This window comes from Muntiacus reevesi, chromosome 1 (assembly GCF_963930625.1).
Source record: "Muntiacus reevesi chromosome 1, mMunRee1.1, whole genome shotgun sequence".
Lineage (NCBI taxonomy): Eukaryota > Metazoa > Chordata > Mammalia > Artiodactyla > Cervidae > Muntiacus > Muntiacus reevesi.
Genome location: NC_089249.1, coordinates 45,222,744 through 45,365,730, shown reverse-complemented (window position 1 = coordinate 45,365,730; position 142,987 = coordinate 45,222,744). Strand labels below are relative to the sequence as shown.

At 42.3% G+C, this 142,987-nt stretch overlaps 4 protein-coding genes, 1 long non-coding RNA gene and 1 pseudogene across 10 annotated transcripts; 3 read left to right on the top strand and 3 right to left on the bottom strand.

The window, feature by feature from the left end:
• The first annotated feature begins 1,608 nt into the window (after positions 1-1,608).
• Positions 1,609-49,784, top strand: A2ML1 (alpha-2-macroglobulin like 1). The gene is made up of 36 exons (XM_065941618.1): positions 1,609-1,684; positions 2,797-2,983; positions 3,487-3,649; positions 4,403-4,455; positions 9,154-9,174; positions 9,946-10,105; positions 11,282-11,366; positions 12,061-12,187; positions 13,053-13,167; positions 13,927-14,036; positions 15,698-15,865; positions 17,580-17,804; positions 20,239-20,299; positions 20,836-20,981; positions 21,673-21,822; positions 22,365-22,559; positions 23,941-24,034; positions 24,417-24,531; positions 27,327-27,555; positions 28,100-28,226; positions 30,063-30,184; positions 31,120-31,171; positions 31,536-31,619; positions 34,590-34,766; positions 34,931-35,012; positions 35,782-35,938; positions 38,937-39,011; positions 39,192-39,354; positions 41,238-41,452; positions 42,666-42,881; positions 43,275-43,402; positions 43,567-43,657; positions 44,162-44,230; positions 48,220-48,322; positions 49,084-49,125; positions 49,649-49,784. The coding sequence occupies exons 1-35, from the start codon at positions 1,620-1,622 to the stop codon at positions 49,122-49,124; spliced, it is 4,371 nt and encodes a 1,456-aa protein (XP_065797690.1). The 5' UTR covers positions 1,609-1,619; the 3' UTR covers position 49,125; positions 49,649-49,784.
• Positions 49,785-52,700: 2,916 nt separating this feature from the next.
• Positions 52,701-75,605, bottom strand: LOC136172390 (uncharacterized). Its single transcript, XR_010664014.1, has 3 exons — positions 75,552-75,605; positions 54,687-54,819; positions 52,701-52,741 (listed from the first exon to the last, which is right to left on the bottom strand). It is a non-coding gene; the product is annotated as an uncharacterized lncRNA (long non-coding RNA).
• PHC1 (polyhomeotic homolog 1) lies at positions 75,154-95,033 on the top strand. 4 transcript variants are annotated; one of them, XM_065941656.1, is made up of 15 exons: positions 75,154-75,424; positions 78,232-78,387; positions 79,537-79,647; positions 80,601-80,681; positions 81,260-81,409; positions 82,302-82,457; positions 86,565-87,060; positions 88,737-89,503; positions 90,051-90,198; positions 90,450-90,661; positions 91,395-91,509; positions 92,183-92,291; positions 92,494-92,644; positions 93,081-93,312; positions 94,065-95,033. In XM_065941656.1, exons 2-15 carry the CDS (start codon positions 78,274-78,276, stop codon positions 94,217-94,219), a joined length of 2,997 nt encoding a protein of 998 aa, XP_065797728.1. In that variant the 5' UTR covers positions 75,154-75,424; positions 78,232-78,273; the 3' UTR covers positions 94,220-95,033. The 4 variants fall into 4 exon arrangements, with proteins under 4 accessions (XP_065797728.1, XP_065797711.1, XP_065797720.1 ...); XM_065941639.1 differs by having other exon boundaries at positions 75,295-75,424; positions 82,326-82,457; XM_065941630.1 differs by lacking the exon at positions 75,154-75,424 and adding an exon at positions 75,434-75,521.
• Positions 95,034-95,200: 167 nt separating this feature from the next.
• M6PR (mannose-6-phosphate receptor, cation dependent) lies at positions 95,201-107,386 on the bottom strand. 2 transcript variants are annotated; one of them, XM_065941669.1, is made up of 7 exons: positions 107,233-107,386; positions 100,714-100,893; positions 99,486-99,652; positions 98,364-98,473; positions 97,808-97,938; positions 97,147-97,273; positions 95,201-96,712 (listed from the first exon to the last, which is right to left on the bottom strand). In XM_065941669.1, coding segments are annotated over exons 1-7 (840 nt in total). In that variant the 5' UTR covers positions 107,235-107,386; the 3' UTR covers positions 95,201-96,589. The 2 variants fall into 2 exon arrangements, with proteins under 2 accessions (XP_065797741.1, XP_065797749.1); XM_065941677.1 differs by having other exon boundaries at positions 100,714-100,875; positions 107,233-107,377.
• Positions 100,916-107,139, bottom strand: LOC136172376 (small ribosomal subunit protein eS6-like; annotated as a pseudogene).
• Positions 107,387-107,565: 179 nt separating the features above from the next.
• On the top strand, positions 107,566-135,751 carry KLRG1 (killer cell lectin like receptor G1). Of its 2 annotated transcripts, XM_065941701.1 has the most exons (6): positions 107,591-107,706; positions 116,053-117,835; positions 120,818-120,922; positions 122,886-123,055; positions 134,089-134,189; positions 134,534-135,751. In XM_065941701.1, exons 2-6 carry the CDS (start codon positions 117,754-117,756, stop codon positions 134,643-134,645), a joined length of 570 nt encoding a protein of 189 aa, XP_065797773.1. In that variant the 5' UTR covers positions 107,591-107,706; positions 116,053-117,753; the 3' UTR covers positions 134,646-135,751. The 2 variants fall into 2 exon arrangements, 1 of the variants encoding a protein (XP_065797773.1); XR_010664012.1 differs by lacking the exons at positions 116,053-117,835; positions 120,818-120,922; positions 122,886-123,055; positions 134,089-134,189; positions 134,534-135,751 and adding an exon at positions 107,854-112,432 and having other exon boundaries at positions 107,566-107,706.
• The last annotated feature ends 7,236 nt before the right edge of the window (positions 135,752-142,987 follow it).

The window sequence follows — 142,987 nt, the reverse complement described above, 5'->3', positions numbered from 1 at the left end:
ATTCGTTGGGTCTTAGTTGCTCAGGATATTTGATCTTTGTTACTGCTTGCAGGTTGAACTATAAAGAAAGTTGAGCACTGAAAAATTGATGCTTTTGAACTGTGGTGTTGGAGAAGACTCTTGAGAGTCCCTTGGATCCAACCAGTCCATCCTAAAGGAAATCAATCCTGAATATTCATTGGAAGGACTGATGCTGAAGTTGAAACTCCCATACTTTGGCCACCTGATGCAAAGAACTGACTCATTTGAAAAGACCCTGATGCTGGGAAAGATTGAAGGCAGGAGGAGAAGGGGACAATAGAGGATGAGATGGTTGGATGGCATCTCTGACTCAATGGGTGTGAGTTTGAGTAAACTCTGGGAGTTGGTGATGGATAGAGGACTGACGTGCTGTAGTTCATGGGATCACAAAGAGTCTGACATGAATGAGTGACTGAACTGAACTGAACTACTGCTTGAAGGATCTTTAGTTGCCGCATCTGGGATCTAGCTCCCTGAGCAGAGATTGAACCTGGCCCTGTGCATTGGGAGCATGGAGTCTTAGCCATTGGACCACCAGGGAAGTTCTCATTCTTTCTTTATGTCTAAAAAGTTTACATTTAAGTCACTCAGTCATGTCCAACTCTTGGTGACCCGATGGACCATAGCATGCCAGGCTACTCTGTCCATGGATTTTTCCAGGCAAGAATACTGGAGTGGATAGCCATTCCCTTCTCCTAGGGATATTCCCAATCCCGGGATTGAACCCGTGTCCCGTGCATTGCAGGCAGATTCTTTACCGTCTGAATCACCAGGAAAACCCTTTTTTTATGTCTTATTCTCCCCAGTTATTAAAAACTCTTTTTTGTTTAAGTAGGCTTGATTCAGATTTGTCACTGGTGTTAGAAAGTATCCTAACTAATTTATACTTTAGGTGGCTTTCAAGTCTTGCCATTATAAAGAGCACTGGGAAGAAACTCAGTGGATATATTTTCTGCATACGTGCCTGCTCTAGTTCCCCATAAAAAGATGTTCCCAGAATAAGAGTCATTGTGTCAAAGAATATGCAAATCAGTGAGGCTCTTGACCAGTATTGTGAAATTGCTCTCTGAAGATTGTCCAATTTATATTTCCTCTATGGTGGGTATAGTTTCCTATTTTCATATAGTCATGATAATAGTGAATAGTATTTTTAAAAAATCCACCATTTGGTTAACGCCTACTGCTTTGAATTGATATGCTCCCACACCTGTTTCCAAATACATCTTAATAGAATAATAAGAAGAGAGAAAAAAAAGATCAAATGTGAATGGGAATTTGGAAAGAAATCAGAAGGAAAGGGAAGGACCTCAAATGTGTTCTAAGAGGTTTACCGCTGTGAATACATCAGCCCTGGTTTTTCCCCTAAACAGGTTTTTGAGACTGGCTGAGCCAGTATGAATGTTTCGGGGAGAAATAAATTTTAAGAAGTGAATAGAAGCCCTACCCTGGTATACCACCTCCGCCTGAGGCCCCAAAATGTGATTGGCTGTGGCATCCTCATTGCTCCACATCCTACCTGGAGGGTTAATATATATATATGCTACAGGAGGTGAGCCAATCTCTGGCTCCTGCTCCTGAGGACTCTGTTACCCACAAAGATGTGGGCTCAGCTCCTTCTAGGAATATTAGCCCTGTTGCCAGCCTCGGCAGGAAAATTTCTCCCGTAAGTGCTTGGTGTGTCAGGGGTGATTTAGGGTAGGTGGCATCTTCATCCATCTTTCTAAGACATAACTATGGAGGGGGGCAGGAGATAACTTTTGGTTTATTTTAATGCCCTTTCATCTTTTTATTTCTTTGGTTTTATTTCTCCTTTACCTAGAGAGAAAAGCTAAGATGCCAAGAAGAAATTTTAAAATATATGATAATATCAAAATACAGTAGCCTCCCACTGCTCTGATCTCTGTTGTTGTTCTGGTTGTTCAGTTCTTCTTGCTCTTTCTTTATGTCTGAAAAGTGAAAGTGTGAGTCACTCAGCCTTGTCCACTCTTTGTGACCCCATGGACTGCAGCAATCCAGGCTTCCCTGTCCTTCACCATCTCCTGGAGCTCACTCAAACTCATGTCCATTGAGTTGGTGATCCCATCCGACCATTTCAACTTCTCCTTCTCCTCCTGCCTCTAATCTTTCCCAGATTCAGGGTCTTTTCCAATGAGTGGGCTTTTCACATCAGGTTGCCGGAGTATTGGAGCTTCAGCTTCAGCATCAGTCCTTCCAATGAATATTCTGGGTTGATTTCTTTTTGGATTGATTTCCTTTAGAATTGACTGGCTTGGTCTGCTTCCAGATCCCAAATAGAACTCACTTCCTCCTTGGTACCCTGTGCCTAGGTTCTCCATGGTGGCCTATGGTGCGGGGGGAGGAGTGTGAGTATAAGTCTGAGTTATTTGTTATTTTTCTCTCTCTCCCTTATAGAAAATAAGGCTCATAATGGCAGGTGCTTTGTCTCTTTAATTCATTACTACATACTGAGTACTCAGGATAGGGATTAATTAATTTTGCATTAAATAGATGAGTCATTACTGCCCTGAAATCCTTTTGCTTCTTTAGTAGAAGTATAGTTTTGATGGCTCAGATGGTAAAGAATCCACCTGCAATGCAGGAGACCTGCGTACGATCCCTGGGTTGGGAAGATCCCCTGGAGAAGGGAATGGCTACCCACTCTAGTATTCTTGCCTGGAGAATCCCATGGACAGAGGAGCCTGGTGGTCTACAGTCATGGGGTTGCAAAGAGCCAGAGAGACAACTTAGTGACTAACACTTTTTCACTTTCTTTAGTAGAAACTATCTGGTGACGTTACCAGCCCATCTTAAGTTCCCCTCTACTCAGAGGGTTTGCTTGGATCTGAGTCCTGGGTACAACAATGTAAAATTCACTGTTACTCTGGAGACCAAGGGCAAGACTCACACATTGCTCCAACAGTTTGGACTAAAGACGAGACACTTACATTGCTCGTCCTTTTTGGTAAGTACAGGCTTAGCCCAACTCTCGTCCTCAGTTTTCCTATTCTCCTCCCTGGATGCACTATAATTTATCTTTAAGTATGTTTTCTGTTATCTTACTTTTTGCCATGGCTTCTAAACTCATCTCTCAACTTCAATTCCTGGCCATAACTTCTGATATTATTCTCTGGCAACATTTTTTTTTCTTTCTTTTTAAAAAAATTTTTTTAATTACAAAAATGTATGATAGGATATTGACAGGTGACTTGGAAAATACAGAACAAAGTTACATAGAGTTCCACTACATATTACAATTATTTTTCTAAGTAGATAAATTAAGATTTTTACTTGGAGTTTTAATATCAGATTTCTGGCAACTTTCTCATGGCTCCAACCTTGCCACCCCCTCACTAATTCCTTTCCGTTTACTCTCCCTCTTGGGCTGAGACTAGCTGGTTCTGTCCTTTCCCCACTCCCACCCCCGGTCTCCTGATTCTCTCCAGAGCTCTCTCCTGTCTTGCCCAGGTACCACTTCCTTCCGGTGGCACAGAAGAGGTAGCCACCGTCCGGGTGAGAGGAATTGGAAATAACGTCTACTTTGAGGACAAGAAAAAGGTTCTGATTCAGAGGCAGCAGAATGGCATCTTTATACAAACTGACAAACCTATCTACAGCCCAGGGCAGGAAGGTAAGAGGCACATAGGTGGGATGAGACAAAAGCCAGGGCGTATCTTCACACATTCGTAGAAGGGCTTTGCGTATTGGTGGTAGCCCCATGGACCGAGGAAGAGACGGAAGGATGGAGGAAGCCTGGAGGGATAAAGGGTTGTAGGGGCTGAATGCAGGCAGTGCTACCCAAGCAAAAGAGTAGTAGGTGGAGCTGCTACTCTGTGTGTGTGTGTGTGTGTGTGTGTGTGTGTGTGTGTGTGTAAAACAAAATACAGGAAATTCCCTGGCAGTCTAGTGGTTAAGACTCCACATTCTCACTCTCATGGGTCCAGGTTCAATCCCTGGCCGGAGAATGAAGACCCTACAAGACCCAATGAGTGGCCAAAAAATTCCAAATAAGCAAATAAGTAAAACAAAATACAGATTTCTCCTGGAAAGGAATTTGGCGGGTGTAACTGGATCACTGGGTTCATAGCAAGCTGCCAGTATAAGAATCAAAAAACATCAAGGGCATTTGGCCCAAGCCCTAGGATTTATATTTGCTCCCTCTTCCTTTGAAGCGGATTCCATCCTGAACTTTCAAAGTCGGGAGCTGTGACTGCTGGGGCGTTAGCTGTCTCTCAGACTAGGTTTTATTTCAAAAGCAAAACCTGGTAGGATTTTGCTGACTCAGAAGTATGTATGAGAAAGCAAAAGGGTAGAAGAAAGAAAGATTCTGAGAGGTGGAGGAGGGGGAAAATCCCTGTTGCTGATGACACCCATTTCCTTCTAGTGCGTTTCCGTATCGTCACCCTCACCAGCACCTTTGTTCCAGTGAATGACCAGGTAAGAGTTTCATTGGGAAGAAGGACCTGGCAAGGGAACGCATGAGGGCAGACTGGAGAATGAGGGAGGAGAGATCCTTTCCAGGGGAGGAGGCCCTTTAGAAGCAGAACACTTGTGGGTTCTACAGTCAGGGAGCTTGTCCAAACCTCCCAGCCCTCATCTGCCTGAAAGCAGGCAGCGGCATCTCACTCTCAGGCTTGACATCTGAAAGCATCGATTAGGTTAACATTCTTAAGAGACGGTTCCATTTGCCTCTGTTAAGTAAGAGTTTTTTCAAACGTCAAGACGTTCCCTCCAGGAGTGACACCTAGTGGCTCTGCAGTTCAAATACTAAGAAGTAATTCAGGAATGCTTTTAACAAAAGGAAGACATAAGGATCTTTCTTCTTCTTCTTCTTTTTTTAACTATGAGGCAAGGTAATTTATAGTATAGACAATTTTCTTAAGCAACGTTCTGTGCCAAAGGTAAAAATGTGGTAACATTTGGCGAATACTTAAATTTTCCTCAAACAATTCGATCACTAGAATCATAAGTCATATGATTTGGTTTGCTCTGAACTTAGGGCTTGTGTCATTTCTATACACGTTCGAAGTGCTGGGTTGGCCAAAAAGTTCGTTTGGATTTTATACACCATCTTATGAACTTTTGGCCCAACCCAATACCTCTCAGACACCCCCAGCTGCCTTCTTTCTCCTTCAGTTACAGTCCATGTATTCAAATGAAAATTTTAACGATAATCATGGCGAAAGCATTGCTTATATTCCATCTCCATGTTCCCAGGCTGCTGTTTCCTTTCTTGATGTACAGAGAGGCTATAAGCTTATTGTTGATCAGTAGCCTCCTACAACCACTACTTCCTTTCCTGATTTAGAATTCATTTTAGTTTCTCCTTCCTATCACCTGTATTCTTTCCTGATCACTTCAGTATAATATTAAGTTGCTGTTTAGTCGTTCAGTCATGTCCGACTCTTTGTGATCCCATGGACTGTAGCCCACCAGGCTCCTCTCTCCATAGGATTCTCTAGGCAAGAATACTGGAGTGGGTTGCCATTTCCTTCTCCAGGGGGATCTTCCTGACACAAGGATGAATCCCAGTATTCTGTTTGGCAGGCAGATTCTTTACCACTGAGCACCTTGGAAGCCTTTATTCTAGAGCTCGGATGAGGATCAGTTCAGTTCAGTTGATTAGTTGTGTCCGACTCTTTGCAACCCCATGGACTGCGCCACGCCAGGCTTCCCTGTCCATCACCAACTAGAGGCCAGGGGTCAGTGTGGCCACAGCTAGAGTTATTTTAGACTCTACTGCCCCCTGGATGTCAATCTCATTAGCTACTCCTTTTATGTTTTTTTGCCTCTGTTCAAATTGTGCTGAATTACAGGTGCTGTGATTTCCGAACTTCTCTGCTCTCTTTCTGTTGTCAAATTACTCTTCTCCCCACATACCATTTCTCTAGTCAGCTCCCACTCCAAGTTGCAACTTGGAGCCCTGAAAATCTGAGACACTGAATTTGGAACTCCAAATGATACATTGCAATTAGCTAAAAATGTTTTACTAAGAAATGGAGTGGTAGGACTTCCCTGGTGGTCCAACAGCTAAGACTTCATGCTTCCAATGCAGGGGGGCCCAGGTTCCATCCCTGGTCAGAGAACTAGATCCCACATGTGGCAACTAAGAGTTTGAGTGCTGTAGTTAAAGATCCCACATGCTGGAACTAAGACCTGGCACAGCCAAATAACTTTTTTTTTTTTTTTTTAAAGAAGGGGAGTGACAAAAATTGTGAGTTTACAGAGCTCAATATTTCGTCCTCTAGCAACAAAAGTATACGGGCTAGTAACTGATAGTATCTAGCTTTGTTGCTATACCTAGTTATTTAGAAACCTCAGGTAGCTTCCAGTGAAAATGCTACCTTTCTGGTTGAACACTTACTGGTGTCCAAATCTGCTTCTTGACTCTTTAAAAAAAATGATTTTGTTCCTGGCAGAACTGGTTTTTCTTCCCCCCTAGAATTTATAGCAATGGCAGTAATCTCGGTGACACGTGCCTCCTTATTGTGTATATAGCTAGGTTTGTGCATGTCCTGTTCTTCTCTTTAGAAAGAGGGGCAGAATGTGCCCCCCCCCCCATATCCCCCAGTCCCAAATGTACCACTTGGGAATGTGGATTCTTTTGAACTGAAGGCTGGGAGAAAAGAGCTATTACTGAAATAACTTTTTTCCTTCCAGTTTTATTGAGATGTAATTGATGTACAGCAGTGTATAAGTTTAAGGTGTACAGCATAATGATTTGACTTACATGCATCATGAAATAATGACCATGATAAGTCTAGTGAACATCTGTCATCTCATATGAGAACCTGCCTGCTATGTAGGAGTCGCAGGTTTGATGCCTGGGTCGGAAAGATCCCTTGGAGGAGGGAGTGGCAACCCACTCCAGTATTCTTGCCGGGAAAATCCCGTGGACAGACAGCCAGGCAGGCTACACTCCATGGGGTTGCGAAAGAGTTGGGCATGACCTAGTGACTAAACAATACTCATCTTATATAGATATGAAACTAAAGAAATAGAAGACAATGTTTTTTCCTTGCGATGAGTAGTCCCATTTAAAAAATTTTGCTGTGTTCCCCTTACCTGAGGAGACATCTCCAATAAAATATTACCAAGGCCAATGTCAAAGAGTTTACTGCTTATATTTTCTTCTAGAAGTTTTATGGTTTCAGTTCGATTGTTTAGTAACATATTGGTTAGACTCAATGTGTTTGTGGGTTTTTTGTGTGTTTTTTTTGTAGTTGATTTTTAGTCTCATGGTGTTGTGGTTGAAAAAGATTCTTGATATGATTTCAGTTTTCTTAAGTTTACTGACTTTTTGTATTCCATCATGTGTCTATCATGTCACAATATTCCATTTGCACTTGAAAAGAATGAATATCCTGCTTTGGGATGAAATATTCTATATTATATAGAATGTTCCTTTGGTCTAATAAATTGCCAAAGGCTGTTGTTTACTTACTGAGTTTCTCTCTGAATGTCTTGTCCATTGATGTACATGGGGTGTTAAAGTCCCCTACTATCATTGTGCTACTGTTAATTTCTCCCTTTATGTCTGTTAATGTTTGCTTCCTTTAGGTGCCTGTATCTTTTAAAATGAATATCTTAAAATATTATCATAACATCTGAAGAAATTAACAAAAATTATTTAATATCATTCATATAATATTCATTTCTAAGTTTTCCAACTAACAATTTTTTTTTCCAAACCAAGCTCTGATCAGATTCATGCATTATATTTGGTTGTTACATTTAAAAATTTTCTCATATTCTAAACTAATCCCCCTTGTTTTCTTATTAGTTTGACTTTTTTGAGAGAGGGAGAGAGAGGTGATGTCAGGCTAGATGACTTATAGAAAGTTCCCATTATGGAATATGATATTTACTTTTGAGGAAGCCTATGTGGCAGGGCTTCCCAGGTGGCGCTAGTGGTAACAACAACAAAAAAAAAACCTCGCCTATCAATGCTGGAGACAAAAGAGATGCAGGTTGATTCCTGGGTGGGGAAGATCCCCTGGAGAAGGGAATGGCTACCCACTCCAGTATTCTTGCCTGGAGAATCTCATGGACAGAGGAGCCTGGCGGGTTATGGTCCATAGAGTCTCACAGAGTTGAATACAACTGAAGCAATTTAGCATAGCAGCATAGTTGTCTTATGGAACATTCATTATTCTTGATTTTCCTGATTACTTCTTACTGTGTAATATAACTTGTTCTTTTATCTTCTGAAGGCAGTTCTGAAGTCTTAATTGGGTTTAAACTAAACTTTTGGTAAAAATATTTGGTTAAAAAGATAGATAACGTTGGGAACCTCAAATATATCACTTCAGGAGGTACATAATACCAGGTTGTCCCATTATTAATGATGGTGAGTTTGATTACTTAGTTAGGGTGATGGCAGACTTATTTCTCCAGTGGTAAGATGTCTCATTTTTTTTTAATTAACGAGTAATTTGGAGTGACGCTTTGACACCGAGCACAAGGACTCATTCTCCAATTAAACCTAGTGGTTTTAATGTCCATTTGCTTGAGGAAATGACACATGATCCTTTGATGGAGCTATTTGAAACATTTTTTAAAAATTATTTTGCACTGCTTGAAAGTAAGATTCTTGCCCACTGGCGTTCAGAAAGTAGAGGAGGAGGCTAGGAGATAGTTGGCTCCCAAGAAGAGGTTCAAATATGAGGGAGTCTCCAGAGAATGAGATGGTGGATAGCATCACCATGATTTGATGGACATGAATCTGAGCAAACTCCGGGAGACAGTGAAGGAAGAGGGAGCCTTAAGTCTTGCGGTCCATGGGGTCGCAAAGAGTCGGACACAAGTTAGCAACTGAACAGCAACCTGCACCACCAGATGCTGATACTTTCTTTTAGGACATGTTGTGGAGCATTGAAGGATGCTGAGGGTCAGAAGTTTCATTTCTTCAAAGTTTTTGGAGACTGGCAGTTCCTTTAGGAAAGCTCTTCTTTCTCCTTTCCCAACCAACAAGTCTTTGCCCCGTTGTCACTCTTACCAAGGTGCAAAAGAGCCATTTTAGAAAGGAAGGGGTAGGCAACAGAGAGAGAGGCCTTTGTGAACTTTTTGCTTTCAGCAAGCCTACCCTGATTGCTAGCGCTGCTTTAACCCTTATTATCTGGTTTTCCTTTTCAGTACTCCATTGTGGAACTGCAGGTAAGTAGAAGTTTCTTTCTTTTTTTTTTTTTTTTTTTTTTTTAGAAGTTTCTTTCTTTTTTGCTGTCCTCTGTGGAGAAGGTGGTTGGTGCTAAGCCCCAAAGCCAGCAACAACCGTGGGATCTTGGCTCAGAGCCTGAGGCTTTGCACCGATTCCACCTAAGCTGTGCCTGTTCTTTTGCCTCTGCCCAGCCCGCCCCTCAACCTCTGTAAATAAGGACAGCAACCTCTATCGTGACGAACCTCCCTATTCTGATTCCTGCAACTTCTCTCCCTATTCTGATTCCTGCAACTTCTCCAACCAACCAGAGCTTGGTTCGGTACTCCTCTTAGTCTTTGGGATGGCTAATATCACAGACACTCAGTCACTGAGCATGACAAGGATACCTGTGAGAAGTGTTAAGAAAGAGGCAATTCCTCACAGTAGCCCCTCCATTTTTCCATCAAATTACCTCTCTTTCAGGTATCTTACAGTCAGTCCTTCAAAGTTACCTGTCTTAAGGGACCAAGCATTAGCCTTCTTTGTAAAGAACATCTTACATAAAGCATGTTATCCTGGATAACATTCTGAAACTGGATAACATTTCAAAGAACCTAGTCTAACTATTTGAATCCACCAAGGACCCTTTTCTTCCTGGACGCAGACCACAGGCGTCATGAACAGTGGGTGGGATTCTTTACCTGCTTTTTGCTTCTTTACCTGCTTTCTGCAGTGCAGGGTGGGAATCAAAGAGGCAGGCATGTCATGAGATTTCTTTTTCTTGGGTGCAGGATCCAAATAACAATAGGATTGCTCAGTGGCTGAACGTGGTGCCTAACCAAGGCATCGTAGACCTGTCCTTCCAGCTAGCACCAGAGGCAACGCTGGGCACCTATAGTGTGGCTGTGGCTGATGGCAAAACGTTTGGTACCTTCAGTGTGGAAGAATATGGTAGGTGGGAGAATTAGTAGGTCAGAGTGTTGAACATGATCTTGTGTAAAAACAAGCAAAGGTCAAGTGAAACTTACCATGGAACTAGGTCAAAGATGGCAGAAGATTTTACTTCCAGTGGAGCCTCATCACCAATCCAATGGACATGAGCTTGGGTGAACTCTGGGAGATCATGAGGGACAGGGAAGCCTGGCGTACTGCAGTCCATGGGGTTGCAAAGAGTCAGACAAGACTTGGTGACTGAACAACAACAATAATATACACTAAAAAAAAAAATAAATAAATAATATACACTCATTGTAACACATTAGCATAAGCTAAGTGATACACCCACTAGTGCCATGACAACTCCCAGGCTGATCATCAGAGATAAGAAAGTGGGCTGTGAACCAGCCTAGAAATCTCCATCTCTTCCCCCAAATAGTTGGATTACTCTTTCCGCTCATTAGCCTATGAAATTTTTGCTGTTGTTTAGTTGCTAAGTCATGTCCAACTATTTGGTGACCCCGTGGACTGTAGCCCTCCAGGCTCCTCTGTTGGTGGGATTTCCCAGGTAAGAATACTGGAGTGGGTTGCCATTTCTTTCTTCAGGGGATCTTCCTGACCAAGGGGTCAAACCAGCATCTCCTGCATTGGTAGGTGGATTCTTTACTGCTGAGCCAGCAGGGAAGCCCAGCCTATGAAATTACCCAGCCCATACAAACTAACCATCCCGTATTTTCATGCCTCTCCCTTTCTGAGATGGCCCACACTCTGTCTGTGGTGTGTGTTTCTCTTTAAATAAATCTAATTCTTACCTTTAAAAAAAGGGATTATTTATTCATGTTAGTGCTAAATCAGTAACTTTGGTTGGATTTTACCTTAATAATGCACCATTAGCTGGGCTTCCCTGGTGGCCCTAGTGGTAAAGAATCCACCTACCAATGCAGGAGTTCCGGGTTTCATCCCTGGATCAGGAAGATCTCCTGAAGTAGGAAATGGTACCCCACTCCAGTTTATTCTTGCCTGGAAAATTCCAAGGACAGAGAAGTCTACAGTCCATGGGGCTGCAAAGAGTTGAATGTGATTGAGCAATTTAATTAGATAATTAATTATCACTGTTTTGTACCCCTCTGTTCACTACCTGTGTAGTCAAACTTTCTTCCTCTTCATTTTCCATCTCTTCACTCTTTCCAGTGCTGCCTAAGTTTAAGCTGGAAGTGGTGGAACCCAAACAGTTATCTGTGGCAGAAGACTCTTTCTTAGTAAAAGTTTGTTGTAGGTAAGAATAAAGTTCTGGATCCACTGAAGATGAAAGCTATATTGAGAGATGTTGTGATCGAGTATTATGGGGAGAGGATTATGGAGGTAGTGGTTAAATCTTGTGATGTTTTATGTGGCTCAGAGTCACAAGTTCCGCAAAAACATACTTTCTTTTTAAATTGTTTTTTATGTGGACCATTTTTTAAAAAGTCTTTATTGACATCTGTTACAATATTGCTTCTGTTTTATGTTTTGGTTTTTTGGCCATGAGGCATGTGGGATCTTAATTCCCAGACCAGGGATTGAACCTGCACCCTCTGCATCAGAAGGTGAAGTCTTAACCACTGAACCTCCAGGGAAATCCCAGGGACACATTATCTAGTTGCATTTTTGTGCTTCTTTTCCTCTGCTTTCTCAGCTGGCATTATTGGTTTAGAGCCTACTGTGTGTAGAGCACAGCATTGAATCCCATGGGAAGTAGGAGTAAGGAAAAAGGAAGACACTGCTGTCCTTTGGGTGACTTTTATTGTGCAATGGCAATACTCTAAAGCTTTAAGTAAAGCAGAGATGCGAATGAGAGCTGGAGAAAGGTGGGACTGTCAGAGCGCTTTCCGAGACGGGCATGTGAAAGAAAGGAACAGTGTTTAGGGGAGGAGGGCCTGGCTCACAGGTGGACTTGCCTCACTCTGACTCCTCATGCTTTTCGGGGTTAGGTACACCTACGGAAAGCCCATGCAAGGAGTAGCGCACGTATCGGTGTGTCAAAAGCCATATATTTACCGGTATCTGGATCCAGAACGGGAACATTTACCTGACAGATGCAAGAATGTCTCTGGACAGGTGAGTAAAACAGGATGTAGAAAAGGAAACTTCTTCCTATGTCTTAAAGAGTAAGTATGTAGGTACCAATATAGAAAGGTGGTTAAAAACACCCAACGTAGAAATAATTTCATGTGATTAGTAACCCAGTTCTAAAGAACACAGAAGTCTTTTACCCCCCAAAGATAAAGCTCTTTTAGAATCTGCCTTGGGATCAAGAGATTAACCTAAACCTTTAGAAGATAACAATTTTTCTGTTCTGAAGGTGGTTCTTTCCTCCTTCTCATATCTTGGAACTTCCAAGTCATGTATGGGTGTATGCTTCATGTTGTGGAATACTTTTTCTATTTTAAAGATGGAGAAACTGGGAATTCCCTGGAGGTGTAGTGGTTAGGACTCCATGCTTTCATTGCCAAAGGCCCAGGTTTAATCTCTGGTTGGGGAACTAAGATCTCGTAAGCTATGTGGGACCAAAAAAAAAAAAAAAATTGAGAAACTGAAGTATAGAGTTAAGAAACTATTTTCTTCTACAGGACATCATGAGTTAGAAGTAGAGATTAGGGTCTTCCCTGGTGGTCCAGTGGTTAAGAATTTGCCTTCTGATGCAGAGTATGTGGCTTCAATCCCTGATCAGGGAACTAAAGATTCCAAGTGCTGCTCAGCAGCTAAGCCTGGGAGCCATAACTAGTGAATCCTGCACCACGACTAGAGAGCCCATGTGCCCTAGAGCCTGTAAACCCAAACAGATAGCCTGTGCACTGCAATGGAAGATCTCCCGTGTCACACCTAAGACCAATGCAGCCAAGTAAATAAATAAATTAAAAAAGAAGTAGAGATTAGGTTATTCACCCTCTTTCTTCCTCTCTCTCTCTGATTGCCTCACTAGATTGACAAAGCAGGATGCATCTCAACTTCTGTGGCCATGTCTATGTTCAACCTCACTGGGTATTTTTACAGACAAGACATCAATATCATGGCTACTGTGGTGGAGGAAGGGACAGGTAAGTGGGATGCTCCTTGGTTCATTAAGAAAAGGGAAAGGGAAAGAATTGTCTAAGAGAGAGACCCTGTATAGTCAAAGCTATGGTTTTTCCAGTAGTCATGTATGAATGTGAGAGTTGGACCATAAACAAGGCTGAGACCCAAAGAATTGATGATTTCAAATGGTGGTGCTGGAGAAGACTCTTAAGAGTCCCTTGGACTGCAAGGAGATCAAACCAGTCGATCCTAAAGGAAATCAACCTTGAATATTCATTGAAAGGACTGATGCTGAAGCTGCAACACTTTTGCCACCTGATTCAAAGAACCAACTCATTGGAAAAGACCCTGATGCTGGGAAAGATTGAAGGCAGGAGGAGAAGGGGGTTGACAGGATGAGATGGTTGGATGGCATCACTTGCTCAAATGGACATGAGTTTGAGCAAACTCCCGGCGTTAGTGAAGGACAGGGAAGCTTGGCGTGCTGCAGTCTATGGGGTCGCAAAGAGTCGGACATGCTGTTGAACAAGACTTGCCTTCATCAGTGCTTAGAAGGGGCTCCGTTCTAAGTTCACAGTCAATGGGAAATGTCAGACTTCATCTGCCATCCATTCTCTATTTCCCCAAAAGTTTGGGAAGGAGGCGTTGGTTTAGATCTTTGGTCAGAATGATATTCATCTTCTCACTTCCTGTGGCACCATCCTTTCAGGTAGTCTTATGTTAAACATGAAGATGAGGATGCTAGGTATTTAGATCATCATACATCTGGTTTCCCTCCGTAGGAGTAGAGGCCAACACCACTCAGGATATATACATTTCTTCACAAATGGGATCCATGACCTTCGAAGACACCAATGATTATTATTACCCCAATTTCCCCTTCAGTGGAAAGGTATGTTGAAACTCATCTCTGCTCAGACAGAAAATGCTTAACCACCCTGTCAACTCCTTCCTGAACACATATTAACTTAGCATTTTTCTAAGTACTCTGTATGTATTCACTTTAATCTGTACAACAATCCTGAGTTAGACCTTATTATTGGCCCCATTTTGCAGACAAAAAGGCTGAGACACAGAGAGATTAGTGAGGTTAGGTGATTTTCCCAAGGTTATACATCTCATAAGTGGTAATTATGGTCAGAGCTAGGCAGCCTGCCTCTAGAGCAACAGTCCCCAACCTTTTTCACACCAGGGACTGCTTTTGTGGAAGATGTGTGTGTGTGTGTGTTGCGGGGGGGGGGATGGTTTTAGGATGATTCAAGTGCATTACATTTATTGTGCACTTTGTTTCTATTATTAGTACATCAGCTCTACTTCAGATCAGCAGGCATTAGATCCTGGAGGTTGGAGACCCCTGCTCTAGAGTATATGCTTAATTCCTAGCACTGTGTGTCCTTAATCTCACATGAGATGTGCCTTAAATACTAATGTGACTTCAATGCCCCTCCCAATGCCAGGGGTTCACCTCCTCCTGTGTCAATCTTTGAATTTTAGAGCTGCAAGTTACCTGGTGAGATCATTTAGTCTGAGTTTCTGCATCTAGGCAAGGTTAATATCAAACTTCCTGCCACAGAGAGCCACTTATGGCTCCTTAAGCATCGTCTTTAGAGATTTAAAAAAAAAATGGTAGTGTCTTCTCTCGGATTCCTAGCATTCCACCCCTCTCTCTATCGTCTTCACTTCCCAAATAACTGTTGAACACCATACTATTGTACATATTCAGATCCGTTATTCCTTGGTCATCTCTTCTTTAGACCAAGAGTAGATCCAGATTGTCTTAGAGCCTCAGGATTATACAATTTAGGAGTGGAAGGGGATGCTCTGTAGGAAAATGAAAGCAAAAAAATATACAGAGCTTTGGCAGGGGTGGGGTGGGGGGTATGAAAATGAGGGGCCCTGATGTTTCCTAAGCCAGGCGGCAAATCTACTTCTTTTTTTGTTCATTCACTTGTTTTTTTTAACATTTTATTTTGTAATTGGGGTATAGCTGATTAAAAGTGTTGTGATAATTTCAGGTGAACTGCAGAGGGACTCAGGCATACACACACATGTATCCATTCTCCCCCAAAGCCCCTTCCCATCCCATTATGCTGCCATATAACATCGAATAGAGTTCTCTGTGCTATACAGTAGGTTCTTGTTGGTTATCCATTTTAAATATAGCAGAGTGTACATGTCCATTCCAAACTCCCTAACTATTCCTTCCCCGCCACAACCTTAAGTTGTGAGCCTCTAAGTCTGTGAGCCACTGTTTTGTAAGTAGCTCATTGTATCATTTCCTTTTAGATTCCACATATAAGGGATGTTGTATGATATCTCTCCTGCTCTGTCTGACTTACTTTACTCAGTTTGACAATATCCAGGTCCATCCTAGGTGTGGCAAGTCTTCTTCTGCTTCAGGTCAAGCTGCTTCTGTGTGTTTCTCGCTTCCTCGTAGATCCTCATTTCCAACCCCCTGCATTACATTTACCTTCTTCTGGACTCTTTCCTGAAATGTCTTCTTAGAATTTCGAACCTACTCCAAACCTGACTGTAATGACCTTCACCCCTCAGATAAGAGTTAAGGGCCACGATGGCTCCCTCCTCCAGTATCATTCAGTGTATCTGGTGATTCATGGAGAAAATGGAAACGTCAACCAGATCCTTACTACTGACAACAACGGCCTCGCTGCCTTCAATCTAGACACGGCCAATTGGAACGGGAAAAGCATTTCTCTGGAGGTAAGCACTGGGAGTCCCCCTTTCCAGCACAGAAGACTGTCTGAAGGAAAACTTCAGAATTTCCTTGTTTCTCTCTCTGCCCTCCTGGTAAGTCCTTCACCCCACTTACTCACCAGTTCTGCCCTCCCCTCGACAGAAAGTTTTTCTTTTAGACACCACCATTTTAAATTCTGATCAAATAAATGACCCTTCAGATTAAAAAAAAAGATTGCTATTTCTATTAATTCATATAACTTAACTGCCTCTCCATCTGGTTCTCTATTTGAAATCAGATTAGGGAGGAAAAAATGGTTTAGAATCATCTTCTTCCTCCTACTCCCCCTTTCCTTCTTCTTATTACTCATAAAAATAGCAAAGAGAATTCTAGATTTTGCACAACTTGGAAGATTATTTGTACCAGTTATCAATTGCTGCTTTATAAACAACTTCAGGGTAATTCCCTGGCTATTCCATGGTTAGGATGTGCTTTCACTGCTGAGGGTGACGGGCTCAATCCCTGATCGGGGAACTAAGAAACCAAAACAAAAAAACAAACTATAGAACTTCAGTGTTACACAATAGGAAGTATTTACTGGTCTTGTATCTGGGTAGTCTGATGGCAGTTCTGCCCATCTTCATGGAGTTCCTTATGTCTGTGGACCAGTTGACTGTAGGCTTGCACTCCACATGTCTCATGATCCGCTGAGACAGTCCAGGTATACCAATAGTTAAGTGGGTAAAGAGTCCACCTGCAATGCAGAAGACACAGGAGATGTAGGTTCGATCCCTGGGTCGGGAAGATTCCCCTGGAAGAGGATATAGCAATCCACTTCAGTATTCTCACCTGAAAAATTCCATGGACAGAGAAGCCTGGTGGGCTACAGTCCACAGGGTCTCAAAGAGTCGGACACGACTGAGTGACTAAACACGTACCTATTCTCATGGCAATGAAGAGATGCAAAAGCGAAAGACATGCAAGGACTTTTCTGAGCCTCTACTTATCTTACATATTTGAATATCCATTCCCCAAAACAAATCACTGGTGAGTCCACAGTTAGACCAAAAGGGTCTAAGATTCCTTGGTAGAGGTTGATGCTATGGGGAAGGAGGAAGAACTGTAGCCCATAATGCAATCATTCAGCTACACTGCTCAAGCAAATACATACTATTTCTGTTGTGACTAATTTGCCTATTTCTGTACTTTAAGCATCACTCAATCACTCCTTCTTAGAAATGATTATTTTCAGTCTTTTTTTGTATGTGTGACTGTCCTGTGGGATCTAGTTCCTTGACCGGGGATCAGACCCATGCCCCCTTCACTGGAAGCATGAAATCTTAACCACTGAAACAGCAGGGAAGCCTGATATTGATTTATTTATTTTCAGCCTTATTATCCTCTGTATCTAGTTTTCTTATCTCTGAGATTCATTCTTTAATCTCTTAGTCAAACTTGTCTCTCCTTTGCATCAGTGTGTGAAGGTATATCATCCACAATTTTCTATTACCTGACAGCTATAATTCAGACCTTTCTTTACACCCTGACATACCAAAATGTTGCTGCAAGTAGCCACTCTTATGGAATCCTCAAACATTCTTGGTAGGACCTCTAGCGAAATATCTACATGCCACTCTTAGGCAGTACAGATTTGAGAATCACAACAGCCCTACCGGGTTGATATAGTTGGGGTACAAGCCTTTAAAGGTCTTTTTTTCCCTCCCTCTCTCTCTTTCTCAGGGCAGGTTCCAATTGGAAGAAACATATGATCCAAAAAAAGTGCCTGGTTACTACCAAAATGCCTACCTGCACCTACAGCCCTTCTACAACACGACTCGCAGCTTCCTTGGCATCCGCCGATTGAGTGGCATCTTGGAATGTGGCCAGCCCCAGGAAGTGCTGGTGGATTACTACATTGATCCGGCTGATGCAAAGCCTGACCAGGAAATCACCTTCTCCTACTATGTGAGACTGGGAGATGAGGGGTGGAAGGAAAGGGAATAAGGACAGTGAGTCAGAGCAAGTGAACAGTCTGGATAGAGATATAAGACAGGACTTCCCTGGTGGTCCAGCGGTTAAACCTGCTCTGCCAATGCAGGGAGCACAGGTTCAGTCCCTGGGTGGGGAACTAAGATCCCACAGGCCGTGCAGTACTGCCAAGAGTTTTTTAGAAAGCTGTAATGCAAGCCATATAGGTAATTTCTAAATCTTTAAAAGCCACATTAAAAAATTAAAAGAACCGGGGAAACTAACTTTTAAAGGAAATTTTATCCAACCCAACATGTGATCATTTCCACATGAAATCAACTAAAAAATCATTAATAAATATTTTACATTTTTTTGTTTCAACTGTGTGGCAAAGTATGCAGTAGAAACTCAAAGTATGTATTTTATACTTAAAGGAGTTTAGACAAATAACATTTTAAGGGCTCCAGGAATCACATGTGCCCAGTGGCTACTGTGTTGCTATAGGTATAGAAGATGGTAATAAGGAGATTTTGAACAGGAGTCCAGGGAAATTGTGTGAGGAAATAAAACTAGGAATTAATGAGAAAATGTTGCTGACAAGGGCTGAAAGGAAGCTGGGTGGGAGGGTGGGATGGAGACTGAGGAGAGGATGGGGACTCAGAATAAATTTCCTTATGTGTTTCATTGGTCAGTGTTTTAAAATAAATAATACAGGGTTAACTTTGATAGCAACTTTGCTGGAGAAATGTGATTACAACTTGTAGTCAGAAAGAAATGTATAAAGACAAGCAGTTTGGTGCCTTGCCTGGTGGTCCAGTGGTTAAGAATCTGAGCTTCCAATGCAAGGGGCATGGGCTTGATCCCTGGTCAGGAAAGTAAGATCCTGCATGCCCTGCTGTGTGGCCAAAAAACAAACAAACAAACAAACAAACAACAAAAAAAACCCCAAAACCCAAAAAACAAAAAGAAAAACCAAGACTAACAGTTTACTGGTCACCATGAGTCCAATTCCTCAGGAATTCCTCAAGAACTGGACTCACGTGAACCTTGGATTTGATGATCCAGAGTTTTTTTTATTCCCTTATCATCTTCTTAAAGTCTTTGAGAGACTTTCTCCCCCTAAATCATTTCAGTGTCTCCATCAATCTAAAACAATCATCCAAATAACAGAATGAGGAGGGGTGGGTGGGAAATAATAAGGCTGAATTGTAATACTTATAATACATGTACTGAGTTCAGGACAGAAGTGTGGGAGGCTTACGAGAAAAGTGGAATTGGAGCAGATCAGTGTGGACTTGACTGAAGCCTGAGGAGTTGGCCTACTTAGAAACCATTGCACTGAGTTCATTTTCAGGGGAAAGTGAACAGGAAGGGAGAGTTAAAAAGAGATTTCTTGCCAGAGAGTCAAATGTCAGAGGACTCAAGACAGTTCAAGATGTATTCATTTCCACTGAATTCTTTTAAAAAAATTTTATGTATAGTTGATCTACAATGCTGTGTTACTTTCATGTATTCAGTTATACACACACACATATGTATACATATTCTTTTTCAGATTCTTTTCCCGTAGAGATTATTACAGAGTATTGAGTAGAGTTCCCTATGCTGTACAGTAGGTCCTTGTTGGTTATTTATTTTATATATAGTAGTGTGTATATATTAATCCCAAATTCCCAATTTATCCCCACCCCCCCTTTAACTTCCACTGAATTTTGAATTGAGTGATAATTTTTTTAAAGTTGTGAAAACAGAAACAGACTCACAGATATAGGGAACAGACTTGTGGTTGCCAAGAGGGAAGAGACTTGTGAGGGACAGATCGGGTGTTTGGGATTAGCAGATCCAAACTATTATATATAGAATGGATAAACAATGAGGTTCTGTTGTATAGCACAGGGAACTATATCCAATCTCCTGGGATAAACCATAATGGAAAAGAATATTAAAAAGAAATGTATACATGTGTATAACTGAGTCACTCGGCTGTCCAGCAGAGATTGGCATAACATTATAAATCAACTATACTTCAGTAGAAAAAAATGTTTTTTAAAAAAGATTGTTAGGATGAATTTTAGTGGACATTATGTTATAAGTATCATAAAAGAAAAAAACCTAGAGATCTTCAAGAAATGGTGTCAGATATCTATTGTGAAGAATGGTTTCTGCTCTGTTTGGTTCCAAAGCCATGGTGGTCAGTATCTCCTCCCACCCACCCCCTGGTTCTTTGTAGATCCTCAATTGGAGGAAGAGTCATCAGGACTCTGGGTACCACCTGATATTTGACAAACTGAAGGATGCTCCAGAAAGTACTAACCTGGACTCCTGAACTATGAAAGAAGCCTCTCCTTACAGAGAGATGTAAGGATTGGGCCAAGGCTAAACTCCTCTAACTTCTATGTTGTTGATGATTTTTATTTTTTCTCTTCTTTAGTTAATAGGGAAAGGAAATTTGGAGATGGAGGGGCAGAAACACTTGAAGTCTAGGATGAAAGGTGAGTGTTCATGAATCTCTTGGGAGACTTAAACTTTAAGCTTCCAGTTGAATTGGTTTATAATGCTTTGCAGATCTCCTTTGTGGTAGCTTCCTTCTGCTTTTTTGTATATTCATCCTATTAATTTTTGAGAGTTTGATACTGAAACTCCAACTGAAAATCTTCATTTATCTACTTAAAAATAACTGTAATGTATGGTGGAACTCTATGTAACTTTGTTCTGTGTTTTCCAAGTCTCCTGTAAGTTTACACTACATTATATTTGTAATGTCAAATTGTTTTTACATTAATTCAACAAACAAAAAAGAAAGAAAGAAAAAAGAAGAGAGACAAGAAAAAATTTTAAACTTCTAGGAAATAGTTCTTATACTAGAAGCAAGAGCAGGAGTAGCAAGAACAGAACAATAACCACAGATCAGAAAAATGAGAAACAACTTGCCCGTGGTTGGCTCAGGGAGAAGTGCAGACATGGGGCTGGATGTCATTGGTGGGTGAGTGTGTACTCTTGTGCCTGAATATCCCCTCTTCTCTTTCAGGACTGAAAGGCTCCTTCTCTCTCCCACTGATCTTCAACTCCAGATTAGCTCCTGATCCTTCCCTGGTGGTCTATGTTATTTTTCCCAATGGAGGTGTCATAGCAGACAAAATCCAGTTCTCAGTGGAGATGTGCTTTGACAATCAGGTAAAATGGCAGTTAAGGCGGGTGAAGGAAGGTCTGGGACGAGAGAGGGAGCTCGTGTATCCTGGGGGTGGAGGGAGATAAGGCAGGGCCACTGGCGAAGGCAGGGGATAATGTTGAAGCTGGATGTCATGTTCTGTATCTTTAGCATGGTTTGTTGAACTGTCTCTCCTTCTTCTTTTAAAAGGTCTTGCTGGGAAGTCACATGTCCTGTAGACCTATTCCATAAATTCTCTTTCTACTTTCCGTCTTTTAAACTTTCTGTATTATTCTACCATGCTGCTTACTTTTTCCAACTGTATCACAAAACACTGCTTCTAAAGGGCAAGACTTTACAAAGAAAAATCAGTATAAAAGTGAAGGACTTGGGGGGAATTCCCTGGCAGTCCAGCGGTTGAGACCTCATCTTCCAATGCTGGGGGTTTGGGTTCAATTCCTGGTCAAGGTGTTAAGATCCCACATTCTTCATAGTCAAAAAAAAACCAAAATATTAAACAGAAGCAATATTGTAACAAATTCAATAAAGACTTTAAAAATGATCCACGTCAAAAAAAAGAAAAAAAATGACAAAGCGACTCTAAAAAAAAAAATGAAGGAGTGGGCTAGGGACCGCACTTAGGGCATATGGCTGATGGCTGTTTCTCCTCCTCTCCAGCCTGATCTGGTCCCCATGTTGTCCTTTTCTCTTCCCCAGGTTTCCCTTGGCTTCTCACCTTCCCAGCAGCTTCCAGGAGCAGATGTGGACCTACAGCTGCGGGCAGCCCCTGGGTCCCTGTGTGCAGTCCGGGCCGTGGATGAGAGTGTCTTGCTGCTTAGACCAGAGAGCGAACTGAGCAATAGTTCGGTGAGTGGCCTGCTGACATGGCGAGAGGGGCTTGACAGAGAAGACAGACCGGCTGCATCAGGATAAGAGATGGATTCCAGGGAGCAGGAAAGAGAGTCTCAGGGAAACAGTGCATCACACAAGGTGGAGGCAAAGCTGGTATGGACATGAAGGTAGAAATGATGATATGGGAAATTCCTGGAAATCCAGTGTTTAGGACTCAGGGCTTTCACTGCTAGGTCCCAGGTTCAATCCCTGGTCAGGGAACTAAGATCCTGCAAGCTGCTTGGCATGCCCCAGCCCCTGAGAAACACGATATGAGAAAGGCGTGGTTAATATGATCATAGGGATCAGTAAAGATGAAATAGGAGATAAAGATCAGATTATGAGAAAAGATGAACTAGAGGAAGGGGTTTAGGATGGAAGAAATTCTGGAGTAATGAGGACAAAGAATACAAGGATAGTAAACTGTGCCCACAGAATCTGAGAGAAGTGATTTCACTGTGTCAATATTTCATTTGCTTAAGAAAAAAAGATTAATTTCCTTTCCTGTCTTTTCTCAGGTCTATAGGATGTTCCCATTCTGGTACAGTCACTACCCCTCTCAGGTGGCTGAATACGACGAGTGTCCAGGGTTTGACCGATGGAACATTCCGCAGCCTCTCATTGAGCCAGTACCTGAGGAGCGTTGGAACAAGCGTTTTGTCATGTGGAGGCCTTGGAGCTCTGAAAAAACAGACCTTTTCAGTCTTTTCCAGGTGGATGTTCTTACCCATTCTGTTCTCATAGAAACAATGGTGGTGGGAGGGGGAAAGGAAAGTCCCTATTGACAAAAGCATGTGGGCTCAGGTGGGCAATGACAGGGGCAAAATCTTGAAAGAAACTTCTGGTGGGCAAGGAGCCTCTCTTGGTTCTGATGCTTGAAGAAGTTTCCCACGTGTGAAGCTATACACCTATCCTCTCTCTGGGGTCTGCAAACATTGACTTCCATGGGATCTATACAGAAGGAAACACACACACACACACACACACACACACACACACACACACACACACAGAGAAAGGTAGACCAGAAGTCTCCTACTATTATGAAAGATTTTGCATTTATTTTATTAGCAAAGGTTTGGGATGCTTTGGCCCATGTCTGACCATTGGGTCTCTGAGGTCAGGAAGCAGGTCTTGTTCATCCTTTGTGTTCTCTCTAATACTTTATCCTTCAGTATATTTTTGAGCCTGATCCACTCAATATATCTTTATTGAATTGATCAAGCTGATATGGTCTCTTCCTTCAGAAAATTCATCTCAAATCAAATAATAAGGATACAGTGACTAATATTCAGGAGAAGTATTAAACATATCAAACAATGAAGTAAGTGGAATACTACTATTTAGCCAAAAAAAAGAACAAAATCTTGTCACTTGCAACAACCTGGGTGGACCATGAGGGCATTATGCTAAGTGAAATAAGTCAGATGGAGAAAGACAAACATTGTATGATCTCACTTATATGTGGAATTTGAAAACAACAGTTATTTAGTTGCTCAGTCATGTCCAACTCTTTTATGACCCCATGGACTATAGCCCAACAGGCTCTTCTGTCATGGGATTTCCCAGGCAAGAATGCTAAAGTGGGATGCCATTTCCTTCTCCAGGGTATCTTCCTGACCCAGGGATCAAACTCAAGGCTCCTGTGTTGCAGGTGGATTCTTTACCTCTGAGCCCCTGGGGAAGCCCAGTGATACTGTGTAGCATACTTGAAAAGTTGCTAAGAGAATAGATCTTAAAAGTCCTCATCACAAGAAAATAATTTTTTGTAATTATATATGGTGATGGATGTTAATTAGACTTATTGTAATGGTCATTCTGCAAAAACGTATGCATGTGTGTATATATACATATGCATAATACATACATATATATGTATATAAATACAATGAAATAAGTTTCATTGTGAGACTTTCATGCTGGCTGAAGTAGAAGTGAACCAGTCTTGGTGGTTGAGTATGGGTCTCGCAATTAATAGGCAAAGAATGTGTTGGTTCAACCCTTTGAGGGTGAAATTTCTAGGCAGTAGCCCTTGTAGTAAAGGAGAGGACCCCCTCTAACACTTCATTCTCTGGTCCCTTTGGTGCCTATCAGAACGTGGGCCTGAAAATACTGTCCAATGCCAAAATCAAGAGGCCAATAGATTGCAGTCACCAGAATTTAGGACACAGCTTGATGATGGCTGGAGGTAAGCTGCCTCTGATTCACTGGAATATTTAGAATCACAGAACTCTGATGAGAGCTCCCTCTTTGCCTCCTCTTCTTGCCCTGAGCCTCTAGCCAGGATGATAATGGATTGTGGGTTATAGATGCAGGTAGTTTCCCCAAGGATTTCACTCTCTATGGGGAAGGCTTTTGAAGCCTTAAGTTCTTATCTATTCATTCCCCGACCAAACGTCCCCACCTGTCACTTTCCCCAATAGCCTTGTGACCAGTCAGTTCCTCAGCGGTCCTTCCTCCTCATCTATGAATTGCATGTTCTCTGCTTCCCTCTGAATGTCTTGCTAGTAGTCCGTCTACTTTGACTTATCTCGTGACATAAGTCTTCTGCTTTTTCCCTTATTCCTTAGAGACGAATGATATTCGTACAACGGCTTTCAGGCCAGCTCCATTAGTTCAGCCGGAAGATTCTCAGGTTCGCCAGTACTTCCCAGAGACTTGGCTGTGGGATCTGTTTCCTGTTGGGTAAGTGATACCTCAAAGGTATAACAAGATTATATATACAGTGTGGAGTCAGGAGGGAACCCAGACTCAGATAATTTTTAAAAATTAATTAATTTGACTGTACTGGGTCTTATTGTGGCATGTGGGCCCTTTAGTTGCAACATGTGGGATCTAGTTCCCTGACCAGGAATCAAACCCAGACCACCTGCATTGCAAGCTAGACTCTTAGCCACTGAACCACCAGGGAAATCCCAGACTCAAATAATTTCTTTTTTTTTTTTTTTTTCATTTATTTTTATTAGTTGGAAGCTAATTACTTTACAATATTGAAGTGGGTTTTGTCATACATTGACATGAATCAGTCATGGAGTTACATGTATTCCCCATCCCGATCCCCCCCTCCCACCTCCCTCTCCACCCGATTCCTCTGGGTCTTCCCAGTGCACCAGGTCCGAGCACTTGTTTCATGCATACAACCTGGGCTGGTGATCTGTTTCACTATAGATAATATACATGTTTCGATGCTGTTCTTTCGAAACATCCTACCCTCGCCTTCTCCCACAGAGTCCAAAAGTCTGTTCTGTACATCTGTGTCTCTTTTTCTGTTTTGCATATAGAGTTATCATTACCCTCTTTCTAAATTCCATATATATTTGTTAGTATGCTGTAATGTTCTTTATCTTTCTGGTTTACTTCACTCTGTATAATGGGCTCCAGTTTCATCCATCTCATTAGAACTGATTCAAATGAATTCTGTTTAATGGCTGAGTAGTATTCCATGGTGTATATGTACCACAGCTTCCTTATCCATTCATCTGCTGATGGGCATCTAGGTTGCTTCCATGTCCTGGCTATTATAAACAGTGCTGTGATGAACATCGGGGTGCACGTGTCTCTTCCAGATATGGTTTCCTCAGTGTGTATGCCCAGAAGTGGGATTGCTGGGTCATATGGCTGTTCTATTTCCAGTTTTTTAAGAAATCTCCACACTGTTTTCCATAGTGGCTGTACTAGTTTGCATTCCCACCAACAGTGTAAGAGGGTTCCCTTTTCTCCACACCCTCTCCAGCATTTATTGCTTGTAGACTTTTGGATAGCAGCCATCCTGACTGGCGTGTAATGGTACCTCATTGTGGTTTTGATTTGCATTTCTCTGATAATGAGTGATGTTGAGCATCTTTTCATGTGTTTGTTAGCCATCTGTATGTCTTCTTTGGAGAAATGTCTGTTTAGTTTTTTGGCCCATTTTTTGATTGGGTCATTTATTTTTCTGGAATTGAGCTTCAGGAGTTGCTTGTATATTTTTGAGATTAATCCTTTGTCTGTTTCTTCATTTGCTATTATTTTCTCCCAATCTGAGGGCTGTCTTTTCACTTTGCTTATAGTTTCCTTTGTTGTGCAAAAGCTTTTAAGTTTCATTAGGTCCCATTTGTTTATTTTTGCTTTTATTTCCAATATTCTGGGAGGTGGGTCATAGAGGATCCTGCTGTGATTCATGTCGGAGAGTGTTTTGCCTATGTTTTCCTCTAGGAGTTTTATAGTTTCTGGTCTTACATTTAAATCTTTAATCCATTTTGAGTTTATTTTTGTGTATGGTGTTAGAAAGTGTTCTAGTTTCATTCTTTTACAAGTGGTTGACCAGTTTACCCAGCACCACATGTTAAAGAGGTTGTCGTTTTTCCATTGTATATCCTTGCCTCCTTTGTCGAAGATAAGGTGTCCATGGGTTCGTGGATTTATCTCTAGGCTTTCTATTCTGTTCCATTGATCTATATTTCTGTCTTTGTGCCAGTACTATACTGTCTTGATGACCGTGGCTTTGTAGTAGAGTCTGAAGTCAGGCAGGTTGATTCCTCCAGTTCCATTCTTCTTTCTCAAGATTACTTTGGCTATTTGAGGTTTTTTATATTTCCATACAAATTATGAAATTATTTGTTCTAGTTCTGTGAAAAATACCGTTGGTAGCTTGATAGGGATTGCATTGAATCTATAGCTTGCTTTGGGTAGAATAGCCATTTTGACAATATTGATTCTTCCAATCCATGAACATGGTATGTTTCTCCATCTGTTTGTGTCCTCTTTGATTTCTTTCATCAGTGTTTTATAGTTTTCTCAAATAATTTCTAATGAGCCTAAGTTTCAAGCCAGAGAATAGCAAGGAAAGATAAGAAAACCTCTTTAAGTGAACAATGCAGAGAAATGGAGGAAAGCAATAGAATGGGAAAGACTAGAGATCTCCTCAAGAAAATTGGAGATACCAAGGGAACATTTCATGCAAAGATGGGTTCAATAAAGGACAGAAATAGCGAGGACCTAACAGAAGCAGAAGAGCTTAAGCAGAGGTGGCAAGAATACACAGAAGTCTCAAGCCAAGATGGTTTAATGGAAATATGAGAACATTTTTCTTTCCCTGGATCCTTAAACAATTGTATACAATCATTCAAAACAAATCCACACATCTTCACATTTGCACAGTGCAGACAGGGCGGGGCCACACCAACAGAAAGGCACATCTTGATGTTAGTTTAGTTTGTGCTCACTCTTTTCCTGCTTGTTCTGACAAACCATAAGGATGCGTATTCTCACAGATTCGAAGGGCACTGGGCTGTCTTACAGATATGTTTACACGCATACTGCCTCCCCCAATCCTCAGACACATGCTTTTCCCATACTTGTACAGCCTCACTTGAAGACTCACACTCTGAGATTCACTTAGGCTTCCAGTCCAAGTGCTTTCCCCCCACCCCCATGCAAAAGAGCAACAAAATAGTCACTTCTGCAGGCGAATTTATAGCTGAATTCCTGCGTCCTCACAGCTACTCGGGGGAGGAGTCTGTCCACATCACGATTCCTGACACCATCACCACGTGGAAGGCCATGACTTTTTGCACCTCCCCGTCCAAGGGTTTCGGCCTCTCACCCACTGTTGGAGTGACTGCCTTCAAGCCGTTCTTTGTTGATCTGACGCTCCCGTACTCAGTGGTTCGCGGTGAATCCTTCCGTCTGACTGCCACCATCTTCAATTACCTGAAGAAGTGCATCAGGGTAAGAGCTGGGGATGTAGGAAGCAGGTATCAAGCCCCTACACTGGAGGCATATGCATCTCCCCAGAGAAAAAGATGAGACATCAGTGTCTTGGCCCTCCCGTCTTCCTGACCTTCTGTGTATTGTCTCCTTTACTCATATCCTTTATTATTTTTTAAAACTTATTTTAGTTAATTGATTTATTGTGGCTGTGCTGGGTCTTTGTTCCCACGTGGGCTCTCTCTGGGAGGCTTTCTCTAGTTGCAGTGAGTGGGGGCTACTCTTCACTGTGGTGCGCGAGCTGCTCATTATGGTGGCCTCACTCGTTTTGGAGCACAGGCTCCATGCAGGTTTTAGTAGTTGCAGCATGCGGGCTCAGTGGGTGTGGCCCCCGGGCTCTAGAGCACAGGTTTGTGGTACATGAGCTTAGTGGCCCTTCGGCACGTGGGATCTCCCCAGACTAGTGATCGAACCTGTATCTGCTGCATTGGCAGGCGGATTCTTAACTGCTGGACCACCAGGGAAGTCCTACTCATATCCTTTATCTTTCAAATATCCTCTTCAGGTTCAGACTAACCTGGCTAAGTCAGAGGAGTACCGGGTAGAATCACAGACAGACCCTCAGGCCTCCACCTGTCTGTGTGCTGATGAAGCAAAATCCTATCACTGGAACATCACTGCTGTCAAACTGGGTAAGAGCTGGACGTGGCCGGTAGGCAAGGAGAGCATAGAGGTTAGGAATGCTATCCTTTCCTCTACTACATTTGCTTTCTTTTCTCCTTCCTCTTCTGTATATTTGCGTCTATTTTTCGCCCTCTTAAGTCTAGGTTATAAATAAATGAGCAAATATTCTTTGATAGATGACTCCAAATTATACACATCGGACTATTTCAAGTGTGAAAGGGTGAGCTTTTAAAATGTACACCAAGGACTTCCCTGGTGGTTCAGTGGGTAAGGCTCCACACTCCCAATGACCAAGTTCAATCCCTGGTCCGGGAACTAGATCCCACATGCTGCAGCTAAGAGTTGACAGGCCACAACTAAAAAAATATCCCGTGTGTCCCTCCTGTCACAATGAAGAAGATCAAAGATCCCAGGTGCGGCAACTAAGACCCAGTGCAACCAAATAAATAAATATTAAAAAAATATATATTTATGGCAGGACAAGGAATATAGTTTCATGTTACTAGTCAGACACTAACTATGGGCCAGGCATTATCCTAACTGTGTTACATGAATTAACTCATTTAATCATCACAATATGGGCTTTCCTCACGGTGCAGTGGTAAAGAATCCGCCTGCCAGTGCAGGAGACACAAGAGACCCAAGTTCTATCCCTGGGTTGGGAAGATCCCCTGGAGAAGGAAATGGCAACTCACTCTAGTATTCTTGCCTGAAAAATTCCATGGACAGAGGAGCCTGGTGGACTATAGTTCATGGGATCCCAAAGAGTTGACTGGTCGTGTGCACATGTGGGCACACACACACCCACATCCACACCCACCCATACACACACACACACACACAATCATCACAATAATCCTTTCAGATGTCATTTGCTCTCAGATTAAATCCTTGCAACTCAAACTGTAATATTTGGATGAATTAGTGATCTACTGCTGCTTAACAAATTACCCTAAAATTTAGCAGCCTCAAAGAACATTTATTATCACAGTTACTGTAGGTCAGTGATTGGTATGGTTTAGCTGGGTGCCTCTTGCTCAATGCCTCTCATGAAGTTCAGCCAGGGCTGTGTTCTCCTCCAAAGATTTGCCCAGGAGAGAACTTCCGTCTATGGTCATTCCAGAGCCTCCGATCCTCGTGGGCTGTTAGACTGAAGGCTGCAGTTCTCGGCCTCAGGTGTTGGTTGGTGCCCCCCTCTGTTTCCTAACCCATGACTCTTCCCACCAGACTGCCTCCTGACATGACAACTGGCTTCCTCCACAGTGAGTGTCTCAATGGGAAAAGGGAACCCAAGACAGAGCTACAGTCTTTTTTTGACTGTGCTGGATCTTCACTGCAGCCTGCGGACTAAGTTGCTCTGCAGCATGTGGGAACTGATTTCTCCAACCAGGGATCGAACCCACATCTCCTGCACTGGAAGGTGGATTCACAACCACTGGATCACCAAGGAAGACCCTGCAGTCTTTTTTTAATCAATCTCAGAAGTGACATCTTAGTGCTTCTGCTCTAGCCTCTTCTTTAGAAGCAAATCACTAAATCTAGCCCACAAGCAAGGGGAGAAGATGACACAGCAGTGTAAATATCAGGATGCAGGAGTTGTCAGGGCCCCTTTGAGACCACCTACCACACTAGAGCAGCATCAGTGACTCCTGGAAGCTTGTTGGAACTGCAGACTGTGGGCCCCACCCCAGATTCACTGACGCAGAGCTCTTATTGTAACAAGCCAGAGCCTCAGGCGACTTGCATGCATCAAGTTTAAGAAGCAACAGTCTAGTGGGGAAGAGACCTCATTGGTATCTGTGCTAACGGGGCCAATATCTTCCTTTCCCTCCTTTTCTTCTCAGGCCATGTAAACTTCACTATCAGCACAAAGATTCTGGACAGCAATGAACTCTGTGGGGGCCAGAAGGCATATGTTCCCCTAAAGGGTGGGAGTGACACACTCATTAAACCAGTTCTGGTCAAGGTGAGTTTTCTGGAGGTCTAGCTTCGGGGACAAAGGCAGCTACCAAGGGAGGGATGTTCAGCGTGTGTCCGTGTTGCAGTATTCTAAGTCCAACTGCCATTAGGTAGCTCACCTTTATCCTTCCCTGAGCCATTTCTGCTCTTAAACACTTGCTAAACCCATACCAATGGCCTATGAAAGTGTCTAATACAGCACCTGTCCTTTTTTTTTTTAAAGAAAGAAATGGAAAATTTTATTCAAGCCAGATTTGAGAATTATACCCTGGGAAGAGCTTCTCAGAAAGCCCTGAGAACTGTCCCGCACTTTGGAAGTCAAGGCACAGTTGCATGAGTTTTCTTTGAGACAGAAGACTATATATCAAATGATACATTATTGACAATTTACATAATCTGGATATAAGGGTCATCATAGTGGGTCCTGTGACCCCTTATAAGATTAAGAAGGAATGTTATCTTTTTTTAAAAAATTGGAGTATAATTGCTTTATAACTTTGCGTTAGTTTCTGCTGTAAGGCAACACGAATCAACTGTATGTATACATACATCCCCTCCCTCCTACTCCTCCCTCCCACCCCTCTGATACCTGGTACTTTGGAGACAATGAATGTGTGTTTCTCTATGAAAATCCCTGATGTCAGCATTAGCTGTATCATGTCACCTTGAATTCCATTGTCTGTCGGGTCTCCTAGAAGTGTCCCAAACGTGTCTTTAGCTCTAGCCCAGAAAGAGTCTTACTGAGAGGCCCCTCCCTGGGTTGAAAAGGAGTCCTTCTGAAAGTCAAAGAGAAGCTCTATTCTCTCCAGTTGTGAGCAAAGCCCTCGGGGGGCACACAGGGCCTCTTCTTCCCATTTCCCTTCCCTTTCCTATCCCTCCAGGGCCACCTGCCCTGATACTCATCTGGTTGTTCTCACCCATCCTCGTTTCTTTTCCTGTCAGCCGGAAGGAGTCCTTGTGGAGAAGACACACAGCTCACTACTGTGCCCAAAAGGTGGGTGAACATAGGTAGGGGTGGATGTGAGAATTCCCTTAGCAACAGAATTTCTTAGGCAAAAGGAGGAATCTACAGGACAAGAGAAAAATAGGAGAGTCTAGGGGTGCCATTCCCAGGGGAACCAACTGGCAGAGAGGCAGGAAAAGAAGAGAAATCGTACAGCACAGTATGGTGCTGGCTGGAATTTATTTTTAGCAAAGACCGCTATGAATAGTAATAAAAAAAAAATCTATCTCCAACCCACAGAAAGCAGTGGTTACAGAAAACCCTGGGTGATGGCAAGATTTTTCTATGGTTTGGGCTCAAGAAGTCCCACTACTTCCACCTTTCTAGTGTTTTACCCTTTCTCTGCCCCTCACAGGAAAAGTGGCTTCAGAATCCATCTCCCTGGAGGTCCCTGAGGATGTTGTTCCTGATTCAGCCAAGGCTTATGTCACTGTTCTGGGTAAGCAACCAGAGATTCTTGGCTCAAAAAGGAAAAAGTGGGGCCAGCAGCTATCAAGGTGTGGTGTGAGTTGAAGCCCATGGACCTACGTGAAGGAAGGTGTGGTAGACTAGAAGAGACAAAGGAAGAAGAGCTTATTTTACAAACTGGGCACATACAGCCTATGCAGTACCGATGGGATTATATAGACATATACCTGGTTAAAAACAGAAATGAGGGACTTCCCCAGTGGTCCAGTGGTTAAGACAACATGCGTCCACTGCAGGGGGCCTGGGTTTGATCCCTGGCCAGGGAACTAAGATCCCACATGCCACAAGCCAGGACCCAAAAAATAGAGAAACAAAGACAAAAAACAGAAAAGAGACTGGGCAAGAGGAAGTTAAAGCTCGTTAAGTTTTATATGTATTTACGTTTAAGTCTATAAATTGGGTAGAGGGGAGACAAAATGTTTGTAGTAGCCATTTAAAATTAGAACTTTATCCATTTGAATATAATTTTGGAAAGATTCAACCATGTTTAAAAGGATATTGCCACTTCTTTGGGCAAGGAGAGGGAGCAAGTAGGAAAACATGAGCTTGAACATTGTAAAACTGTATCAAACTGGTTTAGGATCTCGGTTATGCCATTTAATAGCCATGTGACTTCGGATAAGTTAGTGAATGATTTTGGTCCCTCTTTTCTCTTCTGTAAGACAGGGATAATAACCTACCTCTCAGGATCGGTATAAAGATTAAGTATAATATAATATAAAGCACAGTATCCAGCACATAGTAGAAGGCTCTGTGTGTTATTCTTTCTTTACTCTTACCCTCTACCCAGATCCCTTCCAGGTTACAATGTCCGTTTTGTCTGTGTTTGATTCTGGTATAGCACTCACCTTCCTGAATTATAACTCACTATCTTTCTGTGTCTTCCACACTGCATCGAGGACTCCTTGAGGATAAGGGCCATGTCTATTTATTTACTTAAAATTTTTTATTATTTATTTTTTGACTGCCCTGGGTCCTCCTTCCTGCACGAGCTTTCTCTTACTCTCTAGCTGTAGTGCACAGGCTTCTCAGTGTGGTGGATTCTCTTGTTGCAGAACACGGGCTCTAGGGTGCCTGGCTTCAGTAGTTGTGGTGCAAGGGCTTAGCTGCCCCATAACATGTGGAATCTTCCCAGATCAGGGGGATCAATTCCCTATGTTGGAAGGTGGATTCTTTTTTTTTTATTGGAGGATAATTGCTTTACAACACTGTGTTGGTTTCTGCCATACGACAATGTGAATCAGTCATAACTAGACATATGTCCCCTCCCTCTTGAACCTCCCTCCCACCTCCTACCCCATCCTATCCCTCTAGATTGTCAGAGCACCTGCTTGAGCTCCCTGTGTTGTAAATCAACTTCCCACTAGCTCTCTATTTTACATATGGTAATATATATGTTTCAGTGGCAGGCGGATTCTTAACTACTGGACCACCGGGGAAGTCCCAAGGGCCATGTCTTTTTCATTTTGTTCTTAGAGCAGTTCTTGCAGTTGACATTCAGGACATATTTATACATTCGAATTGAGTTCAATGACTAAAATGAAGATGTTCATGAATCACTTACATCAGGCTTCCTGGCTTGTGAAGTATATGGAGGGGTCAGGAAATTTAACGTGGAAAAGCGTGCCAGGAGGGTGTGTGTGTCTGAGTGAGACGTGGTGATTCGAAGGGTGATGTAGTTATATGCAATGGAGGCAGGTTTTGTTACATCTCTCATCAGCGTTTTAAAGCCTTTCACTCCTTCAGGTGGCCTATGTACCTGTCTGTGTATTCCAGTACCTTGTACATACCTAATATTATAGTACTATGTTATAATTGCTTATAATAAATTAGAATAGTGATGTAGGGACTTCCCTGGTGGTCCAACAGCCAAGAGTCAGAGCTCCCAATGTAGGGGGCCCAAGTTTGGTCCCTGGTCAGGGAACTAGATCCCACATGCTGTAACTAAAAGTTCACATGCTGCAACTAAAGATCCTGAATGCTGCAACTGAGACCCAGAGCAGACAAATAAATACGTAAATATTAATATTATTAAAAAAAAAAGAATTGTGGGACTTCCCTGGTGGTCCAGTGGGTAAGAATCTACCTTCAATGCAGGGAAAGTGAAACGTGAAAAAGTCACTCAGTCATGTCCGATTCTTTGCAACCCCACGGACTATATAGTCAGGCCAGAATACTGGAGTGGGTAGCCTTTCCCTTCTCCAGGGTATCTTTCCAACCCAGGGATAGAACCCAGGTCTCCTGCATTGTAGGCAGATTCTTTACTAGCTGAGCCACAAGGAAAGCCCAAGAATACTGGAGTGGGTAGCCTCTCCCTTCTCCAGGGGACCTTCCTGACTCAGGAATCAAACTGGGGTCTCCTGCATTGCAGGCGAATTCTTTACCAACTGAGCTATCAGGGAATGTGGGTTCAATCCCTGGTCAGGGAACTAAAATCTCACATGTCTCTGGGCAACTAAGCCCACATGCCACAACCAAAGCATAGCAAAAAAAAAGAAATAAAGAAAAAAAGCCAAAACAAAAGAATTGCAGTGTATTGTAATTGCTTGCCCCACTGACTATGGACTCTTTGAGGTGGAGAGTGTTGTCCCTGGGGTCACAGAGTAAGGACTCACAAAATGGTAAGTAATATGTGTTCGCTGGAGTGCTTCTCAAGTGGTGCTAGTGGTAAAGAACCCGCCTGCCAGGGCTGGAGACATGAGAGATGTGGGTTCCATCCATGGGTAGGAAAGATCCCCTAGAGGAGGGCATGGCAACCCACTGCAGTATTCTTGCCTGGAAAAATCCCATGAACAGAGGAGCCTGGTGGGCTACAGTCCATGGGTTCTCAAAGAGTCAGACACGACTGCAGCGACTTGGCGCACACGTATTCGTTGAATGATAACTCTTCAGGGTTCCTGCTTCTCCCACCACCTTCTCTCCCTCTCCTTTGGGACCCCAGGAGACATCATGGGCACAGCCCTTCAGAACCTGGACAAGCTGGTGCAGATGCCAACCGGCTGTGGGGAGCAGAACATGGTCATCTTCGCGCCTATCATTTACGTCCTGCAGTACCTGGAGAAGACAGAGCTGCTGACGGAGGAAATCTGGTCTCGAGCGGTGGGCTTCCTGAAGCTGGGTGAGTTGGCTTACCCTTTCTTCTTGGACACTTGCTTTGGGGCCTATGGTTGGGTTATTAAGACACAGGGAAGGTCCGTGTCTGAAGTGTCCCTCATCCTTGCAAGCCATGGGAGTGTTTTTTGAAGCTGTCACTGTCCTCTAAAACCACATCTGGCTTCCCAGGGTACCAGAGGGAACTGATGTACAAACACAGTAACGGCTCCTACAGCGCCTTTGGGGAGCAAGATGGAAATGGAAACACATGGTAATGTTGCCCAATTCCCAGTGAGTTCTGCTCCCCACAGCATAATTCCAGAACCCTCTGGAATTATTCCTCTACCCTCCCCATTCTTGCTTTCTATCCTCTACCACTTAAACATATTTTTAAAATAAATTTTATTTTTTTATTTATGGCCGGGTTGGGTTTTTGTTGCTCTGTGGGCTTTCTCTAGTTTCGGTGTGTGGGTTTTCTCTTGTTGTGGTATGTGGGTTTCTCTTGTGAAGCACAGGCTCTAGGTGTGGGCTCAGTAGTTGTGGTACATGGGCCTTAGTTGCACTGTGGCATGTGGAATCTTCCCGGACCAGGGATGGAACCTGTGTCCCCTGCATTAGCAGGCGGATTCTTATCTGCTATGCCACCAGGGAAGTCCTCCTCTACCACTTTAATACTATTTATTTCAGCCTTGTGTATGGTCAAACCCCTTACCCTTCTCCCTGACCTTGCACCTACCAGTTCTTGTCCCCATGAAGGCCAAGTAAGGCCTCCCTTTTCCAGGCTTCCTATGGCATTATGTTTCCTCAACTCCTCTTCTGGAACCACACACCAGAACAAACTGTGGAACTATCGCACACCCTGGAGGAGGAAATGACAACTCACTCCACTATTCTTGCCTGGAGAATCCCACAGACAGTGGAGGCTGGTGGGCTATAGTCCATGGGGTGGCAAAGAGTCGGACACAACTGAAGTGACTTAACACATTGAACCCTCACCTAGAAATCTGCCTTAATGTAGATTTCCCTCTGTGCCCATATAGGCTGACAGCCTTTGTCACCAAATGCTTTGGCCAGGCTCAGCAATTCATCTTCATTGACGACAAGAACATCCAGGATGCTCTTGAGTGGATGGCAGGAAACCAACTCTCCAGTGGCTGCTACGACAACGTGGGACGGCTCCTTCACACAGCTATGAAGGTGCGGCCCTGCCCAGGGGCCTGGAGTCCCTGAGAAGAACTTGACCTCTGATTGCACAGAATCAAGAGAGTGCTGGCCCTGGGTTTGGTTCTTTTAGGTCTCTGGCCTGGCTAAGGGGTGACCTTGGTCAATATTCTTAGCCAGTCTGAGCCTGAGCTTCCACGTCTGTAAAATGAGAATATGTACTATGACATGGTTCTCAAAGTGCAGTCCCCAGGTTCGGCAGCACCCGAGAACTTGTTTGAAATGCTAATTCCAGTTCTCACCCCCAGACCTAGTCAGAGGAACTCTGGGGGGTGTGGGCCAGCATTTGTATTTTAACGTAGCCCTCTGGGTGATTCAAATACTTGCTGAAGTTTGAGGACCATTGGACTAGAAGGTCTCTGAGCATTTTACTAAATCCCTAAGTTTGAAGCAAAGCCATTTGCTCTGGTGGGGAATTCCTAAACAGCCCAGTGCCTTTTTTTTTTTCCTTTTAAAAATAACTTTGCTATTTAAAAAAAGTAATTATTTGTTTATTTTGGCTGGGTTTGATTTTTGCTGTAGCACAAGCTTAGTAGTTGCTGTGCACAGGCTTAGTTGCCCCAGGGTATGTGGGATCTCAGTTACCCAAGCAGGGATCAAACTCACGTCCACTGCATTGGAAGACAGATACTTAACCACTGGACCACCAGGGAAGTCCCCAGGGCAGTGTTAATCGTAAGGGGGTCTACTCTCTGCCAGACACTATGTACTCCGTTTATTTGATGTTTAATGTTTGTTGTTGTTTAGTTGCTTAGTCGTGTCTGACTCTTTACGACCCCATGGACTGCAACCCTGCCAGGCTCCTCCATCCATGGGATTACCCATGGGTTGCCATTTCCTTTTCTGGGGGATCTTTCTGACCCAGGGATCGAACCCGTGTCTCTTGCATCTCCTGTTTTAGCAGGCAGATTCTTTACCCCTGAGCCACCTGGGGAGCCCATTTAATGTTTACAACAAATCAATACGCTAAGTCCTAGCATGGGGCTTCCCAGGTGGCTCAGCGGGTAAAGACTCCACCTGTGATGCAGGAGATGTGAGTTTGATTCCTGGGTCAGGAAGATCCCCTGGAGAGCTTGGCAACCCACTCTAGTATTCATGTCTAGAGAGTCTCATAGAGGAACCTGGCGGGGCATAGTCCATAGAGTCACAAAGTGCTGGACACAACTGAAGCAGCTGAGCACGCACACACAAGTCCTGGCATGCCATTTTTAAGTCCGTTTTGCAGATGAAGTAATGAGGCAGGGGTTACATAAAGCACCCGAGGTGATTGTTGTGGGTGCGGGACTGCCATTTGAACCCCAGCAGTTGGACTCCAGGGGTATTGCTCTCCTCCATGCACTGCACTGCCTGACCCCTCCCAACACAGGGTGAGGTGCTGGGGTATGAGCAGCTCTTGTTCAATTCAGAACAGACCCAGTGAAAGAAAGACTGAACCAACTTTCCTGGAGGAATCATTATTGCTATTCCAGGCCCTGGATTAAAAATCTTGAGTGTTGAAAACAAAATCTCTGTATGATTCATTAGTATTCCTTATGTTAAGATCCTTGCGGTGTCCCCCATGTGTATAGTACAAGCCTGGATGTGACTAGAACAAGATTCTAGAGGTTTTTCCTCCTCCCGTCTTACCAGAGCTGGCCAGTCTGTCAAGAAACACATCATTTGTCTTGTCAAGTTTGGTGGTTTGGTCCTTAGCGAGAGCCCTGGACTTAAACTCCTTGGGCTCAAACCCCAGCCCTTCAGCTTATTAGTTGTGTATTCTTGAACAAACTAGTTCACCTTTTTAAGTGTTCTTTTATCTATTAAACAAAGATCATAACTTAGATTACATATTTTTTTTAAAAAAAGACTAATATTCTTCAGTGAAAGTCATTAATCAAGGACAGATGTCACCTAATGTCTCCTGGACAAGACGCTGGGCTTTTTTTCACTTGAGGGGAACATTCGTCTGGGGAAGGCTCAGATTCAGTAAAAATCTGAGAATAAGAAATTTTCTTCTTATCCCCTGCTCCCTTCTTGTTAAAAAAAAAAATCTGTTATGCTTCCTAACCCCTTCTCTTGGGTTTCCTAAATACCCACTCAGAGCTGAAGACCTCCTGTTACTCCTTGAAGGTCCCTTGAAGGTCACTGTTGAAGGCTGTGCATCATTGAAGTCGCTCCAGTCCTCTTCCCCACCCCCACCCACTGTCTGTCCTGGAGTCTTGAGGTCCAGTCAGCCTGTGGAAAGGAGCACTTTTTTATTTTCTTAATTCAAAAATTGAGGCGTGGAATGGGGTGGGAGGTGGGAGAGAGGCTCAAGCGGGAGGGAACATATGTATACCTATGACTGATTCATGTTGGTGTATGGCAGATACTAGCACAATATTGTTAAGCAATTATCCTTCAGGTAAAAAATCATAATAAATAAAAAATTTTGTTTCAATTGAAAGATAATTGCTTTCCAATGTTGTATTAGCTTTTACTGTACAACAGTGTGAATTAGGCATGTGAGTATATATGTCCCCTCCCTCTTGAGCCTTCCTTCTACCTCCCTCCCACCCCTCCCACCCCCATCTCAACCCTTTAGGTCATCACAGAGCACTGAGCTGAGCTCCCTGTGCTATATAGCAGCTTCCTGCTAGCTATGTATTTTACACAAACTAGTGTATTATATGGAGAAGGCAATGGCACCCCACTCCAGTACTCTTGCCTGGAAAATCTCATGGACGGAGGAACCTGGCGGGCTGCCGTCTATGAGGTCACACAGAGTCGGACACGACTGAAGCGACTTAGCGGCAGCAGCAGCAGTGTATTACATGTCAGTGCTACTCTCCCAATTCATGCTACCCTTCCCCCGTCCCTGTGTCCACATGTCTGTTCCCTGCATCTGCTAATTCATCTGTTCAGAGGGGACGCCTATTTGTAGTTTGTAGTTTGCACACAATTCTTGCACGTGCTGGCTGCTGCCCTGACTTCCTGTCTCCCTGTCTCCCTCCAGGGTGGAGTTGATGACGAGGTCTCCTTGACTGCCTACATCACGGCTGCATTGTTGGAGATGGGCAAGACCACAGATGTGAGTTTCTCTAGCTCCTCCCCTTGACACTCTTCTGATCATGCCTATTTCTAGAGAAAGTTACCTGGTTTTGTCCCTCTCCAGCCTTTTAAACTCAAAAGAGGGGATGGTGACTTCCTTATCACCTACACTTTTTAAAGGAATGCCTTCTAAATTCAGTTCTTTATCTTTACTTTTCAGGACCCAATGGTGAGTCAGGGGCTGCAGTGTCTCAAGAGTTCTGTTTCCTCTACCACCAACCTGTACACACAGGCCCTCCTTGCTTATACGTACTCTCTGGCTGGGGACATGGACGTCAGAAACATTCTTCTTGAAAAGCTAGATCAACAGGCTATCGTCTCAGGTATGTTGGCTATGTTAGCTTTTGCTTTGTTTTTTGCCACAATGCATGGTATGCAGAACTTCCTAGACCAGGGATCAAACCCACTGGGCTGCCAGGGAAGTCCTTTTTATTTTATGTCATGATACGTGGCTTGCAGGATCTTAGTTCCCTGACCAGGGATCAAACCCAGGTCTACAACAGTGAAAGCTCTGGGTCCTAACCACCGGACTCCCAGGGAAGTCCCGGTTTTTTTGAAATTGTGAAAAGATGTGAAAAATTTCCCTAGTCTCCATAGTCCCACATATGTTCAGTTCTAGGATTCATTTTAGTAAAAGTTAAGTCATAAAATCACTACTAAGAGTTTTGTGGGAAAACCCCTGAAAGTCCTCAAAGGGCATGTTATATTTTTAACATGAAGAGAAAATAGATGGTAGAAGCTGGTCAGAAAACGTACTGGCATTGGAGAATCCCCAGTTTAACAATTCTTTGGTGTAAAGCCACTGAAGCGGATAGGGTAAGATGAACTTAGAGATTTCTCGAGGTTCTTCTCAAACTTTGGATGTATTTAAGAATAATTTGCAATATTCTGGGAATTTCCTATTCGTCCAGTGGCTAAGACTCAGCACTTTTACTACTCTAAGATCCCTAAGATCCTGCAAACCCTGTGGCATGGCCAAAAAAAAATTAGATATTCTAACAGATCTTGTAAATAAAATATTAATGCATTTTATTTACCTAGCTCTGTATTTAAAATTATACTTCCAGGCAGAAATTTAATCTCAGCCTTCATGTATACAAATGTCATTGCTGAATTGTCCTCTCATCAGGGCCGTGGGTAGGTTTTTGGCCTGTGTATAAGCAACTCCAGTCCTGGAATGGGGGGTCTCAGACAGTGGGCGGAGTTATACCTGCTCAGGTATATATCAACTTAATGTGATCATCTCTTCCTCATTACATTGCATTGTAGGCTCACATGTTTTCTTTTGTTCTTCCACTTAGATTGCCTCCTTTGAGCTATGTATTTATTATCTTTGAACTTATATATTTATATTAAAATTTTATTTTTTGGTTGTGTCAGGTATTAGTTGCGGTATGCAGGATTTTTCATTGAGGCTCACGGACTCTCTAGTTGCAATGTGGGCTTAGTTTCTCTGTGGCATGTGGGACCTTAGTTCCCTGACCATGGATTGAATCTTTGTCCCCTGCGTTGCAAGGCATATTTATAACAACTGGACCACCAGGGAAGTCCCTAAACTTATATTTAGTAAGGCTTCTAGCTTCCACTCTTCTCATTTCCACTTGCTGTTCTTTATCTTCAAGTTACCATTGTGGCTGTCATAGAGATGGGATTTGACCTGATAATCTATTTGCTTGCTCTCATTAGCATTTCTTCTATGGTTTCTCAGCATTTTTATACATATTCTGCCATATGTTATCATTGCTGGAGGCATTTATTGATGCTCCCAGCTTTACCCAAGGGAGTTATGTGTGGGTATACACACATGCACACACATACACAAATTCTTGCATATACATTATGGCCAATAGGTCAGAAGATTTGAGAAATATTTTTTTCTGACTGATGATTAATTTTTTCTTGCTACTTTCTCTGATTTGGGGCTTCCCAGGTGACTCAGCTGTGAAGAATCCACCTGCCAATGAAGGAGACTCGGTCGATCCCTGGGTGGGGAAGATCCCCTCGAAAAGGCAGTGGCAACCCATTACAGTATTCTTGCCTGCAGAATTCCATGGAAAGAGGAGCCTGGTGGGCTACAGTCCATGTCAGACATGAGTCAGACATGACTGAAGCAACTTGGCACACTTGGTGCACACACATTTACAAAGTGAAAATGGGAAAGTCATTTCCTTCCAAGACTTCCCTAATCATGCGTTTTTCTCCATAGGAGAGTCCATTCACTGGAGCCGGAAACCTGCTCCAACTTCAGATGCCAGCCCTTGGTCTCAGCCTGAGGCTGTAGATGTGGAACTCACGGCCTATGTATTACTGACCTTGCTTAGTAAAGATGACCTGACTCAAAAGGAGCTAAGCAAGGCCACCGGCATAGTGGCTTGGTTGACCAAGCAGCGAAATGCATATGGGGGCTTCTCTTCCACTCAGGTAAATAGCTTGTTCTTCTGCCATTTATCAGGCAGGATTGGATCCCACTTGGAGAGAGATGAAAAACGATCACCCTTGCCCTCTAGGTCTGGGGACTAATCATTCTACAGCAAGGGAGAAAAATCATGTTTGAAGAAGACATAGAAGGATGTTTGAAAAAGACATAGAAGGATTCATAAAATTAGGTCATATGAGCACATAAATAGTACTATACATATATAAGTCTTACTTTGTAGAGTACGAAACATCACAAGATCCATGTTTTACATGTAAAGAGGACATGTATAATTGTGGCTAAATTTACATAGTCACAAATTGGAAAGCAGTTATGGGGTCTGTAAGCATAAAGGCACGACTTTATGGGCATACCTCCTTCTATTTCAGGTATGGGAAATCTGGTAAGACATAGTGTTTAAAAAGTTTACAATCTAAAAGGAAAGCTAGGAAAAGTTGTATATACTACAAAGTAGGATCTGTCTTATTCCCAGATGATGAAAAGATTGTCACATGGCATAATGGCTAAGGGGCTTCCCAGGTGGCTCAGATGGTAAAGAATTTGCCTGCAGTGCAGGAGTCTGGGACTCAATCTCTGGGTCATGAAGATCCTCTGAAGAAGGGAATGGCAACCCACTCCAGTATTCTTGCCTGGAGAATCTCATGGACAGAGGAGCCTAGCGGGCTTGAGTCCATGGGGTGGCAAAGAGTCAGACATGACTGAATGACTAACACACACACGCACAATGGCTAAGAAGGCTTGTCCTTCAAGGATGGCTTTTCCAAGGATCCCCTGATACCCTGTGTCACAGAAGATCTTTATGCAATTAAATAATTTGGAAGAACATGCACGTTTTAGGGCTATCAAGCTACTGCTGTTTCCTCCCCAAATAAGGAGACTGCAAAACAGATATTAGACAATGATCCCCTCACTTCTAATAATAACCTGTTCTGAAGCTAGGCTTCATTGCTGAGTATGAATTTATGAAATTGAGCCTAACAACCTATGATGTCTGATAATAACTTGATGGTGATTTTCTATGTAGGTAAGAAGTGATTTCTATGTGAGCTTTCCCAGAATGACTGAATGTGGGTCTTAGAGTCTTAGAGAAGGTATCATTCACTCTAGCAAACACTAATCAGGTGTCTAGGCTTGAGGGTTGTTGGAAGTTACTTCCGCTGGCTAACAAAACAGTAAGTACATGCCTATTGTTCTCAGGACACCGTGGTGGCTCTCCAAGCTCTCGCCAAGTATGCCACCACTGCCTATGTGCCGTCGGAGGAAGTCAACCTGGCAGTGAAATCCGCTCAGAATTTCCACCACACCTTCAATGTTCAAGCTGCCAACCGTTTGGTGTTTCAGCAGGAGATGTTGCCCCATATCCCTGGGGTGTACACCTTGGAGGCCTCAGGCCAGGGCTGTGTTTATGCACAGGTAAGCAGAGCTCTGGGCTTCCCAGGTGCCTCAGTAGTAAACTATCCACCTGAAATGCAAGAGACACGGGTTCAGTCCCTGGGTTGGGAAGATCCCCAGAAGAAGGGAATGGCAACCCACTTCACTATTCTTGCCTGGAAAATCTCACAGGGAAGCCTGGTGGTCGACAGTCCATGGGGTCACAGAGTCAGGCACAACTGAGCGACTAAACAGCAACAACAAAGCTGAGCTCCGACAGGACTAGTGTGAGTTGGGGAGGAGAGTCTGAGAGTATCTCAACCTCCAGCAGAACCTTCTCTATCTTATTTGTAAGGAAAGTCATTCAAACCACACAATGGTTAAAATTCTCCCCAATTCTGATTTCTCCAACTGTTTTTTGTTTCGTCCAACCAGACGGTGCTGAGATATAATATCCTCCCTCCGAAAACTGTGGAGGCCTTTAGTCTTAGTGTGAAAACAAGGAGAACTCAGTGTAATCAACATATTTCACTTGGATCCTTGGTGCTGACGATCCAAACCAGGTGAGGAGAGCAGAGATGGGTTGGGGGGGCATCTAGGTTGGGGTGGCTGAGCTGGAGTGTGTATGGACGTGTGTCTGTGTATGTGTGTGTGTATACTGTGAACACACAGGGTGCTGAGAGGGAAGACGATGGGCTGACACAGGTTCGCTTCTTTCTGCCCTCAGTTATGTGGGGAGTCGCAGCTCTTCCAATATGGCTATTGTGGAGGTCAAGATGCTTTCCGGATTCAGTCCTGTGGAGGGCACCCATCAGTTAGTAAGTTGCTTGTTTTCTAGTTTTGAAGGAGGACTAATGATCATAGCTTTTAATTATCATTAAAAAGCTGGTGAGTTGGGCATGATGGTTTATACATGCAACTAACTCATGATTATAGTTTCTAAATGGGCTACAAAGATGCATCGAGTATATGAGATTGAGGGCAGGTGGAGAAGAGGGCAACAGAGGATGAGATGGTTGGATGGCATTGTCAACTCAAAGAACATGAGTTTGAGAAAGCTCCTGGAGATGGTGAAGGAGAGGGAAGCCTGGTGTGCTGCAGTCCATGGGATTGCAAAGAGTCATACACGACTGAGTGACTGAACATAAACAATTCAGTCTTGGAGCCAGTTACTGTCTTGGTTCCTTTTTCTTACGTTTTTCCATGTTAAGAAAACATATGTTGCTTTTGTAACCATGGCAGAGCTTTGCAAGACGACCCTAGAGGATAAGAAAGGCTCTGGCTCTCAGTCTCTCTCTTTTTTTCCATCCTTTCTTTTTCAGCTTCTCCAGCAACCACTGGTGAAGAAGGTTGAATCTGAAATTGACACACTCAACATCTACTTGGAAGAGGTATGGGGTCAGGAACTGAACCAAAGAGCTTGATTGCTTAAGTGTCTTTTCAACTTCCCTGCTAATGTACATGTACCAGTGTCACATACACGAGGTTGAGCAACCTGAGAGGGTAAGTTCACAACCACTTTGGAGTAAGCCCTGTATAGCTTCTTTTGGAACAACTCTGGTGAGTGAACAACTCTGGGGCTTCCCTTATGGCTCAGATGGTAGAGAATCTGCCTGCAATGCAGGAGAACCGAGTTTGATCCCTGGATTGGGAAGATCCCTTGAAGAAGGGAATGGCAACCTACTCTAGTATTCCTGCCTGGAGAACTCCGTGGACAGAGGAGCCTGGCAGGCTATAGTCCATGGGATCACAAAGAATTGGACATGACCAAAAGATTAACACACACACACACACTGGTTAGCGTGTCAGGAACAACCCTGAAATCATGATGCTGTAGTATAAATGATGCTTTCATACACACCTTCCTTGAGTCTCATGTACCACCCCTCCTTCTGTGTAAGGAGATTTAGGCTGAAGTGATCACGTAGGTGTGCTTGTCAACTCAACCTTTTTGTCAGGAGTCAAGGTGGGAGTTGAACCTGGGGATGCTAATTTCCACAACACCCTTCCTAAGACTGCAGTGGCCAGATGGTCTGTGTACCAAGCAGTCAGTCAGCTTCTAACTCGAAACATCAAGTCTAATGGTCTAAAAGCCAACAATGATTATATCTGTGACTATTTCCTTTTTTCTGTGTATCTTTTCCCCTTTGCTCTTTACCAATATCATCGGGGGCAACCTCATTCACATTTAACAAAAGTTACTTTTGACTGTATTCCTCTTCTCTGCTGTTCTTTGTTATTTGATTGTTTGGTTTTGGTGCTCTGTTTAATTAATTTCTTCCTTTTTAACAATTATTTGTTATTTTTGGCCCCAAGGCTTGAGGGATCTTAGTTCCTGGACCAGGGATTGAACCCCGGGCCCATGTAGTGAAAGCACTGAGTTGTAACCACCAGACCACTAGGGAACGCCTTTGTTTTGGGCTGAAGACAGGAGGAAAGGATATTTTCTGTCATTCTTTTTCTAACTTCTTAAATTGAATGCTAAATTTGTTTATTTTTAATCTCTCACTTTCTGATTAAACTATAAATTTCCCTCTAAGTATATTCTTTGTCCAACAATTTTTGACATGCATTGTTTTAACTACTTACTTTTATATTTTAATTTTTTGAAAATTCATGGGATATTTAAAGCCACTTTTTTGTTACTAATTTCTAACTTTCTTGCACTATGGTCTGAGATCATGATAGTGAGCTTCTAAAATGCATTGAGTTTTCTTTTGTGACCTCATATGTGGTCTGTTTTTGGAAATGTTCATTATGTGCTACAAAAGAATATCCAGGCCCTTTGTCTTGGGTCGGGAAGATCCTCTGGAGAAGGAAATGGCAACCACTCCAGTACTCTTGCCATGGATGGAGGAGCCTGGTAGGCTGCAGTCCATGGCGTCGCAAAGAGTTGGACATGACTGAGCGACATCACTTTCTCTTTTTCTTTCTTTTCTCTTGGGTATGGATTTGATCTAGATCTAAAAGTCCAAAATGATTATTTCTGTTGTTCATGCCTTTGTTATCTCTGCTTATTTTTTCTGCTCCATCTATCAGTTTTTGAAAATCTGTCAAAATTTGTAATTACAGTGGTTGATTGGTCCTTTATCCATTTAGGTATGCTATTCTGTCAGTCATTTCTTGATATATTTTATGATTATATAATTAGGGTAGTATGTTTTATGAACATTTCTTTTTCAATTTCCTTTTTATTAGTATATACTGTCCTTCATTTACATTATATATATCTATATATATTTCTTTGCCTTAGATTTCTACACACATGTGCACTATGTTTTGCTTTAGATTCTATCTGATCAGATGTTAAGTCTGCTATCCCAGCTTTCTTTTGGTGTATATTAGTCATTTGCTTTAAATCTTTATGATAACTAAATGATTGATGAGAACAGTAGTTCCAAAAACGTTTTCTCAGGACCCCTCTGTATTCTTAAATGATCTCAAAGAGCTGATGATAGCGTGGGTTACATCTATTTATCTTATTAGAAAAGATAGTCTTATCTCATTAGACATTTATCTTATTAGAAACTAAAAATGAGAAAAACATTAAAATATTTCTTAAGCTATTTAAAAACAATAGTAATAAGCTCACTACATTTTAATATAACATTTCATCAAAAATGTATTTCCCGAAACAACAAAAAAATTAGTGAGAATAGCAGATTGTTTTACATTTTTGCTTTAATATCTAGCTTAATCAGAGAGAGTGAAATTCTCCAGTCTGCTTTGGCATTCAGTCTGTCGAAATATCACAAATCAAGTGGTCCCCTTCCACTAGTACAGTGAAAGAAAATGAGAATGAAAAAAATGAATAATGTCTTAGTATTATTCCCAAAATAATTGTGATCTCACAGATTGCCAGATAGTCTTGGGCAATCCTGAGAATTCCCAGACCATGTTTTATGAAGCTCTGTACCCACTCCAGTATTCTTGCCTGGAGAATCCCATGGCCAGAGGAGCCTGGCAGTCTACAGTCCATGAGGTCTTGAAGAATCAGTCAGAACTGAATGACTAAGTACACAGAACATACCTAAAGAAATCTCTTTCAAAATTTCTTCCACTTCACCATTTATAACTTCACATCTAAATTTATAACATAAATCTTATTTTTTCTATTAGATTAATTTATACAATTGTCTTGAACTATCCATTTATTCACTTATTCAACAAACAGTTTTTGAGCAATCGACATACCAGATACTCTTTAACATGATAGAGATGTGGCAATAAAAGTCATAAATGGCAATAAAAGTCCATGACTCCTGCCCTCATGGAGCTGATATTCTAATGGAGAGACAAGCAATATGCAAAATTAAAAAATACATGTACATGCACAAACATACATATTTAGGAATAGTTTTAGTAGTTCATCAGTGCTATGTAGGAGTGTGGTAGGGCTAAGCCAGGATGTGACTGTTTTATTTTATTTTATTTATTTGCCTGCACCGGGTCTTAGTTGTGGCACTCAGGATCTTTGAACTTCACTGTGGCATGCAGGATCTTTAGTGTCGGCATGTGAACTCTTAGTTGCGGTATGTGGGCTCTACTTCCCTGACCAGGGATCAAACCCAGGCCCCCTGCACTGGGAGCTTAGAATCTTAGCCACTGGACCACCAGAGAAGTCCAGTGTGATTGTTTTAAAGTCAGGTGGTCAGGAAAGGCCTCTCTGAGGAGATGTCATTGGATCAGAGAGCTGAATGAAGAGAGAAAACCAATCGTGTGTATAAAGCTGTTGAAGGATAATGGAAGCTTCTGTTCCTTTGGCCACTACACTTAATTTAGTAGAGGAGCTATAGCTTAGACCAGACCAAGAGTGGACCCATTTTACAGAAGGGCCAGGAAACTGTAAGATGCTGAGAAGAAAGAACCAGAAAGACAGCAGGAGGCAATTTTGGGAGTGGCAAGAAGCAGAGGTAGAAGGGTTTCAGGAAATCTGTGTGAAGACAGCAAGAGTCTTTCTTTTTATTTTTTAATTTATTTTTTCTTTTTAAAATTTATTTTAATTGGAGGCTAATTACTTTACAATATTGTGGTGATTTTTGCCATACATTCACATGAATCAGCCATGGATGTACACATGTTCCGCATCCTGACCCTCCCTCCCACCTCCCTCCCCATCCCATCCCTCAGGGTCATCCCAGTGCACCAGCCCTGAGCACCCTGTCTCATGCATCAAACCTGAACTGGTGATCTATTTCACATATGATAATATACATATTTCCATGCCATTCTCTCAAATCATCCCACCCTTGCCTTCTCTCACAGAGTCCAAAAGTCTGTTCTTAACATCTGTGTCTTTTTCAGCAAGAGTCTTTCAATCTCCACATTGCAGAGATGTTATTTTCACTTTTGTTTTAATGGGATTTTGTCTGTCTTCCAGCTCGGAAAGGAAACTCAGACCTATACCTTCACCATCAGCCAAAGTGTGTTGGTCACCAACCTCAAACCAGCAACCATCAAAGTCTATGACTACTACCTGCCAGGTGAGGGCCAATATTTACCTGCATCTCTTGACGTATTTCTGCCTCCTTCTTCATGATCTCTCTCTTAATTTTCTAAATACTCTTTTCCAAGCCAAGTGTACATCATTATCTGATCTCCTAACACTTTTTGATTCAGTTATATGCTGTTTTTAAAAAGTCTTCTGAACAAGACATATTTTATACAACATGGTCCATAGACCAAAAGAACAATATTCTCTAAGGACTAACTATTCTTAACATGTTTGCTTAGATGAATAATTTACTGCAAGCATGCAAATTTTTGTCATTGAAAACTTGCTGTATTCTGAATATGCTCGTAACCTACAGAAATCTTTTGGAAAGGGTTAAGGCAGTAACTTTTGTTTTAAATGGATTTTTTAAAAGAGTAGCTTCTAAAATTTATTTATTTTAATTAGCTTATTTTATTTTTGGTTCTACCGGGTCTTCATTACTGTGTGTGGGCTTTCTCTAGGTGCGGCGAGCAGGAGCTACTCTTTGTTGTGGCGTGTGGGCTTCTCATTGTGGTGGCTTCTCTTCTTGTGGAGCTTGGGCTGTAGAGTGCGGGCTCAGTGGTTGTGGCCTATGGGTTTAGTTGCTCTTTGGCATGTGGGATCTTCCTGAACCCATGTCTCCTGCATTGGCAGGCGGATTCTTCTTATCCACTGTACCACCAGGGAGTCCTAAACCAATAACTTTTATGTAGTTTCTCTCTGAATGTATGAGGTGTGCAATATAATGATATATGTTCTTTAATTTTACAGATGAGCAGGCAACAGTTCAGTATTCTGATTCCTGTGAATGAGGTAAGCCCAGAAGAGAGAAGGGTGGGCTTTGGGGGTGGGATGGTAATATTTAAAAGTTAAGCAGTCTTTCTGAGTTACTAGTATTAGCTTTTGGAAGCTTATATTTGATAAAAATGAACTTTCCTTTTTTGTCCTGAATTCTTTTATTTAAAAAAATTGAGGTATAGTTGTACACTATGTCCTGAACTCCTGGAAAAAAGAGGAATCATCTCATTGTTCACACAAGAAAAAGTTAATAGTGGTAGTTGTATGAAGGGGTTCCATGTGATTTTTAAAACCACTGTTTTTTTATTTTTCCTAGCTGAAAAAATTTCTAATTATTAATTATATATCTTTTTATATAAAAATACTAAGACAAAGTAAAGGTGAGCTGATTCTACTTCCCTGAGATGACACTCTTACTAATAATCCCATCCCGTGTTTTATGAGATTCTTTTTTTTTTTCTAGACAGAAAAAAGCTCCTCTATAATTGTGAAGACTTTCTGAGTATCATGATATCTTCTGTCTTTGTTTTTCCCCTAGGAGAGAAGTTGGAAAGAGACTAAAGAAATCCTCCATGGTGTCACTGAACAGCATTCTTCTGAAATGTCTCTGAGAGCAGAACTCATTCAGTTCAGTCAAACAATTTGATTTCTCTTGTGAAAAAATAAAATGTAACCAAGTTAAACTGAAGATCAAATTGACTCTATGAGGTGATTCATGAATTGCGCAGCATTCCATCTAGCAACCAAAGGATGCTCCAAGACATTACTGTTGCTGTTCAGTCGCTAAGTCCTGGCTGATTCTTTGCGACCCCATGGACTACAGCATCCCAGGCTCCTCTGTCCTCTGATATCTCCCAGTTTGCTCAGATTCATGTCCATTGAGTCTGTGATGCTGTCTAATCATCTCATCCTCTGCTGCCCCCTTCTTTTTTTCTTTTGCCCTCAGTCTTTCCTAGCATCAGGGTTTTTTCCCTGTGAGTCAGCTCTTTGCATCAGGTGGCCAAAGTATTGGAGCCTCAGCTTCAGCCTCAGGCCTTCCAATGAATATTCAGATCTGTACAAAAGGAAATTAGCAAAAGAAAAGAAAGGATTATTTTTAGGCCAGGACATCTTCTTTTGGGGGGGTTGGAGGGGAGAGAATGACAAGGGTTTTACCACATAGATTGACTCTTCTTCCTCTGGGGGATGGAGAGGGCCACGTGGCAGATGATCTCATTGGTGGTGAGCAGAATACTCTGGAATAGTTGATTAAGATTACATTCTGGGGGAAGGTCAAGACTGCAAGTAGGTTAGGTATTACATTTAGGTTTGGTATTGGGGGATTTAGCACAAATGGCACCATTTTAGGCCTGTAGTTTTTCTGTTTAACAGTCTGATTGACTAGTGAGTGGGTAATGGATGCACAGACCTGAACCTCAGCTACTTTCTATGGCTTCACAGGTGCAGAGGTGCTAGAATAAAGTGCTGGGGAAGATGGCCTAGGAATCACAACAAGCAGGAGGAATGATACAGGAAAGCTCCTTGGAGTAGGATCATTGGTTTAACCATTGTGTTGAGCCATCTGGGACTCTCCAGAGAGGAGAAGATGGTAGAGGTGTTCCAGGGAAGATAAAAATGTCTTCATGGAGTTTAAATCACATGGAAAATGTGATTTAGGTATTTGGGAATAGACTAAAAAGATTCTGTTTTCTTCTCTTTGAAAAGAAAATTTGTGCACTTGACTGCATATTTCCATGGCTACCAAAGGTTCTGTTTAAATCTGATGATTATTCTTTAACAAAAACTCACATTATAGTTTCTTCTTTAAAACTTTTGACCCAGACTTCGCCAAGAATCGAGTTAAGTATTCAGAGAGCAATCCAAAGAGAATCGTAATTAAGGGATGCATTCAGCCAGTTGTCACTGAAGGGCAAACAGTGATCAATAACAAGAAAAGTGGCTGCCAGAGTTCCCTTACTTAGTGGCTTTGCTTTTGTCCAGCCTTTTCCCATTTGGGTTATCTGTCACAGGATAATCTTCCCTGGGGAAATGTTTTTGTTTTGGAAACAAGTTTGGAGGCAATGGGAATAGCGGTGGAAGATAAATGATATTTAAACAGAGAAGATTCTCCAGGTAATTACACCCTTTCACCCTGGATGTCCACACTCTGATCTTGCTCCTCTAGGTCAGAAACTCTGACCAAAGAATCAGGGAAAAGTACGTCCATGATGTACAGATATTTCCCTAAACCCAAAGCCATGCTTACATAAACTGTTTGTTCCTTATCTCCGCCAACCTAAACGTTGCCCTGCTCGTCCTAGGAGTTCCCAAAGTGAGAGAAGATGGAGAACGTATCCAGAAGGCCATCTCTAATCCTGCATTAACTTTGGTATCATGTGAAGAGAACAGAGAACCCTGAAGAGGCCAGTCATGGGACTTCCCTGGTGGTCCAGTGGGTAACACTCTGCACTCCCAGTGTAGGAGGCCCAGGTTCAATTGCTGGTCAGGGAACTAAATCCCACAAGTCACAACTAAAGAGTAAAGATCCTAAGTGTTTCAACAAAGACACAACCATATAAACATAAATAAATAAATATTAAAAAAAAAAAAAAGGAAATTGTGAATGCTCCTCCTACCCAATGAAAGTTCCAGCCCCCTACTTTTAGGTCTGTAGTTCCTGCCAAAACACCTCCTTTTTTGCAATGGACGGATGCAGTGGTCTTCAAGATTTAGGAAGTTATGTCTGGGCAAAAAAACCCAAATCAAATGATTATAAGAACAATTCTTGTGTCTTTTGGATGGAAAGAATTATCTCATGATTTAAGACCATCAACTATATTGAATGAAGAGAGGTTCATGAGAAAATTCACATCATTCAACTTACTGAAATATAAACATTTGTGCATATTTGAGAAGCAAGGTGATTTTAAGGATTAAATAGCTTTTAGCATTAAAGTGATAGGGGACTTTCCTGGAGGTTCACTGGCTAAGATTCCAATGCAGGGGGCCTGGTCAGGGAACTAAATTCCACATGCCACAATTAACAATTTGCATACTGCACCTAAAGATCCTGCATGTCACAATGCAGACCCAGAGCAGCCAAAAAAATAAAATTTAAAAAAAAGTGACACAGTGTTCCAGTATATATGGTTAAATATTCAATACATGCATTTATTAATATGCCAGGTACTTTGCTCGACCTGGGAATACAAAGATAAGTGAGCTCACAGACTAGTGGAGCGAGAAAACAAACACATTAACAGTTGTGATACAGTGTGACAAAAAATAACGATAGGACAAGTACACAAAGCTATGGGAGTACAGAGGAGAGGTATCTTCCCAGGTCAAGGTGATAGGGTGTCAGGAAAGACTTCTTCAGATTGGTGCCTGAGATGGATGAGCAATAAGCAGAAGAGGGAGCAAGTTTGGGCAAAGTGGGTAAAGTGAAGTGAAGTGTTAGTTGCTCAGTCATGTGCGATGCTTTGCGACCCCATGGACTGTAGCCTGTCAAGCTCCTCTGTCAATGGGATTCTCCAGGCAAGGATACTAGAGCGGGTTGCCATTTCCTTCTTCTGGGGATCTTCCTGACCCAGGGATCGAACTCCGGTCTCCTGCAGTTTCTTTACCATCTGAGCCACCAGGGAAGCTTGGGCTACATATGAAAGACAAAGGAGGAGAAGAAAGCATGGTATTTCACCGGAGTAGTTCAGTGTCCTCCTGGGTGGTGTATTTTTGTGTGTGTGTGTGTAAGTAGGAAGAGGTTAGGCCAAGAATTGCTTTTTAGAATCATCATTCTAGCAACAGAGTGAAGAATGGAGTAGAGAAAGCTAAAGCTGGGACTTCCCTGGTGGTCCAGGGGTTAAGACCCTGCACTTCCAATGCAAGGGGTGAAAGTTCAGTTCCTGGTGGGGGAACTAAGATCTCACATGCCTCAAGGCTCAGCCAAAAAAATAAAACAAAACAAGAAGAGTAAAACTGAAGTCCTCAAAATCACTTAGGAGGCAATACAGCAGTCCAGGTAAGAACTGGTAAACTGGCAGGGGGGTGAAGAAGACAAAAGTTACTCACTGAGGAGACAGCCTCAGGAAGACACAGGGATATCAAAGATGAAATACACCAGACAATTAAGCAAATGGTTTTATTCAGGCTGTTGCAATGGAGAGCATGTTCATTAATGAAGACAGTCTCATGGAAAAGAAAAGGGACCTAAGATTTTACAGAGGGAACACTTAGGGAGTTGTGCATGGAACTTACTGGAGTCATGAGAAGGGTTGACATGAGTCTTTTCAGAGAATATACAAGAGTAGCATGATTCTTTGCTTTGAGCTGTTTTCCTTGACACCAAAGCTTTTGGGGTTTGGAAAACAAAAGGATGGTGGGATTTCTTAACTGGCCTATTTTCCAGGAACACAGGCTCAGATAAAGCTCAATCCTGTCAGTGGCTGATTGAATGTAAGATAAGAGAGTCATGGAAGTATCTGGGAAGCTATCAGGATGCTAAACTGTAAGAGGAAAATCTTTTCCTCTACCCTCTTAGATTCAGTGACTGGGGCCTGCAGATAAATTGGCAAAAGACAGATTAACAGGAGAAAAGGCTTCTTTCGTGTTCATGTCATTGTTTCAATTGAAAAAAAAAAAAACAACGAAAACCCAAAGAAGCAGTCAAGCCTAATTTAAGAGAAATGACAAAACAAAGGAGAAGGTATTTAGGCTTCTGGGGTTGTCAATGGTGGGATGGTAAATATACAGGCAAAAAGGAATAGGAGATGAAGGTTATTTTAGTAAGACTTTTTTATGAAGATGAAAGTCAGTGTCACTTAAAAAAAATGTTTATTTAGTTGTGCCAGGTCTTAGTTGTGGCATGCAGAATTTTCACTGTGGCATCTGAGATCTTTAGTTGTGGTATACAAACTGTTAATTTCAGCATGTAAGATCTAGTTCCCCAACCAGGGATTGAACCCAGGCCTCCTGCATTTGGGAACTCGGAGTTTTAGCCACTGGACAACCAGGGAAGACCCAACCTTTCCAAATTTTTGAATAGGAATTACTCATAGAATTTCTCAGTTCATGGTCATCATCTTGAATATGCAAGAACGTATCCTGTGACAAAGCCCCTCATTAGTGCAATCCTCTCATATTAGTGGTCTTCGGGAGAGACAGCTCTGTACTATTTTTTAGTTTTTAGTAGATGTGATTTAGATTGTTTTCTGAATCCTGGATAAAGCTCATGAACTGCTCACCACTGGCAGAAGATAGAATTATAGTTTATTTAGAATTAAAAATGTCTTTAGAATCACCTAGTAACTAAAAAAATGAGGAAACAGATCCAAAGAACAGAATTCTTTTTTATATCCAAGACTAGCGGCATCGGAGACCTGAGGGCTGTGGAAACTGAACAGGCTGTAGTATCACAGAAAATCTGATGTGCCAACGTGTCTCCCTAACAATGGGACTTCTGCAGTGTGTGGAAGGTGAAGATGATTTGAAACAAAGGGCAAGATACCTTGGCTCCTTTAAAAAAAAAAACAAAAAAAAAAAAACAGAAAAATTGTTTCTCTGGAGAAATTCTGGACAAATGTTCAGAGAGGGTCTCTTACCTTAGGGATGAGGAATTTCTTTAATTAGTTCTCAGTTTTGTTCCCTAGGAAGGACGCACCAGTTCATGTTCTCTGTGACTGTGGCTCCATCCTCTGGGAGATCCTCCTATGCTAATTTCTTCTTTGGCCTCATCTGAAGAGAGCATTCGACCACTGAGCAGGTTTACATTACCTGCAGAAGCTGAAGTCCAGGAGTCATTATCCAAATCCCAAATACTCACAGATTTCTTTTTTTTAATTTAATTTTTATTTTCTATTGGGATATAGTTGACTTACTCCCAGGTTTCTTAATCCATGGTCATGGTTTCAAAATTTAGTTGGCTTCCTAATCTTTTTAAACATTTTTTTCTTTTTTTTTTTGTGGCATGGTTGCTTTATAAGTTATGTTAGTTTTTGCTGTACAACAACATGAATCAGCTATAAGGATATACACATATATCACCTCCCTCCCGAACGTCCCTCCCACCCCCCTTCTTTTCTTGTTAGCTCTATATGTCAATATTCCTATCTGTATTTCTTTTTTTGAAGACTTACTTCTTGGGACTTCCCTGGTGGTCCAGTGATTAAGACTCCATGCTCCCCATGCAGGGGGCACAGGTTCAATCCCTGGTCAGGAAACTATGATCCCACATGCTGCACAGTGTGGCCAAAAAAATAAAAAACTTACCTCTTAATTGTGGGTGCTTCAGGACTCTAAGCTTTGGTAGGAAGTTATGCCCTAAGCCATTTTCCCTCCTAATGCTTTAAAAAATTTTGTCTCATGACTTAATCCTTTAGTATTTCTAATGTAAGAATTTGCTGTGCAATACATTAATCCATCCTGAAGTTTTGACAACTAATGGGATCACCATAACTTGATTTGACCTTTGCCATAAAGCTAAGATTGAATCGGCTTTTATTATTCAAAAGCTTTTCCACACAATTGCCTCTTCCAATCCCATAACCCACATTTCTGCACTTTTTCCCTTTTCACTCCTGATTGAAAAAAATGGCCAGTTCTTTGCTATGGTCATCTCTCATAGATCCTATTCAAATTCTGTCAAATGCAATAACCAATTCACACTACTGACATTCTATTTTCCAACTTCTTCCAGAACTATAATATCATCAAACCCATTATCTGGCTTTAAGTTATTACAGATAAAATAATATATTTCCCCAGATTTTCAGTTTCCAATAAATTTCATCATCACCTGCTGACTGGTCCTGAAGCTAAAGTTACATATTTTAGGAATTTAATGAGTGCTGTTGAGTCAAGATTGATTAGGTAAAGTTGTCAAAATAATTTCAAAGCTGAGTGGTTAAAGTAAAAGCAGGGCTTCCCTGGCGACCCAGCGGCAAATAATGAGTCTGCTGAAGCAGGAGACACAGGTTTGATCCCTGGGCTAGGAGGATCCACATGCCACACAGAGCATGTCCTGCAACTACTGAAGCCCGAAGGCTCTAGAGCCTGTGCTCCATAACAAGAGAAGCCACCACAATGAGAAGCCTGTGCACCACAACTCGAGAGTAGCCCCCATTCTCTGCAATTAGATAAAAGCTTGAGCAGCAACAAAGACCCAGCATAGCCAAAAGTAATAAATACACATATTTTTAAAAGATACAAAACTATATTTAAAAAAAAGGTAAAAGCATTGACTCCTCATTTTACACATTCATGGAAGGGTGGATGGGGCCTCGGCTCCAGGTGGTTTTTATTCCAGGACCCAAGGTGACTGAACGACTGCTCTATTTATTGATTTATTGGTGTACATTGTAGCAGAGGAGATGAGAGCATGAAGTTAGCTGTGTGCACTGGCTCTTGAGGCTCCTGCCCAGAAAGGATGCATATCGCATCCATTCACATTTCATTGGCCAGAGCAAATCACATGGCTGTATCCAACTTACAGTGGATGGGGAAGTACAAGCCTATCAATTGCCCCAAAGGAGAACTGATCTGGAACCTCTGTGACACGACTTCAAGGCTGCCTCGTATGTTAAAAACGTACGAGATTTAGAATTTGATATGAGATCCTTCATCTGTGTTCAAACTAATATTTATGTTACCATGAACAAATCATTCAGCATATTGGCACTGGTAACCTCGTCTATAAAAATGGAGAAAACAGTCCTTAATTCAGTGAATGCCTGGAAGGAACAACTAAGACACCACATGTGAAACCACTTAGCCCAGTATCAGTTTCCCTCTTTTCTTCCATTCACTGCCCAGACATAATGTATCATTTGGTTTTAGTACGTTCCATATAGAAGAATTTGTACCTGTTGGTTGGCTGTTGCAATTCACAGGAGTTATTTCCTTTGACCATACCATATTACAAGCTTTTTGAGAACAGGGGCAATGTTTTTGGTAAAATTTTAATTAACGAACTAATTTTCATCTCTACTAGGTCTTTGTTGTGGTGAACTGGGGCTACTTCTCATTATGGTGCCTGGGTTTCTCATTGCAGGGGCTTCTCTTGTTACAGAGCACAGGATCTAAAGTGTGTGCTCAGTAGTTGTGGCATATGGCCTTAGTTGCCCTTTGGCATGTGGGATCTTCCCATTCCAGGGATCGAAAATGTGTGCCTTGCATTGGCAGGTGGATTCTTAATCCCTGGACCATCAGGGAAGTCCCAGGGCAATGCTCTATAGTTCTTCTGTATCTCTTATATTGCCTAGTACAGTGTTGAAAACATTATTTGGGCCGCATATATATTGATTGTTTTCTCCTGCAAAGTGTCTGACTTCTAGGGAACTGGGTTAACTTACAAATGAAGCTTTCAATAAATTTCAATTTACTCTCCTAGAACTTGTTGCTTTTGTTTTACAGTCCTTTCCAATTGATTATTTTGTTTTATACTTAAAATATCATGGGGACACAAAGAAGATATTATGTTCATTTACAGTTAAAGAATAAACATTGGGGGTATTTCCTGAGTTCACCCTACAGTTCACCGTTTGGTACAAGGAACCTTAGAGGTTTACAACCCAAGAAACCAATGACATGATTTGGGCTGTGGTTGTTGAGGCAGAGGACAGCCAGTAAATCAATTATGCACTGCTTCTTTGCAGTGGTTCCATCCAGCTCTCTCTAAGGACTTCCAAGAAGCCAGACCAGAGACAGAGCTGGAGCGCAGGCTCATTAAGAACCTCCAAATCTAGATGAGACACTTCTGACTGGAAACCAGTAGGCTGTCAGATATTTTTCCAGCAAAGATGAATTTATTCTGGATTAGCCCAGAATTGCAGCTCAGGGTCTGCAATCATGATGAGCCAAGTGCAGGTCCTTGCACATCAAGGAAAGGAGAACACTTTTTTTTCTTTTTGGAAAGGAGAACACTTTTACAGAGAGAAGAAAGTAGGGAGGGCCACAATAAACAGAGTTCATGGATTTTCATTGGCCGACCTTGCCAGGAAAGAAGAGGAACATTTCTTCTTCCTGTTGGGCTCTGCTGTGACCACAGGGTTTGAGGTCTCCCCCTTCTCGTCTCCCAGCTCTATTTCGGTGTGGTTTCTGATTATTAATTTTTTATAATCCTGTAATTATGATCTCTCAGGATCAATGTGAAAATTAAATGAGTAAGAAGTAAAAACCATCTGGCATAGTTAGTTAATATAAATGCCTGTCAAGGTTGTCATTTGGCCAGTTTGATTAAGATAAAATTCTGTGCGATGTTCCCTCTGATTCCTTCATATTCTGACCAAACTTTATTTCAAATATTATTTTTCTCTTTTTTTGTAGGAAGGACAGCTCTTTTGGAGACCAGATGGGACTTTCATATCTTTGAGTATGCATAGTCTTTTCATAGAGACTGCCTCACACTCTCTGTGTGTGTGTACTCAGTTGTGTCAGACTCTTAGTGACCCCACGGATTATAGACTGTTAGGCTCCTCTGTGCATGGAATTTTCCAGGCAAGAATACTGAAGTGGGTTGCCATTTCCTACTTCAGGGGACCTTCCCGACCCAGGGATTGAGCCCATATCTCTTGTGTCTCCTGCACTGGTAGGCAGATTTTTTTTTTTACCACTAGTACCATTTGGGAATCCCACCTACACTCTAGTTGATTGTTCAGTTGCTCAGTCATGTCAACTCTTGGCAATCCCGTGGACTGCAGCACGCCAGGCTTCCCTGTCCTTTGCCGTCTTCTGGAGTTTGCTCAAACTCATGTCCATTGAATCAGTGATCCATTCAACCATCTCATCCTCTGTCGACCCCTTCTCCCCATTTCCTCAGTCTTTCCCAGCATCAGGGTCTTTTCTAATGAGTGAGCTTTTCACATCAGGTAGCCAAAGTATTGGAGCTTCAGTCCTTCCAATGAATGTTCAGGATTGATTTCCTTAAGGATTGACTGACTTGACCTCCTTGCAGTCCAAGGGACTCTCAAGAGTCTTCTCCACCACCACAAAAGCAGCAATTCTTTGGTGATCAGCCTTCTTTATGGTCCAACTCGCATATAGATATGTGACTACAAGAAAAGCCATAGCTTGAACTGTATGGACCTTTGTCAATAATGTAATCAACTCTAGTTGATAATTAATAATAAAATAACAATCAACACTTTTTGAATACTCACCAAGGACAATCAATAGGCTAAATGAATACTATGCATTACCCAATTTTCACAACAATCCTGCAAGGTTGGTAGACCCCCTCATTCTACAGGAGAACGAGACTTACAGTGGTTGTATTACATGCATTATTAGATGTATTACATGTAAGTGACAGAACTAGTAAGTAGCAGAATCAGGATCCAAACCCGGACCTCAGAGTTCATGCCCTTAACCACAGGCTTAATATGTATACCTGACTTTATTTCCTAATTATATTGTTACTTGAAAATGAATGAATATTCTTATCCATTTTAATATATTAATAACATCTAGCACAATGCCTTAAACAAAGTAAATAATTAAATCACAAGAAATATTTACTAATTATTTAAAGAGTTATATTTGCAAAGAATTTTAGATTCAGGTATATGAATTCAGGGTTTATAAGTGAGACAACTAAAGATTATTAGAATATTCCACTATAGGAAATTCCCTGGCAGTCCAGTTGGTTATGACTTGGTACCTGTGGTCCAGGTTCAATCCTGGTCAGAGAACTAAGATTCCATGAGGTGTGTGGTGCAGCCAATAAAGAGAAAAAAGCAACACTATCAAAAGTGTGTATTCTGTTGATAGTAATTATCTTTCTGTGGAAGTATAACTTAACTTTAGTTAACTAGTGTCCACAGGAGATGTGTTTTCTGTGTGTGTGTGTGGAAGTGAGTGGGATTGGTGGGTGTGTATGCAGGATTAGAAAGACAGAGAGAAAGAGAAAAAAATTAAAAAGACAGGAAAAGAACTATAAAACTGCAAGGCTTAGACAAGAAGTCATCTAAAACTGAGGGCTTTTTTAAAAAAAAATCATTTTTCTAGTTTACCATGAATAAGAGATGACATTTTACATGCCATCCTTGAACTTACTCATCTCTGTAAGGAGACCTAAGGTTATCTCTACTTCTGGCTTTCAGAATTAATCTATCCACTTAGCAAAATATGAGTACAAATAACTTCCGTGGATAGCAATTTTGCAGTAGTTCCTAAAATATAAAATATTTTATATTTTATATAAACTAACAACTGGACTTTAAGAAATTAAACTTAAAAAAGAAAGAAAGAAATTCATCTTAGGGACTTCCCTGGTGGTACAATGGCTGACTCCACACTCCCAATGCCGGGTGCCCAGGTTCAATCCCTGGTCAGGGAACTGATTCCACGTGACACAACTAAGAGTTTGCCACAACTAAAGATTCCAGATGCTGCAACTAAAAAAAAAAAAATCTCACATGCAGCAACCAAGATGGACGATTCCACATGCTTCAAGATCAGCCAAATAAATAAATATATATTAAAAAAAGAAAGAAATTCATTTTACAGTTATGCTTGTATCTGTGATTTTCACGTTCATGTATTGGAGAAGGAAATGGCAACCCACTCCAGTGTTCTTGCCTGGAGAATCCCAGGGACGGGGGAGCCTGGTGGGCTGCCGTCTATGGGGTCGCACAGAGTCGGACACGACTGAAGCAACTTAGCAGCAGCAGCAGCATGTGTGCTGATACATGTTTAAGGAAATTATTACAAATAGCAAAAATGTCTCTCAAAATATTAGGAATAGCAAAAATGTCTATCAATGTATCTATATTACAGAATAACAAAGATGTCTATTCAATGTAGCAACACAAGGGAATACAATGTAATCATTAAAGAAGAATATGGCAGCTCCATGCAGGCTGTTATAGAATAACCTCCAAGGTCTATTCTTAGGCCCCAAACCTTGGAGGTGCCTTTGTTTCTTTCTTTTTCTCACATCCCACATCCATTGCATCAGTAAATCCTACTGGCCCTAGCTTCAAAATATATCTGATACGGGAGCACTTCTCATCATTTTTACTCTTGTTACTGAAGTCTACTGCAAATTCCTCCTCACTAATCCCCATCCTTGTATCTCAAGCCTGTTCTTATCCTGGCAGCCAAAGCCATACTGTTAAAAATATAAACCAGGGAATTCCCTGACAGTCCAGTGGTTAGGACTCCCCTCTCTCACTGCCAGAGGCCCAGGTTCAATTTCTGGTTGAGGAACTGAGATCCCACAAGCCTCGAGGCACAGCCAAAAAAAAAAAAAAGTAAGTCAGATCATATTACTTCTCTACTAAATCCTTCCAACATTTCTCAGCCAGAGTAAAAGCAGATCAGGTTTTACAATCATTACTTGCTTCCTCTCTCCCTCCCTGCCTCCTACCCTGGCATGCTCATGCATCTTTACACCTCCAACCCCATCTCCCATTCCTCTCCTCCTGCTTCACTCTGGTCCAGACACACTGTGCTTGCTATTCCTCTATTGGAGGATAAAGCTTCCTGGCTGTGTCTGAAAATTAAACTGACAAAGATAGGTTAACAGAAGAAAGTGTCAGTCGCTCAGTTGTATCCGACTCTTTGGGACCCCATAGACTGTAGCCTACCAGGCTCCTATTTCCATGGGGATTTTCCAGGCACGAATACTGGAGTGGGTTGCCATTTCCTACTCCAAAGTATACACATTTATTGAATATAATTTTGATGTGACCAGGGAGCCTTCATAAGGAAATGGAGACCTGTAGAAATGGTTAAACTCAACTACTTTTATGCTAGGTTTGATGAAGAATGAACAGTCAAGGAGATCTGATAGAAATCTGACAGGTCAAAGAGTATGAGAGGAATGTTGTCAACATGGGGAAACTCAACAAGACCTGTGTGTTAGGCTTTTTCTGGCCTCCCTGATTTCAGAGGTAAGGATGTCCCTTTCCTCTAGGTATAGGGAGCGGGCCTCTCAAGTAAGAGGTTATAACTCGTTTCAAGGGAGAAGGGTGGGGAGAAGGTCACTCTGACCTTCTTGTTTCTGCTGTTTTCTCAGAAGCCTTCAGCTTAAAATATTCAATATGCCAAGGTGCCTGGCGCCAATGGTAAAGAATCTGCCTGACAATGCAGGAGATTTAAGAGACAAGGGTTTGATCCCTAAATTGGGGAGATCCCCTGGAATAGGAAATAGCAACCCTCTCAAGTATTCTTACCTGGAAAATTTCATGGACAGAGGAGCCTGGCAGTTACAGTCCATGGGGTGGTGAAGAGTTGGACACGACTGAGCACGCATGCACACAAGGTGTCATATCTTGGAGTATCGTATCTGCCTCATTCTTTAACACACTGGCACGTGATGCCTCTGATTGGAGCAAATATACACATGGCTGCCTGTCTTCCTTCCTTCATCTCTCTCTTATTTTTCAGTTCAATTTAGTTCAGTCGCTCAGTCATGTCCAACTCTTTGCAACCCCATGGACTGCAGCATGCCAGGCCTCCCTCTCCATCACCAACTCCCAGAGTTTATTTATTTAGCTGCATCAGGTCTTAGTTGTGGGATGCGGGCATGCATTTTAGTTGTGGGCATGAGAACTCTTAGTTGTTGCATGTAGGATCTAGTTCCCTGACTAGGGATCAAACTCAGGCCCCCTGCACCGAACGTGTTGCTCGGAACACCAGGAAGTCCCATCTCTCTTCTTAAGTACCGCCTTCCCTGTGAGGTCTTCCCAGTCAATTGTATTAGATTCTATCCCAATCTCCAAGTTCTCCCAACTTCTTTCCATTTAAGATTTTTCCTCTATTGCATTTGTCATCATTAACATTCCGTATATTTTAGATTTGGTTTCTTGTTTTTCTCCCCCACCAGAAAGCAAACTCCATGAAGGTAGGGATTCTTGTCCATTTTGTCTACTGATAGACACGCATGAGAGAAAAAAGTGACTGTCTTACAGTAGGTCCTCAAACAATTTTTGGAGACTACCAAATATATTAGAGGTATTAGATGTAGGTTATGAACTAAAGAGAAGAGTTGAGATAGATTCCAAGGTGTCTTAACCAATAGACTGCCAGGGAAGTCCCTCAAATGCATTTTGAACAGATTTTTAGTATCTCACTGATTCTTTCATCAATTAACAAGCTATATACAATCTTTGACACATGTTCAATTTATTTTTGTATGAGAGTTATGATTCTACTTTTTTGAAAATATACTTGAATTTTATTTCCACAGAACTGAAAAGCTGCCACTCTAAATAATTCCTGAGCACCAATCTCACTGATTAGCCCAAGCATGTGATATGATAAAATTTCCATTTGTTAGCAAACAAAGAGTAAAGAAGTTGGCAACTGGCTGGACTTTTAGGCAGCAGGAAAGGTACAAGATTAGCTTCTGCTTATGTGTTCACGTTCCATTGCTGCTGTAACAACAATTTGTCACAAGCTTAGTGGTTGCAAACAACACAAATTTATTATATTACAGTTCTGTAGATCAGAAGTGGGACATGAATCTCACTGGGTGAAAACCAAGGTGTTATCAGGAGGCTTTTCAGGCTGCTCTAGCGAAGAACTCATCCCCTTGTTTGTTTGGGTTTTTTTTTTTCAGCTTCTAGAGGCTTCCTGTATTGCTCAGCACACGGTCCCCTTCCATCTTCAAAGCCACCAATGGCAGGATGCATCTTTCTCCCATCACATATCTCAACCTGTCTTTTCTGCCTCCCACTTATCATTTTAAAGAACTCATAATTACAATGGGCTCCTCCAGATAACATAGGATAATCTTCCTATGTTAAGGTCAGGTGATTAGCAACTGTCAATCAATAAAATAATGCAGGAGGCTGCAAATAAAAGTTCATTTGGGTGCTTCCCTGGTGGTCTAGTGGTTAAGAATCAGCCTTGCAATGCAAGGGACACCGGTTCAATCTGGCCCAGGATGATCCCATATGCTCTGGGCAACTCAGTCTGTGTGCCACAACTACTGAGACTGTGTACCTCCAACCTGTGCTCTGCAACAAGAAGCCACCGCAAGGAAAGGCTTGTGCACCACAAGTAGAGAGTAGCCCCCGATTTACCACTTAAAATCGAGGGGCTTGAGTAAGTCTCCGGGTGTGTGTGTGCGTGCTCGCTATAGAAATACTTTGTTGTTCAGTTGCTAAATTGTGTCAGCTCTTTGTGACCCATGGACTACAGCACACCAGGCTTCAAGGCCTGTGAAGGCACACCCTGTTCTTCACCCTCTCTGAAAGTTTGCTCAGATTCATGTCCATTGAGCCAGTGATGCCATCCAACCATCTCATTTTCTGCTGCCCTCTTCTCCTTTTGCCTTCAATGTTTGCCAGCACTGGGGTCTTTTCCAATGAGTCGGCTCTTCACATCAGGTGGCCAAAGTAGTGGAGCTTCAGCTTCAGCATCAGTCCTTTCAATGAATATTCAGGGTTGATTTCCTTTAGCATTGACTGGTTTTGTTGTAGGAAGGGGGCCCCCCTCCAGGGCCCCAAGAGCGGGCTCTTGTCGAACACTGGTTAAAGAATTGTCCGAGGAGGCACGTGCTGACAAAGCAAGAGACTTGACTGGAAGAAGGCACCTGGGCGGAGAGCAGCAGGGTAAGGGAACCCAGGAGAATTGTTAGGGAAAGCACACTGACTGAAACCGCCCACCCTGGCCAGGCACCATAGTAACCATTTGCATGAGTTGTTTTATGACAGGAGATCCTGATAAGGAATACGGAACTAATAAGCCACCACCAGCCGGAAGAGTTCGGGAAAGATCGAGAGGAGACACAACCTGTCTGTCCACTTCCCAGAATCCCTCTTGCTAGCATCCATCTTGGCTGAGCGATGCGTGCGCCACCAGGAAAGACTCTGAATTAGAATGATTGGCCAAAGACCATCCGGAAACTAATCCCATCCCCATAAAACCCAAGACTGCGAGCCATGCGGCAGAGCAGTTCTCCTGGGTTCCCTTACCCTCCTGCTCTCCACCCGGGTGCCCTTTCCCAATAAAATCTCTTGCTTTGTCAACATGTGTCTCCTCGGACAATTCATTTCCGAGTGTTAGACAAGAGCCCAGTTTCGGGCCCTGGAAGGGGTCCCCCTTCCTGCAACAAATGGCGACCACGAAGGGACATCTTCTTCGCTGAGACTGACATCCTGACCACTCGGGGTACTCAGGGGCCAGCTTGCCTGCCAATGGACCAGACCCAGCGGCCGCGACTGGGACCCTTTTGTCCCTGGTCTCCTCCTGACGCGGACAACTGGCCAGAGTGCCCCGACCGGTAAGGAACAGGAGATTTTATTGACCTCCCTCCCCTTCCCTCTCTCTTTCCTCTCCTTAGCCCTTCCTATCCTTCCCGTTTTTCTAGTCCCCCGGTCCTGGACGCAGGAATCTGGTCGAAGGGCCTCAGCCTGAGCTGTGGATTGGAGACTGATCACCTCCTCTTGGCAGAGAACTCGAATTCTGGTTTTGTTTCTGGTAGGGCCGAGTTCCAGTCCTCCCTTCTCTGGAAGCCCAGGGAAAAGTCCCGTAACGCCTGGGTGTCTGCAGGTGGCAGGAGATGTCTGTAAGGCCACCCCTTTTGCCCCCCTTTCCCGCCTCCTCCTCCTCCTTCTTTCAACCTGGCTTCCTTTCCTCCTTTTGAAATCTTTGAAGACATCTCAAGTTCTGTGTCTCTATAGAAGGTTTTCTGAGAGACTGCATTCTTGTATTTATGGGAGTGTCTGATGAGGACTGCCAGGTTTATATGTGTGTGTTTTAACTCTGTTCTGTGTTGTGATTTGTGACGGCCGTTTTCTTTGTCTGGCCACCATTTAGACCTGCCGCCATTTTGTTAAAACTTGATTTTCTTTCCCTGTGCCTTGAGACCAGGGCTCTCAGGAACACTTATCTAGACCATCTTTAACTCCTGAGACTGAGAGAAAAAGGAAAAAAGCCTTTTAAAATGTTATTTAAATTTTATATTGTAATATCTAATTCATGACCAAACTTCGAAAATGAAGCTAGATCTTGCAGTGTGTCTGTCTAAATATGTCTTGGTATGTTTTTGTCTCTGGGTAATATTTTTTAGGTTAATTTGTAAATGAGCTCTATTTAATTGGCTTGAAAAAGGTAAGCGCTTACAAATCAAATAATTCTAAATTAAACAATAAATTCCAGGTTCAGGTGAACTGGGAAATATTCAGTATTAAATACCTGATATTAATGTTTGTTTGTTGACCTATCTAATATAGACATGTCTTAGAGTAATTAACATCAAGAAAAAGATTAAACCTAGGTTTAATATAAGTTAAATATTATATCTGTTACAAGTTTGTCAACAAGGAAATTACCTCGAGTTAAGAAACTTCTAAAAAATGTAAATGAGATATGAGTTTGTATTCTTTAAGAATATCTGTCTACAATAGTCTCCCCAGATTGGCGTAACTTAAATTTCTAAGGGTTGTGCTAAACTAAGTATTAGAAGTCTATTAAATAATTAGGTCATTTCCAAATGAAATAAGATTTTAAAACATTTACTACTAAACACTGACTTCCTTTTACAGAAAAACTAAAGAGATTTGGGACCATAAATGAATAATGTTTGATGCCATCCTAAAATGTTTTAAGAAAGCAAGGGTTTTAGAATTTATCACTGGTATTTATGTTCACCAATCTATAAAATGCTAATATAAAAGTTAGCTCTTGGTTGCTAAAGGAAAGCAGGAAGAGTGATTTCAGTAAAAAAATATGAAAAAATACTAAAAAGAGTTATGCATAATCAGGATTTTCTAAAATTGAATTACAATTAGTTAGATAAGTGGATTTTGTTAGGAATGACATGGTTGTAAGAAAACTGCTTAGAGCCAATTAGGTCCGAGATGGCGGAGCTGACTTTCACTAGACCTTGAGCCTTGGTATTTACGCCCATTGTGACATATCAACAAGTTAAATGATACAGCCATCAACATTGACTAAATCTGACCAAATGTTCTAAACGCTTTTAATTGATCTTTTCGATAAAAATTCCTAAAGCGAATTCTTTTAAAGTTCCTTTGACCTCTAGCTAACTTTGGGGTGCTTCAGAGGGCCCCTGAAACATCCCAAAGAGAGATATTAAACTGTGTTTATTTGGTTGGTTAAATTACATAAAAAAGATTATCAAATGAGCAATAAATCTGCTCATGTTATAATGTATGGTAAAATTACTAATACAGATATCCTAGAAATTATATGGAGTTCTTAACATTTTGAAATGTCTTGGTGTTCTAATGAGAAACCTGATGACTTCACAAAAGTTAACAAAGAACTAAATGAACCAGTGAATATGCTTATAATTTTTATGGTTTCTATCTGAAAAATTACAGGTTTAAATCTTGTGTTTTCCGGGAGTAAGGAAAACATTCCTCTCAAACTAATTATGAAAATAATTTGGTAAAATTACGTTATGAACAAAACAATTATATTTTCTCTCTATCTGACTCCTCCAGAAATTTGAAACTCTTAAGTTTCCAGTAAGTTTATCAAATGAGCTAAAAAGGTTATCTCACTAACAGGTACAAAAATCTCAAGAAATTTTTGAGACCTTAAAAAGAGAAGAGTTCACCTAGATTTGTTATTCAAAATCTGTGATAAACCTTTGGTGTGACTTTCCCAGCCCTGTTTTATATTAAAAGTTCAGTCTGAGATTCTATAGGTGTTTCAGCAAAATAAAAAGTCTATAATCAATTATGGTTATATAAATCATCAGACCAAAATTAGTGAGAACAGACCTATTTTGCAAACAAAATAGCCTTAATTTGGTTATATTTGATAAAAATGAGGGTAACTTTGGGAAAAAAGATATTTAAAAAAAATGTTAAATCCCAGTTTGTTCATGGAGGTCTGCATGTAGTAAGACTCATTTCTTGGATAGTTCTTTGCTGTTATGTGATATTAATGCAAATTTAATTGAATTCTTAAAGAACACCCTAAGTTTGTTTCTGAAGCTTACCTCAATAATCTATCTTTGGATGAAAATTGGATGCCTCATGACCTGCAACCAGGACTGGAAAAAGACATAATTTAAGGGACTGTCTCCAACGTGGATGGAAGGACTTTTTATCAGGTACTCTTAACTAACTCTTGCACAATGAAACTGAAGAAAATTAACTCTTAGATTAATTCCCACTTCCAAAGGCCCCTACACTGGATTAATCTATAGAGAAGACAGCTGACCTGACCTCACCTTAAAATGATGCTCAAACAAGAAAAACTACAGTACACCAGGATGAGAAGACAACAACATCAGAGGTAGACAGCTTGTCCAAGATGCTGGACCTGATTCATATGATTATTTATAATGTTTTCTTGACTTCTTAGACTTTTGCATATAAATCAAATGCTTTTCTATCACAGGCCTGATACTATGCTAGTTTTAAAAATCAATCCAATTGTTGGGTTTGTGGCCAATTACCTGTATCTAGTTCTGGGTTACCTTGGTAAATTTCTCTACTACAAGACTCTAACTGGTTGGCCCTGAAGAAATTTACTTAAAAAAAGAAAATTATAGTCATATTCAGGTCACTGTGATACTACCAGACGGGATCCCTTCACTGGGCCAATTAATAATGCCTACTCTGACTCTGGCCATAAATTTGAGCCTTTTTCTATTCCTCAAGCTCAATCAGAGCAACACAAGAAGTTTTGGCAAAAGAGAAAAAAATCTCCCACAATTATGAGATAGATTTATGTAGATAACACTAAGCTATGGTAATTTAGGTTTAAAGTCTCTGTGTTAAAAACAATTAAATCATACTAAAGATAACCAGTCTAGTAACACTAGAAAACTGGGCTGTGTGCCTTATAGATGGTGGTGCCAATGTATAATTTCCCTGAAAGATAAAGATTCGTACTGAGTAGACTAAGTCAGACAACCTGGGATATACTGGGCTACATCTAATAGAAGCTCTTAAGTCTTACTTGTGACTTTACTAGTACTGCTGGCTATGTTCTTTGTATTTCATCTGTTTTACAGAATTGCTATTTCTTACAGTGCCAAATGTGTGACTGAGGCCTCTGATAGAATAATATATAGTTCCTTAGGAAATCGATGATGATGACAGTGTAACTCTAGATATGAGAAAAAGCAACAAGAGGGAATGTTTTCCTGGACCAAGAGGCTAGTAAGACAGGTGGTCCAGAGAATTTTAGACACTGTTTTATGGCCTAATCCAGTAACAGCACATTGAGAGGCCGGTCGACAAAATCTTTGCCAAACCTGAGAATGGACATTCTCAGCACCATGGGATAAAATGGTCATGAAATGCCCCCCTCAAAGTCATTGTCAAGTTTGTGAGCAAAAAGGGGCTTTGCCAACTGAAGACTGACACTTGCCATCTACATCTACAGTGATTATATCATGGCCACTGCAACTGCTGACTTTCAACGGCCCTGAAAGGAGTTCAGGGTGAAGATAAGGAATGAGGTGTTCCGTGCTCTGGAAAAAACTGGCAGAACAGGCCTTCAGATAGTTAGATCTTTTCAAGAGATTTTATGAGTCCCAATTCTTGCATCTTCTCATACCTAGAGAAACACTGACATCATTAATGGTGCCATCTGCTTTGGCTATTAAAGAAAAAATTTTAAAATTAAAAGTCAAAATAGAGTACTCAGCTATGGTTCAGACATCCTGGGAAATAACCAGGTGTTACTATGGGTGTAATTTCAGATTAGTCATTGTATTGCTAAACACTTGAGTTTTCTGAGTCGTGTCAGGCTTGGATGCCACCATTCTCAAAACAATGTCTGCTGGAAGCTAGTAACTTCTACCTTACTTTTTATAAAACTAGGCAACTGGCCACCTGGCTACAAGTCTCCCTGAAGTGCCAGGTCCAGACTGGATTTCAGGCCTATTCTTCTAAAAGAAAGAGATTTACTTTGTCTATTAAAACTCCAGTTATCCCTTCTCCAGCTACTACTAACTGGGTATGTTACAACAAAATGGCAGACCAAGGGATTGAGATTTTAATCATACAAGGCTCAAATCTAGGACTTGGAACTCAGGAATACTTCCAATTCAGTGTCTCTTCTCCAAGCTGAGGCGGTCCTGTGCCCCATTTTGACAAAAAGTTATCACAGTCATAGTTGCCCTGTTCCCTAAATAAAACTAAACAGGACTCCGCGGGGTGGCGACTCTGGAGTACAGATCTACTGTACTGTAAAATATAGGCTTTATTCAGCCTCCTTGACCTTCCCTGAGTTCCAAAGGGTAGATTCAAACAATTACCAATCAGAGAAGAAAAAATACAGAAACAGAGGGGAAACAATCAAACGGTGGTACAGCCTTGAGACGGGTCCTGGTTCCGACTCAAAAAAAATATATGCATAACAATGTCTTTTGAGTTCTTCTACAGAACTAGAGCCCCCACCCAGGTGGAAGATGGTAACTTCAGACTAAACAAGATTCTTAGAACACAGCTCTGTTGCTTGACCACCAGCCAATCATCCCAGCGGTGCCTCCTGTTTCTGGGGACCAGTGATGACCATCCTGTTAGGTCTCCTCTTTGACCCCTGTCTATTTTATCTCTGAGAGGCACCAACAGTTTCAAACTAAGTTGCTGTTATTACAAGAGTAAAAGTTGGTTTCAGATATAAAACACCCCAACTTAGATCAGGTAGAGAGAGACTTCTACTCTGCTAGGCAGGCCTATGCCCAGGCACAGCAGGAAGAAGTTACAGAAGAAAGAGACCTCCGCCCCAATTCCCAAGAAGCATCTTGAGTGTGAAGTCTCTCAGGGGGGAGTTGTTAGGGAAAGCACACTGACTGAAACCGCCCACCCTGGCCAGGCACCATAGTAACCATTTGCATGAGTTGTTTTATGACAGGAGATCCTGATAAGGAATACGGAACTAATAAGCCACCACCAGCCGGAAGAGTTCGGGAAAGATCGAGAGGAGACACAACCTGTCTGTCCACTTCCCAGAATCCCTCTTGCTAGCATCCATCTTGGCTGAGCGATGCGTGCGCCACCAGGAAAGACTCTGAATTAGAATGATTGGCCAAAGACCATCCGGAAACTAATCCCATCCCCATAAAACCCAAGACTGCGAGCCATGCGGCAGAGCAGTTCTCCTGGGTTCCCTTACCCTCCTGCTCTCCACCCGGGTGCTCTTTCCCAATAAAATCTCTTGCTTTGTCAACATGTGTCTCCTCGGACAATTCATTTCCGAGTGTTAGACAAGAGCCCAGTTTCGGGCCCTGGAAGGGGTCCCCCTTCCTGCAACAGAATTGCTCCACTACGTGGCTTGAAGTCTCGGGTTTTATGGTTATGGGATTAGTTTCCGGGTTGTCTTTGGCCAATCATTCTGACTCAGCGTCCTTCCTGGTGGCGCATGCATCGCTCAGCAAAGATGGATGCTAGTAAGAGGGATTCTCGGAAGTGAATCAAAAGGTCTCCTTTTGACCTTTCCAAAACTGTTCCGGTTGGTGGTGGCTTATTAGTTCTGTATTCCTTATCAGGACCTCCTGTCGTAAAACAATTCATGTGAATGGTTACTAGAGAGCCTGGCCAGGGTGGACAGTTTCACTCCGTGTGCTTCCCCTAACAGTTTGATTTCCTTGCAATCAAAGGGATTCTCAAGAGTCTTCTCCAGCACCACAATTCTAAAGCAGCAATTCTTTGGCACTCAGCCTTCCTTATAGTCTAACCCTCACAACCATATCTGACTTTAAAAAACTGGAAAAAACATAGTTTTGACTATACTTTGTCAGTAAAGTCAAGTCCTTGCTTTTTAATATGCTGTCTAGGTTTGTCATAACTTTCCTTCTAAGAAGCCAGTGTCTTTTAATTTCAATGCTGCAGTTACCATCTGCAGTGATTTTGGAGCCCAAGAAATTAAATCTGTCGTTGGTTCTACTTTTACCCCCAACTATTTGCCATGATGATGGGACCAGATGTTATTTTAGTTATTTGAATGTTGAGTTTTAAGCAAATATAGGAGTCTATAAATCTTCTTAATCTTCATTTTTCTCCTAACTCGACCTTGAAGTGGCATATAGAATCATGGTGGAATGGGGTGGGATGTATAACACATCCAAAACTGGTTAAAGTAAAGGTTATGGTTTTTTCCCCTACTTCTCTCCCATCCATATTTGCATAAAAATGTGATCACCCAAGCTTACTTACTTGGTTATTTGTAAATACTTACCATTAACACCTCTCTTCCTTCACAATTTATTGCACATTGCTGGGTTTAGAAGAGAAGCCTGAAGAATTCAGTGGCTATGCAAAATTATATTCCTTTCTATTTTCTATTTGTTTTAGTTGCTTCCAAACAGTTGATTTCCTTCAAATCCTGATCTTTCTTTATTCAGACAAGTTTTGCAGGGGGAGGGCTTCAATTTCTACACACCAGGTAGAATGCATTTCCTTTTCACCTATTTAGGTTAATGGCCTTCAGTGTTATGCAGAGTAAAGAAATTATTTGGCCTCTATTCAAAAGACTATTTGGTTTGAAAAAGAAAAGGCTAATTCCAGCATAATCATTAAATGAAAATGAGACAGTTTAGCACAAATTCAAAAAAACAAAAGGAAAGAAAGGAGCCAGTTGAGGATTTTCTAGGGATCACAAAGTGTTTTGCTCTGTTGAGGCCGAGGTAAGCATTTTAGTAGCAGTTTCCAAGCTGATGGAGTCTTTGACGAGGATTTTATGGGTGGAGGTTTCTCACTTTGCTGTCAATGCATTTCTTTTTTTTAAGCGGAATTTGTCTTTGGAAAATTGGCTTGGCTTATGACCCTGGAAGTCTGGTCTGTCTTGGAGAGAGAAATGAACTTGAAAATAATTACTGTGATGTGTAGGATACAAGCCTTTAACATATGCAAATTAAACTAAAGGCCCATAATCAATATGTCATGCTCTGTGACAAGAATACTTATAGCCTATATTTATACCAGAAATTCAACAAAATTATATAATATCACTACCTTATTCCATAACATCATCTAAATGTATAACTTTTAATGTATAACTGATATAGAGGGGTCCATGAGCCAGGAAAAAGAAAAAAAATCTTTAGGGATAAAATAAAATTATATGCAAAGGTAGTGATTCTGTTCTACTTCTGTGTGTGCGTGCTAAGTCGCTTCAGTCATGTCCAACTCTGTGCGACCCCATGGATTGTAGCCTGCCAGGCTCCTCTGTCCACGGGAGTCTCCTGGCAAGAATACTGGAGTGGATTGCTATGACCTCCTCCAGGGGATCTAATAGCTTTGGAATAGCCAGGTACCCCCTAAGTACGAAATCCCAAAGATTGTTGGAAAAATGAGGGCATGCACTCTGGCATCTGCATTCCTTCTCCTTGGGATATATTACAGACATTCTTTAAACACTTCACAGTGATAATTCTCCCATGGAAACATGAATAACGTATCTTGACCTGAATGTCTTAGAATCTAAAAACTGTCTGTAGATAGAACTTTTTCATTGGTGCCAGGAAATTCAGCTTAGGCCAATCTATTCATTCTAAACCTCTGCAAGAGAACTTTAAACTTCTTAGGCATGCCAAAAATTTAGGTTTGAATTAAATGACTAACGCTTTACCTAGTTTCTACCACCAGGTCTTTGCCAGAATCTTTTCGATTCATCCTCAGCCAAAGCTGTTACCCATCCTGACAACATAGCCTTTCACCTCCTCACACCTCGTGTCTTTGCTTTTCCAGTCCTTTGGCTGCCCTCCTATTTCTTCCCTCACATACTTGTCTGACTGGTTCCTAGAAGCTTGGCTGAGATTTTTCTCTGACATAAATTTGGCTACCACAAATTAAGCACCCCCCTCCCCCCACCGCCCAAACACATTTCTCAATGCAAATCTAAGTAGATGTAATTTATAAACAAAGAGAATACTTCTATTTTCTTTATAAAAATAAATCACGTCATGGCTTTTAAAGGAGAGAATGAAGAGCTAGTTGACAGAAAAATAACTGATTAGAGCGGAGATTAGGAAAAGATAAGAAGTGAAAAAAAAAAAAAAAAAGCTACTTAACTATGACAATAACATCAGAAAAAGCATCAACCTTATTTTTCCACAAGGCAGACCTGGCCCGATCTGTACAGGTTAATTGAGTTATCTTTGTTCTGTTCTCTGATGTAATTTAAGCCTCCAAAACCGGACTGCACTTAGTAGGTGCTCGATGTTCAGTCTGAAATGCTTAGTCTTTGAATGTTCAAAGACCAAGAGAATTAAAAATTGATTTTTAAAAAAGTGACAAAAGCCACAGCTTCATCAAATGTTTAACCTTCCCAAACACAGCCCCATTGTTCTACTCTCTTTATACTCCTGCCTTTTCCCTTGTTTTTGTCGTTCTTTCACATACATATTTAAATCTAAGAACAGACACGAACACCAAACCCTGAAATAACAGACTTAAACGTGTTATTCAAAGCAAGTTATATTAGGCGGATGCTTTTGAAGGAATGTCAACTGCTAACGGGTTTTCTGTTTGCCGTACAGCTTTTCCCGCCTTCTCCCGAGTGGAGGTGAGGGGTGCGGAATCAAACCATCAACATTCTCTCTCCTTTGCCTCAATCTTTTTTTCCCCCCTGTCCTTTTCTCTCCTTTCCTCGGCTTTATTTCCTTCCCCCATCTGCCGGTTCTCTAGGGTCCTTGCTTGGCTTTCTCCCGCTCAGCCTGTTGGTCCCTTTGATCCTTTCTTTCTATCCCTTATTCCCAGAAGCTCCAGAAAATACCTTCTTTTCCCCCCTTCTTCACGTCACTTCCCTCCCTTCTCCCATCTCCCTCTCCTTTTCTGAGAGAGGTGAGTTTCCCCCGCTAGAGGCCACCACTTTCTCGGTTTCTTCCCTCCCATCGACGAGCAGCGCTCGGAAAGAAAGAAGGGGAAAAAAGAGGAGAAAGCGTGAGAGGGAAAAAAAAAACCCGAGGCCTAGAGCGCTGAGGCCCGGCAGTGGCGTCGTCATGGCAACGGGCGCCGGCAGGAAACGAGGGACGCGCGGGAGGGAGGGGGGAGGCCACGGAGGGGAGGGGGAGGGACGGGGGAGGGGTCCGGCTGCCCCGGAAGCACCTCCCCGCCAGCCCCCTCCTCCAGCCGGGCCCGCAGCCCCCGGCCTGCCGCCCCCACCCTCTCCGCCCGGCAGGAAGTGACAGGCCCCGGAGCGAGCCCCGGAGTCCTGGCGGAGCCGCGGCCGGCCCGCACCCGGAGCGGCGGGAGGGGCGGGGTGCCGCGGACGCGCCGGGCGCCTCCCACCCCGCCCTCGGCGCCCCCGCCCCTCCAGGAAGGGGAGGAGGCGAGGGGAGCCCGCCGCGGAGGCCGAGCGCGCCCCCCGCCCGGCCCGGCGCCCGGGGACCCCGGCACGTGAGGTGGACGCCCCCCACCCCCTATCCCGGGAGCGCCCGGGTGCGGAGCCAGGCGCGGAGGTAAGCGGGCGGCCGCGGCGGGGCAGGGGCAGGACCTCCGGGGGCTTGGCCGCGCGGGGATGTTTCTGCAGCCGCCGCGGGCTGTGGAACGCCCCAGGTACCTCCCCCGGCGTCTTTCCCTGCCTACCTCTGGCGCTTGCCCTGCGGTCCTTCGCTCCGCCGCCCGAGCCTCTCGCTCTTCTATTCATTTTCGCTGTGCTCACTGCTGTCCGTCCGTCTCCCTAGTTGCTCCTGACCCCTCCTTCTCTCATTCATTTTCCCTCCTCTGACTTTGGCTCTCCCATCCAAACGTGCCGTCTAGTTCTCTCTGCTTTTTTCTGGTCCCCTGGGTTCCTCGGCCCCCCAGTTCCTCGATTTCTGTCTCCCCCCTGCCTGTCTCCCCACTATCAGTAAGCACACTTCTCCGCTCACTTGGGGTCGGTTCACTCCTGGCACCACCGCTCCGTGAGTCCCCCTTCTCCCGGTGGGTTTGATTCCTCTTGGGAACTCGTTCTCATCTAGGTTCTAGATACAAGGACCCCTGGGGGCGTCTACTCTCCTTTTCTTCAGATGGCTTCCATTTCTGTGGCATAGTCTACCCCGAACCCATCCCCTTCTCCTGCCCCCTTCCTATCTGTGCCCCATCTTTGCTGGGAGACAAGAGTTTCATACTTGGGGAAATTGATTTCCTCCAACTCTTGGCTCAGGAGGCCCTGTACCTGATCCACTTCATTATCTTCCTCTAGCTCCTTTCCAAAGATTTGTTCCAACCCAGCCACACACCCCCAAAGAATATCTTTCAGGATGACCCCGGTTTCGTGATTCCGGGGACCTCTATGGCTCAGCTTTTCATGCTTTCTCTTCCAGTTAAATTCTGAAAATTTAAATTGACTGTGCCTCCCAGACTTTCTGTGTTCTTCATTTTCTGTGTTTGATTTTACAGTCCCGACACTGAATAGATTTATGTGCCTGGGATCCAGGAATCCTGGTTTTGATGACAGTTTCTCCTGATTTTGTTTAAGACTTTAAGCTGGTCTCTTTCCAGCTCTTTTCTATTTCACAACGTGAAAAATTATTAAGACTTCCATTTTGGGGGGAGATTGGGATCGTATCGTTTATTAGCCTTTTCATCTACGAAGGGAATTCATGTCCCCTCTAGCTAGTAAAGGTGGTCTCCTCTCTCTGAGTCTAGTGAACTAAGTCCGTCATCTATACAACTATGCTGTGCTGCCTCTAATGCTTACCAACTCTTTCCTCCGCATGCTGATAATGAGGATTCATGGGTCTGTATCTGTTTAGTGCTTTGATATTTTGGCAAAAGATGTGGGGTGAAGCCAGACTGGACTTGAAGCCAGTGTGATTTCTCCTGTGTTCTTCATGGGTCATATCCATGTTTGCAGTGACATTTGCTCTTCCTGAACAACTGAATTCTTGGAGGATAAGGATGTAATCAGATTATAACTGGGAATGGACCCGTAAGAAATCTCCCCAACTCTAATTTCCAAGGCCAAGCAGTTTGATTTTATTTACTTTCTTTGTTTTGGATGGTATCATTAAAATGGATTCACCTGAGTAAAACTATCGACACACCTTAGCAGATATTCTGATTTGATGTTTACATTCCTAAACCAAATTGCTGTGCTGACCTGGTATTTACAATGGCTTCTCCATGCCTCAGAAGTAGAGAAAAAATAGTACTTAGGTTTAGCAAAAGAAGGGGACAAAAAAAAAAGAACCAAAGAAGCTTATTGTCATTTAATGCTGCTTTGATGGTATGTTTCTTCTTTCTTCTCATCTGTTTCTTTGCTGTATTCTTAGCAATGTCTTCATGTGTTCTTTGCAAATTTTAGAGTAGACCCCAGAGGATAAATTCTAGCTACTTTAGTGGACTAAAACGTTGAGTCTTACTTTCTTGAAGATTTGATTGCTGTCTTTACTATGTTTAATACCTGTAAGTCATTTGTTACAATGATGTGTTATATTTACTTGGGAAGCCTTCTCTGCATCCAGAGGAACTGAGGTATAAGGAGATAAAGTAACATGGCCAAGGTGTTGCTAGTAGCCCCAGCTCCAGCCAGGCAGTTCTTTGGGTGAGATGGGCTATAGGCTAGCTCTTCTATCTCCCAGTTTTATGACTTTCTATGTGCTTTGGTCTTTCTGTAACATAAGTCCCTCCTCCTTGGAATGAAGACAATGTGTACTCGAAGTGAGTGACACGGCCTTAACTACAGATTGTTTTTGGTTTGAAGACCTGTATCCTAGTGTAAAGATTTGATACTTAACTAGGACTACTTCCTTAACCTCTGAAAACCTAATTTCCACAATTGAAAAGTGAAGATAATTGTATTTACCATAAAACACTGAAAAATAATGGAAGTGAAGGGCCTAGCCCATTGAGAGGAAGCACCTAGTGACTTCTCAGTACAGGGTGGCCATTGGTGAGGCTGATAATGATGTTGCATATGCAGATAAAAATGAGGTAACAGTAAGTTTTAAATGGGACGATTTTAAACTATTTAAAAGTGTGATGGAGATATAAAGTAGCCTTACCCTTATAAGGAGCCATCTTACATTCAGGCCATTTTCTATTTAATGACAGCCAGAAGGGAATATGTAAAAGTTGTTTCTTTTGAGACATCGCTTAGTTTTAAAAGATGGTGTGGGGAAGATATGGTTATAAGTGTATCGAAGATTTGGTCGTTATTAAAACAGAACAATCATGGCTTCTGGAAGAAAAGGAAGGTTCTTGGGTAACTTGAATCAATAGTAACATGAAATAGTCATTTGAGATCAGGTGCACATTTTAACCCATTGCTACTTCCATCTAGGTCTGGAGTCAGCGTCAACCGTGGGGACCCTGGACCTCTACCATGGAGACTGAGAGTGAACAGAACTCCAACTCCACCAATGGGAGTTCCGGCTCTGGGGGCAGCTCTCGGCCCCAGATCGCTCAAATGTCACTGTATGAACGGCAGGCCGTGCAGGTGAGGCTCAGCACTGAGGGTCTGTGAGCATTGGCTTGGGGTGGGCAAGGATGCAGGAAGATAATCACCCTTGGTTTCTTCTCAGCAAACTGGGTGAGTCCGATCAGGTGATGACAAAGGTCTCTTCGAGGTCTGAGGACCTTTGGGGTTTACAACAGTTTGAGCAACCAGGCAGAATGACATATCAATCTTTAAGGTTTTTATATCATTCAGTTCATGTTGCTAGATTGTCATTAACCATTTCTCTTCAAGGATTGTCAGGTTATTATTTTTGGGTCTTTCTTGAAAATCACCGTGGGTAGTGGAAGTTAAGAACCTCAACTATTTTGGCTCCTGGAAAGAAAAAAAGGGAATGCAGTTTTGACTTTGAAGTTAACGCCAAAACTGAATTACTGATACTGTCTTTATAAACACGTGTTAGCATTATACTGTAGATGTTTAAAAATTCCAGTTACTTGAAAATTTTATGTGATAACAGTCTTTCATAGTCACTGTTTATTCTATTTTTCATCATTTTCAACCCTTTAGTGCCCTGTTGGGCTTCCTAGGTGGCTCAGTGGTAAAGAATCTTCCTGCCAGTGCAGGAGATGCAAGAGACGCGGGTTTGATCCCTGGGTTGATCCCCTGGAGAAGGAAGTGGCAGCCCACTCCAGTATTCTTGCCTGGAGAATTCCATGGACAGGGGAGCCTGGCAGGTTGTAGTCCATGGGGTCTAAAAGAGTCGAACACGACTGAGCACACACACAGACAGGGCTCTATCACCTTTACTGTGTCCCCAGAATATGGTCTTTTATTTTCTTCTTCTCTTTACATTACTCAACATTCCATTTATTTTCAACTAGTTTAGTCCTAATTCTTTGTTATATCAGATATTTCCAGATTCCATTTTGGGAAATACAAATTCATGTGAGATTATACTGCTGTATTTTTCAATTACTTGTGTCCCTACTTTTTAAGGACTACATGAACTCACGGGTTCTAATATAAAAAAGGACATATCAGATGTCAACAGGCTAACCAGACACCCATCTTTTCCTTTGTTTCTTTCCTCCCCATGTGTCCCTTTCCCAGGATCCCAGTGATTTCCACAGCATAGGAGTCAGGAGTGGTTCATCCCCAGTGGATTGATTCCCTTCTCTTTCTCCCCAGGCTCTGCAGGCACTGCAGCGTCAGCCCAACGCGGCTCAGTATTTCCACCAGTTCATGCTCCAGCAGCAGCTCAGCAATGCCCAGCTGCATAGCCTGGCTGCCGTGCAGCAGGTGAGAGGTCAGCAGCCAGCTGGCCCAGGAGGGAGGGGACAGGCAGTACAGGTGGGTCGGGACATGCTACACCCTCCACTGAGCCAGGCTGGGAACAGTGTCCTGTGCCTCCTGTGAACTCAGGAGGATGAGTGGACCTCAGCGTGTGGGCTCACAGTAAGAACCGTGGGAGAACTGCCTTTTAGAGGTAGCACGACTGTGTGCTAGCCCTGCACTGTCCAGTGTAGTAGCCGTTAGCCGCAGGCAGCTGTTGAGCACTTAAAACACAGCTAGTCTGGGACTTCCTGGTGGTCTAGTGGTTGAGAATCTGCCCTGCAGTTCGGGGGCCGAGGACTCTGAGTACCGCAGCTAAGACGGGACCCAGCCACATGTTTTAGACAATCCATCTCCTTTAAAAAAAACAACAAACAAATGCAGCTAGTCCAGATGGAGGTATGGGAGAAGATTTTGAATTTCGAAGACTTTTTAGTTTGAAAATGCTCAGTAGTTCGTTTACGTTAGTACGTGTTAAAATGAGACAGATCAGCTTGAATAAAGTAAATTTTTAAAGTTTACTTCTCCTGTTTCTTTTCACTCTTTGAAAAAGGTTCATATTAGAAAATGATATAGGTGGCTCACCTTACATTTGTATCGATTGGGCAGCTCTGGGCTAGACTTAGCAGTGACTGCTGATGTGACCTGACCAAAGGTTCTTCCAGCTAAATGAAAGTGGGAGAAAGAACACGGGCTGCCTACTGCCCTTGGCGGGTTATGTGGGAGTCATGGGGTTAGCATATGTAGTAATATGAGGGTGATTGACATAGTGAACACAGTTGTCCTTGCTCCATAGTAGAGGCTCACTGCTCTTACCTGAAATCTCAGTTATATTTTGTGCCTGTGATTTGTCCCTGGAAGATTCAGAGCCTTTGCCTTCGTTGTCTCTGCTCTCCCTTGTCTTCTTTGCCCCTTAACAGGCCACAATTGCTGCCAGTCGGCAGGCAAGCTCCCCAAACACCAGCACTGCACAGCAGCAGACCTCCACCACCCAGGCCTCCGTGAGTACTGCCTGTCCCCACCAAGGGGCTTTCCTCCCTGCGTCTGTGTCTTTCAGTTAAGTTCTTGGATTTGCCAACATTCAGGTTTTTCTGTAAGATATTTCGGGAAACCTGAGTGCACTTTTTGGCCAACCCAATACTTTGTGCCACTGATCTGAGAGTGTTTATTGCACCATTGATGGTATTTACTGATCATGTGTAGAGAATATCAGTAAAAGGGAGAATAACCAGTGTGGATCTGTAGAGGTGTCTTAAGGAGGAAGAAAATCCTGGGCAGGAGGAATCAAAGGGTCCCAAGGGCTAATTGCTGGACCCTTGACTGAGAAGTAGAATCTGTTCCATTTCGTCCTTTGCTCCTCAGCTCTTGCATTGGTGACTAGGGCCTGGTTTCTGTACTTTGCTGATAGCCTTCAGAGGCCAGGATGACATATGTGGATGGTAATATGTTCATTTCTTCCTGACTCTCTGAACGTGAGATACTCTGCTTTTGCTGGTGTCACTCAGAGTTTGTCAGTCATGTGTATTTCCGTGTGTCTCTTCCCCCATCCTTAATCCTGGTTCCCTTCTGTGCCACACAGATCAATCTGGCCACCACGTCGGCCGCCCAGCTCATCAGCCGGTCCCAGAGTGTGAGCTCTCCCAGTGCTACCACTTTGACCCAATCTGTGCTACTGGGGAACACCACCTCCCCACCCCTCAACCAGTCCCAGGCCCAGATGTATCTGCGGGTAAGCCACAGCCACCATTGTCCCAGGGGCACAATTGTTCTCTGACTTGTTGAGTGAAAGCCTTTTTTTTTTTTGGCTGCACCATGCACCTTTTGGGATGTTAGTTCCCCAACTAGCGATTGAACCCAGGCTTGAGTCTTAACCACTGGACCACCAGGGAATTTTCCAGAGTGGAAGCTGTTTTATGTCATCATGGTTGAAAGTGAAAGTTACTCAGTCTTGTCTGACGCTTTGTGATCCCATGAGCTGTACAGTCCATGGAATTCTCCAGGCCAGAATACTGGAGTGGGTAGCCTTTCCCTTCTCCAGGGGATCTTCCCAACCCAGTGATCAAACCCAGGTCTCCCGCGCTGCAGGCGGATTCTTTACCAACTGAGCCACAAGGGAAGCCCGTGTCATCATGATTACCCAGATGTTTTAGGACAAGGTGATCTGCTTCCTATGCCTGACTTTCCTCTAGATGTGACGTTCAGTGTTCACGGGTAGCTTGCAAACAATTGAGATCCTAAGTTAGAAGATTTCACTCAGTATTAAAGAAATTTGCACCAGATATAATCTAATCTTTAAAGCCATGGCTCACGTGCACAAATCCTAAGTGTCACCTCTTGGCCTGTCTGCTTAGTATATATAAACCCTGCTCCCAACTCCTCATTGTCTCAGCCTCTTTGATGTTTGACTTTGTTGTCAGTGTGTAGTTATACACGTTCCAGGTTTTCTTCAGATGATTCATCGCACGCGGAGGATGAGGGTCTCCTGGGTTGGTATGGAAAAGGGCAGGGCTTAGTGGTTTCGTATCTTCTGTTTATTTTGTCTTGTGGTCCTTCCTTCTGTCTGTCGCCTCTTTCTCTTGTTCTGTTTGCTCTGTTCTTCCTCTTCCTCCTCTCCTTGCCAGCCACAGCTGGGAAACCTCTTGCAGGTAAACCGGACCCTGGGCCGGAACGTGCCTCTAGCCTCCCAGCTCATCCTGATGCCTAACGGGGCGGTGGCTGCGGTCCAGCAGGAGGCGCCATCTGCTCAGTCTCCTGGAGTCCACACAGATGCCGATCAGGTCAGTGGCCACCACTCGACCTGCGGACGGGCCCTGGGGAGGGCGAATGGAGTGGCCTCGGACCGGGGACCACCCTTCCACCCCGTTACCACTTTTCAGAATCCTTTTTTTTTCCCCCTCCCTCAGTTTCTGTAGAACTTGAATCCCTTACACCTTTTTAGTTATTTGAATTAGGAAGGGAAGTAGACTTGACTGAAAACAGCCCTGTGGATAAGGAAAGCCACCTCCTTTTTTTTTAAAAAAACTTTTTATTTTATATTGGATTATAGATGATAATGGTGTGGTAATTTCAGGTGGACAGCAGAGGGACTCAGCCATACGTATATGTGTATCCATTTCCCCGCCAAACTCCCCTCATCCAGGGAAGCCTTATTCTTAACACAGGACTGGCGTCCCTGCCCTCCTCTTAGCCCTATGTAGCTCAGTTTTATTCAGGAAGTCCTAGTTCCCTCTTGCAGTACTCTCTGGAAGATAAGGGATGGTGGAGGGAATTCTGGTTAGACAGACATCAAGCTGAGTTGCTGGCAGAACACTTGATTTCTTCTCTATGAGTTACTGTAGCTTTCAACCTTCAGCAGTCTCTTTCGCCTAAAGTTTCCCAGTATAATCTTCCTTACCAGTGTGTTTCCTGTGCCTTATCTCAATCAAAAATAGATGTAGAGAGAGCAGTGTTTTAGCTGCTTTTGCATGGCATACAGACTGGGGTCTCATGATACTTATTTCATTCTTTTAGTTTTTATCAGTCAGCAAGTAAACAAGGAGCTCTGCATTTCAGTGAACTTGAACAGATTCTTAAAGGATGGGTGGCATTTGATTAAGCAGCATGAACACTGGAGAGAGAATAGCATGTGTCAAAGCCTGACTCAGATACGTGACTGTGAGTTGGAGATGAGTGAATAAAGTGGAGACAACAAGCCTGTGGCAGGAGAGGGCATTGTTAAGGACACGTCTGAAAGCCACGTGACTTTGTTGGTAGCAGCGGCACTGCTGACTTGAACAGCAGATTAAGAAGTTCAGGAAACTACTTGAGAAAGACTGATTTCGGAGCCTGTGCCTGGAGAAGGAAGAGAAATGGGGGAACCTGCCGAGAAACCGTTGGGGTCAGTTACAGATACGGCCTTTGGTTTAGACTACGGTAGTAGTGGTGGGGTCAGGATGAGGTAGAACCTGCTTTTATGGCAGTTCTTTCACTTATACATCTGTTCATCAGATGTCTGTGTGTCGGTCTGTGGACAGACAGAGTAGTGGTTGAAAGTGTGAATCTTCGTTAGGGTCAATTCCAACTCTGTGACTTACTGTGACCCCTGCAAATGGCCCAACATCTTCTTGCCACAATTTCTTTGTCTATTAAATAGCTGTTATAAAATACTTGTCCCGGGGTATGTTGTGAGGACTCAGTGAGTTGATGTGTGTAAGTGTTTGAACAGTGCCTGGACACAGTGAGTGTTTAAGAGTTTGGCTCTCTTTGTGATCAGACAGGCGACATTCCTCAGCCTTGAATGTAGGAACAGGAGAGGAGGGTAAAGCTGGGCTTGGGGAGGGGGTTCAGGCTTGGCGGTGGGAGGGAGCCAGCAGAGGAGAGGTGAATGAAGGGACAGCAAAGAATTGAGGAGGAGGGAATGAGATCCTGAGCCTAGCAAGTCTTTGATAGGAGGAAGGAGAGAAGGCGGCCAGGGTGAGGGGTAAATGATGGGGGCTGATGGAGGTACAGGGCCAGGTTTGGCGGTGGGACCAGATATGGTTTTATCATCTCTGTGGGAGTGAACAGTGAGAGGGGAAAGAGGAAGTGGTTCAGAGGTGCAGGGAGAGGAGGAAAGTTTTAAATAGCCATGACGGGAAGGAAGCTGATTAGAAAAAACTTTGTAATTGCCAGGTAATATGTAAGTGGCCCAGTACCCAGTCCTGATGATTTTTGTAAATCTCTCTCGAAAGCTGTTAGTTCTCTTCTTTATTACTATTGTCTAAATTCGGGTTCTTTTATTTTTCTTCTGAATTACTGTACTGGTTTCCTAACTGGCCTCTTGATTTCAGCCTTATCTGCTTCTAATCCTCTCCCATTGTACTATCAGGATAAGATGATATACATTGTTACTTTAAAAAAAAAACTTTTTATTTTGTATCGGAATACAGCCCATTAACATCTGTTGTGATAGTTTCAGGTTAGCAGCAAAGAGACTCAGCCATTCATATACATATTCTCTCACAAACTTTCCTAACATTTTTTTTTTTTTTTAATATTTATTCGTTTATTTGGCTGCCCCAGGTCTTGGTTGCAGCATGTGGGATCTAGTTCCCTGACCAGGGATCGAACCTGGGCCCCCTGCATTGGGAGCTCAGAGTCTTAACCACTGGGCCAGCAGGGAAGTCCCCCTAACATTATTTTTAATTGTACCTCTGGCCTACAGAATTTGATGAATCATAATAATCCCTGACTCATGGCATCCTTTCATCAATGGTTCATTCATGGTCCACTTTTTAAAACATTTACTCTGTAAGTTTTAATCATGTAATAAGCCACCCCTAGCTCCAGATGGAGCTCCACGGCCTACCCCTACTCATCCATGGTGACGGTCGTTCTGATTCATCCTTCCCTGTAGCCCTTTTTGTATAGTTTTACTGCCTTTACTATATTTCTAAAATGTTCTTTTTAATGTGGAACATTTCAAACAAATACAAAAACAGAAAAAAGTATGAATCTGTAAATGCTCGGCCATCCAACCTCAGCATTTATTGACATGTGGTCAATTTCTCCAGGCCCCTTCCCTTCATCTGTGGATTATTTAGAAGCAAGTTCCAGATACCATGTAGAGAGATATATATATATATATATATATATAATATAAATTTGTGTTTAAATCTATAATGTACTTATATTGTATGTAATCCTTTGGGGAATGCCTTCATTAAAGAACTCATTATCAAAATCCACCTGTATTGTTGTGTGCGTGTGTCATTGTACTTTGTTTTGATTTCCATGTAATGTTCCATTGTGTGAATATCCTACAGTTCATTCATCCTCTCTTCTGACTGTGGCCATTTGGTTGGTTTTTCGGCTTTTGTTAGGGTGACTAGTGCTGCTGTGACCATTACACATGCCTCCTATTTTCTACAGCGAGCACTTCTCTTGTGGGACTCCTGGGTTAGGGCGTGTATGATTATTCAACTTTAGGACAAAATGCCAAATTGTTTTCCAGAGTGGCTGTGCTCATTTACACTTTCATCAGCAGTGTTTAAAAGAATGGTTTCCATGATAGAGTTGATCGTGGTCTTTCTGATGAATATTCTTCAGTGGCTTCCTGTGATTTTAAGAGCTCGTCATCCCTTCTCTCCATTGATAACACTGGACCACTTGCAGTCTGTCAGGCACTGTGCTCGGTGCTGGGACTTTCTAACATTCCAAGCCCTTCAAGATCTGGTCTCTTTCTAGCCTCAGCCTCCCTGCCCAGCTTCATTTCTTGTCACTCCCTCCAGCTTGTCCCAAACATAATGAAATAGTTATCATTTCCAAAAACACGGTGCTCTCTCTTGGCTCGGTGGTCTTGCACTGTTGTTACTTGTGTCTTCACACCCTGTTGGTTCTCAGCTCAGACATCGCCTGCGTTAGAATGTCTCCCCTCACGCCCTAGTCTGAGTTACTACTCTTCCTCCTCTGCCCTCCCCTAGCACTGGTTGCATATCTGTGCATGGTGTAACTTAGTTTTCTTGTTTTCTTGAGTAGAAATTACTCATTAAAAGCAGGGGCTTGTGTCTTTCATCTCTGCATTCCCAGTATCCAGCGCGGTACCTGCAGTATAGTCGGTGATTTGTAGATGTTGCATGAGTGAATGGGGAAGAAAGGGAAGGTCTGAGACATTTTGAAAGAATAAAATAACCAAACTTGATGACAGATTTGATAGTGAATGAAGAAGACTGAGAATCAGATATGACTTGAGAGCTCGTCTCTGGGAAGGCCTTCACTGTGTTTGTACAGGTGAGGGTACAGCTGAGGGGGGCCGTGGAATATCTGTAGCTGTCGTCACTGTTTCTGACTCAGTCATGGTAATCTTTCACTTTAGTGCCCCTTGCTCTCCCAGTTTCTCAATCTGCCTTTTGCTTCCTATCTTTCAGGTGCAGAACTTGGCCGTCAGGAACCAGCAGGCCTCCGCCCAAGGACCCCAAATGCAAGGCTCTGCTCAGAAGGCCATCCCTCCTGGGGCTTCCCCTGTCTCCAGCCTCTCCCAGGCTCCTAGCCAGGCCCTTGCGGTGGCTCAGGCTTCCTCTGGGGCCTCAGGCCAGTCCCTCAACCTCAGTCAAGCTAGTGGAGGCAGTGGGACTAGCATCCCAGGGTCCATGGGTCCTGGAGGAGGCGGCCAGGCTCCTGGGGGCTTGGGCCAGTTGCCTTCCTCAGGAATGGGTGGTGGTGGGAGCTGCCCCAGGAAGGGCACCGGAGTGGTGCAGCCCTTGCCTGCAGCCCAGGCAGTGACTGTGAGTCAGGGCAGCCAGACAGAAGCAGAAAGCGCAGCGGCCAAGAAAGCAGAAGCAGATGGGGCTGGTCAGCAGAACGTGGGCATGAACCTCACCCGGACCGCCACTCCCGCTCCCAGCCAGACCCTCATTAGCTCAGGTACGCTGTCTCCTCCCATAGTGTTCTTACTCCCTCGGGGCTAGCTTGACATCTTCAGGGAACGTGTCTTTGCCCTTCTTGGTTGTTTTGGTCCTGAAATAGTGGAAGGAAAGAATCACATTAACCTTGTTCCTATTAGTCTAGGAGACAGGACGAACAGGTGGCAGAGAGGGATCTTGTCTGTTTGCGCCAGGCAGCAGTCAGTTTACAAGTTGCCTTGTCCTCTGCTCCTTAGGTCCCGACTTCTTCAATTTACTCCCTCTACCCTTTCATTCACTAGGGTCTTGTCTTTTTTTTAAATTTGGTTGGTTTGAGGGTTAGTTGCAGCATGCAGCTAAGTGCTACAGTCTTCGTTGTAATGCTTGGTTCTTCATTGCTGTGCACAGGCTTCTCTGTAGTTGTGGTGCACAGTCTAAATTGTCCCAAGCATGTGGGATCTTAGTTCCCCGGTCAGGGATCAAACCCCTGTCCCCTGCATTGGAAGGTGAGTCTTAACTACTCGACTACTGGGGAAGTCCCCACGCAGTTCTTTCTGACTAGCTTGCTCTGCTCTAGGGAGGGTACTGGGATACATCATTGAAAAGCAGACTTTTCTGCTCATGGAGCTTACAATTTTGAGTTCTGTCCTCACACATTTACTGTTGGTCAGTTGGCAGCGTAGAGCGGAGACTGCCTTCGAGTACTTAGGGTGAGCAGATAGAGCCCTGCTTTAATATAGTCCAACTTGTGATCAGCTGTATTGAAGGTAAGGATGGTAAGGATTAAAAAGAATAAATAATAGTAATAACCCCGGGTAGTGCTTGCTTTCAGGCTTTGGATAGAGTTAGATGTGTGTACCCTATTTGGTAGTGGTTATTTTTGCTTCCTTTTTTCTAGTACTCTAAGTGTTGCATATTTGAATAATGTACTCCCCAAATTTCAGAGTTAATTGTCAGTTGTTTTACTAACACCTAGTATGGCACTTTGCAAACTATGGCACTTGTAATACCAAAGTGCTTTCATGTCACACATATTCTCTGGGTACCATGGTAGGGTGTGAAGCAGGGGAGATCACATCTCCAGTTTACAGTGGAGGGAACTGGGTCAAGTCTGAGCCCACAGCCACTGACTCTTAAAACTTCTCATGGGTGGTCACCTAAACTGTGACTCGTGGAGACCCGGGAGAATCATGGGAAGATGTTGGTATCTTTTTACCTTTGTGGACGTTTATTTTTTCAGTACTGTTACGTGTTTCTCGTGTATCAGGCCCTGGGCTGGGTTCTAGGAATGTAAAAACGAATGAAATGTGGACTTCGCTTGAGGAGAAGAATCTAATCATGAAGGCGATGGGCCCACCATTGTGGGCCCATTACTTGCTGAGTGCCAAGTAACAGGATTTAAGTAAAGCAAAAAAAAAAAAAAAGTTAGATAAATGCAAGAAATTACTGAGGACTGTTACAAGCTTGAGCAAAGGTGGTCTTTCCCTGACATCTTTAAGGCTGGAGATGGTAATGTCTGACTTGGAGGAAAGAGTGTAAACCAGGTGGCCTGTCGGGTCCCTCCAGCTCGCTTTCCATTTGCCGTTTGAGTCTACAACTAGGTAAACCGGGGAAGGCTGCTTTGACTTAGCGCCTTTGATGATGTTGCTCATGTCTGCTCTCCCTTCCCTTTGTGCCTCCGGGGGCTCGTTCCCGCAGCCACCTACACGCAGATCCAGCCCCACTCCCTGATTCAGCAGCAGCAGCAGATCCACCTCCAGCAGAAGCAGGTGGTGATCCAGCAGCAGATCGCCATCCACCACCAGCAGCAGTTCCCGCACCGCCAGTCCCAGCTCCTGCACACGGCCACGCACCTCCAGCTGGCCCAGCAGCAGCAGCAGCAGCAGCAGCAGCAGGCCAACACCCTCACTGCCCCACAGCCTCCGCCGGGTCCCCCGACCCAGCCGGTCCCGCCGTCCCCGTCCCAGCCGCCAGCCCAGACCCTCGTCGTCCAGCCCATGCTGCAGTCTTCACCGCTGTCCCTGCCGCCGGACCCCGCCCCCAAGCCACCCATTCCCATTCAGTCCAAACCGCCGGCAGCCCCTCTCAAGCCCCCTCAGCTAGGGGCTGCCAAGATGTCCGCTGCCCAGCAGCCCCCACCCCACATCCCCGTGCAAGTGGTGGGCACCCGGCAGCCGGGTACAGCCCAGGCCCAGGCTTTGGGGCTGGCCCAGCTGGCAGCTGCCGTCCCCACTTCCCGGGGGATGCCAGGCACAGTGCCGCCGGGCCAGGCCCACTTGGCCTCCTCGCCGCCTTCATCCCAGGCCCCGGGTGCGTTGCAGGAGTGCCCGCCCACGTTGGCCTCAGGGATGACCCTGGCCCCTGTGCAGGGGACGGCGCACGTGGTGAAGGGCGGGGCGACCACCTCCTCGCCGGTGGTGGCCCAGGTCCCTGCCGCCTTCTACATGCAGTCTGTGCACCTGCCGGTGAGTGTCGCCCTGTGACTGAGCACACGGCATCCTCAAGGGGACCGCAGCTCAATTTCAGAAGGGAGTAAAGGGTTGAGAAGGTTAGGATATTAGTGCTGCTTTTGTAAGAGAGTTTAATGGATGGTTAAGATCCTGGCAGGTATTCAGTCTTTCGTAAGAGAGAGACATCAACATATATAATACCTGAATTTCGTACTCCTACATTTGCTACTGAAATTCTGTATTTTGGGATCTATACTGAGTTATATTAAGATACAGCTTTAACCACCAAAATCAGTCTTTAAAAAAACAACAATTCTCGGTTGGGCTGTGATGAACCTGGGTCTCCAGGTCTAGGTCAGGACTAAGTAATGTATTTTCTTTTGTCTTGATGTAGAAATTACACTTCTTGGGAATGACCAGAAACTTTACTGTACCACGGGACATAGATAAACTGGGGAATCTAGAACTAAGAAATTTTTCTCAGACAGCTTGGGAGTAATTGAGTTTCCTCATTATCCTTTGCTCATAAATCTTGTTTTCCTTCCTGTTTTTCACTTTATAGGGCAAACCCCAGACACTGGCTGTAAAGCGCAAGGCTGAGTCTGAGGAGGAGCGAGATGACGTCTCCACATTGAGTTCGATGATTCCCGCGAAGACATCTCCGGTGGTAGAGAGCCCGAAGGCCATGGAGGAGAAGGGCGGTCTTGGAGGTGAGGAACGGACTTCTGCAGGGCTGCCAGAGTGCACAGAAATGAGAGGAAAGCTCTGAGTGGGCTAAGAATTCAGTCTGATTCATTAGAATGTGGGCCTGAACTTGGTGGATGAGACCTGGACACGAGGAAGCCAGAATGACTGATCAAAGAGGAACATGTGTTACTGTGAGGATCAGGTTGGCTTGGCTCATCCTTGGCTCACTTAGGTCATCCCCTCCCTTTTCCTTAATCTTGTGTTTATTTTCCAGATAAAGCTGAGCCAGTGACCAGCGCGAACGCTAACACCCTGAGCAGTGACATTGTAGCTTTGGCTCCCGCCCCATCAGCGCCCCCTCCTTCACTGGCCATGGTGTCCAGACAGATGGGTGACTCCAAGCCCCCCCAGGCCATTGTGAAGCCCCAGATCCTCACCCACATCATCGAAGGCTTTGTTATCCAGGAAGGAGCAGAGCCTTTCCCGGTGAGGGCAGGGCCAGAAGGTGGGGCTTTCACGTGGGGACTTGGTCTGGTGGGTTGTCTTTTCAAACTCCAGAGACTTAGAAGGCTCAGAACTATTTCATTATCAGAGAACAGTTCAGTTCTGTTGTTTGTAGGATTAACTATGAAGAAGGAAGGGAAGAGAAGAAGAAAGACTATGTAGACCAGGAACTGAAAATAGTGGGGAGAGGAGAAGCAAAGGAAAAAAGTGACCTTTAAGGCTGTCATGGTTGTTTTTTGTGTTTGTTTTGGGGCCCCTTTGTATAGCACTGGGGCATTGTACAGCATTTGGGATCCTAGTTCCCTGACCAGGGACTAAACCTGGGCCCCCTGCATTGGGAGCTTGGAGTCTTAACCACTAGACCACCAGGGAAGTCTCTAATTAGGTTGTTTTATAGTGAAGAAAATTGTGGTGGAGAAGTTGAGAGACTTTTCTGGATGCCATGAGCTGCAGAACCAGGACTTAGAACACGGGTCTCGTGCCTCCTGGTGTGTTCCCTTTTAGGAAGGAAAAGGACAAAATAGGGGCTGGGGTAGGAGCCCCATCTGAAAAGAGCCAACCAGAGACTCTAGATTGCCGTATTGAAGATGGTTTTGTCTGCGTCGGACTTGGCCATTAACTCTGAGATCCGGGCAAAGACGTGGTGGTGAGAAGTGATGGGGAAAGCTATAGAGAAAGGAGTTAGGCTAATGTAACTCACCTTTTTCTGGAACAGGTGGGTTGTTCTCAGTTATTGAAAGAGTCTGAGAAGCCCCTGCAGACTGGCCTCACCACAGGACTGAATGAGAATCAGTCGGGTGATCCCTTGGGTGGGGACAGCCCATCTGCTGGTGAGTATTCATTTAGAGACCCATCTAGGAACGAGGCTGATGGAGATGTGTTTGAGGACACAGCGTAAAATAGGAATTAGCTCTTTTAAGTGGGAATTATGTTAAGTCCATTTACATCAGAATACGTAGAGTCACACAGAAGTTGTTCCCATAGGGTTAAGGGGAAGTTTATCAAGCTGATCTGTTTATTTACTATTAAGGATATGTTTTTCAAAGGATAATCTATTCAGGCTATTTCTTAATTTCCAGTTTTCATTATTTTAGATTCTGTAATATATGTTAAGGAGTCTTGTTTACATTTTCCCCTCTCCTGCTTTTGGAAACTTGTGTGTCTCTGTGTGTGTGTGGCGGCAGGGAGGCGGAATCTCATCTTTCCAGACATTAGTAATTAGTTCCTCTCTCCTGTGGAAAAGTGCAGTCAAATCTGAAACTGAATTATGAAGAAATTAGTCACTTAAAATGGAGATCATCTGGCTTAAGGTTAGGAAGACCGTGACATCTTGAGGGACAGGTCTTTATGGTTTTGGATTTTGAACTTTGTTTTCGGGATTCTCGGGCTGAGTAGGTCTTTCGGGGGAAGCGCTGAGAGTAATTAGAGTCCAGCGCTGGGCCTGAGGGTGACCTGAGCAGCAGCAGGAACCCACGCAGCCCTGCAGTGCTGCCTTGTTTTCAGAACTAGATAAGAAGGCGAACCTCCTGAAGTGTGAGTACTGTGGGAAGTACGCCCCTGCCGAGCAGTTCCGCGGCTCCAAGAGATTCTGCTCCATGACTTGCGCTAAGAGGTACAGTAGGCTTCCGTCTCGCCCTCCTCCCTCAGACACCCCTTCCCCAGGATCCGATCAAGACTCCGAGCTAACGTCTCCTTTGCCTTCATTCTCTTCCCCAAAATCGGCCCCTAAAATCCTAGTTCACATGTAGAGCAGGGGAGCAAGGTGGTCTTGGATAGCAGCACCCCTGACCTCCTGTACGTTCCCTGACCCCCAGGTATAATGTGAGCTGTAGCCACCAGTTCCGGCTGAAGAGGAAAAAAATGAAAGAATTTCAGGAAGCCAACTACGCCCGCGTTCGTCGGCGCGGACCCCGTCGCGGCTCCTCGGAAATCGCCCGAGCCAAGATCCAGGGCAAGCGCCACCGAGTGAGCCACCAGCGCGGGGCGCGGTGCTGCAAACCGGGCCTGTTCCCTTCTGCTCCCCTGCAGAGCAGCTGCTTTCCCCGGGGAAAAAGTGTGAGACCAGAACTCTGGTTTCACGTGATCACATCGCTCCAGATACCGAGATCCTGATCTTTTCGTCTTTTCTCACCCAATTTACCTGTTGTGTGTTTGTTAATCCTTACGCCTTGTTAGAGGAGGGAAAATCTAGGGGAGTTGTTGGCAGAAGAGGGGAACCAGGAGGAACACAGTTCACACTTGAAAGGCACTTGAGAGTGGGCTGGTGACTTGGGCATTTGCACATAAGTACAGAGCACTTTACTTGTGCTGAGATTAGTTTTTCCTCCGTGCCTCAAACCCAGGGTGGGGGGGGAGAGAGACCTCATGACGCTTACTGATGACCTCACTGTTTTTCTTGTAGGGTCAAGAGGACTCTAGCCGGGGTTCAGATAATTCCAGTTACGATGAAGCACTCTCTCCAACATCTCCTGGGCCTTTATCCGTGAGAGCAGGGCATGGAGAACGTGACCTGGGGAATCCCAACACAGCTCCGCCCACCCCAGAATTACATGGCATCAACCCTGTGTTCCTATCCAGTAATCCTAGCCGCTGGAGCGTAGAGGAGGTCTATGAGTTCATTGCTTCTCTACAAGGTATCAAGGGCCTGTCCATCAGAACCCAGTTCACCTGTATTGCTTTGTTGTCCTATGGTTTTTTTGAGGCCATCCCACAGGGCTTTGTAAATGGAAACGTAGAGACTTAAGTATGGTATGATAAAGGTGCTACTTTTGGTATTTATTTGGGTTACTTGTCCACAGCCTGGTTACCCAATTTTTCCAGGTTGACTGTCCTCTGCTAACAGGCTTCCCAGGTGGCACAGTGGTAAAGAACCCGCCTGCCAATGCAGGAGACACAGGTTCGACCCCTGGGTTGGGAAGATCCCCTGGAGAAGGAAATGGCAACCCACTCCACTATTCTTGTATGGAGAATCCCATGGACAGAGGAGCCTGGTGGGCTATGGTCCATGGGGTCAGACGGGACTGAGCATGTATACACACGCACTTGACAAGGGATAGTTTTCTCCAGAAAGGAAAACCATCCTACCCTCCTTGCTGTTTTGTCTGAAATTTGGGCCCTTAAAGATGGCATGAAGGCTGATTTTCTTGCCGGTGTCAAAGAAAACATACTATATTTTGCTCTCTCCCTTCCCTTCCTCAAGTTAGCTTAGTTGGTGGAACACCTTAGTTCTTTTATATTGGCTCTTTTTTTAAAAAACAGCTCGTTGCTCTGGTTTCATTTTGCTTCCATATCTTGCCATCTTGGGCCACTGTATCACTGGATTTAGGACAAGTACTTTTGGTCATACCATGTAGCTTCTCATACATACCCCACCGTTTCCTCCTAGGCTGCCAAGAGATTGCAGAGGAGTTTCGTTCCCAGGAGATTGATGGACAGGCCCTCTTATTACTTAAAGAGGAACATCTCATGAGTGCCATGAACATCAAGCTGGGTCCTGCCCTCAAGATCTGTGCTAAGATAAATGTCCTCAAGGAGACCTAAGGTGGCCCTCTTGCACAAACCAGCCTAAGGCAGACACTCCCCACCGTCCAGGTTATAACCTGGTGCCAGCAGACTCCATGAGGAAGACAGAGCTGTGCTGTCTTCTGCAGGAGGGGATCAACAAGACAGGGAAGAACCGTGGAAGAACTGGTCGCTGGTGCTACATGGTGGCAGCTTTGATGTTTCTCTGGGTTTTATTTTTTAAATCTTCACAATTTCACCTACCCTAATCCAATCTTTGTGAAAGAGGCAGTCTAGAGAACTAGGACTGCTTGGCCTTATCCCGGAGTGGAGTGTAGCCAGGGTCTGAATTCTCCAGGAGGAGGAGGAATGTGTGTGGCGAGGCAAGAAAATGGGTGGACTGTAGGTGTGCCTCGGCCCGGCAGCAGGGGAGTTTTCCAGCTTGTGGGACACAAGTAGCAAAACCTGGTCCTCCCTCTTCCCTGCGGCTCCTCCTGACTAGCTGTGGCCCAGACTTCTGTTGTCACTCCCGTAGTGTTGGACATCTTCTCCTGCATCCTCACTGGCCAGTGTAGGGGCTGGGTTGCCATCATTCTGAGTTGCTGCAGGGACTAAAAGTATTGGGTACACGTGTGGCTGTTGTCATTCTTTCTGCACCCCCCTGCTTCCTTCAACTTATCTGTTGTCTCCTACCCTACTTTTCTTCCCATTCCAACTCTGCTCTGTCCTATAGCTTTATAAAGCAGGAGTGCGTGGGGCTGAGGTCTGGAGTAGAAGGACCTGCCGTGGGCGCTATTCCTTATACAACAAAAATATTAAATATTTTTTTTCCTCCTCAGTAAAAGGATGAAAATTGGTCTCGGTTGTCTCTTACTCCATCATTCCAGTGTATCTACTGGCTTCTTCCACACAAATGACTAGGCCGACATTTTTTTTTTTAATCTTTTAAGTTTTTGTACAAAAAATGTATATTTTTCGCATTTTTAAAACACCAGAGTATGGGGGAGGGATGCAAACAAGTAACAGAAAAATGCTTTTATAACATCATTTTCCCTGCTTAGAAAAGAAAAAATACCATTCCAAAGTCCAAAGATGAAATATCTAAAAGTATCTAAAAGTCCAAAGATGAAATAATTTCATTTTCTTTCCTAAAGGCTAAAAAAGCCCCCTGCTTATTGATTCCGTCCTCATGTGGCCAGGGGAGCCACGTTCCTCTTCAGCGGCCCAGGCTCCCTGTCACACAAAGATCAGGCCAGGTTTCTGGGCATGTGGCCTAAATGGAAGGGCGGAAGCATCAGAGGTTTAAGCCCCTCTCCCCACGGAGATATGCTAGGTAAGAAGACACATCCCTGAGCCAGAAGCAAGGACCGGTGCAGCAGGAGCCTGCACCCAGGGCCGAAGATGGCAGGGCCCTGCATGTCCCACTTCTGCTTCCATTCCCTTTCCAGGAGACTGGAGGGCACCAAAAAAAAAAAAAAAGCCAAAACAAATGCCTGTGAAGGAAAGTGCAACATGTTTAGAAATACTGGTAGAGGGAACATTTCAGGAGTTAAGAAAAGCTCTGCCAGCTTTGACTGCAAGTGGGAGAAGCAAGCCATCAAGGGAATCCCACTACAAGGTAAATGGACTTCCTGCTTCTGCAGCCCTGGTGGCACAGGAGGTCCATTTCAGCATCCCTTCCAATGGGCTGGACTTTCGGATTAGGTATTTTAGCTGCAGGTGGACCAGTAACCCAAGATGATAACCCAGGGCCCAGTTCCAGCTGTAAGGTCACTCCAGTGCCAGCAAATGATATTTGGTTACCTTGTAATCCTAGGAAATTTCACAGTTTCCATCCTGACCCGAGGTGGGAGAAAGAAGTCTACAACCTCTTGGTCCAGGCTCAGACCAAATGGCAGTCCTTGGATTGTGACCAAGTAATCACTGCAAAACAGTTCCCAGCAGCAAGTTACATCCGGACTCTCATGGAGACTACTGTAGGGCAGAGTGACAGCATGAAAGCAATCAAACCTATAAATAATGTTTTTTTTTTTAATTAAATCCAGTGTCTCAAAAACCTGTGAAAATGTGTTTAAAAAAGAAAGTCAGGGAGTCTGCTGCACCCTTTTGCTCACAGTAACTCCTCTACTTGTACTTTCTGGTATAAAAACACAGTGCAACAGCCTCTGCTGTGATTGGCCCTATTATATTATCTCTGTCCTGCAGCTGTACCTCTCAGGAGGGAAAACCAAATAGGGAACAAAGGGAAAGGCATTTCTACTACTGACAGGTGGATGCAAACCAAAAGCAAACCAGAAAGCAAGAGTGAGACTGAGGGTGAGATGAGAGACTGGAGTGGAGGCTGCTTCAGAAATTTGCCAGAGGATGCTTTGGTTTGGGGGCTGAAGAAGCTGGACATCTAAAGTGCAATCACATTGGTAATAAATGATCATCCCTTTCTTCTGACTCCTCCCCCAGCTGATCATCCCCCACACCACGATAGGCAGCAGGCACATTTCGGGGTTTAGAGCGGCATACAAAGTCACAGCCATCCTATAGGGGGAAGAGCAAAAGAAGTGATCATGTGAAATCAGCAACTTTCAGGTGGGCACAGTGTGTTTATTGTCTAAGAAGGTGGCAAGAACTAGCTTTCTCCAGGGATAATGAACAGAAAACCCCAAAGCTCCAGTGATTGGCCTAAACTGAATTTGGGGAAACACCCTCTCCTCATGTAGGCCCCTAAATAGCTGGATCAGTTTCATAAACCTAAGCAACAGTACCGTTCTTCCAGTCAGTCTGGAAGGTCAGACGTTAAGGTGCTATGTTACTTATTACCGTGTATTAGGGCAACCAATTGTCTTCGTTTGCTGGGACTTGGGGTGGTTTTAGCACCCAAAAGTCCTGTGTCTCAGGAAACCCTCAAGTCTGGGCAAACCAGGATGAATGGTCAGTCATCTGTTTTGTCTCCCAGCTGCCCTGTTACTTACTGCTACCAGGTTGCCAAGATCCTGCCAGAAGGCCAAGTGGGGAAACTGCTCCATTCCTTTGGCTCCGACCACCAGTCGCTGGTACAGGAACCCCCCGATGATATAGACTGCGACCAGTGAGGCAAACCTGTGAGGGAGAAAGACATCCATACTCAAAACCAGAGAATCAGTAAAGCCCATTCATTGTTACCTGTTTCCTAAGCTATTCCATAAAAATGGAAAAACAAAAAGGGTAGTCAGTTGAAAGAAAAAGGGGGCTGGTAGAGCCTGCGAGAACCAATTAGAGTGCTGTCTGTCTGAGAGAACCTTTGGATCAGAAAAAAGCAAGACAGTGTGTGACTGACTTAGGGTTGAGAACAGTCACCATTAGATAAACAGTCCAATTTCTTCAAAAGTTCTAATCATGGGAGAGTAATAAAAACTGTCCAGTCCTCCAGCAGGGAAAAAACCCCATCTCCAAATGCATATATTATTGGGGATAAAACATTAAGTCTCATTTTTTTAAACTTGCAGAGTTTAAAGAGGATATCCACAGACTTCTTTCCCCTCCAGTTATAATATAGCAAACAAATGCACACACACTATTTGGACGCATATACTTCCAAGTGATTGCTGAGTTTAAAAAAAAAAGGTTTGGACTGATAAAGGAAGAAGGACTCACGTGACAAGTAAGATAGAACCCACGCTAAGGTGGGAGATCTCTGGGGAACACGCCAGGCTGCTGTCCATCTCAAAGAGGTAGAAACAATCTTGGACTTTGCCTCGCTCCTCAGACACAGGGTTAAAGTTGTCCTGATGTAAGAGGACAGACACAACATTTATGTGGTAAGGTGTTTGCTTCTGACGCCTGTCTGAAAAGGAGCACAAACCCACAACCCCCCCTAAACATTTGCTTTCTCTTGGTTTAAGAACTTATTTTCCATGTATGATGGAAGACGGATGCCTCTGACTCAGGGAAAAACTGAACTTCTACTTTTTAAAAATTTTTTGGCAGCTACCAAATGGCATGTGGGACCTTAGTTCCCCAACCAGGGGTCGAACTCACGTCCCCTGCACTGGAAGTGGCAAGTCTTAACCACCAGACTGCCAGGGAAGTCCCTGCATGTCTAGTTTTACCTCATCCACCCCAACTGTCTTGTTCCCTCTGGACTTTCTGTACCACCTCAGGTCAGTCCTTTCAGCTCCTCTCTAGGCTCCCAGGCCCCGGGGTGCCTCACCGCTAGGGTGTGTCGACTGCAGGAGATCATCACCACTGCCCGCCGCTGCTCCCTGCCACAGTGGTTATCATATTCATCTCCCCCTTTATAGATCAGCATAATCCAATTACCTGGGGATGGACAAGGAAAAAGGAGCTTGGGGGTGGGAGAAAAGCAGAGACACACCTGGGTACTGTGGGAGCGTGGAACCAAGTTCAATGAAGTTGGTTTTAGTTAAAATAACCCTCAGGATGAGCTCTGGTATACCAGAAATACCAGCTAAAACCCGCCCCTTTACAATAGCTTGTGTTCCCTTGTTAAGACAACTAAGAACCAGATATGCATACAAGAATAATCTTGATTTCCCACACCAAAAGTAGGCAACCGATAGTGCAAATACAATTATGATCCATACTTAGTCATGACTCACATTCTCTGAACACCTGCTAACATCAAGAGGCTTCATTCAATTACTGGGTGGCAAGGGAAAGCCTAAGATCTTAAATTAATCACAGATAAATTCAAAGTGGATGACTTTGAAGACTGGGGACACTTTTCCTTCTTCAGTATTTACTTGTTCAAATTTCTTTTGCAAAACATCATTTGATTAATAATCATGTGAGGTGACCAAGGTAAGGATTCTGCTTCCAACTTTGCGTATGAGAAAATAAAAAGTCAAATGATTTTTCAGTCATAGGATAAGTAAATATGAGCTGGATCAAAAATCTAGTCTTCTGACCCCGGCCCCAAACTCTTGACATTGTTTTTTACTTTGTTATTTACAGCAACAACAATCTGCACTTATTTATTTCTCTGCTTAAGGGAATAAAATAAACCATAGTCGCTCACATAGTCCTTTCCAGCAATGATTTTATGACTTTTGAGAAATATTATCAACATAACTCAAGTTGGTGGGGAGACTTTTGTAGAATGACTGGCCTTCAAAAAGCTTAATCTCACTTTAACACAAACATAAATGTCCTGAGCCTTGGTTGTGGTGGAGTGGTGGAGCTGGGTGTTCTGTGGTTTCCAGGTATCACAGGTGAGCTCAACCACACACATCCATATGATACAGCCTGGGAAGGGCCGAGACATACAGGGTTATCACAGGGATTCAGTGAGCTGATCGACAGGGAGACTTACTTCCATTGAAGATTTGAGTCTCGTTGAATCTCCCAACTACTGTCTCTTTCCCGTTACTTTTGTTGATCTGCACCAGGCCTGCCCCAGAGGAGTGGTTGCCAGCTTCTCGGCACACCCGGAACACATAGCTGTACATGTCTGGGCTCTGGCCCACGGTGCTCTCAAAGCTGGGAGCAGAAATGCAGAGAGAGGAGGAAGAAGACGGTTAGAGCTGTCAGCCTTAGAAAGAGAAGCCTCCGTTCAAACAACAGTGTGTTCAACTTATTTATCAAACATCATGGCTAAATGTCCTAGTGAATATCTGTTGCATCGTGAGGTTAACTATGACCCAGACAGACTAACTGTTGATGATGACTGATGAAAATACAGACTCCAAGACAGTTAGTATTCTAGATATTTCTAGAATAATTGTCCTAGACTACGCTGAAGTATTAGCTAGTACCTCCCTGTGAATAAGGGTGTACGTTCATGATATATATCCTAGTTCCTTAAAGATTATCTTCAGATTTATGTATCTGAAGATTCCTGACACTTGTGACGACATGTTGTTGTTGCTTAGTCATGTTTAACCCAGGGATCAAACTCAGGTTTCCTACATTGCAGGCATATTCTTGACCATCTGAGCCACCAGGAAAGCCCCCTTCACTTTCATTTTCAGTGTCTGACTCTTTGTGACCCCATGGAGTGTATTCTTCAGGCTCCTCTGTCCGTGAGATTCTCCAGGCAAGAACACTGGAGTGGGCTGCCATTTGCTTCTCCAGGGGTTCTTCCCAACCCAGGGACTGAACCCGCATCTGCTGCTTGGCAGGCAGATTCTTTACCACTGAGCCATCTTTGGAAGCCCTTACGATGATGTAGTAGTAGGCCTAAATATGTTCATCTGATACTTCTGAATATCAAGGTATCGAATAATGCTTTTTAATTCCTACAAGCTGGTCTCTTGGGTCCAATCTTACCAAGAGCTCCTCTTCTGCATAAAGTACCTGCACATCACTGCTGAACACTGGGCCGAGCACGTGCTCTCCATCATACAGTAAAGCAAGACAGCATGGCCAAATAAGGCCAACACTGTTAAAATACAGATTAGAACCATCTCTCAGAGGAGCTTATGATACATGTACTCCCTCTATATTCAGTAGTAATGTAACAAAAATTAATACAGTCAATAAGAGGAGATTCTTTAATAAAGTTGTTTTTTCTCAAGGCCTTTAAGGTTCTTCTCATTTACCTTTTGTTAAATAGTGGTGTCAGCCTCTTCAGGAGAGCCAACTCTTTCTCTGATTCTTTACCCTTTTCTCCCACCAGGTCGCATGTTTTCTCTTCAGTCTGCCAAGATTCTCTGACTGCCACGGAGAAGAGGAGCAGCAGGAGCAGGCCAGTCCTCCAGGAGCTGTGGAGGGGGGACATCCTTTTGGGACAGGGAATGTGTATTTTGGGGAAACAGGGAGAGGATCGGGGAAAGAAATAGAGCACATGAATGTGTAATAAATGAATGGCATTTTTTTTTAACCTGTTAATCTTCCACCCACCACCTATTACTTCACACTGGCCAGTTTTCTTCATTATTATGAGGCGGGGCTTTATCGTCCTGTCTCTATTTCAAGCTCTTTTTTCCTCATTATCTAATATAGAGAATTGGATGCTTAAGTCTCCAGGTTTCTTTTTCTCCCAAAACTTTTTATTATCTTTTAAAAAATAATTTCATTTATTTTTGGCTGTGTTGGGTTTTCAGTGCTGCATGAACTTCTCTTTCTAGTTGCAGCAAGCAGGGGTTACTCTCTAGTTGTGGTGCGCAGGCTTCTCATTGCAGTGGCTTCTCTTGCTGTGGAGCACATGTTCTAGGGCTTGTGGGCTTCAGTAGTTGCGCCTCCTGGCCCCTAGAGCACAGGCTCAGCAGTCGTGGTACATGGGATCAGTTGCTCCAGGGCATGGGGGAACCTTCCTGGACCACGGATAGAACCTGTGTCTCCTGCACTGGCAAGTGCATTCTTTATCACTGAGCAACTAGGGAAGTCTTAAAACATATTTTAAAAGACTCTTCCTACGTGATTCCCTCACCTGATACCACTCTCATTTCCAGTCCTTACTGTGCCCCTTTCATGTGCAATCAACAAAGTGGACAGCAGAGTTAGTGGGGCAGAGTTAGTGTACACAGACAGTTGTTGAGATTTCCGCAATGTGTGCATAAAACAAGAATACATTTTTGGTCCTAGAAGTTGTCAGAAGAATCAATCAATGGCTTAGAGAATACTTAAGTGTCACCAATGAAGAATATTTTGATCTTGCTGAACAGTAAGATTCTTTGGCACCTGCAACAAATAGTACTTTTCAATATCTCTGTGCCAAAGCACCTGTGTCAGGAAACCCATACATCTATACACATATAGACACACATATAATATATATAATAATATCTATCTATCACTTGTGTCGGGAAACCCACACATCTATACATATATATACACACACATACATACATACATTAATATCTATCACTTGTATCAGGAAACCCAAACACACCCACACACACCCACACACACCCACACACACACACACATCTACCTATCACTTGTGTCAGGAAATCCATACAACTACACACACACACACACACACACACACACACACACACACATACTCACACAGATATTAGTATCTACCTATCATCTGTGTCAGGAAACCCATACATCTATACATAAACACACACACATATTAATATCTACTTGTGCCAGGAAACCCATACATCTGTACATATATACACACACATATACTAATAGTTATCTATCACCCATGTCAAGATACTATATAAATCAATCACATTCAGTCTAATTCATAGGTAAGTCCTTCAGAACATAACTAAAGGGCTGAGAAAAGGGAAAGCAGAGAACATAAAAAAATTACTTATGACAGCCTGATGGGAGATATCCTTGCCTCCACCATTTGGTGAGATGTTAGGTTGAGATGTTTCGTTAATTAAAGCTTAATACTAGTTCATTAAAACTACTTAAACCCTCCTTCTAAGATAATACTTGAATTACAATGAACACTTGATAAGGGCTAGTTGAAAGTTATTAAGAAAGATGTAAAACAGAGAAAGAGACCTGAATACTTTGGGCCCTAAGTCCTCATCTTAATATTCAGAAGCATCTAACAGTCTTTGTTCATACTTACCACAAAAATGATGAACAGAGATTAACATAACCACAGCACCTAAGATTTGACATCTATCTGTTCTGTCTCATCTCTAAAAAAAATCATTCAACCATTTAAATGATAGGATGAACAAACTTCATGAGGTCCAGATGAGTGGTCTGAGTAAGTATCCTAACACCCACCTCAAGCCATGAAATCCAAGAGTTTCTAGATTTCTACTAAGTATAACTGTCTTCCTACATTCCAGTTGCTGATAACTCTTGAGAATCACCAAGTCACTTTACAATTAACACATCCAATTCATATGATGCTTGAACTGTTTTAGGTATGGAAACATGTGGCTGTTTTACAAACTCATTTTCTTTTCTCTAATTTCATTTCTACACCTATGAACGGACTGTAGTGAAAGTGAAAGTCGCTCAGTCATGTCTGACTCTTTGCAACCCCATGGACTGTAGCCTGCCAGACTCTTCTTTCTATGGAATTCTCCAGGCCAGAATACTGCAGTGGGTAGTCTTTCCCTTCTCCAGGGGATCTTCCCAACCCAGGTCTCCCCCATTGCAGGTGGGTTCTTTACCAGCTGAGCCACCAGGGAAGACCAAGAATACTGGAGTGGGTAGCCTATCCCTTCTCCAGGGGATCTCAACCCAGGAATTGAACCAGGGTCTCCTGCAATGCAGGTGGATTCTTTACCAGGTGAGTTACCAGGAAAGCCCATCAGGCTACTCTGTCCACAGGATTCTCCAACCAAGAATACTGGACTGGGTTGCCACAACCTCCTCCTGGGGAATCTTCCTGACCCAGGGATCGAACCCACGTCTCTTATGTTTCCTGCACAGGCAGGCAGGTTCTTTACCACAAGCGCCACCTGGAAAGCCCCTTTATACACCCAGGATACACTGATTTACTATTGCAGAAGAATTCACTTTGGTATTCATTAATCATCCCCCAGGCCATTGCTACCTGCTAACTTTATAAAGTATCATCAATTTTCCTGATACAAAGACTCAATTCTTCCAACTTTTTCTCATTTACAACAAAATATATTCATACTACAAGTCTAGACTTTGACCTGAATATTCTTTAAAGTCCCCTAATTCTTCTTCATGCTGGTCCACTGATTCCACTGATTCTATTTAAAACTTAAAATAAGCAGAATTTAATAGGTACTAGTAGGTACCTGAATAAATTTTCTCCACTATCTTAAACATATTTTTTTTTTGAATGTCTGATCTTACTTATTTGTTACTCTTAGACCATCTCTTTTTTTTTTTTAAAGGGACATCTCATTTTTGACTGGACTCAAGACTCAGAGGTAGAAACTCTGAGAGGGGACAGCTTTCGTCTCTTAACAATCTATTCCTGGAGTCTTTCTTTGGCCCACTTCATTGTTTTGGCCAAAAGCTGAGCATCTCCTGGAGCCTGTTTCTCATTTTTCTTACTATGCTGTTTCTTCAGACAATACGTTGACATTTGTGTTGCACAATACTGGAGTAACAAGATGCTGAATCTTGGGAGCTTTGGTCCTAGGTTTCTCACCTTCTTTGTTTAGGGGCTACTTCGCAGCATACTTGTGGCCACACAGAAAGACCACAGTGGATTCTGCTAGCTCTTCTGCTAACCCCAAGTGACAAGCCACAGTTGCATCAGTGAGGCAGGAGTAGCCTTCTCTCCCTCTTTTACGATGACCAAATTGAGAACACTCAGACTGGCATCCATGTACAGATTTGCACTTTCTCCAGTCCTCCTTGGTCTGGAACAGGAATGCCCCTTACTCAGTAGCAGGTGCAGGCTCTGCCATGGGTCCAGACACCTTCTTCATGGGGAAACCTTGCTTGCTCGTCCCACCAATGATTCGGACCACACAACTCTTCCATTCTTCACCCAGAGCGTCAATAGCAACTTCTGTGTCTATACACGTCTCAGAAAAGATACGAAGTTTTTGTTCATCGTCCATTTCAATGAGTTTCTGACAACCAGTGGCTAGGAAAGAGATGTTCAGCTTCATCCTGAAGTGGCTGACCACACCACCAAGGCACCACAAGAAACAGTTAAACAAAATTACACTCGATGTTCTGTTTCCCACATTCCACTAGGGCAACCAATACTTGGGAAGTCATCTCCCTGACTTGGTGTCTGCAGAGAGTAAGTATAGCCAAACCCAAAGTCTGAGCGTGCATGTGACCTAAGTCACTTCAGTCTTGTCCAACTCTGTGATCCTATGGATGGTGGCCCGCCAGGCTCCTCTGTCCATGGAAGTCTCTGGGCAAAAATACTGGAGTCATTACCATGTCCTTCTCCAGGGGATGTTCCCAACCCAGTGATCGAACCCGTCTCTTATTAAGTTTCCAGCATTGGTAGGCAGGTTCTCTACCACTAGTACCACATGAGCAGCTCCCCAAATTTGAGACTCTTTCCCATAAATACATTTGGAGCATCAATAGAAAATAGTTAACAGAGTGCTTGCTTTTTGCTAGGAATTTAACATGTGTGAAAGTGAAAGTGAAGTTGCTCAGTCATTTCCGACTCTTTGTGATCCCATGGAGTGTAGCCTACCAGGCTTCTCCATCCATGGGACTTTCCCAGGCAAGTGTACTGGAGTGGGTATGTTAAATTCCTTCTCCAGGAATTTACTGCATAGGGTTTTGGTAAGGCTTACCAAAACCCTATGCAGTAAATACAATTACTCTTATTTTACAGATGAGAAAACTAAACATAGTAAGTGAGCAGTGTGAACCAGATAGTCAGTCCCTGAGCTCATGGTTTACACTAAGCACTACATGTACATCTTCTTTTCACATTAATTTTTTGGAATGATCAGAGCAGGCAGCCAAAGTCTTGCTTTCTTTTTGACAAAGCAAGAAGGGGAAGTGACCTCTCACAGTTCACAGAATAGAAGGCGGAATGAAGAACCCAGACCTCCAACTCTTATCTTCCCTAAATTAACTCACTGCTCAACACACAATGTGACCAACTGACTAAAATGAAATGAGGCTCCTTTTATTAGATTGATACTCTTTTTTCCAGGACCAGTTTTCTTGAGGGATGCTCTCAAAGAAGGCTGTGTTCTTTGGCTTCAAAGTTAGTTCCTTATCTGTTAACAGTTGAGGATTTCTTTTCCCAAATTAGAACAAAGACTCTCACACAACTAGGAAAGGATGAACAGCTAAACACCCTGCAGTCAGCATTAGTTGAATTGAGCTATCTTTTATTTGCTCATTGGTTCAAACAGATAGGATAAGAATAAATTTATATTCTTCTCTTTCTTGCTTAAGGTTTGGCTACATTTGAGCTGCTTCTCTGATTCTGTGGTGTATGCGCTAAGAGCTTTATCTAGATCATGTTCATTAATCTTCACAACCCAGAAAAGCAGGTATAATTTCCCCCACTTTACAGATGAAGAAACTGATTTTTATAGAGCTGAAATTACTTTAGGTTATACAAGTATTAAAAGGCATATGAAGTTAATAAGGCAACCGGAATGAGTCATGGCATAAAGATATTTTCTGAAAACTACCTGATAAAAAAAAGGAGTGCAACAATGTATCAGTAAGGGGATGAATTAGAGAAGGAAATGGCAAGCCACTCCAGAATCCCTGCCTGGAAAACCCCATGGACAGAGGAATCTGGCGGGCTACAGCCCAAAGGGTCTGACACGACGAGCAACTAAGCAAGCACACACAAGGGGATGAAATCCAAGGGCTGGGTAGTCTCTTTTTAATGTGCTACAATTAGATTCTCAAGATGCAAGTTTAAGCAGCAAGGCTTAAAAGATTTTGAAGCATCCTTTTCAACTTTCTTGTTTTATAATCATAGATTCATTTGGGTTAATGCTAAAAAATTCTCCTTCAATGGGATGACTGAAGCCAGGAACTCGAAAGAACTTTACATCGCTGGGCCCCTGTACCACTCCCTTTCCCCAGTCCTTAAGACTAGCCATGAACATTTTCCGTTTGTCACTGGAATTTCTACTTTCTTCTCTCTGGCTCATTTTTGATACGGCGGCCCTTATCTCCAGTCTCCAGCAGCTCACACTTCTGGAAGAGTAGCCCTAACTAGCTGAACAACTCCACGTTGAAAAGCCTTAGGAAATCAGTTCTATGGACCAAACGCTGAAGCTCCCTACAAAGAGGAACACAAACCGCTCTATGAGGACTCTTCACACACATTCATCTCCCTCAAACTTCCTCGAGGGCTCCAGACAATCGCGCTGCGTCTGGTCTCCCGATTTTCCAACTGCTGAGGGCCATACCTTTTACAAACGAAGCCCCTTTACCTCCCTCCACGATGCGGGCCAAAACCCAGTCTACGGGTATGCAGTAACAACTCGAGCGGACTCCAGACTTAGCGATCTTCCTTTCCCTGCCTTCCAAACACTTAAATCCCCTCTCCAGTCTTGGAGATCCTTTCTCCCTCACTCCCTCGGGGACTCTGTGACTCCCCAACCTCACGCCTCCGTTTTTCTGCCCTTGGGCTCCTTATGTGGAGTTTTGGGCTAAGACCCGGGTCAAGCGAGACTTAGAGATCTCGGCCCCCGTCACTGCCACGAGGGGTGAGCACTCTCCAGCCCCTCCTCCTCCACGCCCCTCATACTCACATGTCACGTGCAAAGAGAGCAGGCAAAGCTCAGAACCCCCGGCCCAGCAGCTGCCCGTCGCTCGGAGACAGGGCAAGCGAGGGGCCGGCCACAGACCCGGGTCCCAGAGCTCGTGGCGGAGCCAGCGTCCCTCCTAGCGACTAGCTGAGCTCCACTCTGGGAACCGGAAACAGGAAGCTCCGGGTGGCCGCTGGGCAACTGCTCCTCCCACTAGACCCCGCGGCATGTGACCGCAGAACCATTTGGCCCCTTTCCCCTTTCCGGCCTTTCAGATCATCCCGGACGCTGATTGGCCAGGATCGTGGGCGTTAGGCTCCTTCTCCACCGTAACAACTCCAATCCCTATCGAGAGTTGCGAGTTTAGTTCCACCTTTTCGGGTTGCCTTTCTACTAACGGGGGTCCCAGAGTCCCACCTCCTGGTCTCTCGGCTCGGGCCCCCAGTCACGCGGGGTCACGCGCGGTCACGCTCCCTGGTAGGTTGGACGGAGGGGGCACGTGAGGGCGGTGGCGGCACGAGAGGGCGGTGGCGGAAGCGGAAGTGCGGGGCGGGGCCTGCCCCCCGGGCTGTGGCGGGAGCTGTAGTTCTCGCGCGCGACTGCTTCTCTCTGGTGCTGCTTCAGATCGGGTGCTGCCTCAACGTCTGCCGCCTAAGGGGGACGCTGGTTCGCCGTGTGCCGGCCGCGAGTCGCTTGATGTCCCACGTCGGCACCTAGACGATAGTGGAGAGCGTTGACTGGGTCGTCATCCTGACTTTCTTAACGTCACTTTACGTCCTGTCTGCGGTTTAGTACCCTGAAGTGTGACGGTTCGACTTAACCTTGTCACCCCTGTGGCATTTTGTGTGATGAACACTCTGCAACCAATTCTGACCCGAGCAACTCCGTTTTGGTCTTTGCGCCTTGGCCAAGAGCCTTCGCGGTGTCCCTCACGTCTGGCGTCTTAGCCGCGTGTTGAAGTCCTACCCGTTGTGAGAACTTGGTTTGTGACCCTGGGACTCACCCTCTTGAGATGGAATCCCGCTGTCCTTCGAGTGCCCGCTGGTTGCTCCGATCAGCTTCAGGCTGGCTTCCTTCTGCTCGGATTCCTCCGTTGCGTTTGCCTCCCTCTGTCTTGGCGGATGGGGACTAGATTTTGAGTTGTTATCCTCACCAGAGCTTGAACAGCATTTTGAATGAATAATAAAAGAAGCCAACACTTGCTTAGCCCCGCGGTGCCCGGTACTGTTGAAAGTGCTTTAGGCGAGAATGAATTCACCTCCAAGCTCACCTTAATGAGGAAGTACCTTATCCCAACGTTACAGATGAATAAATTAAAGGCGATGGAGGTTAAGTACCTACCTTGGGCTCCCCAGCTCTTAAGTTGTGGAGTTAGCATTCTGTTTTCATCGTTTAGGGGTAAATTAGTTGTATAGAATCCATCCTGAGTCTTTTTTTAAAAATTACCTGGGGCAGTCAATTCAGGCTAGGTGGCATATTTGGATTGGGTTTGGATGTGTCTTTAAAAAAAAAATTGAAAGATGTGTTGCTTTCTGGTAATAAAAGTAACTTGTAATCAGAAAACACAGTGAACTATTAATCAGAAATCCATAAAGTTACCACGAGGTTGTGTATTTCCTTCATGAGGGTTATTTCTTTCCTCTTAAAAGAAAAAGAACACAAAAACATTAAGTCAACTATTTCGCCATATCATGAAATTTACAAATACATTTTTAAATGGTTGTATAATTTGCTGCATGGATTGCCAGTCATTTAAGTCATTACTATTGATTTGACCTTATCAATTTATTCAACAAGATACTGAGAGCAATGATACTGTTACAAGTTTGGGGGATACAGCAGGGAAAAAAACCAAAAATCCCCTTTATAATGAACTTTCATTCTAAAATTGATGTTCATTTGTTGGTCATTTCAGAAGTCTTCCTCTTGGTCATTTCCCAGAGTAGTGTTAGGCTGGAGGGAGAGAAGTGTACATATGGGAGGTGGAGAAAGGTACTGAAATGCAATTGAGTAGGGCTTCCTAGTAGAGTAAAGAATCCGCCTGCCAATGCAGAGGACATGGGTTCAATCCCTGGTCAGCAAGATCCCCTGAGAAGGAAATGGCAACCCTCTCCAATATTCTTCCTGGGAAATCCCATGGACAGAGGAGCTGGCAGACTACAGTCCATGGGATTGCAAAAGAGCTGGACAGAACTTAGCAACTAAACAACAACAAAAGTGGAATAAGTTCTTCTTCAGGAGTGGGGGCAAGGGAGAACTTCCTTTTCCATCCAGTTGCAAATGACCTGGGCCACTCCCTGCTTCTGAGACTCAGTGCCCTTTCTGGGAGCCACCTGTCAGAACTGATCTCAAGGTTCTTGTCAGAGGTACAAGTAGAAGTTAGAGGTTATTTTTTGCCTTCCTGCTCTGGCCCTCTAGCCTCTTCATTAGCAAGGATGCTCCCCACACTGCACCACATCCAGCCCCTCCTCCCACATGCACAGTAATGGGGTCTAATAATGGGATCTGAACCAGTAAACTATTACTAGTAAACTAGTTTACTTTGTTTAGAAAGTGGTTTTATTCACATATACACATGACTATATATAGAATAGATAACTAATAATAACCTTCTGAATAGCACAGGAAACTATTCAGCACTCTGTAATTACCTATATATGCAGATGACACCATTCTTATGGCAGAAAGTGAAGAAGAACTAAAGAACCTCTTGATGAAAGTGAAAGAGGATAGTGAAAAAGTTGACTTAAAGCTCAACATGCAGAAAACTAAGATCATGGCATCTGGTCCCATCACTTCATGGCAAATAGATGGGGAAGCAGTGGAAACAGTGACAGACTTTATTTTTGGGGCTCCAAAATTACTGCAGATGGTGATTGCAGCCATGAAATTAGAAGACACTTACTCCTTGGAAGGAAAGTTATGACCAACCTAGACAGCATGTTAAAGAATAGAGACATTACTTTGCCAACAAAGGTCTGTCTCGTCAAGGCTATGGTTTTTCCAGTAGTCATGTATGGATGTGAGAGTTGGCCTCTAACGAAAGCTGAGTGCCGGAGAATTGATGCTTTTGAACTGTGGTGTTGGAGAAAACTCTTGAGAGTCCCTTGGACTGCAAGGAGATCCAACCAGTCCATTCTAAAGGAGACCAGTCCTGGGTGTTCGTTGGAAGGACTGATGTTGAAGCTGAAACTCCAGTACTTTGGCCACCTGATGTGAAGAGCTGACTCATTTGAAAAGACCCTAATGCTGGGAAAGATTGAAGGCAGGAGGAAAAGGGGACAACAGAGGATGAGATGGTTGGATGGCATCGCCAACTCAATGGACGTGAGTTTGAGTAAACTCTGGGAGTTGGTGATGGACAAGGAGGCCTGGCATGCTGCAGTTCAGTTGGACACTTCTGAGTGACTGAACTGAACTGAACATACATACATACATATATGTATTTATAAATGTGAGACAGGTGTATATGTCTCACATTTTCTTTAACCATTCATTAATTGATGGACACATGTTATTGCCATGTCTTAACTATTAAAAATAATGCTGCAATGAACATGGAGGCACAGTATCTCTTTGAGAATGTGACTTTATATCCTTTGGATATATCCCCAGAAATGGAATTTCTGGATCATATGGTAGTTTTATTTTTAATTTTTTGAGGAACCTCCATACTGTTTTTGTAGTGGCTGAACCAATAGTGTTATTCTGTTACCTTTCTAAAAATGTCATTTTGTTGTCTTTCTCCTTTTTGGTTTCTGATGAAAATTCAGCTACCATTCTTGTCATTGTTCTCCTTTGTTAATGTGTTATTTTTGTCTGACTGCATTATTTTCTCTTTATCTTTGGTTTTCAGCAGTTTTATCACATTATTCTTTATGTGTGATATTCCTTTTATCCTCATTGGGATTCATTTTCTCATAGCTGTTAAGTTTTGCACTATATTTGGGGATTATTTGATCATTAATTCTTCAATTCTTGTGCTTCTCTATTATATTTCTCCTGTATTTCTAGAGCCTCAGAAATATAGCACTTATGTTTCACTACTTGACATTATCCTACAGGTCACTGAAACTCTGTGAACTCAAGAGAAGTTCATTTCTTCCTCTTTTCTTCATATTAGAGAATTTCTAGCAATAGATCTTCACATTCACTGATTTTTTTCTTTAGTTATCTCGAACTTGCTGTTAATCTCATTTTTGAAAGATTTATGGATTTTTTTTTTCTGTTTTAGAATATTCACTTGGTTCTATTTTATAGTTTCTACTTCTCTGCTGAAATTCTTCAAAGTTTCAAAGAAGGTAGAAAGCATTCCTTTATACCCTTTACCCCACTCCCCCAGTGTCAATATCTTAAATAATCGTGGTACATTTGTCAAAACCAAGAAATAAACATTGCTACATTATTATTAACTAACTCCAGGTTTTCTTTGAATCTCACCAATTTTCCATTATTTTTTTTTTTTTCCTATTCCAGGATGTAACCCGTTTACATTTAACCCATTTGCATTTAACCATTACATGTAACCCATTTGCATTAGTTTTCATTATTTTGTAGTCTTTTCTGGTGTTTCATGTTGTTATGACCTTGATGAATTTGAAGAGTAGTGATTAGATATTCAGTAGAATACTTCTCAGACTGGAGTTATTTGATTATTTTTCATGTTTGTCTGATGTTAAGGGTTTTGGTGAAATATCCTTTTAGTGATTAGGTGTCTTTCTCATTGCATCATGTTCAGGTGCATGATCTCAACACGACATCACCAGTGGTTCACAAATTTAACCCTGCTCATGGGTTTCAGTTGTGTCTGCCAGGTTTCTCTACCGTAAAATTACTGTATTTCACATCCATATCTTATTCTTCAGAAGTGAGTCACTAAGTCTTCCAACACTCAAGGGGAGAAGGAATAAATTGCACATCATGAGGCAGGAATATCTCCATATATTGTTTGGAATCTCTGTAGGGAAAATTTTAACTTCTCCCCCATTTATGTATTTATTGTCATATATTTAAATCAGTACAGATTTAGAGGAGTGACATCAGCATGATGGCAGAGTAGGAGAGTCCAACCTCTGCCCTTCCCACAAAGAACAACAATTAGATAGCTATCTACTAACAAAAATTGCTCTTCGAGACCTCGGGAGTTCACTTAAGAAGCATTAGCAACACAGTAGAGACAAAAACTTGAGAATAACCTCGGGGGGGGGGGGGGGGGGAAGATAGAACAGTTTCATTTTGCCTGCATCATTCCTTCTTCATGTATATGAAGAAAGTCAACTTCATGTTTATTAATCAACTAATTTCTGACAAAGGAATCAAGTCTGTACAATGGAGAAAGGATAGTCTCTTAAATAAATGATATTGGGAAAACTGGACTGTTTTTGTTGTTAGCTGCCAAGTCATGTCTGACCATTTACAACCCCATGGACTATAGCCTATGAGGCTTCTCTGTCCATGGGATTTCCACATGCAAAAGAATGAAATTGCCCCCCTCCCCACCTTTTTTACACCATGCAGAAAAACAACTCAAAATGGATTAAAAAATTAAAAGTAAGATCTGAAACCATAAAACAACTAGTAGAAAACATAGGGGAAAACCTCCTTGACCTTGGTCTTGGCAATGAGTTTTTTGGAATGTACACCAAAAGCACAGGCAAGTAAGCCAAAATAAATGTGTAGGACTACAGCAAGTCAACCTGGAGAAGGAAATAGCAACCCATTCCAGTACTCTTGCCTGGAAAATTCCATGGATGGGGGAGCCTGGTAGGCTACAGTCCATGGGGTTGCAAAGAGTTGGACACGACTGAGTGACTTCACTTTCTTTCTTTCTATAGTTCCTTTTGGGAAGGAAATGGCAACCCACTCCAGTGTCCTTGCCTGGAGAATCCCATGGACAGAGGGGCCTGGTGGGACTGTAGTCTATGGGGTTGCAAAGAGTCGGACACGACTAAGCAACTAACATGCACACACACACACACAGCAAATCAAACTGTTTCTGCAGAACAAAGGAAAAACCAAAATGAATGGAAGTGTAAATTTGTATAATCACTATGGAAAAGAACACTGAGGCCCCTCAAAAAAATGAAAAATAGAGCCACCATATGATACAGTAGTCCCACTTCTGGGTATGTAGCCAACAAAAAGTCACTATTCCAAAGAGATACCCGCACTGCTATGTTCTTTGCAGCATTTCTCAGAATGACTATGATATGGAAACACCCTTTGTGTCTGGTGATAGATGAATAAATAAAGAAAATGTGAGATGTATGTATAAGAAGGAAAATTATTCAGCTTTTAGAAAGAAGGGAATTCTGCCATTCTGCAACAACATAGATAAACCCAGAGGATATTATCTAAGTGAAACTGTCTGCAGAAAGACCAATCTCACATGATCTCACTATTTGGAACAACAAAAAACAGTTGAACTCATAGTAACACAGGGTAGAAAGGTTACCAGGGATTGGGGGGTGGAGGAAAATGGGAAATATTGATCAAGGGTATAAACTTTCAGTTATAAGATGAATAAGTTCTTGAGACCTAATGTATATCATAGTGACTACTGTTTACTTGAAATTTTCTAAGAGAGCAGATTTCAAGTGTTACCACCACTACATATAACACACACACACACACACACACCCACTCACACACACACACACAGATGGTAATTATTGGAGGTGATGGACATTTTTATTAATTTGATTGTGGTATTTGTTTCACAATGAATAATCAAATCATATTGTATATCTTAAATGTATACAATCTTTGTTAAGAATAAATAAAAATAAGTTGCTGTGGATTCATAACTTTTTAAAAAAATTTCCTAGGTTATAATCCAATACATCCAATACTTACAATATAATCCGATTAATTTTGTTGCTCTAATTGTTTCATTTTGGATTTCAGGAGCTTTTCCAGCACTAAAAGACTAAAAGATGCTCCAGGCTCATCTTGTGTATTTTCCATCCTGGCCCTAGAATTAGTCATTTCCTCAAGGAACCCTGGTTCCTATGTTGCCTTCCTTTTTTCCTTCTTCATTTTTTTAAAAAAACATCTTAACCATTTTAAAGTTTGTTGGTTCAGTATTGTTAAGTATTGTTATGGACTGAATATTTGTGTCGCCTCCCACCCCCAATTTCATATGCTGAAGGCTTAACCTCCAGTGTGACTCTGTTGGAGAAGGGCCGGTAAGGAAGTAATAATTAAGGTTAATGAGGTCATAACAGTGGGGTCCTACTCTGATCAGCTTAGTGTCATTATCAGAAGAGATAGTACAGAGATCCCTAGCTCTTTCTCTTTTGCATACCTGCACAGAGCAAAGGCTGTGTGAGACCATAGTGAGAAGGTAGCTGCTGCAACCCAAGGTGGGTGGTCTCACCAGACCCCAATTCTTCAAGCCTGTTAATTGTGGATTTCCAGTGTTCGTAACAATGAGAAAATAAATTTCGATTGTTTAAGTCTATGGCATTTTGCCATGACAGCCTAGGCCGACTAATACAAGTATATTCACATTGTTATGTAGCCAATCTCCAGAAGTTTTTCATGTTGCAAAACTGAAACTCTTTAGGCATTAAACAACACCCCATTTCTCCCCCTCCCCAGTTCCTGGCCACCACCAACCAATTTTCTGTTTGTATGAATTTGACTATTTTAGATACTTTGTATAAGTGGAAGGAATCACAAAGTGTTTGTCTTTTTCTGACCAGTGTATTTCCTTTCTTTCTGCAATGCAGGAGAGGCAGGAGATGTGGGTTAGATCTCTGGGTTAGGAAGATCCCCCTGAGGAGGAAATGGCAACTCACTTTTCTTGCCTGGAAAATTCCATGGACAGAGGAGCCTGGCTGGCTATAGTCCCTGAGGTCGCAAAGAATTGGACAAGAGTAAAGCAGAAACTAAACTAAAGCCTTCAAGGTTTATCCATGTTATGGGATGTGACAGGATTTTCTTCATTTTAAAGACTGAATATTATTTCACTGTATGTGTTTGTCGGGGCCCACGGTAGACTCAGTGGCACATTGATTATTCTCAATTAAAGTTACTTAAGAAATGGCCGATTCAAGAGTGACTCTGTGGCCTTCCTTTCTGTCTCCCTGAAAGCAGGAAGTAAGCCTCTTCTGTGAAAGGAGTGCTTCCCACCTCTGGAGGTATTAATAGAAGTCTACCCTTATCACCAAAGACAGAATTTGGCGCCAAGAAGCTCATATAAACAAATCTTGTTACTTCTTTTATTTACTACCCCAGTGCCCAACTCTGTCTATATTCTTCACTGATTGGTCACTCAAAACCCAAGTTTCTTTGCCTAATCAGCTTCTCACAAATTTATTGTTTCTTTGTCTGCAAAGTGTAAAAGCTGCCTGCTTTAGTCGCCTCTTAGGTGCCATTTCTATGAATCCTCCATGTTCATGAATTAAAATGTGTTTTTCTTTCTCCTGTTAATCTGTCTTGTGTCAATTTTATTATTAGTCCAGCCACAAGTACTCTGGGGGGGGGGGGTATTTCCTCCTCCCCAACATGTATATAGACCACATTTTGTTTATATTGTCTTCCTTTTAAGGGCATCAACGTTCATTCTCTAAGGCAGCTCAATTATTGGTGGATCTTTTTGTCAGGTTGTGCTTTGTTTTTTTGTTTGCACTGGTCAGCACTGCACCACCACTGGTGCGTGACCACAGGAGGTCCTCTCAGCAGGGACCACAGAGTCTTGTCCTATCTGTGCAGCTGGCTCTTGGCCAGGGACTTAGAGAATGAGCTCACGTGATGGCTTTTGGACACCTTTCTCTGTGCCACTCTCTCATGTCAGTCACCCTGATCTGCAAATTCCAGGTATGTGAAAGACTGAAGGCAGGAGGAGAAGGGGATGACAGAGGATGAGATGGTTGGATGGCATCACCGACTCAATGGACATGAATTTGAGCAAACTCTAGGAGATGGTGAAGGACCAGGAAGCCTGGCGTGTTGCAGTCCATGAGGTCACAAAGAATCAGACATACGACTGAGTGACTGAACAACAAGAAGCAGCTCAAAACTTGGATCTCTGCCTCCTCAGCTTCATGAGACTCCTGCTCTATTTTAGGATTCATTTTCCTGTTTAGGGCTGGAAAGTGGTCCTACCAGAATATCAGAGTGACCATGGCACAAACCTTTGTGCGTTTGTGTCCTCTCAAGGGTCACAGTGCTGCCTCATCCGTCCCTGAGAACAGCTGCCTCATGTATTTTGTCATGTAGAGTGTTTTGGCTGAAGGCCAAGTCCAGTATCACTCTGTCACGACTGGAAATAGAATTTTATTAGTTTTTAATTACTATGCTTTCCATGTTTCTCTTTCCTCTCTTCTGTCTTTATACATTCTGACTTGGTGACCTTATCTGTTCCTGGAAATTCAATTCCCTTTTATTTTCTTTGACTTTTTATTTTGATTTCACCTATTTGAAATAAATTACTGACACCAGTCAATCCTAAAGGACATCAACACTGAATATTCATTGGAAGGACTGATGCTGAAGCTGAAGCTCCAATACTTTGGCCACCTGATGCGAAGAACCGATTCTTTTGAAAAGACCCTGATTTGGGGACAGATTGAAGGCAGGAGGAGAAGGGGGTGACAGAGGATGAGATGGTTGAATGGCATCACTGACTCAGTGGACATGAACTTAAGCAAACTTTGTGAGATAGTGAAGGACAGGGAAGGCTGGCATGCTGCAGTCCATGGGGTCACAAAGAGTTGAACACGACTGAGTGACTGAACAATAGCAAATGATACCTTACTGTGTATTTACTTAATTTATTCCTCTTTGTGGTTGTCTCAGCATATAAAAATAAGAGAACAAGGAGAGAAAATTAAATGAAATTTCTTACCTGTGAAGGGTAAAGATTAAAGCATAATTGGGATAATGTTTTGGGGAACACAGAGACATAACACACAGAACATGTATCTGGGCAAGAGCCCATTTCTTCCATGATTCCTGCCACATGCAAACCAACCTCCCGTTTCTCTATCACATACCACTACCCAGAGCTCCAAGGAACAATGAGATCAGTCCCATTTGGCATGCATCTGTTTTCCTTTCTTTTATTTATTTTTTCTACTCTTTTCTTAAAAGGGAATAAGCAAATATAAAAATCTGAGATAAATTCATAGCTAGGAACCACCCTCATATTTTTATTCCAGTTTCCATAATTGAATTACTGAATTTAAGGGCAACATTTCCTTGGTCAATAGAATTAGGTGAGATGGGGAGTCAATTTAATTTGTACTTAATGAGCATCTAGAGAGTATAGTGAGGTTAAATAAATAAAACATCAAAAAATCAAAGTTTAGAATATTAATGTCTATAGGCAGCCCCAGAGTTTGAACCATTTCCTGAAAAATTACTTCTGCTTTTGTCATGTTGGACCATTTTTTTTTTTTAAACCTTCAAGTTTCCTGCTAGCAGTTTAGAGATTGGGCTGTTTCCTCACTTACGCCTGTCTCCTCACACTTGTATAATTTTATTCTCTCAACTGAATGTGAAAGATATTAGACGAAGATGACTGACAATGTTACTTATACCGTAATAAAGTCTTCTGCTGAACCCCAAGCTCAGAAGGACGACCGACGGCAGCAAAAAGGTGAGTTAACCAAATGAGTGTGGAAAACTCTCCATAGTCACGATAGGCTAGGTGAATGAATGAGATGGAGAATACATTTGCAGTAGAGGATGCAGAAAAATAGAGGGTCATTTGGAGAAACGCTTTTGGTTCATTTTGAAGTCCAGAGTTGGAATATGAAAATTTTGTATATGGTTGAGGATCTGATCTTAGGTTTCAGGTAAATTGTTTTCTAACCCTTCACTTCTATCATCTTATCTATGCAACACAAGCTGGGGCAATTTTGTTTGTCTTTACTGCTCCTGAACTAAAGCAAGAATTTTGTTGGGAGAACTTTATCTCTTTGTGAATGTTTGGGGCAACTGTGGACCAGCTGTGCAAATTCTAGGCATCTCTGTTTTTCTGGCTATGAAATGAAGAGAAGGACCAATAATTTTGCCACAGGGTAATATTAAGATTTTGTCAGAAAAGAAGTTATTTCATATAACTAGGTCCTCCCCACACCCCCAGTGTTGCACCAGAATGGTGACAAGTGTAGGAAGAAGGTATTAAGAGCATTATAGATACTAGACCATGTGATTCTGGGAATTTGAAGATGAAACAAACCATTCTTACATAGAACCCCGAGAAAACACTTTCTGAGAAGGCAGATAACTGTGTAAGTGCCAAAATTAGTATTTGATTTTATATCTTAGGGAGCAAACTTCCATGAGGTGTGTTCTTTAGTGTAGCTCCATAAGCCTTCTCTCTTTTTTGCCTTAGTCTTAATATTACAAGTTTTAGTATTGTCCCTTGAAATCACTGCTATAATTTGCTAAATCATTTCACTATACTTAGACATTTAGATTTATTTCTATTACTATAAATTATAGAGCATTTAACATTTTATTTGTACTTATTTTTCCTTCTTTGGGGTTATGTCTGTGCTAATTTTTAAGGAATAGAAATGTTAAATCAAAAAGAATGTGCATTTTAAAGTTTATGTACATGATCACACAATTTGTGTTAAGTTGAAACTTGACTATAATTATTTTGATTTCCAGGCAAGTGGTTTTTTATTTGTATCCAGTGGATACTGCACATTCTTATTTATTGCCAGTATGTTTATTCCTGCACCAGCTTTCTGGGGTGCTCTGCTTGGGAATGAGAAAATAGGTTAGGAGCATTAAGACAATATTAAAAATCTCTTTAGAAAAGTATTGGTGGTGATTTAGTTGCTAAGTCATGTCCGACTCTTGCGACCCCACAGACTCTAGCCAGGCTCCTCTGTCCATAGAATTCTCCAGGCAAGAATACTGGAGTGGGTTACCATTTCCTTCTCCAGGAGAAATACAAAAAGCATTACATGCTCATTATAGGAATTAGAGAAACTATGAGAGCAGATATAATAAAATCACTAATAATTTTACAACATGGTGATCATCACTATTACTATTTTGACATATTTTTGCTTTTTTGTACTGACTTTACTACAAGTACTTCACTAAGAGTCTTTTAATATAAAGTATATTAAAAATATTAAATTTCAGTTAATTTTTTAAACTGAATTGTGGTTGCCCATATACAATTTATGCAATTATGTTTTGATACTTTTTTACACTTAGTGTAATATCTATAATCAACATTTATTTCATTAAATATTCTTTTATAGTGCAAATGTGTTTTTTTATGTCACTAAAAAATCAAATGCTTTTGGATATATCAGTCCAAACAGTTAAAATACAGAACTGTCTCATTTTAAGCTATCTTCACTAAGAATTTCTTTAAGAACTTCAAAATACGTCATAGATACCTACATCTCCAGTATCATTTACCTAAAATTTAAATTTGAAAGTGAGGCCCAAATAAGCAGAATTATTTTCTCAATTTCCAAATAAAAGGTTATCTATTTGATAAGGAGTCAAACCTAGAACTTAAATGCCTTACTTTATAGATTTTTGCCTTTCACACTATCAGTCCTACACTATCAGACTAAGGGATCACTATCATTTTAAAATAAAAAATTAGTGTGAAAAATTTGTTATTTTCCAAATGAAAAAATACCATTCTTAGGTATACATTGTATACAACATAGTTAATATGAAGTAATGTTCCATCCTTAAACAAATTATCAACCTAAACTGATCACTCTTCCAATTATGACAGGTTCCAAAGTACTTGTGAGGTATCAGTTATTTTATTTTCATTTAAGTTTTATTTATCTCAATTTTGAATAAATAATACATCATATGGTTCAAAATTCAAAAAGTACAGAAGAAAATAAAAAGTCTTCCTCCTATTTCTATCCCCATTGACTTGTTTCACCTCCCCAAGGCAAGCAACTTTATCAGATGCATGTCTATTTTCAGAAATGCCTATTAGCATACACTGTTTCACAGACCACTGTTTTATTAACTGTTTCCCTTTATATTCCTTGAAAAATCACTCCATATCTATGAAAAAAGCTTGTATTTGTTTTTTTGTTAGAAATTGCATATTGACTTTATGGCTACATCAGAAGGTATTTGACTCATCTTTTATTGATAGACAGTTAGGTTGAATTTAGTCTTTTCCCCCTACAAATATTGTTGCTATGAGTGGCCTTAAAAATATGACATTTTATACATGTGTGAATGTCTGCAGGAAAAATTTCTTGAAGAGAAATTGCTGAGTCAAAAGGTAAATTAATGCCTTTGTGATTTTGGGACACAGCCAAACTGCCATCCAAAGAAGTTGTTCCAATTTATATTCTCATCACTAAAGCATGAGACTGTGCAAGCCACAATTTCAAAACAAAAAGTATCTTTCACTGGATAAGTGAAATACATTCCTTGATGAAGTTAATGGTGGCCACCCTCAACTTCAGAGCGTGGCCCTGACGGATCCAGGAAAGGAAACTTTAAGGCCTGGATCGCAGTTCCAACCAGGCCAAATTGCTTCAAAATCCCAGCTATCCTTCCCTGACCTTTTCTCCTTTAACTTTTATTCTGACTCAGGATATTTTTTTGGATTCTATTCTTGCAGCAGCTTCTTCGAGATCCCCTCGCTCTTACCACGTGGCAATAGCTTTGGGGCTTCTGTCCATCATTCTAGCGAGTATGCTGCTGTTGCAGTGGATTCTGTACCGGGGTGAGTGCTACCTTAAACCAAAGTTTGTACATAAAAGCAATATAATGTTACAGAAAACTTGAAAAATAGTCCCAGCAAAATAAATCACCAACATACACAAGAGTATCTCCCAGGCATAGTCTTCTAGTTTTTGAGTACATGCATTTGTGTTCAGTAACAGGATTTCAGTTAAGTCCTCTAAAATCCCCCTTGCCTCACTTTTTATTTTTTTCAATACGGCTGGGTATAGTTCTGATCACAATATGCTTATAATTTTGTGAATTGCTTTTTGGTTTGATATTTCCTACCTACATTTTCCTACCTACTACCATATTTAGCAGGAAAATCAAATTATAATTTTAATACTGTGTTTAACTTTTCATATGAGATATACTGTAATTTAATTAAGCATATTCTAATTTTTCCCATTTAGTGAGCTTTCCCATTTTCTAAAATGAACTTTTCTAGATTTACTTGTTGGTCCTTATACATGATGATCCAGAGAGCCTTCAATTTTTGTTTCACAATCCAGAGTTCTAACTTAGGTTTTTGTTATCCGAGCATGATTGTCAGTGACAGGCTAATGCTGTTGTTGTTTTGTCGCTAAGTTGTGTCTGACTCTTTCTGAGACCCTGCGGGCTGTGGCCTGCCAGGCTCCTCTGTCCATGGAATACTAGAGTGGATAACTATTCCCTTCTCCAGGGGATCTTCCGAATCCAGGGATTGAACCCAGGTCTCCTGCATTTCAGGTAGATTCTTTACTGAGCCACTAGGGAAGGCTCAAGTGACAGGTTAAACAGATTTTATTAATTGGAGTTCTAAGGGTTCAGTCCTAGGACCTCTACGTCAGATCCAAGTCCTACTTTTGGCAGAAGGAGACTCCTAGGCAAGTCAGGAATTTTTCCTTCAGTCTGGATACCGTCACAGTTGTATGGAAAAAACACAAATTATAAAGTGTCAACTTCACAGCTTGATCTCCAGAACCCTATATTGTTCCCATGCCAGGCCTTCCTACAGAAAGGTTGTCTACTTTCCCCACCTTTTAATTTCAAATTTGGAATAGATATATAATCTACTCTGCAATTATGTATCCACACATATGCTCACTTGATATAATGGTTCACACTTGCTTATTGTGAGATTGTATTTTTGGAGGGTTTAGACAAAGATGTCTTGTGGAAGTAGAAAATCAATAGAATTTTGGAATTTTCATTGAAATTAGTGTGAAAGCTTATTCAGTTCCCTTACATTTTCATGGATCTATAGCACAACCATTTTAAAGCAATGAGAGTGTCTGTATATAAAAGAACTCAGTGAGGAGAATGGCATGACTTTTCACTTTAGCAGCTGATATCCTTCTCTGTCAGAAAATCCTTTATTTTTAATATCTAGAATGAATTCTTTTTGATGAAGTTTGTCTTTTATCTGATTTCTATTGAATTTTTAATGCATTTGTGATTAAAAAAAAAAAAAACCAAACAGCCTTTCATTCTAGATAAGTTTGTTCTTTCTAGTTTCTGTCCTTTTCTTCTGCACTATTATGGAGTGTCAGACTGTGGTTGCATATTCTGAAAGATTCTACCTGATTTAAGCAATGTGCATTATGCTATTACACAGTGTATGCTCTGAGTCTATATGAATATTACAGTGATACATTCATGCAAATACACTGTTATATTACCTGTTGTGCATGTGTTACACGTGCATACTGATGTCTAGCACAAGCAAGGGACTCTCCTCCCAGTCCTCAGCCAGCTTATATCCATTTCCTTCCCTGCTCCTTCACATCCTTGCTTAACAGAATGTTCAGTAGTAGTAATAGAGTTGGACATTGTGAGGTATTTAATTTGAGACCATGCATTGTTGTACATTTCTCTAAACCTTAATCTGAAAGGTAGAGGGCAGGGTAGACAGTTTATCCCCCATTTCACTGCCAAGACAAAAGGATCCATAAAGATGTGACCCAAGTCCTCTTCCTTTCCAGGCTCCAAGTTCTCCACTTGTGCCGGCTGTCCTCACTGCCCAGACTTCTGGATGGGGTATGATGGCCACTGTTATTATTTTTCAGTAGAAAAAAAGAGCTGGAATTCTAGCCTGGAATTCTGCTTAGCCAAAAACGCGAATCTCCTTATGTGTAAAGACCAAAAGGAAATGGTAAGTGCAAACATTTAGTAAACATAGGCGGTTTTGTTGGAGAATGCTGTTCAAATGTATCGTGTATCTTCTTTTGAGGAGCAAAAGGAATGTTCTTTCCTTTCCCTTCCCCAACAACCCTCAGTTATATACCTAGTTGCTCTAGTTGGTATGTATGCATGTGTGTGTGTGTTGGAGGTGGCAGGATGGTGAGTATTACGGGGAGGAAGTAGACCATAAATACAGGGCTTCCATTGTGGCTCAGCTGGTAAAGAATCCGCCGCAATGCCAGAGACCTGGGTTTGATCCCTGGGTTTGGAAGATCCCCTGGAGAAGGGAAAGGCTACCCAATCCAGTATTCTAGCATGGAGAATTCCAAGGACTGTATAGTCCATGGGATCTCAAAGAGTCAGACACTACTGAGTGACTTTCACTTTCACAAATCTAATAAAAGAAAACATTAGATCCAGACACATATGAGTCTAATAGTAAAGAGGCACTTTACTCACTTTACAAGTTTCACCAGCTCTCTCTTACCAGTGAGAACTCTTGGAACTTGGGAGGGAGGGAAAGAGAGGTAGCCTAGGAACTTAATACCTTCTTCATAATGTTTTGTCTTCATTCATTAGAATTCAGTAAGGTCTAGGCTAGGAATCAGTTGGGGTTGTGCGGAGGGCATGAGGAAGAAGCAGTTCCAGTAAGTTGAGAAAGAAGGAAGGAAAGTGTGTGTGTGCGACTTTAAACTCCTCGCAGAGTTGAGCTGCTGGGCTCCACTTCCTACTGGCCTCTCAGATCCTTCCTGTCTGCTCAACTGTCAGGACGCAAGTTCTTTATGAATCCTAGAGCATCTCAAAATAACACAGGAGTTAACATCCTGAGCTTACCTGGTACAAAAATCAATCAATTTCTAACTTGTCAACTTAAATTACATATGCAAAGAAAATAAGGAATCTTACTTAGGTTTTGTGCTAATTTCATGCTGAGCTTTGTGTTTTGATATTGTTTTACATCTTCTTTTTGGGGTAGAATAACAGAGAAGAATTTATTAAGAATTCAACCATATTAAACATCCCTTAGGGGAAATTCTGAGAAGCAATGAATTACTCTAAAGCAGTTGGACAGAGCATATGATCTATAAAGTTTGTAACTTCCTATTTTAAGAGTAGACTAAAGCATCTGGATTCCTGTTGTCTGTCAAAAGAATACTCATTCCTTTGAAATTCTGCATAAACTCTAACTTCAAATCAGTCCACTTCTGTGACTTACTTTTCCTTTATCCTCCCATAAACTAGGTGACAGAATGCACTGGGGTGTATTCTTTAGACCTCTGAGTCATGCTTTTATGGCACCTAGTAATAATAACCTTGCTTTCTGGACCTTTTTGCAGCAACTCCTATTCTCATTCTAATACAACTGCCTCTGAGTTCTTAGGCTGAGTGAAATCAATAGCAGAAGTGAGCAGACAACTTGAAATAATGTTGAGCAAACACTGATAAACAGAGTAGTGAATCATAATACAAGACAGTGCCTCGGAGAATTGCAGAGAGGCAGCTACCATAATTGCAGTGTGATAATGACGGCTGCAGCCCAGAATAGCTGGGAGGTGGGGATGGTTCTGTTTCTCTGAGGTTCCCTGGAGGAATGTTAAAGGATGAGTGTTAAAGGATTTCATCTTTCCATTCTTTCTCTACTTACTGTAAATCCTGATCTACTGTTGAGTAAGCTGAACAGAGTTAGACTGGATTCATTTCTAAAACTGGTTTATTTCCTTTTAAGGACCCTAGATTCAAATCAGTCCTGGAAAGGATATTCTATGCTCTCAGTAGAATATCCCTGAGAGATTGCTTAGCAACTACAGATAAGTCTTATTTCTGACTTTCCTGTGGAATTTTGCTTGGTTCTCTGACCTGACTCTTTATCTTGCCTCAGCTTTTGTAAGATCCTGTAAAACTAACTTGACTTATATCTAGTCTGTTGACTTTGTTGTACTAGTGTTGTTATTCTTTTACTCTCATGGCAATATTTATATATATTATTATTATTTTTAAAATTTATTTATTTTTATTTATTTATTTATTTATTTTTCAGTGGGTTTTGTCATACATTGATATGAATCAGCCATAGAGTTACACATATTCCCCATCCCGGTCCCCCATCCCACCTCCCTCTCCACCCGATTCCTCTGGGTCTTCCCAGCCCACCAGGCCGGAGCACTTGACTCATGCATCCCACCTGGGCTGGTGGTCTGTTTCACCACAGATAATATACATGCTGTTCTTTCGAAACATCCCACCCTCACCTTCTCCCACAGAGTTCAAAAGTCTGTTCTGTACTTCTGCGTCTCTTCTTCTGCCCTGCATATAGGGCCATCGTTACCATCTTTCTAAATTCCATATATATGTGTTAGTATACTGTAATGTTCTTTATCTTTCTGGCTTACTTCACTCTGTATAATGGGCTCCAGTTTCCTCCATCTCATTAGAACTGATTCAAATGAACTCTTTTTAACAGCTGAGTAATATTCCATGGTGTATATGTACCACAGCTTCCTTATCCATTCGTCTGCTGATGGGCATCTGGGTTGCTTCCATGTCCTGGCTATTATAAACAGTGCTGCGATGAACATTGGGGTGCACGTGTCTCTTTCAGATCTGGATTCCTCAGTGTGTATGCCCAGAAGTGGTATTGCTGGGTCATATGGCAGTTCTATTTCCAGTTTTTTAAGAAATCTCCACACTGTTTTCCATAGTGGCTGTACTAGTTTGCATTCCCTTATATATATTATTTTAAGATAAATGCTTGCTTTTCCTAGTATTGCACGTGATAAGTTGCTTCAGTCATGTCCTACTCTTTGCGACCCTAGGGACCGTAGCCCACCAGGCTCCACTATCCATCGAATTCTTTGGGCAAGAATACTGGAGTGGGTTGCCATGCCCTCCTCCAGGGGATCTTCCCAACCCAGGGATCGAACCTGCATCTCTTGGGTCTCTTGCACTGGCAGGCAGGTTCTTTACCGCTAGCACTACTTAGGTCTAAACAGCTACCAAAAGAGAGAAAGATCTATGAAAACCAAAGTTTTCTGACATTCCAGTGGTGGAGAATACTGCTAGGGAATTAGTTTGCTCTATGCTAGAGGCTCCAAGGCTATCAGAAGTGTCCCTCTTACACTGTTAAATAGTTATTTTTCAGTAAGATGTAACTACAGTGCACCTCTTAGATCAGTTATAGATAGCAAAGCGTATAATGAAAATAATAAAAATAGAAACTACTGTGAAAATAATAAAAATAGAAAATAGTAAAAAAAAATTAAAAAATAGAAAATAATAAAAATAGAAACATAGAGCACCTGCTATGTAATAGGTATTCAATTCTACTTTATTGTTCTTAATCTTCACAGCGTATCTTATGAAGTAGAATTCAACCTCTCCATTTTATTGAGTGAATAAACTTCAGAAGAGTTAATGAGCAAGTCCAAGGCTACAAATCTGACAGAGCCAAACTTTCTTTTCAGAGCCAAATTTTTAAACTCCACACCAATCCACCTTTTAAAGTCTTACGGAAATACTGTGTTTGACAGCTTTCAGAATCCATCTTGTGCATGCTGAAAAATGAACTCACTTTTCCAGTTGTTTGCTGGCTCCTTTTATTTTCTATACATGTTTAAAATATTATTTGAATTTAAATCTGGGATGTATATTTTATCGCCCTTGGGGTTTAAATATTTTTAAATAGTGAGATGTTCACTTATATTTTTTACTACTCTTAAAAATTTATTTGCATGAAAATTATATGCTGAGGTGTTCACTTATTATCTCTTTTTGTATCTTGGATTTCAAGATTTATTTTATTTTTGAGAAAATAAAAATTCTGTTTACCTTATGGCATCTGCTCTTTTTGGCTTTTGCTGTTCTTTGAATTTATCTTTAGATCTTTCAGTTCAGTTCAGTTCAGTCGCTCAGTCGTGTCCGACTCTGCGACCCCATGAATCGCAGCACGCCAGGCCTCCCTGTCCATCACCAACTCCCGGAGTTTACTCAAACTCATGTCCATTGAGTCGGTGATGCCATTCAGCCATCTCTTCCTCTGTCATCCCATTTTCTTCTGCCCCCAATCCCTCCCAGCATCAGTCTTTTCCAATGAGTCAACTCTTCGCATGAAGTGCCCAAAGTATTAGAGTTTCAGCTTCAGCATCAGTCCTTCCAATGAACACCCAGGACTGATCTCCTTTAGGATGGACTGGTTGGATCTCCTTGCAGTCCAAGGGACTTTCAAAAGTCTTCTCCAACACCACAGTTCAAAAGCATCAGTTCTTCGGTGCTCAGCTTTCTTCACAGTCCAACTCTCACATCCATACATGACTACTGGAAAAACCATAGCCTTGACCAGACGGACCTTTGTTGGCAAAGTAATGTCTCTGCTTTTTAATATGCTGTCTAGGTTGGTCATTACTTTTCTTCCAAGGAGTAAGCGTCTTTTAATTTCATGGCTGCAGTCACCATCTGCAGTGATTTTGGAGCCCCCAAAAATAAAGTCTGACACTGCTTCCACTGTTTGCCCATCTGTTTCCCATGAAGTGATGGGACCAGATGCCATGATCTTAGTTTTCTTAATGTTGAGCTATGTTCAAATTCTTGATTTTTGTTGTTATTTTTTTCTCCATATAGATAAGTTTATTTTATTGTTAGCTTTTGTTTCTAATAGTTGTTGGTGTGTTATTTTTAAATATATGTTGACTAAAGAGTTCCCTGTGGAAATACTTTGGTTTCTTTACATCTATCCTGATGCTCCTCGCCCTATAACATCTTTCTTCCTCATTATCATAATTTGAGATTATATCTTCAGACTTTATTGCTTTAACAATCTCTTGTTCAAGTTGAACCATCATCCCTGTTAGAGTATATGACTTTGGGATTGTCCCCATCTTCTCCCTGAAATTTCAATATTGGCTTTTCTTATAGTTAGGGTTTACATCTAATTATATCCAAGGTTTCCTTCTGTGACTACAAACACTATGATAAGATGGTCACTTTCCCTCATAATGTAAAGTAGATTCAGGTTATGAAAAGAGCTTCATTTCTTTCAGACAAACATGAGTTTCTTTTTACTAAATTGCTTACTAGCGATGTGAGCTTCAGCAAGTTTCTTAATCTCTTTGACTCTCAGTTTCCTCATGTACCAAGTGGAGAAATTTTTTTCCGGATTCATTACAAGTATTAAGTGAGAAAATCTATGTGAAATTGTTTTTTAACACGGGAGAAATCACTTCATTTTAGCTTTTCTTCTTTCCACTTTAATTCTCCCTGAGACTTGAAAATAAAGCCCAGAGTTGAAATAACTTTTGTTTTTCCTTTCTGTCTCCCAGGGTTTGAAATTTCAGTAAAATATGTATCACAGAGTAAATTATGATTTGTTGAATTGAGTTTTTTCCTTTTGAGGAAACCTGAAATGATATGTTAGAAGACAGAACTAAATGGCTGGAAGCAGGAGAATGGTTTTACCTGAGGTCTTTGTAGTCTGGTAATGTGTGCGTGTTTGTTACCCTTTCTTCATAACCAGATAAAGCAACCATTATGAACTTCACCCCAAAGCATACCTTTGGTAGGTAGGTTAGGATACTTCCAGTCCTTTTTTTTTTACTTAAAAAGTTGTGGTAAAGCATGAATAACATACAACTTACTATTCTGACAATTTTAAAGTATGCAATTAAGTGGAATTAAGTATATTCACATCGTTGTGCAACTGTGACCGCCATTCACCTCCAGAACATTTTTCATCACCCCAAACAGAAACTCCACACCCATTAAACAGTAACTCCCCATAACTCTGCCCCCCAACCCCTGGTGACTGCTAGTCTATTCTTAATGTCTCTGAATTTTCCTCTTATGTCCTTTTGTATCTGGCTTATTTTATTTCATTGGCTTCTTTTGTTTAGCATATTTCCAAGGTACATCTGTGCTGTAGCAGGTATCAGAATTTCATTCCTTTTAAAGGTTGAATAATATTCCATTATATGGATAGGACCACATTTTGTTTATCCATTCACCTGTTGATGGATAGTGTTTTACTTTTTTTTTCTTTCATAATTGAAATTGTACTGATTGTTTTGAGGATCAATATTTTGTGTTGTTCAGTCGATAAGTCATGTCTGACTCTTTGTGACCCCGTGAACTGCCAACCTTCCCTGTCCTTTACTACCTCCCAGAGCTTGCTCAAACTCATGTCCATTGAGTCAGTGATGCCATCCAACCATCTCATCCTCTGTCATCCCCTTCTCTTGCCTTCAGTCTTTCCCAGCATCAGGGTCTTTTCCAGTGAGCCAGCTCTTTGCATCAGGTGGCCAAAGTATTGGAGCTTCAGCTTCAGTACCAGTCCTTCCAATGAATATTCAGGGTTGATTTCCTTTAGGATTGGCTGGTATACAGAAGTTTAAATTTGTGTATAATTCTTAACATTTGTACCAAAAATCTAAAAAAAACATATAATTGTGATTCTTTTCTGAACAATTATCCCAGTTACTCTCCAGTTTAAAATCTCGAGGCAAACTTTTCTTAACAGTATGTTAAGTATGAATGCCTTCAAGTGTTCATACACTGTTATATCACATGTCCCATGGATTCACAATTTGAAAATTCATTAGTAGTGTATGTGACATTAATCTTTCACAGCAGATTAAGAAAGTTACTAGGAAAACTGGACTACCCGAACAAAGATGCTATAGAGTGCACAAAATTCTGACAGGGAGAGTGGAGATCAAGGCGTGGTTTTTCTTTAAGAAACAATTCCACCAAAACCAACATGGGAATAAAAGTAATTCAACGTGTCCAAGACATGTTAAACACACAGCTGATTCCAAATTGCCATTTAGTGCGCTTTGTATTGGAGGATGTAAAATCTGCCCTAGCCATGCAATGTTAAGCTGACACCCAAGACAATCAAAGCATCTGTATTCAATATCCCACTATTTTCTGGTTGTATCAAAAAAAATAAACAACCAGTAAATGATTTCACCTCTTAAAGAAAAGCAGTTAGCACTTAAAAAATGGAATAAAGTTGAATTTCCTCCTTCTTAAAAATGTTTCCAGAACTACTCACAATTTTGCATTTACAAAGTAGTTGCTAAACATATTGCCCTGTATTGTACAAGAAGGGAGACAGGGACCACTAAAGCCGGGCATGTGATTTGAATCAGATTTGGCTTCTTTCCTCTCCTGCTTCGTCAGAGGCTGGGTTCTCCTCGCTCTTAGTTTCTCTGTTTTCTGCAGGTGAATCTTGTCTCTTGGTTAGCCTGTTTCCCTGTGCTCCCTTTTCCCTGTGTGTGTGTGTGTGTGTGTGTGTGTGTGTGTGTGTGTGTGTTTTGTCTGAAGATTTACCCTTTCCTGCCACCTGTTTTTGGCTTCCACTCTGATTTCCACTTTTGCAGGAGCAAGTGAGCTGACAACCTCATCTCTTGGGCTCCTCCTTTGTTGCTCCCAGGGCGGAGCCGACCTCCTTCCTGGGCATCACAGGGGGCAAGAACATGCCAGGTGCCTGTGGGCAGGTGCGTCCTGGATGACTTAGTGAAGTGGGAGTGCGGGTCCTCCTGCCTCCCCAGTTGGTGGGACCCCAGTGTCTCACTTTTTTAAAGAGAGTGTTCTGGTTTATTGAGCAAGGCTTACTAACTTTAGCATTGTGCACATACACAAAATCATAGAGGAAATTCTTATCAATATTTAATTCTAGTCATTTTGTACCCTGTCAAGTTTCCCTTAAATCTCTTAATGTATCTGCATGTTTTTTTATGCTAGCAGTCAATGCTTACATTCTATAGGATATATTTGAAAAGTCTGAAAACAGAGGATTATTTTTAAATAGTATATTTGTTACACTTTCAAGTAATATGCTCAATGTGTGTTTACTCAGCCTTCCAGACACATTTTCAAGTGAAATACCTCTGAATTGAAAACAATAGCTCTAATTAATTTTAGACTTTACGGGTGCTCTGTATTGTACTTTTTTTTTTCCTAATTAATAACTACATGTATTATTTTAAGTGTTTCACCTGAAAAAGTGTCTGGGGGATTGAAGAAAAAAATGTAAATGATATTATTTGAAGACATAGCATACATATTATTTAAAATTACATATTTACCCTACCTATGTAAATATCTAGGCTTTTGGATATCATATGTTCATGTTTTGCTTTTGTCACGTAGCATTATTTCATTCCTTTTTCCACACATTAAATGATTCCAGATACTTATCTTTAAAAATTCTGTATTATTCTATTTTTGCTTAACTATTTTAATATTTCTAGAAAAAATCTAATTTCCAAATTTTAAGCAGCTAGAAACATATTTATATGAATTATTTTCTTGAGGTTAGTTATTTAGTATATAGTCCCTGAAATTAAGTTAGCCAATCAAAGATATATCCAGTTTAGCTTTGGTATTTTAGTAGTTTATCTCCATATGGGTTGAAATATCTTAGCTATATCCTGTAAACCATGTTCATTTTGGAAGTGTAAGGAGTATGTTCTGTAGCTTAGCAGTATTTTAATTACAATTTAAAAATATTGCCTGCAAAAGCATGTGTGTGTTTGTAAGACATAAATATTGGCCTTAAAAATAAAATGAAAAAGAAAGAAAAAAATGTATCTGATTTCATTTGCTTGTGTTCTGTCTTCATCTTGCTTTTAGGTTTTGTACTTTTTTCTCTCTAAAGTATAACCAAACATTACTAGTTCTAAAATGACATAGCACCTCATTATTCTAGTTCACACCTTCTCTGCAAGATAAGCTTTCTGAGGTTACACTCTTGCAATAAACACTCTTGTTTATGCTTTTATGCTGCTTCTGTAGTAACACACACACATCACTGAAGAGTCCATAGAACCCTATAGATAATCGCACTCTGGTTCTAAAACCTTCTTTCAAGTGGGATATCGATATTAAAGTGAAAGTGATCCAGTAAACATTTGTCCTGTCCAGCCTCATTAGGGAGAAGTAGTAAATTGGCAGAATCATGAGACTTAAAATTGTATGGATCTTGAGAGTAGTGATCAAGTGTAGGATTGGCATTTGTGAGTATTATCAAATCCCAGCTCTCAGACTGTAATTGAGGTCTGTGTTTATGTTTATTTATTTAATGAATGAAGTCTGTTCATTTCTGTGTTTCATTAGCTGTCATCCCTCCCACTGAAATGCGAGGAAGAAAGAGATGGACAGTTTTTCTTATAATCCCATTGGAAGAATGAGGATAAACTCACTTTTTTCCTAATTTAAATAATAATTTTAAGCAAATTGTTTAAGTAATGCACAAAAGGTTTCCAGCTAATCTGGAAATTAGGATGTCCTACCCTTCCTTTACACTTCAGACTCTGTCTCCCCACCAGCATTCACGATTAAGTACTTGATGGGAGTATAGGGCCATATCCAAGGTGGTAGTTTGCTGCTACTGCTGTTGCTGCTAAGGCGCTTCAGTCGTGTCCGACTCTGTGTGACCCCATAGACAGCAGCCCACCAGGCTCCCCTGTCCCTGGGATTCTCCAGGCAAGAACTCTGGAGTGGGTTACCATTGCCTTCTCCAATGCATGAAAGCAAAAAGTGAAAGCGAAGTCGCTCAGTTGTGTCCAGCTCTTAGTGACCCCATGGACTGCAGCCTACCAGGCTCCTCCATCCATGGGATTTTCCAGGCAAGAGTACTGGAGTGGGGAGCCATTGCCTTCTCCGAGGTGGTACTTTACTTGTTGCTAAATATATTTATTACGCTAGCACCAAATCCTATACAAAATTAATCTTCTGGGATTTAGCCTTTATTTTAGTTCATTTTATTTCTAGAGATAATTCCATTAGGATATAAACTCCATTTGACGGTCAGTCTCAACAGAGCAAAGAATCATATTTCTGTTCTAGTGGGTAGCATGGGACATGTAAAGAGTATAACCAACTTACCCTTACCATCAGTTTTTTCCTTAAGAACTGTGTTTATTTTTTCTTGCCATATGCAAGATTGATGAGGACTTGCAAGATTGATGGGAGTTTAGTGGGGAAAAAACAACAATCCAAATACATTGTTGCAAGTTTAATAATAACATATGTGTTAAATGATGATGTGAAATATGAGTGTGTTCACAACAGTATTTAGCTTTTTTCTTTCAAAGTTATCTGAATATATATTTATCTGGTATTTATCTGAGTACCTATTTGGTGCTCCATCTAATCAAGGAGGAAGTTGCAGTGGAAGGTAGAGATGTAATATTTATCTTATCTGTCATGATCTAAGAATTTAATTATAGGCATGAAGTTCAATACTAGGAAGTATTGCACTCTGCAACCAACATATCTCTAGAACGAAGGTTTGAAAGAGAGAGTAGTTATTTGGAGTAGGTGGTTGTTTCAGTCCGCTTGTACTGCTATAAACCATAGACAGGGTGGGGGAGCTTAAGCCGCAGACATTTCTGTCTCAGAGTTCTGGAGGCCAAGTCCGAGATCAAAATGCTGGTAGACTTGGTTTCTGGTGAGAAACTTCTTCCTGGCTTGCAGACAGCTGCCCTCTCATGTGGTGGTGAGAGACTGCATGCTAAGTCGCTTCAGTCATGTCTGGCTTTTGGTGACCCTATGGACTGTAGCCCGCCAGGCTCCTCTGTCCATGGGATTCTCCAGACAAGAATACTGGAGTGGGTTTCCGTGCCCTCCTCCAGGGGATCTTCCTGATCCAGGGATCAAACCCACTTATGTCTTCTGGCATTGGCAGGTGGATTTTTTTTTTACCACTAAGCCACCTGGGAAGCCTTCTCCTCTTCTTTGAAGAGCATTAATCCCATTTTTAGTGTGGGGCCCACCCTGAACACCTCATCTAAATCTAATTACTGCCCAAAGACTACTTCCAGGCGCCATCACTTTGTGGTATCAGAGCTTCAACATAGCAATCTGGGGAGGGAGACACAAACATTCGGTTCATAAGTAACAGTGATGAGAGGGTGTAAGCAATAACAGTGTTACCATGACCCTACATCTCTTTTTTAACTTTCAGCAAATTTTCCTACCCTTTTTCATCTTCTGCAACCTCTCACTTAGATCCAGCTCCAAAATCTCCTCAGTCAGGAATATTACTGGATTGGTCTGAGAAACATTTCTGGCTGGAGGTGGGAAGATGGATCAGCCTTAAACACCTCAAGGTAAGGGGCTTCAAAAGAGTGCAGAGAGATAGAGAGAGAGAGAGAGAAGAGAAAAGAAAAGGGGAAAAGAAATTATATGTCTGGGGAAAGGATAATGGATGGAGAAGAGAGGATAGGAAAAGGAAACAAGGAAGGAAATCAATAGTTGATAAGGGCAAGAAAAAAAAGAGAGGACATTTTAAAGAGGATAATGAGTAATTTTTATTCTGCAGTTTTGGGAGGTGAGAGAAGTGAGGTCAGAATGGGAGGAAGAATTTGCTCATTTTTTTTTATCTTTTCATGCCTTAGAACTCCCTTTACTCTGCACATCACCTTAAGTGATTGCTTTTTCTGGTTCCTTACAGGATTGCTTCAAACAGCTTGGTACAGAAGTGTGGTACCATTGGCAAAGGTGGTCTCCAAGCCTCTAGCTGTGAAGTTCAACTTTCTTGGGTCTGTAAGAAGGTCAGACGCTGATGAATGTTCCGTCTGTCCTGTGGCTTCCTAAAAAGAGGGAAATGACCTCTCATGAGTAACCTTTAGTGAGTGCTGACCTTCTAGCCCATAAATTAGATGTGAGATTAAGGCCACCTCCTTGGGATTGATGGCTTCTTGCTGGACTCTCTTTGAGAGAACTTAGATGTTATCTTAACACTTTAAAGAGTGCAGGCAAATTTGTGAAACAGATAAGGTTTGTTTTTAGTATCCCTCTCTCTAGTGACTAAGGTTGTTGGCTTAGTCATCCCCATCATCTCTGTCAAAAATGTACTTTTAAAATGCTATATTCTGAGCTGAGCTGATGAAATCTGTGCAACTATATACTATTGCCAGTGTACTAAAGGGTTTTTCTGGGTGCCAGAGGGTTGACATGCTACTCCTCTATGATAATACATGTTTATCCTAGCAGTGCCTCTTTGCAGGTAAAACTTGAATAAGTTGTGGAAGGTGAATGAGAGCGAGCAGGCTGGCGCTTTGTGGCTCAGCTCTTCACACTTCCGTAAAGAGCTGGCCTTGACTGAATTTAGTCTTTTCGGAAATGCATAGTTGTGGTTGATTAAACCAGTGTGTAGAAAACCAGTGTGTGGAAAACCATCTTTTCCTTGTTATGAATGTGATTTGGACATTAATTTCACAATGTGAAATGTGGGCAGTCTGGTAAGACATTATTATAGAGGAAAATTTACAGAAGCAGTTTATGTGAATTGATCTCCCAATTATTTTTGGCACAAATGACTAAAAAATAAGAAAAACATTATTTATCCTTAGTAGGATTGGGCATAGATGAGAAAGCAAGGTGTTTTTTAGAGATAGAGGAGGGATCAGTAGGGCATAATGACAAATAAAATTAAAGGGAAAGAAGGCACAGCATTGTCAATAGAACCTCAGAAATAAAACAACTGCTTATTAGAAGTCAATAAGGCAAAGAAAAAGAAAAGATACAGGAGGGAATGATGAGGAGATTATAATTCTGTACTGTTGGTGACTATGGATTGTGATGTTTATTTGAATTTCCCTTTTGTATTATTTTTAGGACAAAGACTGTGTTTAATCCACCCTTGTATCCCAAACACCTAAAACAGTGCTTGCTTGTATCAGTGAATATTCAATGCTTGAATAAAAGAAAAAAAAGGAATTTAAAAGTTCTTATTCTAGCTGTTTCTATTAGCCCATGAGTTGATTAGAGGAATTGAGCAAGAAATATTGTATATATGAATCCTCCCTTAAACCTACCCATTTGAGCAGAGGACTAGTTTAATCTAGATATGTTCAACACAATATACATCTGTTAATATATTTGGGAACAGCACCCTTTATTCAGCAATAAACACACAGTCTGCAGAGACCTAGTCCTCAGGAAAAAATTAGAAACTATTTAAGTATCTATCAATATCCAAGTGATTAAATAAATAGCCACCTAACTTCCTTTGTTTTTTCTTCTGTAGGACAAACTTTTTAAAAGGAGAATGCTTTTTATCTTTTACCTGTATAACTCGAAAACAATAGTAATTAAGACACAGCGAAACCGCACCCTCTGACACCACTAGCAAGCTCTGATGTTGGTGAGGTGGCTTGGCCTGACGCATTTGAGGGTCCGCTGGCTGGGGCTTTTCTGACCTTATCCCAGGTGAAAGACGAGTTTGGTTCTGTTGCTCTGAAGAAGGAGAGTTAGCATTAGTTGTGTGGTCCCACTTGTGCTTTGAGTGACCTGCTTAATGCACCTTCTTCTCTTTTTTCCCCCTTTTAGATCTACTTTCAAAAGTTGCATTTTCTGAGGCTTTCTTTCCAATGCAGGGAATGTAGGTTCGATCCCTGGTTGAGGAACTAAGATCCCACGTGCTCCATAGCTAGAGCCCGCATGCTACAACTAAGACCTGATGCAGCCAAATAAAAAAAAAAAACTTTTTAAAAGTTGCACTTTCTCTGCCCCCTCAAAACAAGTCCTACCCTGTCTTCAAAAGGGCCACATCTTTGGTCACATGGATATAGGGTCAGTGACCTCACTGCACACATTCCAAATGTTGTCATGGATGCCAAGACTGCTCTTAGGCTTTTCTTGTCTTAGCTACAGTGATGTCCCAAGCTGTTGTATATGTGATGTCTCTCCAAAGATGGGCTAGAATGTGCTCTCTAGAGCCCCAGTAAAGAACTAAAAGTTTGTTTCCCCTTAATTCTTCCTATTTTCTGCTTAAACAGTTTTTTTATGACTTGCAAGACCCTGCATGACTTGTAACCAACTATTTGCACCTAAATGCTGCTAACTGTGACAGGTATGGAATGCTCAAGCGCTTTCCTGAAGGCTGTTAGTTACACTGGTTCCTTGTATGTGTGTGTGTGCTCAGTTGCTCGGTTGTGACCAACCGTTTTGTAACCCCGTGGACTGGAGACCCCTAGGATCCTCTGTCCATAGGTTTTTCCAGGCAAGAATACTTGCCTGGAGTGGGTAGTCATTTCCTTCTTCAGGGGAATCTTCCCAACCCAGGGATCAAACCTGTGTCTCCCACATTACAGGCGGATTCTTTACCACTAAACCACTGGGGTTCCTTGTATATATTTTTCCTTAGAAAATGCCTTTTTACCCTCTTGAGAGCCATGTGAAGACAGTGGGAAGAGCACTGATGCTAGAGTCAATAAGACCAACTTTTTAAAGATTTTTTTTTCTTGATGTAGAGCATTTTTAAAGTCTTTATTGAATTTGTTACAGTATTGCTTCTGTTTTATTCTTTGGTTTTCTGGCGGTCAGGCATGTGGGATCTTAGCTTCCCTGATCAGAGATTGAACCTGCACCCCCTGCATTGAAAGGTGAAGTCTTAACCTCTGGATTGCCAGGGAAGTCCCCAGGAGCAACCTTTCCTCAAATCCTTTTTCTAATAATTGCTGAGTGACTTCAGGCAAAAATACATAACTTCTCTGAGCTTACATTGAGCCATACTATATGATTGCTTTGTCCAAAACAGCCAGTCTCCCAGCTCTCTGTGACATCTGCTTGTTTAGTTTCCTCAAAGCTCTTGTCACAGTCTTATTTTCTTTATGTGTTACTTCTGTCAAATTATTATTTACCATTTTGAAGCTGTACATGTGCACAGTATAAAATTTAAAAGTTATAAGACATAGCCATGAGAAGAGTCTCTGCTCCACCTGATTGCCAGTTCACCAGTTCCTTGCCCTGGGGAAAAATACTGTTGCCTTATGTTCTTTCTCATATGTAAATTGTTCACAAACAAGCATTTATGTACACGAATGCACACACACACACACACAGACACACAGACACAGACACACACACACACACACACACATGGGCTTCCCAGATGGCTCAGTACTGAAGAATCTGTCTGCTAATGCAAGAGATGCAGGAGATGCGGAAAGATCCCCTGGAGTAGTAAATGGCAACCTTCTCCAGTATTTTTGCCTGGAAAATTCCATGGACAGAAGAACCTAGCAGACTACAGTCCATGGGGTTACAAGAGTTGGACATGACTGAGCATGCATGCACACACACAAACACACCTCAAGTTGTAACATAGTATACACACTGTTCTGAACTGTACTTCCCACCCCCAATTAACAATATATCTTGAATCTGTGTTTATATACTCATTAGAACTGCCTTATTCTTTTAATGGTGGGACAGAATTCTATTTTATGGATTTAACAATTTCTGTAACTGGTCTCCTATTAATGGAAGTTTAGATCATTTCCTTTCTTTTGCCTTTACAAACAATGCTGCAATGACTATATTTCTACAGATGTAATTTCTTGCTTTTTGAGTATTTGTAGACTTCCCAAATTGCTCTACATAAATCTGCAGATTTGTACTCCCTCCAGCAATGCATGACAAGTTTCATTTTCCTTTACATCTTTACCAATGCAGTTTTTCATCAAACGTTTTGATCTTTGCGAATTAGAGAGATGAAAAGCAGTTTCTCGTTGTGGTTTTAATTTGTATTTCTCTTATTAAGAATTATCTTTTCACATGCTTGCAAGTCATTTGTATTTCCTTTTCTGTGAACTGACAGTTCATAGCCTATATCCTTTGTAAAAAAGAGATTGGGTGATTGATCTTTTCTTAAATAATGTGTAAGAAAAAGTTCTTTATATACTAAATAAATGAGCCATTTGTGTGTAGTACATGCTGAAAGTATTTTGTCTTAGTTTGTAATTTTTCTGCTTATGTCCTTTGAAATCATTTATTCTCCATTCTAAGATTAAATTAGTTAAAGGAAAATATAAAACAACTGACCTCCAGTGAAAGGCATAATTATAGAAACACTAGGAATTAACTGGAATTGGCATTTTTGTGTCAAGAAGGATGGAAAATTGGTGCATTTGCTAGAAAAACAGGGAAATAAGTGCAGTAGTTACATGTATGGAGGCTCATCCAGGAGGCTTTAAGAATCTGTAACGTACAGCACTGTAGATATTCACTGACAGACTAGGGGACTTATCAAACAGCTCTAGACTCAGAACAGAGTCAGTAGTGGAAAATGCTGTTGAGAGCCAAGAGCAACCTGGGAATATTCTTTGAAGATACAAAATTCTAGATAGAAGCTCACCTATGAATAATTGATTTTTTTGAGAGTGCAAGAACTTCCCCTTTGATGAGAGAAGTAGAATATCAGCGAGAGACTTTTTTTCCTGTGGTCTTCAAATTTTGGCTAAAACCTAAAGCTGAGAATAGTATGTGATGAAAAGTCCTATGTTTCAAAGATAGTCCTTGGTCACACCCCATAGGACTTTTCAAATGAGTCTGGGGACAGTTACCCACAGCCCATATAATGAAAAATTCAAAACCAATTACAAAGGCAAATTTTTTGAGGGAATCTTTGGATGATAAGATTGCTGGCATGTTTCCCCTGCTTCAGCCCAGGCCAAGCTGGGGAGGAACTAGGAGGGCCCCTGCTTGCTGGAGGTGGACAGAGTCCTTCCTGGTCTGTGTGGCTCAGCTCTGGAAATTTGTAGACCCAGGGCTGACTGGAGAGCAAGAGAGTGCTTGTAAGAATATGACCTAAGTGCCCTGTTGTGGACGGCATAGAAACTTCCATCTGAATGTTGCTTGGAGAGGCCTGGTGGTGGGAAGCTAGCTGAAATTGCCCCTCATGCCAGGGTAAGAAGGGGCAGATGCAGTGGATGCCAGTTGCAATTTCACCATTTGTTCAGTGGGTATAGGAGCACTCAGGTCCAGAGGAAACAGAACAAGGTAATGGGGTTTGAGTTGTCTACAAAGGGGACCCCAGGAGAAAGAGGTACTGTGGAATGTTTCACTATGAGTAAAGAGGTCCTCCAGAGAGCATATCACCTGTATCAGGAAATGGTGCAGGGTGGAAATTCCTCAGGGGTGTGTCTAGCTGTGTGTGGGGATCTCCTGAAACTCACTAGTATTGGGGATCATATCAGTCTGGGTTCAATAAAAGAAGCAGACCAGTAGGAGCTACATTTAAAGATATATATATTGCAAGGAATTGATTCAGGCAATTGTGGGGCCAACTAGCAAGTCCAAACTCACAGGGCAAGCTTTCAGGAAGGGCAGACTGGGGACACTGCGTCCCCAGGAGGAATTTCTTCTTCGTCAGGGAAACTTCAATTCTGCTCTTAAGGCCTGTCAACTGATTGAATTGATCCCACCCAGATTATGGTAATCTCCCTTGCTTAAAGTCAACTGGTTCTAGACTTTGCATGTGTGCGTGTGTGCTGAGTCGCTTCAGTTGTGTCCAACTCTTTGCGACTCTAGGGACTATAGCCTGCCAGGCTCCTCTGTCCATGGAATTCTCCAGGCAAAAATACTGGAGTGGGTTGCCATGCCCTCCACCAGGGGATCTTCCTGACTCAGGGATCAAACCCGTGTCTCCAGCATCTCCTGCATTGCCAGGGGGTTCTTTAACACTAATGCTACTTGGGAAGGACACCTTCACAGCAGCATCTAGACTAGTGCGATGGACTTCCCTGGCAGTCCAGTGGTTAAGACTGTGCTTCCGGTGCGGGGAGGTGAGGATTTAATCCCTGGTTGGGGAACTAAGATCCCACATACTGCAGGGCACCACAAGAGAAAGAAAAAGTCCAGTGTTTGATTGAATGACTGGGGACTGTTGCCTAGCTGAGATAACACATCACAGGACCATCACAGGTATCAGTCACACAAAGTGACAGCTAGATAACAGAGGACCAGTAAAAAAGACTTTGTCCTTCCAATCCCCAACTCCAGAGGCTAGAGGGCTACCTCACTTCCCCACTGCTGTGGGGGAGTCTGTGAAAACAAGACTCAGAAGCCAGAGGAATGTAGTCAGAAATTTTATAAGATTGATATTTTGTTTTAGATTGGATTAAACTTTTGGTATGAGTTTATGTACACAGAGACCGAGGAGTGACAAAAGATTTTATTTGGTTTCTGCACATGTATAAACTGAGTTTTTTTAAATTAAAATCCATTTTTTCCTATCACATGAGTTTGAGCAAACTCAGGGAGATAATGAAGGACAGGCAAACCTGGCATGCTGCAGGTCATGGGGGTCACAAAGAATTGGAGACGGCTTAGCGATTGAACAACAACCACGGTCCTTTCCTTCCTTCCTTCTCTTTCCCATCTGCTTTAAAAAGATGGTGCTGAATAATTTACTTTCAGGGCAGCGATGGAGGAGCAGACATAGAGAACAGACCTATGGACACGGTGGGAGGGTAGGAAGGAGAGGGTGAGATGTATGGAGAGAGTAACATGGAAACTTACACTACCACGTGTGAAATCAATAGCCCATGGGGATTTGCTGTATGCCTCAGGGTCAAGCAGGGGCTCTGTGGCAATCTAGAAGGGTGGGATGGGGAGGGAGCTGGGAGGGAGGTTCAGGAGGGAGGGGTCATGGGTGTACCTATGGATGATTCTTGTGATGTGTGGCAGAAAACGGCAAAATTCTGTAAAGGAATTATCCTTAAATTAAAAATTAAGCTAAAAAAAAAAATGAACTAGCTTATCTGAACAAGTTCAGTTTAGATATCCAGATTTGGAATCTTTAATAAAACAAACAGGTATGATGATCTCGTGTGATTTTAACTGCCCTCTTGTGGTCAAAGTCGATGATTGGCCTGATCTAAGAGTTGTTAAAGCTCTCTGTCTAAGGCCATTTCAGGGAGTATTGAGCTAAATGCTGCTCTTTCAGGTTTTTGTTTGTTTTATTTTTAAATGATCAATCATGTGTAGAATCAGTTATATCCAATCACTTACCTTGATTCTAGAAAAATTCTTGTGTCATTTTGACTTTACTCAGATCCCCAAAGAGTTGATTTGTGGTGAATCATTCCCTTGGTCACCGTACATTTTCAAACAGAAATCTAGGCTCATTTGATTAGTCAGGCTGCTTGTACACTGTATGCAGGTCACTGCCAGTTATTGACTCTAGTCCTAGAATGACAGTGAGTGAATAAGAGCAAAAAACATAACATTAAATAGCAAGGAAAGTAAAAGTATCACTAGTAGTACGTGTCAGTAATGAAGAAAAGAACAAAAGAGAATAAAACAGAAACATGATATTTTAATAAACAGGTGACAGTTGATTACACAAAATTAAGCTTTCCAGAAATTTAGAGACAAAGGAGAAGGTGCAGGTAGAATCAAGTGCCAATCTTGTTATCATTTTGGAAGGGTTCATAGTCACGTACACTATGTAATTTCACTGTATGGTACATGGACTTTGCTGGTGGTCCACTGGTTAAGGCTCTGCTCCCAATGCAGAGGGCCCAGGTTTGATTCCTGGCTGGGGAACTAAGATCCCACATGCCATTCGGCATGCAGAAAAGGTAAAAAATAGTGCATCTAGTAGATGGCACAGAATTATAAAGCCCTTGATGTAGTGCTAGGTCCCCAGGCTTTTTCTGTCCTTAATAAACAAGTGTCATCTAATTCCCTACCCCATTTTGAAAGACAGAAGCCATGCCGCCCATTTTTCTGTTTAAGTGCCTTCTGTGTTGGGTTTTCCAATCGGGAAATCTTAGTGTTCTGCAGAGAACACTCGACTGGAAATCAAGTGCTTTTTCACTATTTGCCTGAAATGTAGCAATGATGTATTTGGAATATTAGCTAACTCCTCTGTTCTGTGCCTCCCTCCCAGGCCTACATCCGGCATTCAATATTCCTAAAACCTATTTTCACTAGAGGGCATTTCATCTGAATCGCTTTTTATACTCCGTGTCCTTATGTACATCATGTGGCTGCTGCTAGTGCAGCATTTCCTAAAAGGGTGCCTCACTGTTCTCTGAGATTGACCACCAAGCTGACAACCATTTGGTAGCTCTTCAAGCTGACACTTTTTTGACCTGACTAGCAGTTGTCAGGG

Coding starts and splice junctions, on each gene's coding strand:
- M6PR (XM_065941669.1), bottom strand. Junction 99,653..100,713: donor ACACCACTATTTAACAAAAG/GTAAATGAGAAG, acceptor TTCTGCTCCCAG/CTTTGAGAGCACCGTGGGCC. Junction 97,939..98,363: donor GCAGTCGACACACCCTAGCG/GTGAGGCACCCC, acceptor CTCTTACATCAG/GACAACTTTAACCCTGTGTC.
- PHC1 (XM_065941656.1), top strand. CDS start 78,274: ATGGAGACTGAGAGTGAACAGAACTCCAACTCCACCAATGGGAGTTCC. Junction 78,388..79,536: donor ATGAACGGCAGGCCGTGCAG/GTGAGGCTCAGC, acceptor CTTTCTCCCCAG/GCTCTGCAGGCACTGCAGCG. Junction 79,648..80,600: donor GCCTGGCTGCCGTGCAGCAG/GTGAGAGGTCAG, acceptor GCCCCTTAACAG/GCCACAATTGCTGCCAGTCG.
- A2ML1 (XM_065941618.1), top strand. CDS start 1,620: ATGTGGGCTCAGCTCCTTCTAGGAATATTAGCCCTGTTGCCAGCCTCG. Junction 24,035..24,416: donor CAGCTTGATGATGGCTGGAG/GTAAGCTGCCTC, acceptor CTTATTCCTTAG/AGACGAATGATATTCGTACA. Junction 27,556..28,099: donor ACCTGAAGAAGTGCATCAGG/GTAAGAGCTGGG, acceptor TATCCTCTTCAG/GTTCAGACTAACCTGGCTAA.
- KLRG1 (XM_065941701.1), top strand. CDS start 117,754: ATGACTGACAATGTTACTTATACCGTAATAAAGTCTTCTGCTGAACCC. Junction 117,836..120,817: donor CGACCGACGGCAGCAAAAAG/GTGAGTTAACCA, acceptor CTATTCTTGCAG/CAGCTTCTTCGAGATCCCCT. Junction 123,056..134,088: donor GTAAAGACCAAAAGGAAATG/GTAAGTGCAAAC, acceptor CCTCTCACTTAG/ATCCAGCTCCAAAATCTCCT.